Source organism: Cydia splendana, chromosome Z, assembly GCF_910591565.1.
Source record: "Cydia splendana chromosome Z, ilCydSple1.2, whole genome shotgun sequence".
Taxonomy (NCBI): Eukaryota; Metazoa; Arthropoda; class Insecta; order Lepidoptera; family Tortricidae; genus Cydia; species Cydia splendana.
Genome location: NC_085987.1, coordinates 11705068 through 11823848, shown reverse-complemented (window position 1 = coordinate 11823848; position 118781 = coordinate 11705068). Strand labels below are relative to the sequence as shown.

Here is a 118781-nt window from a genome sequence, read left to right as displayed (position 1 = left end):
CCCTGCCATGGTTTAAAACTGTGATAGGGATTTCTTATTTGTAGCCGTTATTTGGATAACTCAATTCGCAAATTTGTCAAAAAATGATGTGATTTGATAAAAGGCAAGATTGTATTTTTTCATCTACACGTATTTATTTAAAACTTGTTTCAAGATAAAATTATTATTTGTTCTTATAAGCCTAGTTGCAAAAACGTTCATTAGATTAATTTTCGCCTTAAGACGAATATGGACGACCACCGCCCTTAAATCGCCTTTTCATACAAACATAGGTAGTCTAGTCCTCTCGGTTGCGATAGCTCTCGCCAGTCGCCATGGCCGAGGTTGAGCAGGTCTTGAGCAACTACGTCGTTTCAGCGGTACCTAGGACGTCCACTCGGGCGTCTCCCATTTTGTTGTCCCAAGTAAACTAAGTGTCCGAGCCACCACTGAATTAAGCCGCTTTTGTCTCTCAATATTTCGCCACTATATCGGACCACATCCTTATTTCTATGGCAACAAAATTATATTACGATATTTGGCCGACTGCTGACTGTACATTTGCTTATTTTTATCAGGTCGCTCAATAACATCTGAACATGCACTTTAATCTACCTACATAACTTACTATCAACTTTGTATTTTTGGCCCATCTCAGCATTCTTAGCCCGTTCCCCGGACGAATGGCAATGTTTGCCGAAGCCGTGAAAGTCAATCTGAATAATATAACTCAAAAATAAATTTAAAACAACAAAATACAAATTGATAATAATAATATAGTAATTACTTTGATTGATAAGAATGATAAGTCATAATTATATGACATAAATCACTCGTATGGGCTCTATAGACTAAGGTTGAGGTTGGCAGCACTTTTTATTTTACTTCGTGTAAAAAAACTCAGAAATACCTGTATACCAACATGACAAACAAAATTTAGTTTACTTTAACTTACGGATTATTTGGTCTAATCTGTAGCACCGCCAAACGAAAGCAACCGAGAGTAGCCGAGAAATGGCCGATGAAGATTGTTATGAAAATTTCTTTTCCTTATTGTAAATTAAATACGCATCGGAAGCGATAGTTTTTATGGTCTAGTTCTATTCCCATATGTAGATAATTGATTTGAACAGGTTTTTCTTATCATACGTGCGTCGTATTCGAGAAACGTGTCAAAAACTTTTTTAGAAATTTGTAAGGCGCCATCTCGCTTCTTCCCTCGTTTTTTATCCCGTTCTGGTTTTTCAATTTTATATATATGATGATGGTACGGAACCCTTCGTGTGCGAGTCCGACTCGCACTTGGCCGGTTTTAAGGAAAGTGTAATAAATAAACACATTTCCTTAATAGTGATACATTTAAATTTTTAGATCTTAATGAGTTTTATGATACTAATTCAGATAGTTCATTTTGTGATACGCTCAATAAGAGGAAAGTCAGTAATACGTACGTGTATCCCAGGGGCTTACAGAAGAAAAGTGTACCATTTATATCTACTTATACTCAGCTTATTACTGGATGCAGGCGTCTGGCAGCTATTCTTCGGTGGTCAGAAAGACAGGCCAGCAAAACTTTTCAGTTACGAAAAAATCCAACGTACACAGGGAAGGTATATATAGTCGCCACAAAGCGGCCAGGGCGCTCACAAATATCTGATCAAGGCGCTAGAGTGCGTGTTCAGATATTTTTGAGCATCTCATCCGCTCCGATATATCTGATGGCGACTACACTACCTTAACCTTTTCGACGCCGTGTCAAACACAAAAGCTGTCACTCGGACGCTACGTCACCCAAGTGTCAAAACTGAAATTGAACTTTATGCATATGCACGTAGGTCTATGTTGCTCTGTGGTCTGTGACCGATTAATCGGTCTTTGGCGTTGAACCTGCGGTGCGGATATATCGGTCATTGGCGTCCAAAAGGTTAAGAGGAAAGCTAGGGGACGACCGCTTCTCCAAATAAACGTAGAATACAAGCACCGCTGAGTTTTTGTTTAACCCGCTCGCCGCTGGAGGTGCAGATACTTTTATTTTAAGACGTTCACTGCTGGATGTAAAGTTCATAAAACAAAGTAAACATACAATGAATTAAGCTAGTTCCCGCAGTGAACGTGTTATGATGATACGTTCGGCCTAGCCAAGGTGACAATCGCTATCGCTTCGACAACGAAACTCTTTGTGTCTCTCTATCACTCTTCCATATTAGGGCGACAGTGACAGTTGCGTTTCGATCGCTACTGAGCGTAAGCAATTGGCATGTTGGCTACGCGGCCTGGTTGCCATTTCCCATATTGCTGTCGATAGCTCCAATACAGGGATCATGTAGGGTCTGGTCAATCAACATAAACAAGTAGGTAGGCACTGTAAAAGGATGGGATAAGGATCGCAACAAAACAAGTTCAGTAAATAGAGTACATTCTATTCAAAATGTAAATGTACAACCACATCGATATTTTATTGGTTAGGTTATAAAAATTGGACCACCTGGGAAGAAGTCCACGCAGTAGTTTAACAATATTACAAACAAAAATCTCTACATAACAGAACTTACAAGTAAACAATATTAGTCAACTTTATACATAGGTACTATCGTACCTACACGATTATTTAACATTAAAATTTACCTAATATTATATTTTATACATTCTATGTATAATAGGTAATATTCTTTATTTTGTAATAAGTTAATAAAACTATTTATTATAAAATATTTTTTCAGTTACTCATTAGGCATTTATAAGGCTAATGTGGGTAGTGGAAATAATATTTGGTGGTTGTCAGGATTTTAAACACAATGATACAATATGCGGAATTATATTACATACTAGTACTTAGCGCAACTCCCACGCCTGATAGTAGAAGAGCCGGCCGCAAATTTTTTAACCGACTTAATACCACGACGAAATGCACAATGGTTTCCCATAAAAGTGCTGCCATGTTAGCAAGGTGTACATCAGTTACCCTACATCAACCCATCTGATACCACCATGAAACCAATTCCAGTCGGTAGGTATGAACCCCCATTTCAGGAAAATATAAGTCTGCCAAGGCTTTTCCTGCCGAAACACCTGGGCAGACGAGATTATAAGCAAGATGACCACCGGTTACCGTACACTAACCCATCTGATACCACCATGAAACCAATTCCAGTCGGTAGGTATGAACCCCCGTTTTAGGAATATATAAGTCTACCAAGGTTTTTCCTGCCGAAACACCTTGGCAGACGAGATTATAAGCAAGATGACCATCGGTTACCGTACACTAACCCATCTGATACCACCATGAAACCAATTCCAGTCGGTAGGTATGAACACCCGTTTTAGGAATATATAAGTCTGCCAAGGCTTTTCCTGCCGAAACACCTTGGCAGACGAGATTATGTTAGCAAAGTTTCATGGTGGTATCAGATGGGTTAGTGTAGGGTAACCGATGGTTACTTTGCTCTCATAATCTCGTCTGCCAAGGTGTTTCGGCAGGAAAAGCCTTGGCAGACTTATATATTCCTGAAATGAGGGTTCATACCTACCGACTGGAATTGATTTCATCGTGGTATCAGATGGGTTAGTGTACGGTAAACGATGGTCATCTTGCTTATAATCTCGTCTGCCAAGGTGTTTCGGCAGGAAAAGCCTTGGCAGACTTATATATTCCTGAAATGGGGGTTCATACCTACCGACTGGAATTGGTTTCATGGTGGTATCAGATGGGTTGATGTAGGGTAACTGATGTACACCTTGCTAACATAATTTCGTCTGCCAAGGTGTTTCGGCAGGAAAAGCCCTGGCAGACTTATATATTCCTGAAATGAGGGTTCATACCTACCGACTGGAATTGGTTTCATCGTGGTATCAGATGGGTTAGTGTACGGTAACCGATGGTCATCTTGCTTATAATCTCGTCTGCCAAGGTGTTTCGGCAGGAAAAACCTTGGCAGACTTATATATTCCTAAAATGGGGGTTCATACCTACCGACTGGAGTTGGTTTCATGGTGGTATCAGATGGGTTAGTGTAGGGTAACCGATGGTTACCTTGCTCACATAATCTCGTCTGCCATGGTGTTTCGGCAGGAAAAGCCTTGCCAGACTTATATATTCCTGACATGAGGGTTCATACCTACCCACTGGAATTGGTTTCATGGTGGTATCAGATGGGTTAAATTAGGGGTCCCGGTGGCCACCTTTGAGAGCGTCTGCCAAGCACTTCCGGCAAAAAAAATACTGGCAGACTTCGCTTTTATGTGTACATGTAAATTTCTAACTGCTGCCATAACTATTATTTCGGTATCAGATGGGTTAAATCAGCCCCCTTTTTTCGCACCGGAAGTTTTTCTTTTTCGTACTTTCGGCAAGTTCCGCCGTGGCAGACTATCGAATTCGGACTTAGCATCACTTTTATGGGAAACCATTGTGCATTTCATCGTGGTATCAAGTCGGTTAGAAAATTTGCGGCCGGCTCTTCTACTATGAATACCAGTGGGCTCTGGCGTGGCGCCTCGCCTTACCTTACAATGTACCGTAATATAACTTATAAAAGCACTTTGTACTTGGCTTGCATCATTATTACATTGTAAACTTTATGAATTGATCTTTCTTTCGACGATAACAATACATCTTAATAATTTGCCCATACAATATAAAATTATCATATTGCTTCGTAAATAAAAATAAATATAAAAAATAGGTACAAAACATACGCAACCAAGATCCTGGCGCTTAGCGAGCATCCGTTTGTAAATGCAGCCTTTCTTATTCTTGGAGCGGGGTTTTCAGTAGTTTACTTTCTCGACTTCGACTGATTATTAATTGATGAGATGAATTATTTTCAGCTTGTCTTTTATACTTATAATTATGTCGTTTATTATGTTATGTAACAACTTGGTCTAAAAGGTCGCAACTTGGAATAAAAGGTCGAGAGAATAATCTGGCGACATGATACGTGGTTTGATCCACCACAAATACGCCCGTAAAAGCTTTCTGAAAACGATTATCATGGAAACAATGTATATGTATGTAAAGTAAATTATTATTTTGTTGGTTTTTTATTATATGAGACACGTCAAACGTAACGGCAGATAATGTGAAATGAAATGACGTAGAACAGAATGCCCGCTTCACTATGCCGAGATCCTAAGTCTAGGTAAACTAATTTTACTCGGTCGTTTTTATCTAACGAACGAGACCGCGGTACAAAAATACGTGGTTTCTTATTGCTACAACGTTAAGATTCACTAATTCACTGCTTTCCTCTATGAACCTATTATTCAGTAGAATATAGACCAGTTGGTAAAATAAACCGTTACTTTCTCCATAACCTGGCATATTCGTGTCTTTTTAATGTCGTTCTAATAAGATGTATGAAATCGCTCGATATTTAACGCCGATTTAGTATTTAGCATAGAAGCTCGACAAGGAGAAATGTAAAAGAAAAAGCAGATAGGAAATGAAATAAGTGCCCTGCTGTAAGGACTTGCAGCGTGTGGAAATACCGCGCTGGCTGTCTTCTTATAAAACAAGTTCATTGATTTTCAGTATAATTAATCTCGTATTGAGTAATACGACATTAATTATTATGCTTCTTTTATTCCGATAAAAATAATATTAATCGATAGATGATATTTTACAAGTCAATTGATAACTAATAGAAATTAAGAAAGTAAAATAAATATCACAAAGTATTACAATTTCATTAATTAATTGATTGTATGTGCATAAACGAGTAAAATGATAATAAAAATACATTTCAAAATTTAGATTCGCATGATTACAGTTTTGATCACAGCGCCTAAAACCGGCGGAGCGGTCATTGTTCAGACATTGCAGTGGCAATACAATCAAAGTGCAGAAAATAATTATTATAGGTACTTATTTGTGTACTGGCGGAAAGTATCTTACAAAATTGCATGTTAAAAGGAAATCATTTTCGGCGTCCTTTAACGGTATTGCTAAATAGAAGATAAGGCAACCTTTATTGTTCGGCAGAAAATAAAATTCTACATTAACGTGATACATTACTGGTGTAATGGCAGTACTTAGAATTAACTAGATCTATATGTTGTAACGCGAAGAAATGTTAATAAGTTCTATGCTTCTTTATCGCCGCGCGTATATAAGGCGTGGGCCAAACAAGTCTCTTGCGCAACGATACTTGCTTAGCAATCTGAATGAACAAAATTTTATTGCTTTAATATTTGTATGCCGACAAAAGGGCGAATGGCAGTTACTTTGTGAAAATTGCTTTAGCCTAAGGGACGAGCCCTAGCCACGTACCGCCCACCATACAAAATTTTTGCTAGGGAAGTTTGAATCTAGTTTTTTTTTCATTGGGTATAATTTCATTTGTTCGATTTTTTATGAGATAACTCTATTGAAACAGTATGTACATACATCGTAATGGGCGGCACGAGGCCAGCGTATCTAAGTAACAATTTTTACCATATTACGTATTAACCTAACTTCCACGTGCGGTCATTAAGGATATACACAACAAGTACAGCAACTGTTAACAAATCAAGCCTTTAGTACCTATTAAGGCTTAGTCAATACTGTCTTCCATGTGGGTAGCCAGGCAATTAGGCGTAACGCAGACTCGACCATAGTCGGAATACAGGGGTGTCAAAAATAGATGCCGTAATTTATGGACAGCCCCTAATAGCGTAAACTAGACCAAATTAGCTCAGGCTTGCCAACGGGTTTGTGTGACGCTCAGCCACTGTTAGCTTGTGCAGCACTGCCACGTATGTACAGTCAGCAGCGGTAGATGCCGTTAATATTAATATTTAACAAGTTAACACATATCAGTGAAAGAATAAGGATCAAAGTGAAATGGCGTTCTAACAGTGTTAATCATCTGTCGAAAGATGGTAGTAAATTTACAGTGGCTACGTATAATTTACTTTGACAATCCGCCTCTATACACTCTATTCTCTTTGGATGCGATAAAGGTATCGAACGATTGGCAGTTCTTTGTCACAGGCTCACTCACCCGATCCCACATTATAACCTTATTTACTGCAGATATGTCCTAGCGTTTCTGTCATAAATCCGTGACAAACACCTTTACGATAATTAATAGCTGCTCTATCGACGCCGTGAATGCTACACTAAAGCATTGTAATAAATTAGATGTTATGTCATTTTAAGAAACCATTACAAAAACCAAACTTTCACAGTTACCTACGTTTGTTAATTAAATTGTGAGTTCTTTGGACAAGGGGATATAATAGTCAGCTTATAGACAGTTTTAAGAACGCTGCGTGAAAATATGAGCTGTTTTTGCTGGCTATTTGGTATGGCCAATAAAAAAGTAGCAGTTTCTTATTTTCCACTTCAGACGTTCTATTCGACAAATAATACAGCTTCATTAAAAATGTGAACTTTGTGATATTGTACTATTTCTTATAATCAGAGTGATGTTCTGCCATAAATATGTATGATATATTTATAAAATAGAAATCTGATATGGTGTTTTGAAGGAGTAACACAAGACAACTTAAACAATTATCTAAATCATAATAATAATACAAATATTTGCATACAGATAATATTTTGCAATCTGAAAACAACTGTTTAATATTTTATACAAAAGGAATGTTCATTATTATTGCATGTTATCGAGTATAGGTATATACTATATTACAGATTAAAAAATATATAAAATTGTAAGACCAAGTTGATGAAAATAGGAAGCCTCAAGTGGGTTGTAATGGGCAGCAGCCATTTGTACCGTGAAAATTTTAAGGTTTCTACATGCATACGCGTCTGCGTAAATTGGGCCGGTAAGTACCACACAGTTTTGATCAACAATCATGTATTACCATGAAAATAGGAGAGAAACAACACTTAGCCTATGTATAATGTTTAGATTCACGGGATAAATGGAAGCTTTTCGAGGCGAAATAAGTACTCAGACGCTGCAATATTAGGAGCGGAACGAGAGGCATGCTTCTGTATATTCAAGGCTTACTATCTCGACACAGGCCTTCAGAGAGGATGGGTTGTCTTAACCACACTTAACGAATCTGTTAACGTTCAACACAACTCTAAAAGATGTTTAGCTTTAGGGAACGGAGTCTTGAGAGTATAAGGTTAACTATTAACACGCGTTACTCATATCAGACCGTTCAGTACAACCCTCTCTTGCAGCCAGTCTGTAGTAGTTTCAACTGATGATTCAAACCAGGGATGTAACGGATGGGGTTTTATCGGAACCGAAAACGGAAACAGATGTTTTCAGTTTCGTTTATCGGAATCGGAAACGGAAGCGGAACCAGAAACGGAACCGAAAACGGAACCGGAACCAGAATCGAACAAAAAAGTGCGATTTACGGGAAATGATGATGATGGAATTTCCTTTTGCACAGTTACTCCTTTTGACTCACAGATTAGGAAGGGGAGCCAACTGAATTTCTGATGCAAAATTGACTTAAGAGGGGGTGCCCCCTGAAATTCGTAAAAAAAAATCACACAGAAATGAATTTGGTATCATTTTCGTGTAACTCAAAGATGCCAAATTCATTTCTGATATTTAATTTACATGGTTTTATATAATAAAGTCAAAATTCTGCATTAAAAATTCAATTGGCTCCCCTACCTAAGTCAATCTGTGAGTTAAAAGGAGCAACTCTGCAAAAGGAAATTCCATCATCATGATTTGCCGTATAATTAAGTGAACACCACTGACTATAAGAAGGGTAGGTCCATTAAAAACAAAATTCCAAACCGAACTTTGAAACTGATTTTGATATCATTGTTCGTTTTTTTACTCACTAACATTCACCACACACAGTCTACTGACTGTCTGTACTGTCCGTGGGTACACATTATACAACACAAGACATACGAATAGGTAGTTTTAATTTCAATAGGTAACACGAATAATACAAACAACAAATTATAGAGGGAGAGCTAGCCACGGAAATAGGTATGCAATTTATAGAGTAACGAAATCCCTCTAGTTAGTATGCCATACTATCATTATTAATTAATCTGGGCGCCTGGCAGCTGTCTAGCGGTGGGTGTGGGAGTGGATGGGCAACAAAGTGGTTGTAAAATCAATTGAAGGTGTGCAATTTATAGAGCTCTGTGTTTGGTGTGATATAATAGCTAATTATGTATTTAATTCAAATATAACAATGCCAGGCGTTTTATTTGGGGGAAAAGTAGTGCCAGGCGATGAAAATACACAATCACTTGTGCGCCTGCAGGAAGATCACGAGCAAATTGCACTCGCCTTACAATCTATGCGTAAAGCAATTGTGAGTACTTCCTGCAGGCGCACAAGTGATTGTGTATTTTCATCGCCTCTGGCACTACTTTTCCCCCAAATAAAACGCCTGGCATTGATATATTTGAATTAAATACATAATTAGCTATTATATCACACCAAACACAGAGCTCTATAAATTGCACACCTTCAATTGATTTTACAACCACTTTGTTGCCCATCCACTCCCACACCCACCGCTAGACAGCTGCCAGGCGCCCGGATTAATTAATAATGATAGTATGGCATACTAACTAGAGGGATTTCGTTGCTCTATAAATTGCATACCTATTGCCGTGGCTAGCTCTTAGACCATTAGTGCAGCACGTGGAAAGGGGGCGATGAGATGAGCGAATGACTGGTATAAACCTGCTTGTTTTTGATGGACACTGCTCATGTCCCGCCGCCACGCTAAGCATTGACATCCGATATACTTCCGTTTCAAAAGTAACGGAGCCGGAACAGAAACGGATGTGTAATACCAAACGGAAGTTCCGTCTTAACGGAAACGGAGCTCCGTAACATCCCTGATTCAAACCTCTGCTTCTAATAATCGTTTGTATTATACTCATTATCGAGATTCTGAGGCACTATTTCATAATCTACTGAGGTATATTTGTAAAACATGTGGCTCCTCGAATAACAAGGTCTTGACAATATATGTGTCAATATAACATTTATGTATATATGTACATATATAAGAACTCCTGTACGGTGTACTATCCGGTGTAATTAATCAAAGGCAAAATATCTGTACCTGCAGATTGTAAAACTTATCGCCTCCACGAAAACATGATGTTGCATCGGGAAAGCAGAATATCATCTTGGTCTCTTAAATGGTATGAAAACGGTTTGGTATCGTAAGAAAGAATCACTCTAAAATCTAGCTCAGTGTATAATCCAACTTCTAAGATGGATGAATTAACTATATAATATTCAGCTCTCATCTTCCTATCATAGGCTGCAAAATAATTTTAATGCAAACCTACGCTTGTTAATGCTACATCTAAAAAAGATAATCTTATATACAATCACTACAAGATAATTGTTCAAGGTGTGTACATACGCAGTGAACGCGTCGAGGTGCGCGGCCGGGCGTCATTCGAGACGCGAGCCCGAGAAGCCGTCGCCCAGGTAGCTCTGCGGCAGGTGCGGCAGCGCGTGCGGCGCACTCAGTGAGTCGAACGACACGTTTTGTTCCACAAACGTATTGTGCACTTGGTGAGGAGGCTCCACACGAAACTGACCTAATGTCCACGGGTCACTCATATCGTTATTGGGTCTCCGCGCACTAGAGGTGAACGAGGGCAGGCCGGGCCACGCCTGCGGGGGCGGCGTGTTCAGCATGGGGGGAATGTTGTCGAGGCGCGGCGCGGCGTGCGTCGACTCCGCGGAGTACGAGCCGCCGGCGCCCCAAACCAGCGACTCCATGCTCGGGTTGCCCAGCTGGCTGAACCTGTCCAAACCCCAGGCGCCGGGCAGCTCCGTGCCGCCGCTAGCCATCATGTCGGGCAGCTTTGCCGCTTGCCGTCCGTACATGTCCTGCGTCCGGCCAATTGTCGGCCGCGAGCTTTGCCCGCCGTCCGGGCTCGGTAGGTGGCAGTCTGGCCGCATCATGGGACTGTAGCCGCCTACGCCGGGGCTCTTTTTGTTGTTGTAAGCTACATTTTCTGCGCTGGGTCGCGGGGAGTACGGACTCTGGTGCAATCGATCTTGCCGCGACATAGGACTATATTGACCGGGAGTTTTATTGGGATTACTTCTTATGGAATCAGTTTTAACTCCTAAGCCGGGATCCGGGCTCGTGTGGGTCGACGGATGAGGCGAAAACGGGGCGTGGTGCTTCGGCATCGGGCTGTAATTGCCAGCGTTCCAAGCTCCGGATTTAGGGATGTCTGATTTCACCATTTGGCTGGTGTCAGGACTAGGCTGGGCGGAATAAGGACTAGGTTGGGAGGAGTATGGACTTTGTTGAGTGGAGTACGGGCTAGGCTGAGCAGAGTACGGGCTGGGTTGCGCCGGACTCGGTTGCGCGGAATATGGGCTCTTCTGAGAAGGGAATTGACTATCCTGCCTGGTCATTGGGCTGTAATTGCCATAATTCCAACTATTAGGATTCTTTATGTCCTGCTTTGCTCCCACTACTTCCGGACTATGTTTATTTTCTAATGACGTCGTTGGGCTACATTGTTCTATAACTTTACTAGCTTTCACTCTGCTGTGGCTGTCTAAGCGATTGAGAGGACTAGCTTCAGATCTGTGTGTCGGGGTCGTTTTAAACTGTCCCAGGTTCCAGGAGTTGCTTTTGAAGGATTCTGATAGTACTTCGGGACTATTTTGCACTTGACTATCGGGTTTTGGCACGGGACTGAAGTTGGGGCTGCCGAGATCAGTTTTGGCTGAATCAGATCTCGGAGTGGAAGAGGAATCGGGTTTGGACTGTATGATGGGACTGAGAAGTTTAGGAGTCGGCTCTCTCGTAGAATGTTTGCTCTCTGGAGTGTGGACGGGAGTGTCCACGGCATCTTTGCTAGTGGAAGACTCCGCCTTAGAATCTGGGGAACATTTCGTTGATACTTCGGAAAGTTTCTTATCAGATATCACGGTGGTATCGGATACGCATTTAGGTTCCTGGAAAACGCTCGGGGAAGACTTGTCAGGTGACTTGGCTTCTACTTTGGCAGCGGACTTTTCGTCATCGTCACGATTGGGCGTCTTGGCGGACTGCGATTTAGCGTCATCTTGACACTTTTTTTCTTTTTTGCTCGGGGTGTCGTCGTCCTCTTTGTCGGAGTCTTGTTTGGCTTTGGCCTTGGCGGGGTCGAAGCTGTCCTTGAGGCCCTGCAGCTCCTTGCCGGTGTAGAGGCGCTTCATGCCGCGAGGAAGGGCGCGGCACGCCGCCAGGTTCAGCGACTCCAGCTCTGGACACCGCATTAGAATCTTTTTCACAGGTTCTAACGATACAGATGACCCGCACAAATTTAAAATTCTGTGGAATGAAAATTATCATGTTAGGATTTTTAATGATGATGATGATGAATATACCGTATGTACCGGTATATTCATACGGTTTATTTTAACGCAAACGTTGTAGGTAATTTATACGAACGTTTTCAAGAAAATACGAAGGGAAACAATTATGCACTACAACTGTAGTTCATTCATAGATTGCAGCGTTGGGTGGCTTAAACATTATGCCCGTGTTACAACAACGCTACATGCAGCATTTAATTATGTTTCAGGTAAGTAAGAAAAAAAATAGAAATTGTGGATAATTTTACTATGCCATTTAGTTTCCATAAATGTTGTACTTTAGCCATACCCTAAAGTAAACGGAATTCAAAAACACCGTGTATACATATGATTGTGTGCATTCGCCTCTCGGGTATACCTGAGCTTGCTGTGCGGCGCGTCGGCCAGCGCGCAGACGGCCGTGTCGAGCACGCGCTCGGCGGACGCCCACGACAGGTCGAGCTCGAGCAGGCTGTGCGACCACTTCTCGCAGATCAGCTCCAGGCACGAGTTGCTCTTGCGGGTTACGTTGCAACCTGGATTGAGGAGTTTATATTATATCTAAATCTAAAATAGGTATGTTCTTTGTCAAACATTTCTTTTTTGATAAAAGCTTTTGTCGCTTACTGTACTTTTATTTCAACAGGCAACTAATAATCATCGAGACAATTCTAATAAACCCAAATACAATTAGGTTATGTTGTTGTATCACAGAGTTCCTATGGCCACCTCATGCGTCCACCTTGATAGTACTATGTATAATATTACATTGTCACTCAACTTACATATGTAAGTAAAGTTTCAGCTCAATCGAATGATTGGAAGTGGGTCTAATTTAGCTTGCAAGATTTGATCCGAACATATGCAAGTTATTGTTATAGCTTGTAAAAATGGCTCTAGCTGTCGAAGATGAGCAGAAACCGTTGTATATAATACTTTTGCTACTAGACTAAAAAGACCGTCTCTGATATTGTATACTAACCACCACAGAAAATATGCTCTTAGACCGTAACCAGGTAGAAGTATATAGGAGATATCTACCTAAGGTCCCCGTGCACACTAAAGAAGGCAGTTAGCAACCTGAAAACTGTGCTAGGTTTCGTGGAAGAGCTGGGGTGGTTACAGTAGCGCTACCTCGGATTTCTCGCAAAACAGACACAATGTCCAGCATAAGTAGTCGAGCTGAGACTGGTACTCACCTCCCAGGAACAGGTGCTGCAGGTCCCAGGCCGGCACGCGCACCAGCCCCGAGTCGGACAGGCGGTGCAGGCCGCGCAGGTCGAGCAGCCGCAGGCGCGTGGCGGCGCGCACCAGCCGCGCCAGCGCCTCGTCGCCGAGCCGGTACTCGCCCACGCCCACGCGCTCCGTCGCCGCCTCCGCCGCGATCGACAGCTCCTCCAGCAACGTCCACCCGACACACTCCATCTTGTTCAACAAAACATACGATATAACGACAAGTCGAATATTTTTGATGTTTCCTGGAACTATGCATTGCGTAAATATGTATTAGATCTATAATTGTTTGAAAAAAAATGAGTTCTAACTTCTGTATGTTCATTCATTATAATCGTCATAGAAAGCCTAACCCGAGTTCAAAAGAAAAGTAAGACCAAACTCATGACGTTACTTATGTAACACTTATGTAAAATGCGACGTGGGACGCGTACAGTTACATTATCCTCGTAATTAACTACACACCTGTTGCGACGTAGTAGCAGAAGCCAGTACTAGCTGCGAGTTAGCAGCCCTGAACACCCTCATCTTAGGGCAGCCCTTCTGCAACGCCTCCAGAGGCACTGCCGCCGGGTGCGACGTAGCTCGCGCACCCGAGATATCCAACACCTCTAGATTCGGACAGTGCGCCTGTAAACCAACACATTCATTATGTTACGGAACGCGTTACACGATTATGTATTATTATGATATTATATAAGATACGGTCGAGCCAAAGGCCGTTGACCGCTTTTCAAGCTGTCAAAGCATTAACATGAACACTGTAACACGATCTGACATAATCTATCGGACAGGATTATGCATTGATGGCAAAAGGTTTGCCATCAATGCATAATCCCCGGTTACTATATAGTATAATAGTAATAGTATCCCCGGTTATTAGATAGAGTTCCACGTAGGGTACCGCGATAGAGGAGAGTGTCTGAGGCAGCGCCGTGAACTTGTTGTTGGCAAGCGTGAGGTGTGTGAAGCGCTCGCCGAAGTTGGCGGCCAGGCGCGCCATCGACCCCGCCGAGAGACATGTGCTCGAACCGCCCGTCTCCGACTACAAACAAACATTACATACAACGTTAATATAATATTCTGGAATATCTATTTCAGTAGCATTCATATATTTCACTTTTATAGTCTCTTTTACTTGAACAATAACCACACACAAATATTTACAATAGAAGTTGCCATCCAGTGGAGCTTTACAAATAAGTGAGAAATGTTTTTCTTATTTTACCACGACAGAATTTATCAGAGGCATTGGAGCCACACACCAAGTTAATGAAGAATGGTCAGGAATACTATAATTTTACAGGTTATTAATATATTTGTTGTTTTATGTTATAGTTACTGCTGTGCCGTTGGAAAGTTTCCAATATTGCATCACGTCCACATGGAAACATTTCGAAATATCTCATATTTTTGCATGGGAATCAAAATTTTCCATTTCCAAAATGAAAGTTTCCTGTTATTTTGAAAACGTTCCGCACCTTGCATATCAGTAGTTGTACTAGTGTTTATTAAATACGGTTCAGATTACTGATACGTCAGTTTTGACGCTTTCCATAAGCTGCTCTGTATAAAGTGCAAGATAAGTGGGCGGCAAATTATAATAGTGACGCAGAAGTAGCGTTACAAAATCATGAGTTCAAATCAAAATTCATTGATTTGAATGCGTGCGCTTAAGACATTGCCCTGTTCGAAAATATTTTACGGAGCACGACATCCGTTTTCTGAATGGATTGTTTGAACGAAAATGCAGGTAAGTTGATGTAAACTTTACATTGTAACACTTATACCTGATAATAAGTCTTCTTTCAAGTAACACCGAATTTATAACGCGCTAAAATCAGCTCTGTCATCTTATCAGCGCAATAGCATTATGACATCAGATTGCCGTCAAAATTTGCTATTATGTCATTCGAAAACGGATTCAAATATACTTTCAAAGTCGAAGTTAAACTGTTGTGAGACAGTTGTTTGCGATGTTTCCGACGTTGTGACCACGGGGACAACGCCGTCCTCGTAACGTCGGAGGTAAATCTTAAAACTTAAATACGCGATTAAGTCCCGTTGCGCAGTTTGATAATGTTTAATAATCGTGAAAGTTTAAATCAGTGTGTTGTGAGAGATACTAACATTGAATAATTTTACGGTTTAGACTCACTTGTTTTTATTCACTCGCGCGACATGTTTCGGAGAGCTAAGGTCTCTTTTCTAGACCTAGAGAAGGAGACCTAGGCTCTCCGAAACAAACTTGACTAAAAACAAGTGAGTCTAAATCGTAAAATTATTCAATACATTCAAAGTTAAATGTTTATGATGTTTCCGTTTTAGATCGATGTAATAAAGCAGCCAAACCAGCCAAAAATCAACCAATACAATTGACGCTATAACGAGAATGACAACAGCATAACTCCAGATTTATAGGAATCCTCGTGCATACCGTCAGTGAGAGATCCAACCGCTGAAGCTTGGGCAGCCCTTGCGCCAGGTCGTACAGCTGCTCGGGCGTGAGGCGGCTCCAGCCCGCCACGCTGAGCTCGACCAGGTTCGGGCAGTACTCTATCAGGCACGCCAGCACCCACGACACGTTGCACACCTTCCACTGGGCTGCAATATACATTCATATGTAGTGCAGCTAAGGTGCAACAACTTGCATGCCAGTTTTGTTACAATGCGGTATTTGGTCGATCAGTGGAATTTGTTATGTGTAAGTAAACTAAGGTCGCGTGCGCGTTCTCGCAACATCTATCTAAACTTAAAAACATAGCATTGAAATAATTCTAACTCGCAAAATAATTGGCCGGTGATCTTCAGGTAAAGGTTCGTGTAGCAGTAAAAGTCACTGACTTTGTCGTTAGTCTATTACTCAAAAATCGACGAACTGTTCGTTTTCGTCGTTTTATAATGTAACCCTTAGACAAATCTCTAAAATTTAAAAGAGAACTGTGATGCAAATGTATTAATCGTTTAATATAAACTGACCTGCAAATAAATACAAAAACAATCAAAACATAAATATAAATCGCAAGACTTATTCAAATATTCGGGCAAAGTCATGCAAAACATATAAAATTGCTTAAAACACGAGGAAAGTATTTCAATGATACGCAATTCAGAATAAAGTAAAATGTAAAACTGTACTGACACGCGTGAATTTACTTTAAATAAAGTGATCCAGGCTGCCCGAGCCAAAAATATATTTACCGATATTGAGACTCTGGCAATGAGATAACCGATTTTCGAGGAGTGAAACCAGTCTGTAATCGGTTTTGTGTTTCTCGCTGGTGTACTGCGCCAGGTCCACCTGCCTCCAGAGCTCCGGCCGGAGGCTGACGGCGTGCCACAGCTTGCACACTTTACCCAGCCTGGAACCAATTCACACTCACGTAAAGGACGAACAACTTTGAAGCTTTATTTTATTCCCTCGTTATAATGTGATAAATAACGTTCCAACGGAATCCGAAAATAAAATGCACATAGTAAGTATAAATTACCCGATATTTATAGTATTACCAAAGACATATGTAACTCCGTATTAGATGAATAAAGTCTAAGAAAAAAACGTGCCTCGGAAATCAAGAAAAAGTCATTCTCGGATAGATGGCGCACACACCTTTGGCCTATGGTCGGCTAGATGGCGTGACGACACCGTTTCATATTTAACAATTTTAACACATAGATATCAGTGAATGAACATGGGTCAAAATTATATAAAAATAATAAAATCATTTATCTATATAAATATTTTTTTTTGATAATTTTATAAGTTTTCATTTTGAGTTTTAGTCGTGTGTTGATAGATAGCAGTAAATTTACTGTGACTACAAAATTTACTATGACAGGACCCCTCTATACTATCTATTCTCTTTGGTATTACGAAGATTAAACAGGCTTTTTTAGCACTAACAACTTGCCTTAAAAGATTTTACATAGCAAGAGACAAAAGTTATATGATTTCGTAGGAAAACTGTCTTAACTTAACACATTATATTAGGGCCACTTGTACCACTCCACTAACCCGGGGTTAAGCGGTTAAACCGTTAACCCAGTGTCAAATTGTACTGGTAACCATGGTAACTCAATGTTTAACTGGTTAGCCCCGGGTTAGTCGAATGGTGCAAGTGGCCCTTAACAAGTTAATGTTATTATTCTCAAAATCCCACTTATGTTCACTTTAAAAACATGTTTAGTAAAAGTAAACCATGTGTGTGAAATTCAGTAATTGTTATACCACCTTCATATGCAAAGAAATAATTTGTTTGATTGTATGTAAAAAAAAATATAAATTTGTTTTTTATATTTATTTTAATGTATTATACCAGCAATATACCATGATGATGCCGTTATATAAAAAACATAACCCCACAAACTATAGTACCTACTTCATATTATTTTCCAAATCCATCAAAATGTCCATACAAAATAACATGATGGATCAGGCAGAACCGAATCCCGAATGTTAGTTGTTCAAACAAAAACTCGAGATAGACTAGACTTACTTGATAACGGAGGGCAGAGTCCCCTGTGAAGCCACTATGTATTCGAAGATCTTAACGAGAATTTCTTCCGGCATGGAGTTCGCCCACCCGCTCTGGGGTCCGCTTTCTTTACTGCTCGAACCGCTAACCCTACTTTTGTCAGTCTTTTCCGTTTTACCTATAACATAAAATAAGCATTAGCAAGTAGTAAAGTAAGTAGTAACTGACCATTGGAAAACCATGCACTATGCTAGATGGCACTTTTGTAGAAACTGCATAATTATAAGGAAAAAAAAACTTTTTAAACCATTTTTTTGTGTTTGGGACTTACTATGCCACAGACAGAGAGACACACATTTATACACATGGGTTCTATTAGTACTACGGGTAATAGTAACTACTAGATTAAACTATAGGTAAATCGAGTCTAAACAAACTCAATTAATTGACATAACTAAATAAATATAACACAGTGAGTGCACTTAGCATTAGGCCCGATTTACACATTGATTAGTGTTTCCTCGCATATAATGGGCCTTAAACTTAAATATTGAGTATAATGCATACATATATCGAGATGTGTTATTTAAATTTCGCGTTGCAAAAACATAAAAAAGTTCAATAAAAAAAAACCCGTAGATGTGGAAAAATGCAAACTCATATGTTCAAATTCATCAGATCCATTTGCAATTGATAATTATGCTTTTACGAGTATGTTCCTTAAATCATAAGACTAATGGAAAACTATGATTATGTGGACAGCAATAATATATAAAAATATATTATTGGGTAAAGAAACGAAAATTTAAAAGTCTGTTAAAATGTAGCGTAAACACAAAATTATCTACGCTGTAAGAACGAATTAATTGACTTACAAAATGGGTCAGGTTCGATTCGAACAGATTCATTGATTGAAAAAATCGTATCTCCGATTTCGTCAAGTAAAAGAAGATCTCGCTGCCTGTACGGCGCCATATATATTAATGTTTTACAACAATTTTTGTTAACCAAAGTAACCGAACAATGGACGAAGATGCCTTCGAAAAGCGCAGTTCCAAATAACTGAAAGTCTAACATTGAGTAATAAAAACCGGCCAAGTGCGAGTCGGACTCGCGCTCGAAGGGTTCCGTACCATTAGTACCATTACGCAAAAACGGCATAATAATCACGTTTGTTGTATGGAAGCCCCACTTTAATATTTATTATATTCTGTTTTTAGTACTTGTTGTTATAGCGGCAACAGAAATACATCATCTATGTAAATTTCAACTGCCTAGCTATCACGGTTCATGATATACAGCCTGGTGACAGACAGACAGACGGGCGGACAGACGGATAGCGGAGTCTTAGTAATAGGGTCCCGTTGATTTTTTTTGAATTCCCTTTATTATTTTATTACGCTCGCTCAGCAATAAGCACAAATACATGTTGCATAAGACTAAACACATTCGCACATGCAGACGCAAAATATACTTATATACGTATTGTTGACTTTTACTGTATATTCTAGTATTTATTGGAAGCCATAAAAACAGGTTTAGGAGACTTTCGACTCGTGCAATCTATGAATCAGTTAATTATAAAATTACCAGTAAAGTTCTTCGTTGATTTGATACTAATTATCATATGCTGAAGGAACTCTATATGTAAGAGAAAAGTTCCTATGTCAATTCATGGTCTCAGTTTTCGGGAAATGCAACATGAGCGAGCGGTATGTCAAATAACGCTTAATGTCAATGAATTCGCACTGCAGCATTACAATAAGGATAAACAAGCTATACGAAACCATTAGAAAGCTAGGTTCTAACTTAACAAATAAAAGTCAGCATTCATAAATCAGTAATCTGTGCACATTCACGTTAATACCATAAAGGCCAGCCCAGACTAGTGGCTTTTGAGCGTCGGCGTCTAGACAGCCCTATGGAAAATGGAGTCGCTGAGCATTTGCGCCATCGTTGCGTCGAGCAGCAACCATAGAGTTGACTAGACGCCGATACTCGGAAGACGCTAGTGTGGGGTGGCCCTAAGAATGTAGTGCATTTCTCATCTGCTTTTGGATATTCTAAAAAAATACCCCCCCTTTTTCGAATACGTACATATGTTATTTCTACTCAGAATTAAGAGCTTCTTTCGGTCTTGGACAAGAAAAGGTTGTATCAGCATTTAAGACATCTTTTCAAAAAAGTGGAGGGTACAGTTTTTTATTACACATGCCGATATAACACTTTAATTTTGCCGACTCACAAGAGCCACATCACCAGCCTAACATGAGACCGGCCTATAGTCGGTTATTTTTTAAACTGTGAACTATACCGGTGAAAGAAATAGTATGGAACGCTCATTTCTGTCTTGCATAGAAAATGTATGGCGTAGTACTTTATATGTATGTAGTTAAAAAAGACAGAGATAACAGTTATAATATGAATAATTGGCAACACCATGCCATAAGGCACAGAGGGCCTACCGCGAACCACGTTCGACGTGTTGCCTCCCTGACACACGTACGAGTTTACAAGTGCGACAGAGAGGCACAATACGTCGAACGTGGTTCGCGGTAGGCCCTCAGATCCATTTGCAATTGATAATTATGCCTTTACGAGTATGTTCCTTCAATCATAAGAGTAGGTATAAACCGATTTAGTTTTAAGGTAGAACAAAACTGTTTGTAGAACATACATAAAACTATAACATAAAAACATAAATTATTTTACATTAGACCAACAACTTTACTATAACACAATACCAGTAAATAATGAGTATTGAAATATCCCTGACAATACACGAATTATTAAAGCTTGTGCACACGATTACTTACACTTATCTGTGAATTAGATTGTTCTGTCTGTGACATAAAATCCTTATGCATGAAATCCTACAGAACACAGATATACGTCATATTGCGGCAAGAAATCTCGTAGCTTATTCGACTTTGTTCACATGACAAAGAGGTTACTAACCAATATATATGCCCTTCTCATTCAGTCGCATAACTGCATCCTATTTTATGGCTTGATAAGAAGTATAAAATCTCAATTGGTTGCCCTACTGTACTTAGGTTGTTGCCAATATCTTACCTTAATCGTGGTAAGTGATAATAAGTCCCTTATTCAAATGTAGAGCCTTTTGTTGAGAATAAAAATAGCATGATGGTCTAAAATGGTTCAGGAGACTTGTTCAAGCGACAAATACATGGTGGCCAGTGTGGAGTAAAGTCGAAATAAATGAAAAATACGTGACAAGTTTTCGCTTCAATAAATTATCTATAACATACTTCAACATTGAAAACAACAAACAAACAAGGCAATTGTAGCACTTTCACACACACTTATCACTCAAAAACATGCACTAATCTCTTGATTTGGCGTGATAGTGCTAGTGAAAGCAAATATAAAGTAAAGTTTATGACAAATTTGTGCTTCGAATTTTACCCTGCCCGGCTCTGTTGGGCTGTGTACATTATGCGTACAAAAGTTGACAATTGGTTACCAGTTAGGTACCACAAAACATATAGAGCCGTATATCGCCATCTACATCGGCTATTAAATTGTGGGGGAATATTTTTTTTCATAGACTTTACACCTCTTTCTCAATTAACAACTCGTCAGTGAAAGTATGACAGAAGGTTAGAATCTACCTCAATTACCTCAAAACTTAGGTTTAAATAAAGCCAGAATAACTACCCATTGTATACAGACTTTAGTGCCCAGACATTTAGCCCACATTAGTCAGACATTAGCACATTACCCTATGACCCTGGTGGAAAGTTTTGGGATACTCCGAACAAGATTTTTTAATGGCCACTAGATAATTTACTTGTAAGGATTCACACTGGCCAGCCCAGTATAAAATAAAAAGGGCTTACTTTTAGAGTTAGATTTTTTCGTCTTGGTAGGAGGGTGGCGCGGCTTGGGCGCGGCGACGCTCATGGCGGCGGCGGTTTCGGGGTGCGCCGGATCGTACTCCTCGCCCGAGCTCACGCTGCCCACCGGCGACGCCGCGCGTTTCTTCTTTGACTTCCTCTGGCCGATGTCGGCTATCGACGTCGGGGTTGGCGGCACCTTTAATCATACAATTATAATGTATTTACCTTTAGTTTGCGATTGGCAGTTAGTTTGAATAATAATCATATAATTGGGTTGTGTGTTTAAACATATTAAATTTATTTTGTTTGTACTTTGGTAGGAAATGAGATGAAGTAAAGCCATATGTCAATAACAATTAAACTAACTTTGAGATTTGAAATATGTTGCTTTGAGGAAACACACTTATATTTGTAACCTAATCATATCACCAGCTTCCAAATATACTAGAGATGCCATGAATAGTGATTTTGGCCGAATACCGAATATTTGGCCACACTCTCAGCTGAAGCACCGAATATTCGGCGGCCGAACATTCGGTAAAACATAGTGTACATTTTGAGTCACATTTATTGCGAAAACTGGTCTTCTACAAATTACAATGTTTACTAAGATTTAAATTTTATTGCTCATTAGTAGTGCGTGTAATCAATTAGTTATATTTTAAATATTATTAAATATAATATAATGATTTGCGGTACACTTTAATTGTGCAAGTTTTCTTCATAAGTAGGTGTAATAGGTATTCGGTATTCGGCCGAATAGTAAGCAATATTCAGCTGAATACGGAATATTCGGCAAAGTAGCCGAATAGGCCGTACACCGAATAGTTGCCGAGTATTCGTGGCATCTCTAATCATATACCACTGCTTAACAAAAAGGTTCTCACTGGTGAGAGGGTAAAATGTGGGCTGTGAATAGGAACTTCATATACACCTATGAATCTTTTACAGTGTTATTGTTTATGACCTCATGACATTTATTGGATTATCAAATAATAATATCTGGGAAACCGAGCTTTGCTCGGAAAACATATAAAAACTCAAAAACGCGCGCTTTCCCAGAAATAAGAACTAGCTAGATCGATATTTCGCCCCCGAAAACCTAGCAAATTTCATCGAAATCGTTAGAGCCGTTTTTGAGATCCCCGAAATATATAAATAAACAAGAATTGCTTGTTTACAGGTATTGGATAAGTACAACAAAACAAAATAGGAAACCTTAGGAAAACAAAATATATTGATTACATTTATTTATAGCTTTCTGTTTGACCCAATGGTTGACTGGTAGAGAATGCCTTAAGGCATTAAGTCCACCATTTGTACATTTTTTATCCTGCAATTAAATTTAAATAAATAAATAATAATTTTAAAATACCTATGATAAAATTCAAATGGCAGTGGATTAGAAACATACTGGGAAACAACAAAGAAAAATGTTCCTAAGTCATTAAAAATGGTATTAGGGAAATAATGAGATTAGAGTTATTAGTGTTATTAGTGTTATTACCGGATCATTGTTGAGGAGAGTAGCTCAAGATGAGTCAATTGGAGGGCTGATTTTGCAGAAATATGAAAATCATATCAACTGTTCTTATGATTTGGATTAAGTTTACTTTCATATAATAATTTTAAATTAACTAAGTATAAGAAAGGTAAAAGTTGGAACAAGTGCAATTAGTGATCCAAAAGACTCGAGCCCTGTTAGCTCTTTTTTTAGGGCTCGCCTCATCTCTTGACACCTAAAAGGCTAAAAGCCTATTTTACAAATGAAATAAAAAAGGCTTTTAGCCTTTTAGGCGTCAAGAAATGAGGCGAGCCCTAAAAAAAGGCTCACGGGGCTCGAGTCTTTTGGATCACTAAGTGCAATAGGCAATAAGCTTGTAACATAAATGTAGGTACTGGTTTAATACCTATTACCAATTTTCAAAAAACTAGAATAACACACATTATTTATGTTCATTCACACATAAAACAAAATAAATGTGATATTTAAATACAGAAAACAATTGTGGTTTTGAAAAAACCATTTCCAGTCTTAGAAAGTAGTCCAGCAGGTTATATAGTATATGGTTAGGTTATATTAAATATAGTACTGTCATTTTTATTTTAATATTGTAATTTCAGTGTTTAAATACTATTATATATTGCAGACATAATATACTGTTTTTGCAACAATTTGGGTGGTACAGTCGAGTTCATAAATATGTATAAATTTTTTCACCTTATTGCAATGGATTAAGGTGATGAAATGTATACATACTATATGAACTCAACTGTACTATGTTATTAAATTTCCACAAATCTTCTACACATTAAGTTTAAAAATACAGAGATCAGCTCTTAAAAGTTTATAGATGGAATACTGTAAAAAAAAACTTACCGTTTCATGAACACTTGTTCTTCTAATTTTTATTTTAATAGTATTTGTGTCCACAATCTGACTGTGATATGTGGGGCCACTATCCGATTTCTTAGATTTTTTCTTGCTTTTGGAACTACAAATATCTAACATAGATCTGGGCTTTCCACTACATGGTGTCACAGCATGAGTCCTTCTTTCCTTCACAGAGTCCTTGGATTTGCTCTTTTTAGTTGATAATTGACTAAGTTCGTGACTGTATGGCTTGCCACTCTGCCGCACTACATTAATTAAAGGTAACTTCACACTAAATTTGAGCACTTCATCCTCCGAACTGTCCTCCTCAGCATCCTGCTCTACCCGACACTCGCTACTACTCACTAAGTTCAAGTTCTTTCCACCTTTCACATGTAATGTCACCGCATTGGCAGGTGAGTGGTTGTGGCGAGACTTCTTCTTTTTCTTCTTTTGCGGGAGGCAGCCATTAGGAGGTGACTGCTCTCCATGGGAGGAGTTGTGCCTCGAGTGCTGTTTGTGTTTGCGATGCCGCGGGCGCGGGTGCCGACGCTCCGGGGACGACAGGGCGCCATTGCCCTGCAGCTTTTGATTGGCGATGTCATCAATGCTCTTCTCGAAGTCTGTCTCGAGGTTGACGCACGAGATAGTCTCCTCAAGCAGGTCCTGCTGCGAGTCGTCCGCGTCAGCGTCCACGTCGGCGGCGACGTCGCCCGGCTTGGGCAGGCGCACTTCCGGGAACAGGTCCTTGCGTACGCGGAGCGCGGGCTCCGCCGCCTCGTACCCGCCGTTGGCGGGGCTTTCCCGACCCGCCATGCCCGCGCACCTGGCCCCTGGCCGCGGCAGCCTCGCCGCCCTGCGTGCCACTACTACAAACCGCTCACGCTCACCTGTGCGCCGCGACGTAAACAATCAGTTTGACACATCACATTTTCACTTTTGTACATCGAAAATTCAACGATCGTTATGCGAAGATATGTTTTCGATTGATGATAGTCGACACACAGGACATTATAATTGCCGTTGATAACGTTACTTGTGACAGTCCAAAGCATCTTTTCTTCTTCACGTATTCGCATTTTAGGTCATCCATGTTCATGTAACGATGTGATTGCGAAAAACAAAGTACAGATCATTTTCGCGGACACTTGCGCATGTATCTTAGATAATGACGGACAAAAAGCACTTTCTTCAAATATAAAGGCATAATATACACTGATTCTTAATTATTTTCGTTGTAGAGTTGATGAAAACTGTTGACCTTGTTTAGATAGAAGCATATAATAATGTTTCAAATTTTAATCAACAGAGGGGGGCATTCCTGCTACCCAAACGACGGTACCATTGCGCACGTAGTCCGAGACTGTCAAATGTCAAAATCGTTCTTGCTACTTTCGTTCTTATCTGAATAACACAAAAACCATTTTCGCTTGAATTATTAATAGCTGTATTCATACTCTATAGCAGCACAAACGCGTTGTTGAGAGAGTGAAACCTGTGTCACAAAAAAAGTTATTCATGAGTTAACTGTAACAACATTGTATGTGCGACTATTTATTAGTAATTTAAAAAAGTATCAAAGCAATGTAACGCAATATCAAATTTAATGTACACTTAAAACATCACATAAGGTGCAATCATTTCATTTATATTATATTTAACATTTATAGGGTGTACAGTATTTTGATATGATAGATATGCAACTAGACTTCATTACAAAGTCACTACAGCTGTATGTCAAACAATTTATTTCGTCTACTGGCTGGCGTCGTGTAAATGATCAAATCTCAAAGAGGGCACCACTAGTACGAAATTCAATATCTTTCTGTTTTGTTTCATTCTGTAATAAGAAATCTCGACCGTAATGTCAGTGAAAATTTGTAAAATTCGCAAATTAACCAAGTATATAAATAAAGATTCTAACTTAATGCAGTATAAATAATAATACCATGGTTAGTCTTTGTAAAAATAGTAATACGCATGTGCTGTGTGCGACGTTTATCACTATACTTGATACATAATGATGATAACCTACACGGTCTCTGTGTAGCCAAGTATATAAACGGGTGAGTCACATTTATATTTATTACATTTTGCTGTATCGATGATCTCATGAAATTGTAGGTATATCAGCGTTGTAAGCATTCACTGCATTGCTAGGTATCCTACGATTGGTCGAGTGTGTGTCTTATGTTAATAGGGTTTGTTTGTTCCTAATTACACTATCTACGATAACAAATAAATTGTAGCTATATCATACTTCATAAACCATCTTAACAGGCATTAGTTGTTCCTTGAAATCGATTTAGAAAAAAATACGTAGTTCTTACCTGTAAATTATAATGTAGGTACGATAAGATACTATGGTGACATAAGTACTTACCTATGTACAGTCAGCTGCAGAGAAAAGGTACCACCGCTACATAGAAGTTTGTATGCAGGGGTGGTACCTTTTCTCTGCAGCTGACTGTACCTAAGCGAACTTTGTTTTGTTATAATATATTTAATTCTTTATCACACTTATTCATTATTTTGTCTCTAAAGTTGCATGCAATTCTCATCTCATTTACTATGTTGTCATTTATTTAGAGAAAGTGGTTAATTGTACGCAAGGCATGTGAAGTGAACATTCATATGTCCTTTAAAATACACTGGCATTTGCTTTTTTTAATTCCTAAGTTTAAAGCCCGTCACAGATGGAGTGATAATATATATTAATATACCGTGAGGATACCATAAGATGCCGTAAGATATCTTATAATATAGCTAAGCACCACACACAACAACAATACTAAAATATATATCGGTCTCTGTCTAGCACCTTCATTGCGAGAGAGAGAAAATATACCAAAATATATCGTAATATACTAAGCTATTACATCTTAAGGTATCTTAAGATGCCTTGCTATAAGATATCATAATATACAAAAATATATATTATAGCTTTGTGTGTGGACTCTGTCAAATAGTATGTATAATATATTGTAAGATGCCTTGCTATATCTTTTGGTATATTATCACTCCGTCTGTCACAGGCTTTAAGGATCAGTTGTTGCATCAAACTGTCTGTAACCAAGCCAATGGCTTAATTGCTTTAATTTTTAATTCAAAAGTATACAACTGTTGTCTATAGGAAGTATATGATTTAGAGCAATTCAAAATTGTATGTTATAAATTGCTTTAACCCTTAACATGGCAAGACATGAAATAATGTATCCACCTATCTCGTGGAATGTTTTTGGGGATAGTAATGAGTCAAAAAATACTATATTTAAGAAAAAATAAATAAAAGCCTTCTGAAAGTAGGGTTTTCAGGACGTCCGTTAAAACGGACATTGCCATGACCCTTATAGATTGATTGCTCCCAAGGTTGTTCTAAAAAACGGACAACGCCGTTATACAGTTTAAGAATATAAAAATTATTAAAGAATTACAGGGCAAGAAAATTTAAATTATTTCAATAACACACTAGTAAATGTTTAGAAAAATGTTTAATTTTGAATATCAAGAAGAAAAAACTTATGAGAAACATAATAATACTATATTTACTTCTAGTGTTGATGTGTAAAACAACCCACGTACAGATATATTAAACAAAAATTATACATTTTAAAGCTATGTATATATGCAAAATAGGCTCATAAAGCTAGTTACACATTACAATTATTGTAAGTAATATTACTTTACTTAAATTACCACACCATTTAACACTATGGTCTCACAGTTCTATGTCTTGCTTGTTTCCTTATTACCCAGACTATCAGAAACCTAAGCTGGTGGTAGAGCATAGCTGTAGTTCCTGTAAAAGTTTAGATATTTTTCAGTCTCAATGGCCTCTCGCAACATTTTGGGAATATATGGCTCCTCCTTGGCGAGAACCCGAGTCTTATCCATGTCATGCTCCCAGACCGAAGACTTTAGTTGGTGGTGCTTGACATCAGCTATATGTTCTTGTACCCGAGTAGTAATGCTTTGCTTCGTCTGCCCCACATATGAAAGACTAGATTCGAAATTAGCTATTTACTCTCCTGAATTTTGTAGAGATTACATTTTACAGGCCTCAGAAATTACAAACATCTTCTTCATCGACTTGAAAGAGGTTTTAACCGTAGGACATTTCAAGACGTGCCAATAATTTGGATACTGGAGCAAGATATGCATTTAATGGCGAGGAATTAAGTTTTGTAGATGGAGCACTAGAGGACAGGTCGTGTTTAGGTCATCAGGTCGAGTCATTATATTATGAACAACTTTTTTCCCACAAGGACTACGTTAGACTTCGAAATTATATTTAAATACAGATAGTGTCATTCACGATGAGGCGCACCAAAGTTTAATAGCATAACAATAAGAAAAAAGCACGCGTGTTCGTTAATGAACCGATCTATATTTGTCCATCATATTTGACATCCTCGTAGAAAGTTACCTGGCTGAAAAAGAGTCAGATTGGAGCAAGGCAGATGTACAATCTGTCTCTAGTAAAATATCGTCATCGTCGTCTTTTTTGTTATCTCTCTCCTCTGAGTCAGATGGTGGAACCACCTGAAACTAAAATACAAAAACATGTATACATATACTTATGTATAACATAACCCCAATGCAACAATAGCCTATAAAATGACGATAAAGGAAAAAAAAGGTATATACCCTAAGTATGGCAATGTCCGTTTTCTGTGACAATCTTGTTTCCGCACAAGTCGGCACTGTCCGTTTTTTAGGACGTGCTAAATGGTACTTTGTTACCAGTACTATCGACAATGTCACAAAAATGGGACAAGATTTATTTCGCAATTTTTGACATAGAATTAATCTATGATTTAATGAGCTTTGTATAAAATAAAAATGTTTAACTCACCTAGTAATAATATCAACACAAAGAAAACACTTTGGCTATTTACTTTATATTCTATGACGTCTGGAACACACTCCGTCGCAAATTCAGCGAATTAAATAAACCGAATTTTGTCTGACATTACCTTAAACTAGGAAAAAAAGTATAATTCTCGCACTTTCTTCAACGTACTTTCTTTTCTAGCTCGCACTTAGTGTTTAAACTTGGCGCCACATTTAGTACCTGTACTAAAAAAGTGACAGAAACGTTTTAAGGGTTAAGTAATAACACTTGAACCAACCACTAGCAAACTGTTTTAGTTTAACTAAGCAGTTGCATGCAATGTTCAAAGAAGAAAATGCATTTTTTATAAAAGGTTTAGTAAGCAAGTAAAGGACACTTATGAAAATTATATCAGCAATTTATCAGCAGTTAACAAAAATTCTCAGTATATGAAGTAAATCCTCATTTTTAACCAGAGTGTAATTTTAAGGGGCTCCCTAACGCCAATGACCTTCGATCTGAATCCCTTAGTTTTCTAATGATTTGTGTAGCTTTTAACAGCAATGGCTTTAAGCAATATAGTATCCCATATTTACTTCAAAGTTCATTGTCTTCAATATATTTGGCATCAAAGTTGAACAGTTTTAGGCCAATGGCCATAACTTTTGTGTTAGTTTAAAATTAAAATCTCTGACACGTTTTTCGAGACGTCAAAGACAGCAATCTAGTTACGAAAAAAAGTGTTTTTTTTTAGATAATGTCTAAAAAAAATCATACTAAAATAAGTATTCATTTCTTTCAAAATCCGGTAGATAAGAATGGAGATAAAAGATTGGAGAAACGATAGCCGTTTGTCTTATAATTCTATCTGTAGTGCAAATGTAGGAGATACGATTCAAAACTTGTCAAAAATCGATGAAAACCGCGGTAACCGCTTAATCTATTTTTTAACTTTTGTATCAGGCAGTAGGTATATATTATTATCGTGGTGTTACGGGCCTTTGAGTGTCGCATCGACCGTCATTGATCTATTGTGACGGCCCTTTAAAGTTCATTACTAATGCCCGCTGCATCCAGAAAGTTCCAGATTCTTTGGGCCGTAATGTTCTGTACCTCTTAGGGTTGCACTACGTGTCGCCCTAGGTAGGTACAGGTACTTCTATTTGACATTAGTGGTCCACAAGAGCAGAGAATGTGCATTGCAGTCTCCTCTGACTCCTGACAGAACGTGCATGTCGCATCTTGTTTCTTGCCAATTTGAAACATATGTTTGTTCAACTTACAGTGTCCAGTCAGTATTCTGGTCACCGCGCAGGTTTTGTGCCTTTTGTCCTAAAAGCTCCTTAGCAGTTTTGCTGTTCAACCCTTTGATTAGAGCTTTCGAGTGTTCTTGTCCTTTGACGAACTTCCACCGATCGATTGCTCTCGTTTTTTCTAAGTTGCTGATCAGAGAATATGCATCCCGTTTTGTGATTCCACAGAACGGTTCTGGGCCGACCAGGGGTGTGTCTGCGCCCTTTCTAGCAAGTTCGTCCGCTTCTTCGTTTCCGTTAATATCGGAGTGCCCTGGTACCCATCTAAGTATGACTTTGTTGGAGTTAGCCAGTGCATTTAGGTTTGTTCTACAGTTCTGGACTAGTTTTGACATATAGGTATTTAATATTAGGCAATAGGAGACTCAACTTGCTTTTATTTCAGATGTTGTTAGCCTAATACTTAGTTAGCAAAGGCTCCAAAATGTGTGGTTGATTTATAAATATAGAAAAGTATAAGAGAAACAAATTCCATACAAATTTTTAAAAGCTACTTTATAATTAATAAATCGAATATGCATTGGGCTAGCGTGGGTAATATAGCCCAAGCCCTTTCGTCGAAACGAGAGGGCTTGGGTCTTGACGTCGAGGTTTTTCGTGCTTGAATATGTTTGCCGAAAATAGTTTTAAGGGTGAGGTCTTAAAATCGTCTCACTTAATACTGTCTATTCACGTCTATTCTGTGAACATTGTGCTTAGACTTTTCTTATCGTAGGTACGTATACGGACAGACGGCTATTTAAGTAGGTAAATTCAATAAGTGCATGTACTAAATGAATGATTTGTTTGTAATGTAAGTACTCGTCTTTAAATTTTGCCTCTATTTCGGTTTTGGTATACTAAATAGAGACAAACTATTTTTTTTGCATCAAAAGTGTACCTACTTATGTTATGTTGCGTGTCTGGTGGTGGTACTAGTGCTCGACATGCTAATGCCCAATATATGACACCCTGCTGTCATCTCTATTGACACTGACTTAAGTTTCAAGATGACATGTACTGGGACCGCGTCGAGCACCAGTACCACCACCTTAGTTACTTGTATTGGATTTGAGCATAGGTGCTTAGGAAATGGTTTGTCTCTACTACCTATCCAATGCTCTTCCAGTAGAGATTTGCTGTTAGTCTTATAGGATGGTTAACTCACAGGTTCACTTCGTGGAAATCACTTAAGTGGAAAACGGATTCATGATCATGAAGATAAGAGATTGCACATCTCTAGTGGAAAAGCGGCCCAGCAACTTATAAACTCTACCTAGTGACGTCTTGAAACCGTAACCTTTGGCCTACACAGAACTACCTTGGTGGTAGTTGATAATGATAATAAAATACTGTTTCAATTGTTTCAGACACTAACATCGCATAATAAATATGAAATCAATGAATGCAACAAGAAACCGGAGTCAGTAACTAGATATGTCGGTGTCGCATGGCGTGTGATCAGGTGTCGGAGGGTTGTGTGTGTGTGATGTTGTAGTGGGCGTGGGGGGGTGCAAGTGATGCCAGTCGCGGTGATGCGGAGGAATGGTGGACGTGGCTGCGGAGCGCCGGCCCGCCGCCGCCTGCTACGACGCTGCCCACAGTCTCACCAAGTAAGTACCTCTTTCTGTAGGTACTACGCATAAAATTGTGCGCCTCGATCATATCTCTTTCTTCGACAGCAGATAGCAGATATGGACAAGAAAATAGTGGCACGGTGAAATGCTAGAGTGAGCATCAGTCTTTATTCGTAATACCTTCTTCATAAACTTTTGGAGCACCAAAAAACTTAAAGGCATTATGTTGACGAGAAGTGGCGGCGAGACGCCTAGATTTGAAGTCCAATCAGTTTTAATGTATCGATAATTCGAGACGCCTAGAATTATCGATACATTAAAACTCTTCACAAGTACAGTCACCTGCAATAATATGTTACTCTTCGAAGGCCGCAAAAATATATGACACGCTCTTATGGCTCTACAAATAAGATTGTGTCAGATATTTTTGCGGCCTTCGTTGTGTAACATATTATTGCAGGTGACTGTACCTATTATTATTTAGTAGCATTGATCTGCCCCTAGGCTCTAAGCTTACTTGATTTAAATCGTAAAGTAATTAAAAAAAAACATTATACTCGTTTTACTTATAGCGCCCCATGCGCTTTGCTACTATGACTTCATTACTACTACATACATAATTGGAGTACCTATCTAACTTGTGTATTAATAGGAAGCAATGACAAAAAGTAAACTTAAAATATTAAAAAACTAAAATTACCTGTAAATAAAGAATGTCTTCTAAATCGCTGCTGGTGGGCTGTGTGCCTGTGTAGAGCATTAATCATAATCAAGTCCAATCATTCCTTTAAATTAGATAAACTTTTTTCATAACACTTTTGAAGGTTCCTTTTTCAGATATGTCCACTCTCTACTCTACCCAGTTAAATATATTATTAACCCTTAAATGCATGATTTTTTCTTTTTGCCCGAAATTAAAATATGTATCACATAATTGTTTGCCGATGTTAGGAAAAATAGTTAAAAAAAATATAACTTCGATTTTCACTGCGAAATCAGTGTTAGAAGTTGAATCGGCTAAATCATATTTATGTAAATATGTAATGTTCATTAATAGATATATGATTTTTTTTACTAATACCATTAGAAAGGTACACTATTTGTGATATACCTATGATAAAGTTTTGAAATATAAAATAATTACAAACCCCGAAAACACTGTTCAAAATCACGTACTAAAAATTATCAACTTCTGGATTTTTCCAAGCTTTCCGACTTTTCGTCTTAAAACGAATGTAATTTTTATAAATTAAAAATATTGCGTAAATTTAACCCTTAAATCATCACCCTACTACTTGACGTTTGGTATAAACGTGCGTTCAAGAACGTAAGCCTTTTTTTTTTAACTCTGTGAGCTGTCTAATGCTTTGTAGACATTATGCATTTAAGGGTTAATAGTACGTTAGTGGCACAGTTTCGAAACATATACCTAACCTATGACAACTGCTGGTTTAATAACTCAACCGTTCCAGATACCCCATGGTCAAAAAGGAAAATAAAAATACTTATAGAAACCACCTAATGTGGTCATGTCCGACGTACGTCCATACGAGTATGACTCTATAACTAATATTTGGAATATAGAGGTTTCTTTTAATAAGATAATAAGAGCTATCTACTTTTATAGTTAAATTACCTACTATAAACTGTAACCCTCTTAATTGAAATTTAGTTTTTATGATCACGATTCATCGGCGCGGCGCGATGATGTCAGTGTCAGTGTAGGGCCTATACGAAGCAACCAATAAACAGACAATAATTTATATTCATTGCTATAGTTCACATGTCAAGTCTTCACTATTGACCGTTGGCATTTTGCCGTTAACCCCTAATATGATCAGCGATCATTCTATTGAGTCTCATTGGCAGGAAGCACCCATCCGCGCTCGGGTCGCGTAATCAACGACAAATCATCTGCTAAACACATGACGGGTACCAACCTCTTTATCATATATTTTAAATACTTTCTAATACAAACTCTATTAAGTACATTGTAGTCAATTCAAAGGTCCTCAAGCCCTTTCAGTCTCAACAATGCTGGGCGACGAAAGTGGCGGATGAAAGAAGAGATGTTAGGGATGAATGTTGATGGACGGAGAGCGGATGGTAGACCCAAAAAACGATGGATGGATTGTGTTAGAGAGGATATGGGAAAGAAAGGAGTGAGTGCTGAGGTGACGAAAAACAGAGGAGAATGGAAGAGAAAAACATGTTGTGCCGACCCCACATAACGTGGGATAAGGGCAGGGAAAAGAAGAAGAAGACACGGGTCACGTAGGTATAATTTTCATTTAGCAAAGTGCCCTTAACCAATCTGAAACTGAATATGCGGCCTTATTTGTAGCTTTTAGTCCGCCATCATTTTTTTATAACCCTGACAATTGGGTCGTACAATCTGCAGTATCCCAGCATACAATGACCGGCGTCAAGAGATGACGATCGCGGCGTTTATGACGACATCAAGCAAATGTCGGACGCAGCGTTAAGCTTTTAACGAGAACTTTTCCACTGGCAATAGACAACGAATCGTTGCATAGAAACACCACACAAAAACAATTGATTGGGGCGCCACTGACCCACCCAAAACTGAAACCCTATGAAACTTGCATAGGGTTGCCAACCGTACTATATGTATTATAATATACTAGCTTTTGCCCGCGACTTCGTCTGCGTGGAATTAGTGACAGCAGCTAAAGCAGGTATAGGATAATACTAATAGCAATCATTCAATTCGCGCATAGCTTACTTTAATTATTAGGCAATTCATTAACTCTTTCAATTCCACCCTCCTTTGCACTCTCTTCAGGGATGATTTCCGACAAAAAAACTATCCTATGTCCTTTCCCGGGACTCAAACTATCTCTATACCAAATTTTAACTAAATCGGTTCAGGGGCTTAAGCGTGAAGAGGTGACAGACAGACAGACAGACTTTCGCCTTTATAATATTAGTATGGATGTAGTATGTATATTTTGACCTAGTTTTGTATGTACCAACACAAAAATACTATATTTCAGTGGGTCCTTAAGATGAGAAAAGATATGGTTGTTTTTAAGCTATAAGAGCAAACAGTGTAGCAGTGTACTTCTCCTTAGACAGAGGCGCGTCTCACATGATTTTAGATCCCAATAGGTAGGTATGGTTCATGTCATGATTCATCATAATTTTTTCAGACGATTTTCTCTTATAGACGATTTTTTTGGCGACATACACTAGTTATAGTGTTGTTCTAATACGGGTGTGTTGTTGACTATGTTGACGTATCGTAAGTCTTGCAACAATTGTTTGATTAGGTGTAAGGCGAGCTGGGCACGCAATTTGCCTCGCGTAATGAGAGCACCGATGCTCGTCACGGCCTTGTCACAGTATAAGAATATTATTCGACACAGTGTCTGTCTGTGAGGGCTTTCTTGCCTTCTTTCTACAATTTCTCGACTTTTTTATATGTTTGCAAGTACGCAGTTGTGCTCAATCTAAGTAGCTAAATGTTATTTCAATATTAAAGCCGTGTGTGCGTGTGCCCGTTTCAGTCGCTTGTAGGTGTAAAGCCAAGGTGCTGATAACAATAGTTGTGCTGTGGCCTGTTATCGGCGTGAAGATGTGTGAGGCAGTATCACACACGTTACACTTTGCGCTTGTGAGCGCGTATAGTAGCGCTTCCAGGAAACGCGAGTAGGTTTCTCGGAACCAATCCACGGTAGCAGCGCATTTTCTTTCACAAATTAAGAGATATCTGACGCGGAGGCTTACGATTACGTCATTACATACACGGGGTTGTTCCATTGCAACAACTTTATCGCATGTACTGAAAAACATTTACGATACGAAATTATACAGCCCACTGTTCTATTATCAACGCGTCATTCAAAAATAGTCCACGCGGGCACGCTTGTACTTGCCAGCATCAACAAAATAACATTGTCATACCCCTTAAATAATTACATATCATAAACATGTTGCTTACTGTTGATTTCCTGTTGTCAAAATGTCTAATCATTACCTGTAATTCCTATTTCATTGTGCTAATATTTTATACTGGCAATAAAATGTCCTAGGACAGATAAGTCTATCTTTGATCCCTCCTAGCCTAGCAGGGAAGTAAAAGCCCTTTTCCGAATAAGTAGGTGAAGGTGATGTAAATTTTTTTCTATAATACTTATAGATAGTTAAGTTTATTCTTATTATGTTTTAAAATAAATAACTATATAATGTAGAAAATAGGGAGTACCATGTATGTATATATGGCGATGCGGTCGAGCAGGTGTCTGCAATTCGACGACTAGCGCCTATTTTGCGTGAGGAACGCTTTATATATTTTAGAAAATAATAGCTTTGAAAATCTAAACTATGTAATGTACTAAGTACATATCACTAACAAATAGTAAGAACATTATTATGGAAAATTATTGTGGACATGACAGGCTGATAAATTTTTAGTAAGTACCTGCTGGGGCGTCCCTCCATCCGAATAAAAACATCGGCTTGGATCGGAAAAGGCCGAACAAATCGGCAGTAAGCCAGATACCTGGTGATCGTAGTCCCGTCCCGGCGTTTGTTTAAGGTCTCTGCCCAGTGCCCACTACCTACACCGTAAACCGTAACATACCATGATCGTAGTAGGAAGGTATCAGCCACGGAATGAAACGCAACACGGACTACTATGCCCTCTAGAACGTGTCCACATCGTTTCATATCCGTGCCTAACGGGTTTAGTGACCGTAGTATTCGCGTATCATCCCCGTAGCATCCGCCTATAATCCCCGTAGCATCCGCCTGTAATCCCCGTATAGCATCCGCGTTTTATACCCTTTATAATCAATCCTGAGTTGAGATCCACATTTGATTTTTAAAAAGTTTATTCCTATGAAACTTATCTATTATCAAAAGGCCCTAAGTGCCACGAAAGCCCATTTGCTATTTGTGGCACGAAACCCTAAAGAACACATTTGATGCGTTTATTTGTATGGAGTATTTAAGGGCCGATTCGAATCGCTCCTGAACTTGAGCGAGTAGGGATGGGCAGTGCAGAGGCATTCATGTTGCTGCTGGCAGGTGAGGCGCTCGGCTCGACGCCGGCTGCGCGGGCAGTGTTTGGCTTGGCCCTCTAAATCCGGCGGTGACGGTGCGAGGGGCCGGCGGCGAGGCGGCGGGGGACTATTTTCGTCTGGCGGCCACGTTTGGAAAAAGGCCCGGTGACGTCACGGTCCTCCGCGGCGATGATGCCATCGAGCGCTCGCGACACGCATCAGTTGCCGCTTTTGCCAAAATATCACTGCAGGCTGCTTGCCATCAACTTTATTTTGGTAATTGTTAAATGACACATTACTTGACGTCGGTTTAGTTTTCAGAATGTTTCACGATTTCATTGACCTACACTAAGTTTTTTAGCATTAGCACAGAATACCTATTTCATACAGAACGACCACGCTCTACTCCACCCCGAATAGATCTCAAACGGCGGCGACAAATTGACTGAATATCGACCGCCTCTCAGTTTGATTAGCGACGCAAATCGCTCCTTGCGTTCAAAATGTCGGTGCAAATTATTTACTTACTGAAAATTACTAGTACCCATTAATTTTCAGTAAATATTCTGGTACCTACACCTACTTACAGTTCTTCGGATAAATTAGTTCATTTCCCGTGTACCTCACCTACCAGTCCCAATCTAATATCGTTGGTGTCTAATCATTTTTTCTTGTGATTCGTAGCCATGGGTAACCACAAGTTTTATCAGGCTTTTTACACGCTAAGATGATGGAGTAAACAATATGTGGGTTCATATTTAAATTTTAAATAGCTTAATGAATCAAGTTTGTTACCATTCGACAGAAAGCCTTCAACTTAAGCATCGTATGTGGATTGTGGCTACGAAAGCTATAAACTGAAAACAAGTCGTCTAGTATTAATTCGGTATCTCTTCTCAATTTTTTGCCCTGATTTCTAGTTTTTGTACAGGTAAATGCAAATACTATTATGTATAGCATGGGGCCATATTTGTAAAACTTGTTAAGCAATGGGAGTAGAACTATCAAAATTATAATTTTACTGCGAAGCCCCTGACGTATAAAACCTCATACTTACGTTTATATAGAGTTGTTTTATATAGCAAGAAAAACGTATCTAAATAGTATCCACAGTTCTCGTCCGCGATAAAAGATGGATATGTCGAAAATATCGATGAAGACGATGAAGTCTGAATGTGGTAGTGTTTGATAAGCTGTGAAATACTTAATATTTTTATCTTTCTTTCTTTCATGCTCGTTAGTAGCGTTAGTGGGTTGTTGCTTATCTGAGAAGCGGGGTGATACATTTTGACCCTGGGGTTGTAGTTTTTCGTTTTTAGCCATTTAGTTAACCTACTCTTACAATCGTATGTGGTGCAGGAATTAATGTCGATGTGTTTTATTTCATTATACAGACTAAAATTGTGCCCGTTGCGGTCTTCTGGCGAAGGCAGTTTTCACTGTATGGGTTTTAATTACATTACTTAGTTTTTTTCCTACGTGTGCATGTATTGTATGTGGTTCGCCTGTGTGTTTTTAGAATAAAATTTAGAAGGTACAATTTTTTTAACTGATAATATATTACAGAGTGAATAGAGTTAATTACTTGGAAATCTGAACGGCTTTTGGTGCATGACTTTTAGCAATGCTCTTTGAGCTCTCTCAAGCTCAAGAAACTTAGTCTTTGTGGCACCACCCGATACAGAGATACAGTATGTGACGAGGGATTGAGCCAGCGATACGTAAACCTGATATACTTAGCACAGTTTTTGTTACTACATGCATAAGATTTTTGGAAGTCCAGGTCAGTTTGCGGTTCCTGTTCATTATGTTCTCAGCATGAAGAAGAATAGTACATTGTGCAACGTGGGGGGTAAGTGGAATATTGTACGAGAGTCTATTATATTTCAATTAAAAACTTGAGTAACAATATTTTTACCCCCGAAGTTATACACAATGTTTTTCATCACACTTGTGAAGCGCGCCAGGCTCAATTTGTGTTGAAGAGATACTTGAGTTGTTTTTTATCATAAAAAATAATTGTGAGTTTTTTTTACTTACGAGTATATATATTTTTTCGTTTGTTAACTGCTTATATTGATGTACCTATAGGTATAGGTACTTACTGTACGGATGAAGTTGTATTGGTATACTAGCTGTTATCAGCGTCGAGGTAACAATGCTCGACACCTCATACCGCGTAATCGAAGCGACAATTCGAGTCGTATCAGAGTCGTATTTTATTGGTAGAGCGCTGGTATAGTGGCGATGAAGGCGCTGTACAGTTAGTAGAGGAGAGGTATCGTGGTAGGAGGTGACGGGTCGGGCGCTCGCTATCGTTCGCCGGTCACCAGTGCTGGCAGTGCTGCTCGAACGGTTCCGCGGCTTGGTATAGCGCGGTTCTACTATATATCCACAAGTTTAAGTCGCGCCAATTCAACAATCTCGCCAGTTTGTTTACAGTGACGTGTGTGTAACTAATTTCTAAACGTACCTACTCTTATAGGTAGGAGGGGCGTATCGATCGACATAGTACAACCTAGTTGTACAAGTAGTCAGTTTTGTAGCGGGAAATTCGGTATCGTGACTGTAGACGAAATGAAACTTGTATTATTAGCAAACACCTAACTAAATTGTGTTCAGTTATGTATGCGTTAACTGTAAGCTATGGGTATGTTACTTCTTTATTAACGTTCTAAGCTAACAACTCACTTTATATTTTGTTTATTTATTCGGCCATGTTAAATATATGGAAGAAGAGTATGTAAAATATGTGTAGATTTTATGCCTTATATCAGTGGTGTACGGTATAAAACTGTACTAAACATAGGTATCTTTGACGTCGACTGTACATAAATGTCTAATGGCCCTTCAAGTATATCAATTAGAGCTTATAAATCAGGCCGCGATTAATTGATCCTGTTGTAAGTAAATAAATAACTTGGTGATTACGTAAGCCAGATAGTATCGATGTGAAAAAGCTAGATTAACAATGAAACATTTTAGGACCATGCGGGAAACCAACCGCTACCGTTGGTACCTACAAGCTTGTTCATATAATTCAACTGTGATTTCTCTACGGAATTTTAAGTCGTGTTTAAAATTCCCATTCATAAGTTCATGCCAGGCGTCGAATCTATTATGCTCTATTGCGCAGGTGGGTGTATTAGAAATAATCATGCTTAACCTATTTGGCTGAATACATAAATATGCCAAATTTAAACATGACGTGATTGTGGCAATTTACTAATTTCATGGTGTACATTACGGCAGTAATAGAGCGTGAAGTCGGCATTTAATTTGGTCTGTAATCGCATTGGCAATACCTCTGAAGAACATACTATATCACCATTAATCGTTTTGTAACTGAAGGCCTCAAACAGACTAATAGTATATATTATTATATAGAAGACAATACACAGATCGACCAATCTATAGGTCTACCTAATTTTACCGTAGAGAAAACTTTAAAGTTGTTTTCTAGTGCAGCTTTGTTTTGGGACCGATATGTAGTTTAAGTATTAAATTAAACTGATTTAACAGAATATAAATCAGTCGCATATACAAATACAGCCAAGCCTTTAACCAGTCCTTATTCAACATATAATTTTAATTCTGACCGCGGTAGACCTATAGTCCAGAGGACTAAGATGGTCGGTTTTTTAACAACTGTCAATTCAGTCATCATGCCTGTCACGTTCTAACAAGCATATAAGTGCGAAAGTGACGCAGGACATGGCAAGTGATAAAAATATGACCATGATACCGCTGCAATAGTGTAGTAAAAACGTGTAAATACTATAAGCAGTATGTGTAAAACACCAAACTCCATATAAAAATATTTTTGCAGGTATACTATGCACAGGAGTTTACCCATTCCAGAATTAATATAAAACGTCGTTTCCATGGAGAGATAATGCATTCTGACCCTACGTAGTATTGCCATACCTATCATGTATCACACGTTAAACTAAAATAAGTTTTTGGCAAAATTTTCATTTTTGGTACAAGCTTTTGTCGCTGACTGTACTTTTCATACGACAGACAACTAATATACTGATCGAGACAATTCTAAAAACCCCCTAACACAATTAGGTTGCGTTGTTTCATCACAGAGTTCCTATGGCCACCTCCTGTCTCCATCATCAGATCAGTTCGACAGTACCATATTATTGTATTGTCATCAGAACTACATACAGCTCTGCCAATTTTCATGACGCTACGATCCTTGGAAGATGGTTAAATTAGTTACCTTAGATTAGGGCATGCAGTACCGGTTCCGGTACCAAGAATTTCATTTCCCGGTTCTGGGCATGGCTGGAACCGGGATTCCCGGTTCTTCCCGGTTCTCAAGGCATATTAAGATTATACTTAAGAAATTGTTTGTGTTAGTGTACAATCTTTATGAATGACTTATTTTCATATAAATTATACATACGTATCGATAAATGACTTATTTTATCAAAAAATCTAGCGTTCCAACCTATTTTACGAAACCAACCTGCACACGGCCCATTTTTGTAAATCTTCCGCTACGCCCCTTTGGAAATTCCCAATACCTAATCACTACAAGTCAATATTATTGCACGCGCTTTCATCGCAAAACCTTGGCTATAGGCTAGAGCCACCAGCCCTGCGAATCGCTGGTTTACCTCCGCCTGATGGGCATGGCATTACGAGCTACACGGGAGGCCCCGTAGTCGATGCACTCAGCACTATGACGGCACGGCATATAGAAATTAAAAAATCAACCCGACAACGGATTTTTTTCATATAAAATCAACTTCCTAGAAAGAAAGATGAATATTCGAATATACCTAATATCCTACTTACCCGAGCCAAAACGTAATATCGATTGGAATACCTACTTTACCAGGTTAATTTGTCGGGTTATTTGGGTCCCCCGTTTCATAGCAACATTATTAAATGTGATTTAATGTCCCGAGCTAAAGTACTAGTGTTAAAATGGGAATAAATACGCATATTGATGAGAACCGGGAAGTACCGGTACCGGGTCTTCAGTACCGGTTCTTTCGACACAATGAAATTCCCGGGAATTCCCGGGAATTTGAGAACCGGGAATTCCCGGGAGCATGCCCTACCTTAGATTCCATTACAAGTTAGTTACATACAGGTCGACCTAATAAAAGCTTGTTAAAAAAACCGGGCAAGTGCGAGTCGGACTCGCGCACGAAGGGTTCCGTACCATAATGCAAAAAAAAAAAACAAAAAAAAGCAAAAAAAAAACGGTCACCCATCCAAATACTGACCACTCCCGACGTTGCTTAACTTTGGTCAAAAATCACGTTTGTTGTATGGGAGCCCCATTTAAATCTTTATTTTATTCTGTTTTTAGTATTTGTTGTTATAGCGGCAACAGAAATACATCATCTGTGAAAATTTCAACTGTCTAGCTATCACGGTTCGTGAGATACAGCCTGGTGACAGACGGACGGACGGACGGACGGACGGACAGCGAAGTCTTAGTAATAGGGTCCCGTTTTACCCTTTGGGTACGGAACCCTAAAAATGGCTAAAACTTGGGTGGGTACTTTAAGTAAATACCTAAGTATTTCCCGATACAGTTACTAGAAATCATCATTAATATGTAATGTCATCTAATAGCACCCTGTTAAACACCTTTTAACAAAGGAGCTTCTCGTAGTCATCCGTCCATGTAACAAAGAACTGAAAATAATCCTAATCCTATTCTTTGGGGTGATAGTTTTGACGTATGAAAAAAAGGAAGAGTATGGACTCTCAGCTATTTCTTATTGGTTTACTATTACTTCTAGACTGAGATGGTTGGTTAGATGTTATTATGGTAATTACTGTACCAAACTTCTGGCAGCTGTTCGTCGGTAGAGACCAGAGAACGTAGGCCACTTGAATGGTGCAAGTTTTAGAGTTCTCTCTCTAAGTCTAGCTACCGTCTACTAGAAAACCACCATACGACTAACCGTACTTTACCAACCTTGAGTCAAGTGGTAGATCTAAATAGTGTTCGCTTTGTTGCCCCAACACATTTTTTATATCGACACTACGAGTACAAAACAATAAGCGACCAATTATGTACCTACATCTAATCCAATCTATTATGATGTCATTACATATACTTACTGATAAGATATTGGGCGTATTATTTTACGCAAATTTTTACACAGTATGACATAATTACATATATTAATAAATTAAGCCGACTTGGTATGATTTTTTATTCCTATCTGACTGGCGGTTACCTCTAGTCTTACCGTAGTCATAAGTACTGACCACGACAAGAGAATTGTTAAAATGCTGATATATTCCGCTGTCGTGAATCTACATGACAGGGCCAGCGCTTATCGCGCTTAACGCATTGATGATTTTGCGTACGACAGTCGTACCTCTGTACCTCTGTAGTACGTGCGAGAGTTCTGCATAGACACTAGACAGACGAAGGTTTGGAGCGACCTCGCTCCAGAATAACCCGAATAATCTTAACCATAGATTTCAGTACCTAATAATTAATAGATTAGTAAAAAAGTTATTGTAACATATACGAGTAGGCGCAAAAGGCCTGGTTTCCGAGATATGATTTCTCTCCCTAATCAACTACATTCTAACTATCAAGATCAGTTTTTTAGATTACTTAATTCGGTCAAATAAAAGCAATAATGTAGGTTTATTTAGATGCTAAAACCCTTAAAATGCCCTATTCGTTATTTTTTACCAGTACGCAACGGCGGTTAAGTTTGATGTTGTTATCCACTAATCCCCTTATTCATAAAACTTTACGGGCCTGATTTAGTTAAATTATGTTTTATACCTTTCTTACAAATACATAAGTCAAAATAACAGATAAAGACAAACAATCATTAGCTAATTGATGTTTGTAGCTCGTTTATGAATAAGGGGGTAAAGGGTTAACAGGAGCTCAATATTACTCAGGTCGACGATCAGCATGGCCAATACCGATGTGTGGGTTCGAGCTCCGCTACCGTGCCGGGCATTTTCCTCCGATGACGGCATCACGCTGAGGATGCTCGACTATTGTAACATCTCATCAGTAAAAGAGATGACCGAATGGTCCCGGACGTTATGGATAAACTTTATTTTGTCATATAGGTATTTTAGTTGGCTCTATATTTTCGTCATTTATAGACAACTTGTACATATGTATACTTAAACTTTATATTCGTTTACTCTGCTGATTTTAAATGGTTCAGTAACGGCAGCTGCGAATAGAGCCAATTTTCGGAATAATTTATGGTCAATAAGAAAAATCATAAAGATGGAATTAATATCTATCATATCACGGATCAGAAGCTCTTTGAGACCAACCAAGATTAAAGTCCGCGAGAAGGCGCTCCTGTAATCCTGCTTTATATTATATCATGCATGTTTATCTCATCAGGTCTAGCACAAATCAATAAACTCGACAACACAACGGTACACAGCGACAGTATAAAACACAGTTACCATTGGCACTTGTTACTGTTACAATTTTTACTGTGAACCCTTACCATGAGTTTGCGCAATCGCTATAATATATTATAGCAATTAATCGAAATTAAACTTTCGTGAGACATATTTTAAACTGTTTAGACGACAACGGTTTCACTCACTTGAATTTTTAGTCGCTATTTGCGCCATGTTTCGGGCCAAAAAATTCAAGTGAGTGTAACCGTTGTCGTCTAACAGATTATTGCAACTATTTACCATAGTACGGGTCACGCGACTAAGACTATTAATGTGCCCGCGGTCTGGAGAGTCTAGCTAGAGTGAAGCTGGAGGCCTAATAAAACTGTCAATGTAGTGAACTTTAAGACGCTATTCAAATATCACAATTTTTGATTTAAATTTATGGGCTGTCATTGTCAGATGGAGGTGCTTGTCGGATAGCTTTATTGCCAGGATGTCTTGAACCCGTTTTGTAGAGCACAATAGCTCGCTGTTTACCACAATACGTGACCTCGTCCATTGTGAACGGTGTATGCGTATACGACTTCTATTACACTGGCCAACTTAAGAAGTATCTTCTTCTTCAATCACTGAGCACTTCCGGGTCTTTGACTTGTTTATTCACCCATTTTGCTATTAGTTTATCTTATATATGTATACCTATACTATTGTAAATCTGTACTTATGCAGTATGTGTAATTTACTCGTACAGATTGACTGTACAGTCACGTTCCGTGATTGTTCAAATAAATGCCCATTTACGCATGTACCATCGCGCTCCGCGATTGTTACGCCATTTAGGGTTCTAGCTAAATTGGTCATTCCATAGCGTAAGTATGGAACAACCAATTTAGCAATATTAAGGTATGCTAAAAACTAACAGAATATTGCTTTATATTTTTCAATTTTGGGAAAAGCTATCCTACAAATCCGTTTAGGTTTCCCGAGTATCCTTGTGTCGCTAGTGAAATTGACAGCAGTACTGGTTCAAAGCTGATGTCTTATTTTTGAAGATGAGTAATTAGGACTCACTTCCTTTTTAAATGCCGACCGTGTAACTTAGTAACTTCCTTTGAATTTCAATGATAAATGCAATGAACTGTGGTCACCGGCACCATTAAAAATATATCGACACCATTTAAGCTTCCATATAGTTTACTTCAAAAACGAGTAGGCTTTCCAAGGAAGCGGTATTCAGCGATATTACCGTTTAAACTGGCGCTTTATTAATAGTGTTATACTTGCCTGCTTCTCTTTTCTTTAGTTAGGATATAGAGTTTAGGACACTCTACTTCTAGTCATAAATCTAATCATTATGGTTCGAAACTAAAGATACAACTTACGAGCAATGCTGAAAATTTACTTGTTTAGGAAAATTAAGGACATATGTATGTAGGCACTTTGACTTACTTATATCAGAATATTAACTAACTAGCGACCCGCACCGACTCCGCACGGGCTACACAAAACCTTTACAAGTTATACACTTAAACTCACTCACTCTATTGATAGGTGAAAACCGCATGAAAATCCGTTCAGTAGTCTTCGAGTTTATATATGTACATACATACACACAGACAGACGCGGGGGACTTTGTTTTATAAGGTGTAGTGATAGAATGACAAATAAGAAACTCTTGACGTTTACAACTCTTAAATTCAGGATCTATGATCTTAAATGTAAAACATAAAACGCGCTTTCTAAACAACAGGATCTATAAAGGCAATTGACGTGAGCAAATAGCTGTATACAAAGTAGATTGCACGCATGCGCGACTAGGAACAGTAGGAACGTGTAGAGGATTACATTGAATTGTTCTGCACATCCCGCCGCTCGATTAGAGGCAGAAGTGAATGGTTGGTACGCCCACAGCACAAGCTGCGGCCCGGCATCCTTCTCGCCGTGATTGTTAAACCAATTGACATCATTGCCGTGGGAATTATTGCACGAAAAGGATCGCTTTTTGATATTTATTATAATACTCATTTAATTCAATAAATGCTCATTTACCTAATTAAGGCAGCGCGCTTCTGGAGATGGAAGCGCTTTCAATCGCTTTACACCGTATGCTAAGCTGTACGCTATCTTGTGATATTAGGTATGTATATCACCATCGTGATAGAGTCTGTTCGTGATTATTTCCTAAAATATTAACTTTATCAAGAAATGATTTTTAAAGACCCCTATTTGTTTTGAAAGACCTATCCAACGATATCCCACACTAAAGGGTTGAAGCGAAAAAAATTACATCCCCACTTTACGTGTACCCTAAACGTTTGTTTTATCACTTTGTCGACATAATTGACTTATATATCCATGCATGGCATCCAAATTGCAACTTTCTAACTCTAACGACCGCGGACGGACAGACAGACAGACGGACATGGCGAAACTATAAGGGTTTGACTACGGAACCCTAAAAACGCCAACAAAGTAATAAACACAAAAAGTATTTAATGTTTTAACAGCCTTCTTATATGCACGCGGTATTACGTTTTCAATGCGATATTATGCGTTTTAATTAAAAGTTAGCTACAATGAATCGTTTTTTTACATGAGTAGGTAAAATAGCTACAAATTGTCGATCGGTGTGCCGATAATCGGTCGATGTGGAGTGGCAGCGGGGCGCGCGGCTGGTGGGAGACCGCGGGTGATGTAAGATCGGCTCCGGTGGTGATGTCAGCTCGCCCACGCCTCGCCCCCGCGCCCCTGCCACTGACCCCGCGGCCCGCGAAGCCTTCCGCAAGCCTATTCGAAACACACTCACGCAAACAAAACGATAATATTGTAACTCAAGTAAGCGCTTTATATACTCGTACATATATTATTGAAGTTAAACTGCTCAGACGGTGGTTGTGGGTAATCGATAAATTGATAGCAATTGAAACTGACATTTTAGGACGTATAATAACATTTAGGAACATTCGCAGATTTAAAGACAAACAAAGCTTTAAAAGTACAAGTGAGATAAACTAACACGCATAAGTATACCATAAAAGTATTCCAGATCCAGGCTTTATTCCATATACATCACGTGTACCCCTCTACAGTGCTTGCATTTGTTCTGTATCAAGTTTGATGATATTCATAGTCCCTTTAAGGCTTAATACAAGCTTAAATCAATTTTTTTATAAGTAAATTTAAAAAGAAAGTAATTGTTTTCCGGCCAATCATTGTCTATGGAAATATATGTAGTTTTAAAAAGTATATGTGATAAGTCACCTCTTTGTTTCATATTTGTCTATTGCAAAACTTATCTAGTGACCTATCTATGTATACCCGCTCAGTAGATGACGATGTCAACCGCTTAGATTTAAATATATACATATATATACAGATTATTTTACCTTGCAGTTTACATATAATAACTGAATGAATGGCATTATTGTTTATTTGCCCAAGGTCATTTTTCCGTAATCTACACCATACTTTCTTTCATCCATATGTATTTAGAGTGGTCCGCATTGCACGACAGTCAATTGACATTCAAGTGATTATTTACCGACTATTGCAAATAAGTCTGTTAACAATTCTTCAGCTAGATCCAAGGTTAGTGTAAAAAGTATTAAATACGAGTATCGCTGCCTGCATGGTGTGTTTAAGTATCGTATTGGCACCAGTCATCGAGCGTAAGTGACTTGGTGCAGCGATGCAGTCGAATAGTCGCTCGCCACTCAGACTAATAACGCATAGACAGATAGTCCCCATACGGCTAATCTGCCAAAAGTGAAGCCGAAACACGATCGATGTGTGCATGGGAGGCTCGTGTTTTACGCTCAGCAACACACACACACATATACAAAAACGTGTTGCCAGTATATAGATATTTCCCTCAAAGTGGGGATTTAACAATATCCTTAACACTTGGTTATTCATAATTTGTGTGTAGATTTAATAGCAAAAGCTTTTTATGTTTATTTAAGGATTTTTTGCATTAGAGTCCTTTGTGAAATAAGGTTTAAATAAAAAATTTATACAATTTACAATTTTTTATTTAAAATGTGCATGAAATTACTACATAACTTGAAATAAAATAATGAAATATTTAAAAATGCATATATCATTTTTATATAATTATAGAGTCTGGCTACTGAAATATTACACAAATGTTTGGCGGGAAATTCAAAAAATCTTGGGCTGGTCACAAATATTTTTGATTTTCTGTGCACACGTAAGGTACCTAAGGATATAAGTTAAATATACGTTGACGTTCACTGAAAGTCAGCTCACATAATTTCTACCACTATGTAACGTACAGTCAACGATAAACACATATGTTAACACTTTCTCACCATATACCATTGTAACAAGGCGAAAAATGTAATGTGGTGTAAATAAGACCTAGCTCGATAATACCGTAATATTCATCCATCACCAAAAAAATACATAAGTACTATGCCAAATATGCTAAATGCTAAGTATCAAAATATTTATAGAGCACCAACCTCCTGATTTGTTTACATTTGTTTAGGAGTTGTAAACATTGCAGTTTTTCGATAGACAACGCTACACGTCTACTTCGCACATTGTCGTAATTATTTACAAGCTTAAATAATAGTTTGCGAACCTCACTCAGTATAGACATTATTAATATTATTTACAATAAACCCCTTATAAACCGCAAACAATTTGAATGAATGACATAAATTGACAACTGACTTTTAGCTTTTTTTTAAATCATAGACAATTGGTGATACAACAACGAAATATCTGTCAACAATTTTTGGCTAGCCAGACTCTACAAGGAACTTCAATTAAGCGTATTCATTTTAGGATGTAAACGTCATGTGCCATTTTGAGGAAAAAATATTTACTACACTGGCAACATTTATAAGAAATGGCGGCTGACGAAACATTGGATTTTAGTAGTTACGATTACGTAAAAATATCACATTAAACTCTATACTTACGCGTGAAATGTAATGTAAGTCGGTTTGTTTTTATGATATGATGCGTTGTGACACCCATACAATGCACAAACAACCATTTTTCCTGTGTTTTTGATTTTTAAACGGGAGGTGTACTCAAACCGACGTGACCTTGAGTACTGCCAGGGCCGATCGGATACGGTGACACGAGTGCGACGTGACGTCGCACTTGAAAAGGCTTCACTAGGGATGTAGGAACACTCAATCTATGCCTTATAAATCTATGGCTCGCCATATAGACCGCGACTAATAATAGTAAGGTATAACATGACTACGATATGATTATTGACATTAATCATGACAACTAATACACGCCTTAGCCTAAAACTATCAAAAGAACAACGCTAAAAAGATTATAACTATGTAATATGATAATTATGATTATATGTATGTTAACTTATGGTAACAACAACTCCAACTGAACACAATTTAATATTTGGTATGCATTTATTTATAGTATATTACGCTTACCAATGAAGACGATGTAGATACGGTTAATAACTTGAAAATTATTGTTACAACATATATACGTCAATACAAGATAAAATAATATTTTTAATGACAGCCTTACGGATAAAATTAAACGAATTTAAGTAGTTAATTTATTATTACATTATGTGCTGTTTTTGTACCAGCATGACATGTAGGTTCATTAAGACTTTAATTATAATACGAGTATAATTAGGTTGCTAACATTTTCCACAGGGCGATAGCGAACTTATACATTTATAGCATACCTAATCCTTATGCATGTTCTGTACATTAACATGGGTTAGGGAAGCACATTGGTAGTAATGTATTGATTAAAACTGTTAATGTTTTTTGTTATACCTACTTATACATAAACCTGCCCGCCAAGCGAATATGGATTCATTAGGCAAAGGCTAGACGATCAATACATTATAAAGTGTATTACTTGTGTGTTATTTAGTTCTTGAGGCGTATTCAGATTGCAATAACTGGTTTTGAATATAATCTGGATTTGTTATGGATATTATTATATCCAACCAGAAATGACACATTTATTAATAATGTCATTTTAAACATAACAAATACAGATGTAAACCATAAACTGTTATGACAATCAGAATAACTACCCCTTTGATATAATCTTATGTATTGATGGGCTGGCGGCCCCTCCGAACCTGATAATTTACGTGATAAAAAGTGTCCTGAATTAAATATTGAAATATGTTGATGCTCTCTACGATCAACTTTGATTGTCTGACCTTTGTCTCTATATTTATCTCGTCAGTACGTAACGCATAACGACTACAAAAGATATTAGCTAAGCTTTACCACACTATAATCTCATAATTAATTTCTGACCTGTATGAAATGCGTTGCATACTGCTGTGATGTGATGAGCCGTTAATTTTGTCTGTCTCGATTCATAATTTATTCAATGTCTATTAGGGTCTTAATTATAATACGAATAATTCTAACCTATGCTTAAAGTCGAGTATTGCGCGTCCTTTTCTGTCTGTATTTCATTCCAAGAGCATATTTCATCGGAATAAAATTAGGGAACGGTGAACTTAAGGGTAATTTAATTGTACTGTAAATGCTTGATGATAATAATGTTACATTTATTCATTTTCCATCAATTGCCTGTTACGAGTCAAGGGTAGCATTTTGCGTTGGCAGGCATATTTGGATTTAGTTAAGATATTCTACAGCAAAAGCTATTCGAAATAAATATTTAAAATCTCTTAACAAGAAATACGGAAATCCTTTTGAGTCATTAACCCACCTAGTGTGCTCTTTCGATGACTGTACACTACAACACTATGACGAGCTTTAAACTTGTAGGTGTCCTGTGTAACAAAAGGTCAATTTTCCAAAAGCTTGTAGTAATGTAGTAGGTATCAACTATTAACCGGACGTTACGACTCAATAAGCTTAGTATGCAAGGGTGACTATTGCAAACATGGTTTATGACATATATGGAGTTCTTTGTCGTGTCTATTTCAATGTGAAATACATTTTAATTTTTTAATTTTTAACAAGCAGAAACGTCTGCGAACGATGTTATTAAGCATAGAATAAATTTTTCATATCTCATGCTCTGAAAGTCGGTCGTTGTTGTTCTAAAAGGTGTGCAGAAAGTGATACGTTTATGCTCTAGCGCAGAAAAGTGGTGTACTCCTCTGCGTCCCCGTCCCACGAACAACTGGGTGGAAACAAAATGGAAAAATAGTGTCTTTATTTCCTCGCCTGTAACAATTGGTAATTGTTTAATTTTACTAATCCCACGTTGATCCTTTTTTTATAAAAAACGATGAAAGTAAATTGTTAAAAACAAATTATTCTTAATTTCTTTCGTTGAATTCTATTTACTCGATTTCATAAGACTCGAACCAAAAGGAATACACCAAAAATATTTTTTTAAACCTTACACTTGCGTAAATGAGCAAAGGCAGAATCTTATACAGCCACAGTTAAACGTTTGTACGATATTAAATTGGTTTTTAAAGTTATTTAGCACTATATTCATAAAAATAAAATAAAATACAAGATAAAAATTTCTTATATTATTAATTACATTGTTATTTAATATTTAAAATACTTTTATTATGTTATTGCGTGGTGCGGCTTACCAAGGTCGCGGTGCGGTCCGGTAGTCTGTGGCGGCTTTTAGAACGAAAAAGTATAAAATTAAAAAGTATGAGGCAATCCCGCTGATTTTCACACTATAATGAACAAATCGTTTTAAAATTACTGCAGTTTGTTAAAAAATGTGTGTTTTCGTAAATATTGCAATCTGAATGATTTGCGCTAGGGTTTATTAATCTTCACACATGTAAAGTCTCCGATTGCAAGTAAGTCCTAAGGAAAAAAATCATGGCCGTAGGTATAATGGGTACTTCAATTACTGATTTTGCGAAATTGCCTTGTCTTGTTTGGTTTCCTCGCATTCGATATGAAAAGTAGAGTGTTTAACTCGGGTGAAAGGCACCATTTCCGTCTCGGGCTATTGGCGCTCTCACTGCGTTCGAGCGCCAAACTACCTCGACAGAAATGGGTGCCTTTCAACCCTTGGTTAACAATCTACTATAAAAGTGGAAAAATTACAGCGCTGGAGTATCGATCCAGAGGCCGAGAGTTCAAGTCTCACCCAAGACAGTAATTTTTCCACTTTTAAATTTATTCTAAGTGAAATAAATTTGTTCTACTACTTTGGATGTCACCGATCCGTAGAATTATCTTCTGGACTGTTGAATAATCTGTACGGGTCTTTATTTAATCTTACCTATTAAAAACGTACTCCCGAACACATACCTACTCGTATTTTATCCGTAAGGCTGTATTTATAAATTGTATCAATTATCAGTGACCGTCCTATCGCGAATGAATGAAACACGGTGTCAAACATTAAACTATCAAGTGCTGTGTAATGCGATAAATATGGATTCCAACATACACTAAGTGCAGTTAAACTGTGTCCGAAGATGGATGGTGGTATTGTGAGCACCCCGCGAAACAGATTCCAAACACAACTGAAGAATGCTGCGAGTGCTTTGTGCTCAAGGAAGCACAGGAGAAGCGAAGACATGTCGGCCGCGGTGTTTAGTTCCGCTCGCCCTCACACATATCCTCGGGCGACATCGACCAAACGGTCCGCCTTATCGTGCAGAATAGAGCCCCTTGTTTGCGAACAGCAGGCCATCGCGTTAGAGACTAGTGAACCGTTCATGGCTGACGTCATTCATGTCTATGCTACCAAATCTAATGGAGTCTTTAAGGGAACTTTGGCAAGGTAAGCTTTAGTTTTTTAACTTAACCCACAGGAACAAATATATTGACTTTTTGTTTGTAATGTAATGTGTCCAGTTCAATCTTAGGTACAGTATATTATAACCTAGTGCAAACACGAGTAGTATTCGTCGAGCGTCGACCTTTAGTGTTGACACTATCAATTACCAAAAAATTATAAAAATACACAAGATAAAGATAAAGGTGTGTTATTATTACGTTTTAATTGTAATTGCGCGTGTATCACGTGAAGAAAGAATTTTCGTTTGATATAAATTTTAGGTAGATCGCAGTGAAGCGGAGCTTTAGAAAATGATAAAAACTACATATGCAAGCTATACATATCATAGGATACGGGGCTATCAAGGACTCAACTGCTGCGCATAATAAATCGTCTGTTGCGCTCTAAAGTGGTGTTCAATAGAAATTACGAAGAATGTAAATAAATATGACTGATTTTTTTGCATTTGACATATGTATAACCTAACATTTTATTTTAACTAATAAGATCATAGTTGTCCTTAAAAAGTGCGAGATTACGAAGTAATGAAGGTAAATTGGTTTGTTTACGTTATTTGCCGTGTCTATTGAACTCCACTTCAGAAGTCACTGTCCGATCACGGCCCTCCTGCAACGCGGCCCTCGGCCTTGCTCAGAGGTCAAGACAGGTATTAAAAGGCCGGAATCGTTCCCTTATGCTAGCATAGTTTGGTGAAACATATTGCATAAACTTCAATGTCTGCAAAAAACACTCTTTGTTTTAAAAGACATAAATTTTAAAGACGTTTCACATTATTTCACAAAAGGAGTGTTTTTGAAGCCATATAGATCACCGTCCTATCCCGTGTGATAAGCGAAATGAAAAAGCTTAAGTTTTGCTGTCTGCTGTCATTTGTCATCATTATCTTATTCATCGGCGGCGAAGGGCACGGCACATTGTTAATATTTAAGTACCTATGCGATTAGTTATGACATAATTACAACAATAATTTATCATTTATCGATTAATAGCTAATCAAAAACGTCTGTTAAATCTATAATGCTATATTTATTTTTATTAATTCAGAAACAAACATTCATACATAGTTTATGAACATATTTTAAAGACAAGAATAATAGATCTATAGTTTCATAACAATCATAACAAAATAACATATAAATAGGCTATTAACTACATAAGAGAAAGACTTAATTTGTATTTTACGACAAACAAGACAGACAAGACAAACAATGTTACTATCGAATTTATAATAATTGTAAATAGTCATTTTTTTTTGTATGATAACTATGATAAGGTCAATCGATTATTTCATAAATGAATTCTTCGTGACTTCGTGAATTTATGACCTGATAGCTTACAGGTATGTAAAAGTAGACCGATAACTAGGCCGCCGGAACCGACTTTTCCCCTTCCCTTTTTAGGTGATAGCCAAGTGTTAATCTCGTGGCTAGAGCATTAGATCAGCTTAGCATAATCCAAGGAACAATCTGGCCAACTATATAGCATCGCCTGAGACAAAAGTGCATACTCACTGCCTCTACTAGTTGGTGGAAAATGAAGTACCCGTGGATTTAATTGTTGATTTGTCTTTAAGAACTTTACGAGAACAACGACGAAGGAAGGCATCTAAATGGCGTGTTCCTGCTGCGTTGTTTCGGTCAACAGCACAGCACGCATGACATCACGCTCGCGTCGATTTGTTTACCGCCCGGGGTAGAGGTGATCGAGTAATTAATTACGCCGCTATGCCAATTGTTGATTCAATTTTGCTATTTGCATGTCATTGTCGGATTCACAAAACCACCTACCCTGTTAATCTTTCTATCTAGGACCGATTGAGTCATGGTATACAAAACAAAAATAATTCTCAAGTACATATATCTCACCTGGAAATTGTGAATGAGTAGAACGGATTTTTAGAAGATAACTAAGATAAGAGTCGCTATCTGCTAATGTCAAAGACAACGCAGTATTTCTTAATTATCCATGTAAGGTCAACAGATACAATCGTGGGCCGCATTTACATCATTTTGAAATACTTAATGGAAACTAATAGAATCGTCGATAGTGTGACATCTAGATTTTATCCCAATGTGTACTTAACTCATGAAATAATATTTATGTACCTACATCCAGGTGATCTAAAAAGGTCATACAAATATCGTCATTCTGTAAGGGTGAGCTGTGGAAACGCAGCATTGCAGCGAGATTGCAGCTTAAGACGAAACTGAAGGGCCCGCGCGAAATCGCCTTTTCATTCATACGTAGTCCTCATTTTCCTCTCTGGATATTAATATTAATGACACAAGTTGTTGTAAATCATTTTAAATTAAAACCGGTTTTGATAATAATATTAAATCAAAGTAACAGGCACAAGCAGTACCTACAATGAATGTATATATGTTATTATTTGACATCTCATCTGTCCAATAGCTGTTAACGCTGCTCGCATAAAAGGATATCTTATATTTCCTTTTTAAATAAGAGATGGTGGTAAAAATATTGGAGCACAATCGTGATACAAGGTGCACGGACCAGGTATAAGCACCGGGTCAATAACATGAAATGACGTCAGAGTCAAAAGCTCACATATCGTCACGCGCAGATGACTCGCTCGAATGCCCAACATTGTCCAGCAGAAAGGTGGAATAGCTATGAAACGGACAACAGGATTTCTAAATATAAATAATTAAAAATAGTTTCTGGCAAAAAAAAATGTTTTTCTTAAACGCACTTATTTGTTACCTATACTTTAATGCGGTACTAGGAACTGGATTCGTCAAAACGAATTTTATGATTCTACGCACGGGGTCTAATTTACTATTAGGCATAGGCACCGAAGAGTTCCACTGTCTATCTTCGGGGTTCATCATCATATCAGCTCGATGGTACCAAATATCTGTATTCTGTACCTATGAAACAAGTAAAGTTTCAAATCGATACGGTTATTAGAAGTATGTACTTCTAATTAACCTATGTAGGTTAAAAGTTAAAACCGACTTGCAAGACTTTATTGTTAGTTAGGTACAAGTTACTTAATATATGTTAATAATAAATATATGGTTTGGGGTTCCTGTACTTATTTAATCTTTTATTTTTACACCATAACCGCACGCTTGAACCGGTTTCCGCTGTCAGATTATTGATGATTTGATGAAATTATAGCATAATACGTACGTAACTTCGGCGATAGTGCAATAATGTGGCACCATTTAGCTGGAGACTGAATGTCTTATGGGGCAGACGGTGCTCATAGGAACAACGCAACCTATTCAAACGCATGAATATTTTTGGATATTTAAAATGTATTTGAAAAATACATAACTATTTGACTATCATAGATCTAATCACGAAATGTTATCATCGCATTGAATGACAAACAGTTTATCTTTAAATTGTAGATTTAATAGATTAGAGCCATTCCCCTAAACTACCTAGTTTGATGGCGTTTCCGTTTAGTAACTGATAGAATACAGAGTAGATAGATAGATGAAAAACTCTTTATTGGCACACACACACACACACACACACACACACACACACACACACACACACACACACACACACACACACACACACACACACACACAAGTAAAACATACAGCTTACAGAAAGCAATTGATTAAGGATAGATGTAGATACCAGGCGATCTTATCACTAAGGAGCGATCTCTTCCAGACAACCTTTGGGTAGCGAAAACAAATCATTTAATAAGTCATAAAAAGTAGGAGAGTAGAGTATTTTTAGTAGGTATACAGAGACTGTACCAAATACCCGAAATGCATACCCGAGTTGAAATTTTGAAACACAAAATGAAAACTTACTATTTATTAAATAAGTTTTTGAAAAAAAAATCATTTTTGGTACAAGCTTTTATCGCCGACTGTACTTTTTTTCCACAGGCAACTAATACTCATCGAGACAATTCTAAAAACCCCAAACACAATTAGGTTTCGTTGTTTTATCACAGAGTTCCTATGGCCACCTCCGGTCTCCATCATCAGATCAGCTCGATGACACCATAATATTGCATTGTCACCCGACTTACGTATGTATGCAAAATTTCAGCTCAATTGGAAACCGGGAAGTGGATCAAATTTAACTTGCAAGATTTGATTATGCATACACACAGACAGACAGACAACGGTCAGGTGAAACTAAATAAAAGCTTGTAAAAAGGAAATAATACATAACATAGTGACCACGGTAGACAGCAGCAGGCGTTCTTTCAAACTATTTATGATTAAATATTGACTCGGACCTTCTTGCGCTTATTTCCGAGGTAATACCCTACTTGCCTAAACATTATATTCTCTCTATTTTTTCAGATACGAATATTTTATACTGATACACTTTAAAGCTGGTAATATGTGTAATTAAATTAAGTTAAGCAGTAGATAATTAGTAATACTAATGAAAAATCGGGCAAGTGCGAGTCGGACTCGCGCACGAAGGGTTCCGTACCATATAAAAAAAAACAAAAAAAAAAACAAAAAAAAAACGGTCACCCATCCAAGTACTGACCACTCCCGACGTTGCTTAACTTTGGTCAAAAATCACGTTTGTTGTATGGGAGCCCCATTTAAATCTTTATTTTATTCTGTTTTTAGTATTTGTTGTTATAGCGGCAACAGAAATACATCATCTGTGAAAATTTCAACTGTCTAGCTATCACGGTTCGTGAGATACAGCCTGGTGACAGACGGACGGACGGACGGACGGACGGACGGACGGACGGACGGACGGACGGACGGACAGCGAAGTCTTAGTAATAGGGTCCCGTTTTACCCTTTGGGTACGGAACCCTAAAAATGTCATACTTGTTCATCTCAACATGTGCATGGTGGTTCGTGTTGTTAGCGGGGCCTAGCGAGGTAAACAATCACGACTGGAGATTTTACATAATTAATATAATTATTGTTGCTACACACGTGTATTTCTACTGACAGATTATTTATATGTGTAATAGCGAACTAACAAAATAGACAATGTAGACATACTAGTATAACATATATAACTATACTTACCTGGGTGGATCGATTCAATAAAATCATGAACAACAAGATTATATATTATTTGTATACTCGTACACCTACATCATCAAGGGGGAGGCCTATGTTCAGCAGTGGACGTCTTATGGCTGAGATGATGATGATGATGACACCTACATAGGTACAGTCTTTTTAGACCGAATTGTATTAAAATAGATATATCAGATGTACCTATATTTCAAATTATCTAAGGTTTACTCGGGTAATTCCGAATGTCGAAAACTGTCGGATAATTCCGAAGGAGACTTTTATTATGATGGAATTAAGGGTGATTTTCATCTGAATTTCGGAATTATCCGACATTCGGTAATACCCGAATACACCTTACTTAATAAATTAATAATACATATAATATAACCAATTAATACCTAATAATTTAAAATGTAAAACAGAAGGTCTGTTATAAGTAAGTAGTTGATTCTAAAATTATTGATTTCTGCTAACAGACGTAATTTACAAATATCAAAGCATAAAATTTGTACAGATGTAGTGTATAATTATTTTCCATCGTTTTTACACGGAAAAGTACGAAAGTGTCGGTGTAAAAAGTAGTGAGGTTGACTGAAGTAGCATGACAAATACGAACATTTCCGAGAGAATACGATAGAAAACAAATATGCTCTACATTATTTGTAGGTATCTTGTATTATTTTAATTCTGCACGACCAAAGAAGAATAAAGTTAATCCAAGATCTTACTGAGTTTTCATCTCAGATAGACTTTATATACCCATGCCCATGTAGGAAGTTGAAATTGCAATGGTAGGTTAGGTTAGTTTCAAGCTCAACTCGAAATAAATCATGCATCCAAAAATTCTTCAACCTTCTACAAGTCACAGCAACTTAAGTGTAACTACGTAAAAACTTGGGAACGTAAGCTTAGTATTATAGTCTGTTTTTTTTTTTCAAAATTAAGTACTATGTATACCATACATTTTCTATACAAGGAACAAATGTGCGTTCCATACTATTTCCTATGAGCAGTACCTCATATTATGTAGTTTAAAAAAAAACAGACTAAGCTTATCAATCGCACACGTCCGCAGGGTCTCGGGTACATAGGATAAACACGAATCAAATACATGCTGTCGTGTATTTATAATAAACACTAGAGAGAAACAAATGACCATCCCTCTCGCTCGCACACCATGATGTCATGGTGTATTTTTATAAATGCTCGCCTGAGTTGCACGTTTTGAGTCCTACTATCGGTATCAGCTTTACAGTTAACGCTGTTTTTGTTATTCAATTCCTCGCGCATAATTAAGGTCAACGATTCCCATTTTAATGCTCCCTGAAAATAATATGGCAGTTCACTTTGCGTGGCATTGATAATCTTCGTCGACGAAGTAAATAAGCATATAATTTAATAGAAGAATGATTATTACTTATGCCACGAATATTCTTAACTATTCGGTATTAGGCCTAAGTTATTTACAATTATAATTTTTGACGAGACAGTGGCCGAATTTTAGTATTCGCTAAAACCTGACATCGCTATTATCTAGTCTGGGGTAACCTTACAGCAACTAATTTAATAATCAAGACCGGTCGAGTGTGTAAACCTTTATTTAATACATACCTTACGGACAAAAAAACAAAACTTACACCGTGTATAGGCTGTGCGATTTCTAAAATTAAGTTCTCCAGTCTTACTATAGCTGGTCAAGCAGATCTTGTCAGTAGAAAAGGCGGCAAATTTGAAAAACGTAGGCGCGAATGGATATCGTCTCATAGAAAATTTGAATTTTGCGCCTTTTTCTACTGACAAGATTTGCTTGACCAACTATGTCTTACATGATCTCAGAAAAGCGGACAGGCTATATATTTTTTTATACAAGCTACGATTAATAGTTATTTGTTTAACCAGGGAACTAAGTTCTTGTTTACGCTACGCCTTACTCGCTTACGAACCCCGATCATCCGAAAGATTAGGGAACTAGAGGTACAAACAATTAAGATCGTGACGAAAAACGAATACCTAAGGCGGCAGGGGCAAAAAGGAATGAATTTAAAGAACAAGTGACGAATACAGATTATACGAAATAAGAAATGACGAAAGACCAATGAAACGAACGATGCTGATACCGAAGCCGTGAAGTGAACCCCATTTCTTGCGTTATCGATGTCTCCCACGTCGCTAATACTTTAGGATAACATAAATATATCTTCAAACGCATAATTAGAAAATTCAATATAGGTACCTTCATTTGCAAAGCAACTGATAGAACAAATAGTATGAAAAGTGGAGTAAGACTTTCCACTTCTATTTTCATTTCTAGATAAGTAGATCTTGTTTTCTTCTGGGTGTTTTCCACCTTATAATTTTTGAGCTAACGAGACACGCCATTTACTATACTACACTCAATAGCAAAAAAATTCCGTGTCGGGCCACGCATAATGAAGGGTGAAAAACCATACCAGCAAAAGGGCATTATTTATTTATTTATCGTATGGCATTATACACTGTGTTTTTAAATATTAACATGCATATCATAACTTAAATTTAGCATTCCGTAAGTAGTCGATAGCGTCGCTCGTGAGGTCTTTGAAATCCATGGGTGACCCGTCATACTTGGTTATGGGGCATTCGAAAACCATGTGGTGCACGGTTTGTTTAGGGTCTCCGCAGTCGCATTTCTCAGCGTCAGTCCAGCCCCATTTTTTACGCAGGTAGGCGCAGTGACCTATTCCGGTTCTTATACGGTTTAAGGAACACCAGATACGACGGGCCTCTTTGAAACCACGCGGGAATTTACGGGGATCGAGGTGAAATAGATCTGCGGTTTCGTCTTTTGCTGCCCACTCCTCTATCCAGGCGGTTTGGACGTTCCAATCAGTCGAGGGCTCGTGCACGAGTAAGGCTGGTGGATTTCGGGACTTAAGTCTTGGCGATCTGAAAGTTCTTAAGTCTGTATTAATGGGCAGGTCGGGCCTTGCACGAATTTTGTCGACTTCTTTTTGGAGGTGTTGGCGGCGTCGGAGGTGTGGTGGGGCAATGCTGCTGAGAGCCGGTAACCAGTGTCCAGGAGTTGGTTTCATGCACCCGGTAATTAGCCTCATGGTGTGGTTAAGTTGGCTATCCACGTTTTGGGTGTGGGCACTGTTTATCCACGTAGGGGCACAGTATTCTGCTGTAGAGTAGACTAGAGCCAAAGCGGTCGTTCTTAAGCAGTCCGCTGACGCTCCCCATGTGGTGCCCGTTAAGTTCTGAAGTATGCTGTTTCGGGTTCTCAGTTTGGCTGCGACATTCTGCATGTGGGCTTTATATGTCAGACTTCGGTCCAGTGTGACTCCAAGATATTTTGGGTGAGGGTTGTGGGTCAGGACTGTGTCACCAAATCGGATGTTGAGTTCTCTGCTGGCTAGGCGGTTGCTGAGGTGGAAGCAGCACACTTCGGTTTTGGATCCATTTGGGCGTAGGCGCCATCGGGCAAAGTAATCCTTCATAGTGGAAAGATCCTGTTGCAAGGTGCGTTCTGTCTCCTCTATACTTCGATCTTGTGAGACGAGGGCAAGGTCGTCTGCGTAGGCAAATTTTCTCGTCCGGGTATCCGGGATGTCATGTATATAAAGATTGAATAATATGGGGGCTAACACCGATCCTTGAGGTAATCCGTTATTGAGAATTCTAGCTCGGCTGGCTTTGTCACCCAAGAATACTTGAAAGGGTCTGTTGGTGAGGGCGTCTTCTATTATTCTGTATATCCTGATACAGGGGACGACCTTCAGTAGTTTAAACAGCAGTCCTTGGCGCCAGACGGTATCATATGCGGCGGTGAGGTCTACGAAGGCCGCGGAGGACTTGAGATTTTCGTCAAAGCCCTTTTCTATGTGCGTGATTAACGCCAGGACTTGATCGTTACAGCTGCGGCCAGGGCGGAATCCCGCCTGCTCCTGAGGAATTTGCGCTTCGATTGCTGGCGCGATTCGGTTGTAGAGGACTCTCTCGAAAAGTTTGTATGTCACACTCAGGAGTGCAATGGGTCGGTAGCTTTCAGGATTATCCGCTGGTTTTGCCGGTTTCAGTATTGCGGTTATTTTGGCATATTTAAGCGGGGCAGGGATTTTTCCTGACTCAATCATCTTCGTGAAGAATGATGCCAGCCATTGCTGCGTGCGGGGGCCACAATATTTTATAAACTCCGGGAAAATGTTGTCCTGCCCACAAGCCTTATTTGTTTTAATATTTTTGATCGCCGCTGCCACTTCAGATTTAGTGATAGGGCCACTGTAATTGCAATCAGGAGTAGCATGAGACTTCATTTCCTTCAATTGCTTCAGGATAAGGCGGGTATGCACTTTTTCGCTAGGCATCTTTGATAGCTTCACCATCCTGTTGGCGATGGCACTTGGGTTGACTTTTGTGTGGTTAGCTGGACTGTTGATCCCAGAAGTGAGGCGCTTGAGGACGTGCCAGGCCTTGCGGCTTGAATGCGTGAAATTCATGTTGCTGACGGTGTTCTCCCATTTCGTTTGGCGTGCTTCGTTCAGGGATCTGATCAGTTCATGGGCAGTATTTCGGTCACCAGTCCGATTAAACTCATTCCACAGTCTTTCGGTGTTGTCATTCCAGCATGGGATGTACTGTTTGCGATAGCCGCGAGGTATATGTTTTTTGGCCGTTGTTATTATTAGCTTCTGGAATCGCTCGTAGTTTTCTGGGAGAGGTGGTATCCATCTGACAGAATCGTCTAGGCAGTCTGAATATGCTTTCCAGTCAGCCTTCAAAAAGTTCCACCTGGGTGCTGGGTATGAGTGAATCAATGGTATTCGAAGGCCGATTTCAAGCAGCACAGGGCGGTGCTGACTGTGCGGGAAGTCCTGTAGAACAGACTTCGTCACTGGTAGTGGGTTTCGTTCAGCGTCTTGGGAAGCATTATTTTCGACTTACGAAGCGATTATTTTCAAAAATATCCACTTCATCAAAAATTTTATTCAGAAACAACAACCTTATTTTTAAAGACCGATCGAATGATGAGTCACACGTTTGATATCGCCTGTTTTTTTTTTTACTTCTAGTTACATGAATGGAGTGCCCCCTTAAAAATATTTTTTGTTTCTTTTACTTCCAAACTTAGTAGCGGCTCGGCTTGTATATATATTTCCTCATAAAGTGATCAGTTTTCATTGCTATTTAGGGTCCTGTAGTCAACAAGAAACCCTTATAGTTACGCCATTGTCTGTCCGTCTTTCCGACCGCAACGTGTAAGCGTTTGTATGGTAGGTACCTACACCTATCATGAGGGCCTTTAACATCTTTACAGATGATTTATGCAGCGTCTGTATGCGAGGAACACCATTAAATCCTTCAAGGAATAAATTTGAAAATACACAGAAAACGCGAGACGTTTTGTGTTCAGCGGTGAGGTGGAGTGAGCTGGTTCCGTAGGGGCGAAGAAGTAAACCGTCTTGTAGTCACAATAATATATTGAATATAAAAGCACAATTATGATAGGCCCATATTTCGGTGGTAATGTGAAGTGTTTATTCCCGTTCACATGGTAACAGAATTCAAAGATAGAACAAGAGCATAGAGAAATGTAAAAAGGAATTACTTTCATAAATATTCGTTCTGTTGGACTTGCCAACATTTTGTACGTAGAGTTAATATCCAGCTAACCGAAAAGATTTCCTAGGTCAGAGATTGCGTCTCAGAATGTATGACATGCTAATCCTAATTAACCGTCTTTGTTCGATTTGAATTACTGCCAGGCCGTGATCTCATCTGTCGGTCGACGTCGTTTGAACTTGCTTGAAGTCATCCTTCACTAAATCATTTTCTCGGAATGCCCTTAGGCATTGAACGAATGTGTATTTACTAACATCCTTCCCCGTTTGTCAGATCGGAAACGAGAACGAGTACTCTCTAATGATGACACCACAGTAAAAATCTAATCCTACTTCAACCCTAACATAGCAGTTTTTCATAGAGCCTTAATTACCTACTGATTCTAATTCATTTTGTTCAGGTTGTTGTCAAATCTTGCAAAAAGTGTTTTCCGTCTTTCCCAGTAGACGGCGTCAGCTGTGCTAGTGTCATTCATAGCCATACCTTATCATAAAACGTTGGTTTATACATTATGGATTGTAAAAGACTACAAATACGCACGTCGTCTTTCAAATCACTCGCCGACTCAATTATATGTTATGGTATCACAAGCTATGGGCGGACATACAAAACCTACTTGGAACAAATCTATAACCTACAAACGGCACTTCTGAAAACAATTGTACCGAATAAAATTAGAGAAAAGTATAAAAATGATAAAAAGGGCCTATTTAAACATTGCAAAGTTATTAACGTCTTTGATAGGTTTTGTTTGTCCTTAGTAACAGAGGAGTGTGAAATCATACCATCATTAGATAAAAAAAATCGCCCCAGTAATTTACGTACCTTAGACTATCTACCCTCATATACAACACCAAAAAGTAACAATGTATACGGTAAAAGAGTAATTGAAATTCTACTCCCATATATATTAAACACCTTACCTAAGAATTTACAGTATGATCTCATTAACATTGTTGAAAATCACGGCAAATGTATGCCAATCCTAAAAAAATACTACCTAAGTCTAGACTAATGTATAAAATAGAAGCAGAGATTTTGATATTCATAGATTAATTTAAGTTTACCGAAACACAACTAAGCATGTAATAAATAATAATAGTATTAAGTATTAATTAATAATAGTATTAAGCAAACGCGGATTGGACCGCGCGATCTCGCCAACTATTACATAAACCCTAAAGGTTTCCAATAGTGGCATGCATGTAAAAATTGTATTAAAATTTAAAGTGAATAAATAAACTAAAAAAAAAACAAAATCTTTTTTTTTCTATAAAACAAACCAGGAAACGGCGCTCGATCGAATTAGAGTCTGATTGGAAAGAGAAGAGTCGTTGAATGTATTGGGCCCCATACATCCCACGACTCGTCTCTTTCCGCGCAAACTCTACATGGGTATAAAAAGAAAGAAAAACTGGAATTCATTCTGACAAAAGTACGACCACTGCAACTGGGTAAAATATATACACTAAAGATTTCCAATCCACGATGTAGATATTCTTTTATAAATCACCATTAATATTCAGATGTATTGCGCCATTAGCTAGGGTCAGACAATAGGTTTGTTTGTCCGTTGCCGTTCATACGCTGGACAGTAATTGCTTTGTAGTATCCCCGCCCTCAGAAGGCCACATCGTCATCGCACGGAGCGTACAACGTAGTACGGAGTATTTCGAGTGATGACTCATTATTTTTATACACTAATCATAGTAATGATTCAAAGGGAAGCGACAAGGGCTTATTTAACATACAAATATAGGTATACTATGCAGGTATAAAAAGTACATATGGTGCTATTTTCCCGCAGTAGTGCGTAAAGCGCGCTTTCCGTGCGTATGTCAAAAGTTTAAAGGGCCATAAGTACTGTAAAACGTTGTACGATACACGTGTGAATAGGTAATTCGCATCTCGTGTCGATTTAAAACACTCCCTTCGGTCGTGCTTTAATTTATCGCCACTCGTTTCGAATTTCCTCTTTTCCGCACTTGTATCGTAAATAACTATTTTCAAATTATAATACATCCATTTATTCTGGTTCCCTAACTTGAGGAGAACCAAGCAAGAGCGTCCGCATTGGGTTATTAATATTACGAGTATAAAAGCCTGTTTATTACTAATGTAATCAAGCATACGAGTATATACCACAGCTTATACTGGCTTAACTGCTAAATCGCTTGTAAAAAATACTATGTGTATTTAAAATTAAAATAAAAACAACAGAATAAAAAATATTGAAATAAACCTTCGCTTTCGCTGGGGCGATAACAATACTACAGAAAATAATTGTTTGCCTACAGATAGTTCATTAAAACCTATTAATAAATCAGATAGAAGTAAACCAATCAAATCAAACGCGATAACTCTACACATGCGCCACGCTAGCCGCGTCCCGCGCCCTCAACGCGCCGCTTCGCCTTCACGTCAAAATCTCTCCCCTAGGACAATTTCATATGTAACAACGGTTTGTTTCTTCCGCGCCGTTTAGCGTAAGCAACGGTCAAGTAGGACACTTTTATAGGTATCAAATAATTGTTTCAACCGCGCCGCACCGCTACGCTTCGCGTTCGCGTCTTGTTCGCCTACGTAAGACGTCGCGTCGTATTACTAGTTATTAGACGAAGATATCAGAAGTGGGTGACAAATACATTGAACACGAAAGGAATGACAATAAACTCGACAATAAAGCACTAGTAGTTTTCGTATGCAACTTGAAGGAAACTACATCCGGCAGCGCTGTATGAGTAGTCCAGACCGTATGAATATTAAATTGCGTATTTAAAATAATTTACTAAACAAAATTTCTTGTTGTTGGGTGACTAATACAACTTGGCGGTAGAGACAGTTTCTGTGATTCAACATGGATTCAACTAGCCAATTTCCCTTTAAATGTCGGCGTCCAGTTATCATTATCGCTAGACTCGCTAGAGTCAAGAGGAAGAACAGGTTTGACGATGATAATAATATCGTATTTTCTTATATTTCTCATTTTAATAACATAATTATAGGGGAGAGCTGGTTATATTGTAATAGTTTTTACTTAAACGTGGATATTTTATAAATATGTAGGAACATATGTGCTTCACTGTGCATATAAAAGTTAAGAAGATATGATTCAGTGATTAAATTAAGGAAGACAATTTTTTTTTTCGAAGTGACTGAAATATTTACGATTTAGATATGATCGCCGATAGGCATTAAGCCGGCGGCGGCGCGCCGGTCAAAATCGGTCGGCTGCGGCGGCGAAAATGCGGCGTGGCCTTGAAACTCCTTTGATTAATTAAAAAAACAATTCAAACCAAAATTTTACCGAAAAAACATATATTTGCTGTAAGAAAGTTATAAAATAAGTGCATTTTTCAATTTCAAGGATAATTTATTGAATAAAGGTTCGAAAATAGTTTTATATAGTATAAACAGTATAGCGCAGCATCAGAGCCGGTCTTATAATCTTGGTGAGGCCCTAGCCGGGGTAGGCCCTTATCTTTTGTGCTAAGTAAAAAGTACTGTATCATCAGGAATGCCGATAGGCCGATAAAGACCGAGGCCATTATGTTAAAAACCTGGAGATGCAGGCGCATCCGTGCGAGTCCATAGGCCGTGCTGCAGTGGAGCTAAGATCGGACAAAAACCAATGACCAAGCATTTTAAAAGCGAGGCCGAAAGTTGAGCTCCAAACAGAGCCGAAAACTTGGAGGTTCAGATAGCGGCATACTTCCATGCGAGCGATACGAGGCCAAAGATTGAGCTGCGAGAGAGCAAAGCTTGAAATTTGAACAATGGCCAAGTTTAAATGTGATCCGTTTGTTTCCGACGCCCTTCCATGCGAACCCAACGGCCGGACCTTTGGACGTGAAAACGCTTAATACCTATCTGAAATTTATCCCTTTGTACACCTTTTAAAAACATTCAACCATGCTTGCAATGGTTAATTTCGGGGTGAATGTCGGATGAGCGAACCAGCCTACCTATATTTTTGAATTATATGGACCCAAAATACCTTTTGAATGTCTATAAGCTATTCGGAGTGGCGCCGTTAATGATCTAAACTAGATAAAATGTATATTATCTGATTCTGAAAGTAGTAGCCGTTGCCACGCCGATAGCGCAGCGTCGGCGGCGGCGGCGCGAAAATTTCGTCGGCGGCGGCGACGTGCCGGCGCGGCGCTCATATCTATTACGACGTAATCATTACGTTTAAATACTGTTATTTCGTATTTTTATCGTATAATAGGTATACGAGTAGATAGGCTAAACGACATCACAAGTTAGGGATATTGTTACAAATCCACATATAATAAATTTCCTCAGGTTCCACTAAAATCACTTTTTTTCTCTTTTGCTCCACGTGTAAATAAACTCTTAGGTTAATTAAAAAAATACATCAATTTACACTAATATCATATGTTTTCTCTCTTTCGTTCGTTTGGTGCTCCGCGTACGTATATAATTAAACCAGGTTATTTAATGTGAGTTCTACACGTTGTACGATTTAACGGGTGGTACAATATCGACGACTCTCCCCTATACTTAAGTAAACATAAGACCAATAAAAAGGCCATTTATTTATTTATAATAACAATACAGCTAAAATAAGCTGTTCAAATGAGCTGTTTACACATTGATTAGTGTTGAGTGTGAGTTCATACGTTTATGTGTAAACAGGCACTTAGATGCTACCATCTCCAGGGTAAAATTATATTTGCTACTAACTTTAAATGCCAGATGTATTAATTATAATATCGCTTTAAATTTTTAACGTACTCGTACGTTATTTACGTAGATCAGATTAGCTAATAAAAATGCGAAAATGCAACTAGCGATATACCGAACCGGTTAACTTCTATACGGGGTGTCACGTTCTGTACGGAACAAGCAAAGGTCAAGGATATACCTTAAAACCGATTTGACTTCCAATTACAATGTAGGTATGTTCAGCAAAAATAGAATTCTGCAAAGATTGATAACCATAATTTTGTAAGGGCATAATCAACTTACCGTCATACTTTTTGAAATAATTAATTTATATAAGTTAGGTAAGCACTATTAACCAACTTGACAAAGAAAACAAACTCGTCAATTTCTCTTAAACCATTCAATTCGATCAAATACAGCTATGAAGATTAGAAAAATCGTTATTCATTTCATACATTGTTAAATACAATTTTAGGGAAACCCATCTCGCATCATGGCTCCCGTTCCTGAAAGACTAACCGGGTAGTTAGATTAGATTAGCTGGTTAATTCGGATTTGATGCCTTTTAGCAAAAGTTGCATAATAGTTTTGACCCGACGGAACCAAGACGGATTTAGTATGAGAAGCCGATTTGATGATTTCTTCAAAACAGATCGATCGATTTAGTTGCAGATTTTTGTAAAGGATTTGTAATAATTACATCAAGTACAAGTTTTTTTGTAAAGGATTTGTAGTAAGTACACCATAGGCGATGGTTTTTAGACAGGTTTAAACTCAACAGATCACTCACTTTGTGCGATTGAAGGGTGAAATATGAATAAAATAACATCAGTTTTAGCATGCTAAAGGGCACTTAACGGGCATTTGCGTAGACATGTCGGAAATATCCACAACTGATAACAAGTTCAGTAAGTCGACAGCAGTTTACCGCAGCTCACTAGTCTTATGACTTCATTACTACAAGTGTTATGCTAAAGACGACATCTCATATAAATGTTAATTATATAATGATGTTTCATAAAACTTTAACTTTATTGTGTAGTTGTATCCTGGTGTCGTGTGTTTTATCATATAATTGTGATTGTAATTCAACTTGTGATCAATATTTACACCAGTAAGTTTTTTATTTCGGTGTATTCGCTGTCCTTGCTTTCTGTCATAACTGTCATAAGACTCATAAGTCATAAAATATAAACATACCTTCCAAAATTGCTGAGACGGCCAGTGTGCAGTACATGCACTTATTACTACCAGTTTATGGCTTGCTGTCTCTTTACATTAATTCGTCCCACGGATACAGTCATGGTCAATTGCTCTCGGGTAAAATTTACATTATACATACATAACATATTCCACACAAAAATAACATGCATATAGTAGGGCCTATAGCTGTTTGAATTACATAGAATTACCGGGTGACAGTGGTCAAAGTTTTAAGGTATAGGGAATATGTTAGATATCTGTTTTTAGTTTAGTAAAAAGAAACATCCATTGTTTCTGAGAAATCGACTAATGCCGAATCACTCGTGACAAGTATATATTGTTCTTAGCGATGGGGTAAGCCTTGGGAATTCTAAATTATAGGTACATGACTAGGTATTTATTTTTCTTGTTGTGGTTATTCGAGAAGTTTAATCTACAGAAATGTAGTTTTACTTGTAAACACTGATAAATATAAATACAACAAGGTCGTTAAAAACGTACGCGCAGTTCATTACTTTTCATTCTTACAGTATCTACGGCAGACGTCTTATCTTACATACTAGTATTGACTTTGGAGTTCTCTCGTTTTGATATAAAACTGGAATTTAATTAATTCATTTTTATGAGTGTCTTTAAAACTCTGTGTAGAATTCAATATGGGGATTTACTGGACATTAAAAATGTGCGTATCGGAAAAACCATATTTTTTTAAAGATATTTATTACGTGAATATACTTAGTAATACTGATTTAATTGTTTTGTTTCAGAGAGGTAGCGAATGCTTGGGAGAGAAAGGTGGGCAAGCCAGATCAGCCGGCGCCCGCCAATCGCGTCAAAAGCCTTTTCTACGACATCCAGCTATATCCGACCGATCCCCAAGGTAAGCTTCACTTATGATCATTTTGAAGTTTTTGTTGTTATAAACTCCATAAACATTGTACTTAGGGCACCATACACGTACTGTACCTATGTATTATGTTATTTAAGTATGTTGTATGTATACACAATGGTAATTGGGAAGTAATATTCATGCTAATGAATACTAATGGTAGGTAATTGGGATTCGGTGAAACCGGAACCGCTGGCTTGTAGCTAAAATTTATTGTATCGATGTGTAAAGTCTAAGTCAAATTACAGCTTCGCATTTCACACGAAATGTATGTTTGACATTTCAGTTATCACAAAACATGGCACCGTAGTTAAACTTTTAAATGTTCATATCTTAAACATCAATGAATGTTTGCTTGTTACCTACGTTGCAATTGTTACAATCAATTACTTTATGTCGATGTCCCAAAACGAATATACAGTGGAACCTCGATATGGCAAAATTCTCGATAACACGAAATAAAATGCCATGCCCATACCTTCAAAGCTCAAAACACGAAGTTTTTGATCTCATTAAGACGAAGTAACCAACCATTCCTTACACGATAGTACATTTTTACCTCTACATAATAATCGAATTTAAACTGTTGTGAGACATACTAATATTAAAATAATTTTACGGTTTAGACTCACGTGTTTTTACTCGAAAACTCGAAAAAATAGGCGTATTGATTAATCACTTTTAGATCTTGAAGTTATTTACTAGCAAACCTCTGTAACTCGCGCGTAAAACACAATATTATTGTACTTTACGTGTTTGTAGAATATGATTGTTTCATGCGTTTCGCCTCTTTAACTCGAAACCTCTTTTATGACGAACAATGACCTATAAGAAACTCCCTAAGTCGATGCCCTCTATAAGACAAAACCTCGTTAACACGAAGTTTTTGGGTTTTCCCTTGTGATTGCAACTTTGCACTGAGAATTTGTAGGTAGTCTACCCCCGCCCCAGGAAGGCGTCGATATGTTTTATTGCCGAAACCGAAACGGAAATTCAATACTTTATTTTATCGTTGTCGTGTTACGTGGATTGACCCATGTGAAAAATAAAAGTTTTCATTTTCATGCAAATTGAATGTTTGGCTTTTCTAGCCGGAAATGTTTTTTGGTCCCATACATGCATTTGATGCTCGATAGAAAAAAGTTTGTCATAAATGACTTTTTACACGCCCCCTGTATGTTTTTTCCAAAATTTGTAAACGCTAATTTTCATTAGGTTTGAAATTGAGGGAAGGTCTTCTAAGGTCATTTTCGGTTAGCAGAACGGGATTTGGTAGCTGCCCTCACTGGCCCAAAAAGAAAATCCACCTGTATATTGGGACTAATATTATGTTTATCGATAATAATAAAAATATGTAAACATAACAGAGGGTTGTAGAAGTAATTTGCTAATAGCAGATGCCACTGGTGATCGTAGAGCTGGCAGCTTCCTTGTACAAAGAATAAGTATTGCGATACAGCGAGGAAATGCTGCCAGCATCTACGGCACCATTCCGCAGGGGAATAGTTTGTAGTTATTTATTTTAAGATTAGTTTTATTTTAGATTTGCTAACTTAAGATTAATATTTCATTTCATTTATTTAACATTAAAAGCCATGTGCATTACAGAAGATGTTAGTAGAATCACAGAATAAATAATAGTACTAGGTACAGAAGACTCACTCTCTAACAAAACGCGTCTGTTACAATCAGGACAGATATGGCCGCTAGGTGGCGACAGCGCCACGCGCGGCTTATGGCTAGCCACCAAAATTGGTGTGGAATGTATGTACTTTTAGCTATCTGTAGCAAAACGACGAAATCGCGGAGTGAGCCACGCCTGGTAGAATGTAGTCAGTACATGACACCCGGGTAGGGCGCATAATGTTAGTACTTATGAAGGTTTTTTTTAAGTAAAGTAAAGTAACACTCTTGATACGAATCATATCATAACAATTTATTAAAATTACGGAGAGACAGTTATAGGAGATTATGACAACAGGCATTACTAATCCAAGCCTAGTATGTAGATAGTAATGCCGGTCGTAGATCGATGGAGCGATAATTTGACGTCATCTCCATGATATTGATACGAGTGAGCTGAATCAACACGACAGTTTATATGCCATTAATAATTACGCATGCCCGTTCCGCATGCCGCACGTCGCCGTTCACCATTTGACGAATAGACAGCGATAGATTGCAACATAATTAATTGAAACCGTTGCCCAGGTAAATACTTATTGCACATGTTTTATTGTAATGGAATAATAGGTGTGCCTTACTAGCGACCCGCCCCGGATTCGCACGGGTTAACAAATTATACACCTAAACCTTCCTCAAGAATCACTCTATTGGTAGGTGAAAACCGCATGAATCATGATCTGTTCAGTGGTTTTTGTATTTATCTAGAACATACATACACACAAACAGAGAGACGCGGAGAACGGCGGAGGACTTTGTTTTATAAGGTGTAGTGATGTTTTATTGTAATGGAATAATAGGTGTGCCTCAGTTGATTTTATAATTCATAATATTAAATACATATTTATATTTATTGGGACATATGAGTAATCCGGAGAATCCCTAAAACACAAACAATTAACGTAATGAGTAATTTTTTTTCCAGATACTGTTTACTGATTTGAAGATAATAATAATGATTCATGAAATGTATTTCCCGGTACTTATTGAAGGGTGGGTTTGTCAAATGCCTAATGCGCTATTCGATACCTATATCTAAGCTTCAGTATAGTATGTGTCATGAACTAACGAATGATCTCATCAGGTGCCCAGTAAATTATAATTGGCGTAAAATAATTTATCTATTTACCCTGGCCCGGCTCCGTCTTGATCTATCTGACCTATTAGGTACTTGCTCCTCGTTTAATTACTACAAACAAATATCACCGGTGTTGGGTAACACACCAAGAACTAATCGTCCTAGGTGATGTATGGGTATGGGTTATAGATAATATACATAATGTAAGGGAGTTCTGTAAGCGTTTTATTACGTTAAAATATAGCAAAACTGACTACACTCTATTGCACTGATGTAATGGAATCATTGCTTGTTATAATAAAATTAGGACACATTTTTTACATTAAATTCGCTGTAAAATGGGTTAAAATAAAATTAACAAAAATTGTAATTTTCCACATATTAGTTAAATAATAGTGGGAGTGAAACTCAGTTTGCGTTGTTGGTGTTTTAAGGAAGCTAATAACTATTTAGTTTCATTGGCTGCCATTCGCACGAGCAGACTTCAAGAGTGCCGGCGGCGGTGATTCTATCTCAAAGTGCAAATTGTTGAACGCGGCTGTCATATAAAGCAATTTACGGTTCTGTGTGGTTATTAAGACACGCCCCTATTGTATATTTATTGCCTATGAATCTCACGAGCGAGCTATCAATTCACAGTCCACTGTTAATGTCTCTTATGACAGACATCATCTCAGTTTATGTTAGTTTACAAGTCAGATGAGTAGGTATCAAGCACATCTTTGAATGACCTATGCTCCGTAGTTGCTAATTTTATGATGGAACTAAGCAGTTTATTCGTAAGCGGCAGGTACTTACATATTTCATGTGATTTATTTCTTTGCAGTTGAGTTTCTGTATTTATTAAAGTTTAGAATTGATTTGTAAGTAAATGATGAATTTCATAAGTGTCGCTTTTTTAAAACATAAGTACAATAGTAAAACATTTCTACATGGTAGAGAAAAAACTATAGACTTGATTTTATTATGTCACGATCAAAATATTTTTTTTTTATAGTCTGTGCGGAAAGAGAAGAGTCGTGGAATGTATGGGGCGCATTACATCCCACGACTCTTCTCTTTCCGCACAGACTCTATGACGTAAGGGGCCTTTAGAGCGCCGTTTGCGAATGTCGGATCGACTTTAATACATGACTTCGCGATTGGCAAGAACGTCTTTATCGACAGTTGACATACTGGTACCCTTTGACTGAATGACTGAATATGTTACGATTGATTATAGTCATAACATCATACTAGATAATTAAACTTATCTACCATTCCTAATTGAAACATTAGTATAACGCGACAGGTGTTATTACAATGATCTCACCAATTGCTCACTATAGTTGATGACCAATAACCGACTCACGACCGCTCGTGATCCGGCATTGTAACTATACCGACGTACTCAACCGGAAGACCGCTTCGAAACGTAAACTGCTTACTCGTTATTATTTTGTTTCATATTATGGTTTCGATAAAAGTCATTCACTTACTGCGGTAGTTTTTATCCAAAATACAAATTATAAAATTGCATTTCCTGTATAATAGGTACCTGCTTTTACGTACCCCTGTGAAACGACAGATAGTTATTCGATATCAGTTACTAAATTTATGTACTTTATTTCCAAATTCTTTTGTGCTTAACTTAAGTTAAATACGTTCTGTGACATTTCTTTATAATTTCAAAACATAAGCTATTTTTAAAATTTGCTGAACAAATGTTGGTCAGTTTGAGGAGTAGCTAGATTTATTTTTGTATATTATCGCTCGGTCTGTGACGGGCTTTAATAACATACTTTTACATGTACTCAGAAATAGGTTTATCTGATCCCGAAAAGGTTAGAGATGTTGCAGACACTTCCACTGTGTCCTACTTTCCACAGTGCCTTACCCTTTCTCTCATCCTTGAATTTAAGGATAGATCCACTTACCAAATGTCCTTACCTACCAGCACTCCTTATCTCGAGAAGGCTGGGTTCTCGATAGTCCATGTTCTAACTGCTCCCTATGTTTCAGTGTTCGAAATGCTGGTCTGCGCCAGACAGTGTGCGCGACGCAAGTCGCTCACACTTACGTTCGGCGAGTTCTGCGTGTTCGCGGCCGAGCTGCGAAGGCATTCGAGGCAGGTCAGACAGTGAGTAACGATTTATTTACAAAAAGTAAAATTTAGAAACTTGACTTATATTAATATTACTATGCACACGTCACTTCAAAGACAGGTTGATGATAGTTAGTGTTCCCTAGTGTTAATGGTAATTTACTAACAAATAACTTATTTAAATTTTCATAATGTTCTAAAAAGTATGTATGAGCGAAAATATTCGGTCTCCGTAACATTTCTTCCATACTAAGAGAGAAACAACAATTTTGGGAAATTACGACAAAGTAGTCGGCATGACCCTATTTTTATCAGTGTGCATTTTTTGTCAGTGTAATAAAGCACAACACTACCTGATGTGTTGTTTTAAAATCGGCACGCAAGTTCATTATACATTGCCAGCTCGATTTAGTGTTATTTATAACGTGGCACCGTGCGCACGTTAAATAAGGTTAAGACTGTATACAAATTGAATGCAATAAAGTCGTAAATGTTGCCCCATTTGTCCTCTGCGGACATGAATCAGTATTATTTCGTCAATGACGTTTAAACCCGTCCGCTTGTTCGTTCTTGAACCACAGCTGACTATAGGGTTACCGACTTATTAATACTTTGCGGTTAATAAAAGTGTCGACTCCAATCAGTCCGACCTGCAGTAAATTTATATTTGACAAAATCTTTACTTATTTACTTCCGGTAGGCCTGACGATGATTCATAAGTTTTCTGAACAATATTGCGGTTATAAAGTTGGTTACCTTAATGGTTAATAAATTTAGTATTTATTCGCACATAATCACATTAATCACACATTTCTTTTCTATCCTTTTAATACTTAAGATACTCGCCTCAAGGTACAGGACATAGTTCTTTCCCATAGATTACAGGAAAACCTATAAGAAGGTAAAGTGTGAAACCATCTTTTTTTTAGGGTTCCGTACCCAAAGGGTAAAACGGGACCCTATTACTAAGACTCCGCTGTCCGTCCGTCCGTCCGTCCGTCCGTCCGTCCGTCCGTTCGTCCGTCCGTCTGTCACCAGGCTGTATCTCACGAACCATGATAGCTAGACAGTTGAAATTTTCACAGATGATGTATTTCTGTTGCCGCTATAACAACAAAAACTAGAAACAGAATAGTATAAAGATGTAAGTGGGGCTCCCATATAACAAACGTGATTTTTGACCGAAGTTAAGCAACGTCGGGAGGGGTCAGTACTTGGATGGGTGACCGTTTTTTTTTCCTTTTTTTGCATTATGGTACGGAACCCTTCGTGCGCGAGTCTGACTCGCACTTGTTTAATAGCCTATATTGTGTCCCACTGCTGGAAACCATCTTACGAAATTAATTTAAAACTTTGTAAACGATAGTGTGATGAACGTAACCCTTGAGGCGCCAGTCTGACTCGCACTTGCCCGGTTTGTTTTTTTTTTTTTCATTTCAATAGTCGAGAAATGTATGAACAATATAAATATGATATCATGACAACATAACTATGTGTTTTATGTGAAAATGTGGTAGTTTTATACTGGGCTTTTAAAAATAGTTATTTACGATACAAGTGCAAAAAATAGGAAATTCGAATTACCTATTAGCACGCGTATCGTACAACTTTTTACCTTACATATGGATATGACCCTTTAAATTTTCGACGTAGTTACGTAATGTGCTTATTATAGCACCTGGTGTCGTAATGTAGCACCAGATGTACCGTAACGGTAAGGTTTCCATTATGCTCAGTTAGTAGCAGAAGTAGCTATAGTTATTTGTACAACAAGAGATCAAAGTTTGATATTTCTTCGAGTGCTTATTTTGAGTCCCGTGCAAGCGAAAGATTCTATGAATCTAATTTAGAATCGTGAGCGTCGTAAGGGATTCAAAAGCGCACGAGATGTAAATAACTTTGATCTCGTGTAGTACACAAAATTTTTCACCCTAAGCAGTGAGAACATACCTAGAGGGACAGAGATAATAGAACCCAAGTATATCGAACTTGTATTAGACCCCGCATGTTGAAATGACATTTGACTATAAAGGTCACTTGAATGTCATTTTGTCTCACTCAGTGAGCAAAATGCGATTTTGCTCACTGAGTGAGACAAAATGACTCCGTGAGCATAATCGCATTTTGCTCACTGTTTTTAAGAAGCAAAGTACCCTTGTTCGAGCTGCTGAGGTGAAAAAGTATTTTTCACATCACCTAATCAGAAAATGGATTTTTCTTCCCTGCTAGGAGGGATCAAAGTAGCACTTTTCTGTTCAACGACATTTCATTGCCAGTATAAAATATTTATATAATTAACTATGAACATCGTATGTACAGCCTGGCAAAAAAGAGTAGAAATTAAAAAGTGGCAACACTGTAGTGTCAACACTAAGATTTTTTTTTATTTTCTTCATAGTTGATGTGAAAAGCAGTATGTGTCACACGGTATCAAAATTATTACGTCTTGGGCGTTAACACTTGAATCCCTCATTACGCTCAGGATTCTATTGTAGAATCCATCGCTTCATGCAGGATTCAATGTACGCCCTTGACGGAAATATATCATTTTCATCCCTTGTAACACAAACTACTATTCTACATTCGCCCTTACTTTACGCAAATTTTGTATTTAGATTAAATCGGGATAGTATTAGTATTATACTTAATAGGACAACGTTTCTGCCGCCTTAAAATACTAGTAGTTTTTATCCGAACTCCTTCAACCAAAACCGTGTACATATGTAAGAAGCACACTCACTCTTCAAACAACATGTTGAGTGACTCACTCCATTCATCTCCCCCGTGTGACGTTCGTTCGAAAGCCAACTATCGAATCTGATCTTAACAATCGGAGTAAATGCAATATGCCATCATTACGCATTAACAATGCACTGTTTTGTTTCTAATTTCAGTTTTCATTCGCAGGAGTCCAAACAAACCGGAGTCACCGCAGTGGAACGTAGAGAAGGAGTTTAGGGAGAGGGAGACGATATGCAAACCCAATATCGGTAAGCTATCTGAAACAAATACTACAGAATGATATTTTGATGTAAGGTCACACTACAACTGAATGTTTTTCTTTTCTAACCTAAACGTCATGAAATATTGGCTGCATCATATATTTCTGCTGCTGCCGCTGATTTGACCTAATAAAAGTTGTCTATGGGACAGTGGGGACAGCCATCTTTTTACCACCTGTGCACCTCGAGAATGGCCACATTAAAGAAAGTCTACAGACTGCAAAAGCTTTTGTTGTTCCGGTGAATGTTGGTTGTCTCTTTGTTTAATGGTTTAAAAGCGATTGCATTTTTTCGTTGTGTCTTTTACTTCTGTCAATTTTATATCCAATTTTAATTCGAATTTAAGTAGGTTTTTACTCTTTTTACGCTGTGGCAGTCATATTGCATTTCAATCATGTTTGACGTGGCTGCACTTCATTGAACTTTCTTCCTTCCAACTTCACAAGTAGGTAATTCGAGTCGCAAATTGGTCGTAAACGCTTTATCGAACACGGAATGACATCATGCTATGTCGTAAATACACTTCCTCAATAAATATTTGGATTTTCTTTGTCGCTCAAGTACGTGAACTAAAGTTTGCACATAAATGTCTCCTAGAAGGTCGATCGGAGACGGCGTCTCGCAATCAGACATGCAATGAGTAAACTTTCCGCACGGTACCAATCCAGAAATACCCGGCAGTCCCAGTGGTGCGGCCTCGGCATGCGCTCGGCGCAGCAGTGCGGCGTCGTCGCCGGCCCACGCCTCGTCTGTCGTCCACGACCGTCGGTTTCGCCGTAGTTCATAGTACGCATTCAACCCCCCCTCCTCATTCTACTCTTTGGCCAAGTCCTACACTATTGGGGATATTCATCGGTAACATACGTTTCTGCAGCGTTCATTATAGTGAAGTTGATTGAGCCATTTTGTTGTGACTTTTTTACCAAAGAGAGTATCTTGAGTAGGAGACATGTTGGATAGTGAAACAGCTTAACCCATAATTGAAGTTTAAAAAGTTCTAAATTGCTGATATTCGTAAAATTTAAATTTTACGTGAATGACAGTCATAAATTATAATCAATCCGGTTCAATGCGACAGGTCGTTTCACCTTAATATATAAAACAAAACATGTTCAACTGTTCGATCATTATTAGCTGCCGCCTTGAGCCTCACCGTGTCACGGGCATCGCGGCGACGGCGCTTCTGAGCAAAGTGAGTACGAGTACTATCGATCGGGGATGTCGAAATACTCCGCAATAGCTCACGGCAATCATAACAACAATACATTCAAAGGGCATACGATCATCGCTCGTTACGTATCTGTTTTATTGTTTTTACTACCTACTTATGCAACCGCTCTACCGGTTCGTTCGTATTTTGCACTCGCGACTACGGTGATGCGTCCGATTTGCGTCAATCTCCCATAGCATCTGAGTAATAAGTTATTATAGGTCCAGGTGGATGTTTTTGTATTTGGTTTTATAGTTAATTTAGAACCTCCTACTTTTCGTTTACAATTCTGTACTTGACACTTTTTAAATCCTGTTATAAATGTGAAAGTAATTCTGTCTGTCTGTCTGTTACCTTTTCACGATTAAACCTGAACTGATTATGATGAAATTTGGTTTGTAGCATGCAGACGAAGTCGCGGGCAGAAGCTAGTTCAAGTGTAACCTGCAATAAGTAACTTTGCTGCCCAACTGCCCTTTATGTTACAATGGAACTATTGTCGTTTGAATCAACTATAGGTATAACAATTAATACACACCTATTATTGTTAAACGAAATTAAACGAAACTTGTGCAGCAAATATCACGAAACTGGCCTTGCTAGTTAGTCTCTCCTTCTCCTGGGATTTCTGTTCGTTAACTGTAGATACAGTCAAGTGTAAAAATATGGGTGCACACATCATACTCAAAAATATGTCCTATAGCTCTTATGTCAGCGAATTAAGAACTATGGGACATATTTTCGAGTAAGTTGTCTACATCCATATTTTTACACTTGACTGTACATATATATATTAGTATGATACATACTATATGCTCAGCGTAATATGTAAAATCCGCTTAAAATTTAGTTATAAATATATGCAAAATAATACATATTTAAAATTTAGTTAAAAACATATACGTAATAAATCATAAACATAGAGAATAGATAAGTTGCCTAGGCTGTGACGTGCAGGTGATCTGTGTGACACATAGTAATACTGCAGATGTATATGCAGTAATGTGGCGCTAAAGGTTTGAGAACCGGCGCGGCGTGGCCTCTAGGCTCTTCCGCACGGACTATAATCGGAGTACGGAAGTGTCGTGGCGATGCGCCGCAGCAGCGCCCTGCGACGCGCGCCCACGGATTTGGACGTCGGACATCGCAAAACAGACCGTTCATTGCCGTTTACGCTACACATAGAAATATTGCGAAAACAACGCGCGTCAGCTTCCTTATCACCCGGAACTATGTCACTTATACCGTACTACAGTATTTTGACCTCATTTCAATTATGAAGGATAACACTCTGGAGTCTGGTTTCCTTGTAAACAATACTATCAATATCATGATATTATACATCTCCGTATTTACCTTTTATGCATTATTTTTTTTTTCTAAAATGATTTAAGTTGTAGGTGTTTTTTAATTTTTATAGACATAATAGGAGAGTTTTATTAGCTACATGGACAATATTTTTACGAAATATTTTCATAAGACATTGAGATCTTTTTTTAATATGTATGTATTTATTTTTTTACCAAGTCACCTTTGAATGTCTCTTCAGTAAAATAAATAGTAGATTGTACAACAAGGGCATAAAGTGACCCATATGTACCCGAGGCAATTTTTTGGTCTGAGCGAAGCGAAGACCAAAATAGTAGACGAGAGTAAAAATGGACATTTATGCCCTTGTTGTACACTCTGCTTTTCACTTCGATTGCGAGGAAAATAAAATTATATTTTTCACCACAATTTACACCACGAAATTGTCGTAAAGCGAAAGAACATAATACATAACCAATTCCCGCCAACTAACTTTTTAATTTATTTTTTTAATTTTTAACATGTGATCAGAGTTTCAGACGCTTGGTTTTCTGCCAAGTCAAACATTTCGGAGCATTTTTGAACGATAATCGACTCCTATTTTATGTCATTTACTAAATTTAATGACAGAAAATACGGATTTCTAATAAATTGTAGCAAAAATAAAATAATATAACAAGTTTTGTCATCTACACAATTTTATTGCTCAGTAAAATTGTGCAATATGTTTTAACTGTTTGGCTGTTGAGACCGATTACCTTAGTCTTAGAAGAAAATTTTACTTTTATGCTCTAGAGCATAAAATGCGATTTTATGTCGTCTACGCACGACATAAAGGTGCACTTTTTGAGCATGAGAAGTGAAAATTAAATATTATAATACCGTGCAATTCAATTGGTATTAAAACTTTGGTGTCAGTCCGTATTCAACAACAATAACGTCGCGAAATGTATCCTTTATCCAGGCCTCTAAGTTTAGTCATCGCCGTATTCACGCATATATGTAACGCAAGTGTCGTTAAGACAAGGTAACCTATAACTGGTTTTGTAGATGAGCTTGTATTTAATCAATACAATGGTTGTCTTTATGGAGCTTTAGATATAACGGAATATTTTAAAATGCGGAATTGGCTAGCAGTTGTGTAGAAACGGCGAGAAGTGGCGTTCAGTTGGCCGCCGACCGTCCGACGGTGGAGAGCGCGCACGGTGCGGATGCCGCTGCCCGACGATCAGCCGCAGCCATGCCGCCAACCACCATGATCGTGCCTTGTGCGTCTTGCTTACTATTTTTTTATAAGATATCAATAAAAGTCCTAGTGTACTACGACAGATGCTATTCTCTACCGCTCCGCGCGTAAATAACCGCTCCCGCATTTCAGAAATAAACAAAACATTTCTCCGCCTACGTATTTTTCTCCATCTCTTATGCTGTGTTACAAAGTGATGTATCTGAGCGGATCTCGTATTAAATCGCGTTTATTCTTTGTGATGTTTTGCCAGTCATGGATATCCTATTCGGAGCAGTACAAAATAAAAAATGATCAGTTCAGTCGCTTGTTTGTTTTTGTTTTGAAAGTGGCGCCATTCGTGAATGATTTGACTTCCGAGTTAATGTTATGTTCCTTAGTTGAAATTTATCAATGAATATTAAAATTTTACAAGTTACTATTATTATTTAAGTTTTAAAGGATGTACATACATAATTCGTAAGTAGTAGATACCATTAAAATATATTTGTTGTTGTTTATGTACGCACACGTGCAAATGTAGATCTTAAGACAACAATAAGACAGAAGCAGAGACTCTATTAGTCAATCAATAACCCGATATCCTATTGCCAATAAAAATATACAAACCAAAGCGAATTTTTAATATAGTAGACTGGTGCCAAATATTTGTCTAGTTAGATTGATTTGTATCTTTCAGTTTGGTCTATAAGTTGGAGTAGGTGTGCTTCATTCAACACGTGGTCTGTGCCATAGGTGTCTATTTTAATCTATTCAGATGTGTACTGGCAACAACACAATATCACCGTCATCATTATTATCTTAATTCTGTTCGTGGCCTAATTTGGAACATAAGAAAGCCGGCTTCATAGTTTGAGAGCACTTTATAAGTTCTTATCGAGTCATCTATTCGAAAGTAGGCGCACGTTCGTATGAACCGCGCCGACAATTTGCAGCCCACGCAGTCGATGCTCATCAATCATGAACGATGAGTGGGCAGGTTGAACGAACCGGCACACCGCTCACCTGACCTGACCGCGATGCTTTAGAATCAAGGTGTACTGTCCTTTATTCTCTTCCTGCAGCTCCACGTAGTCTTGCCCCAGTATCTCGGCTCATTTATATTTCCATTTAAAAGTACAGCATTGATCAACGATGGTGATTGGTTTCGTATTAAACGGTAATGGGTCTCGTTAAAGGTTGTCCGTGTCGTGCGAAGCGCTGATCATTGGTTGCTTACTGCTGCGGTTCAAGCTCACGCGCGATTGCGTGCCGGACCCCACTACAATTGTTAACAATTAACTGTATTTCTTTTGCGTGCCTCGTACCCATCTCTACAAATAGGGTCAACTCAGCTGTTCATCTTTACTTTCTTGTACTCAAGTCATGTTTAGATATAATGAAGGCGCCAGGACGGTATGGAAACTGTCTGTTCAATATGAGACAAACCTTACGTTATTTATTCATACAAAACCTACTATTTCATTGCTTACTATTAGAGGATTTGTTTGGTTTTGGCATGGAATAAGTGACTAATGTGGTATGTTGCGCAGGCAGCGAGGCGTCGTCGCTGGACTGCGAAGTGTTCCTCGGAGGGTCCTGCAACCCCACCACCTGGCGGAAAGAGATCGCTATACCTAAACTGAAAAAGATGGGCATCACGTACTTCAACCCCGTAAGTTCACTCACTTCATCTCCAACCACAAAAGTTGCATGCACATTTCATTAACAAACTTAATAGGAACTCATTCTATAAATTGATCTTCGTGTTTTGGGCCCATAACCGGGATACCGTTATACAGATTGCGGCTAATATGGTCGAACTTTTATCGACTGTCATCGGAACCGTCCATTCCTACCAAGTGCAAGAGACAGTCTTACATGATAGACCATAAAATAGTGATTCCAACAGTTTTTTTTAATTGAGAATGTGTCAACTTGTGATTACTTAATCGTGCACTAAGATCCATTGACCAAAACTCTTACCATTTAAGAGATTTGATGAATTGATTTTCAATAATCGTGAATATTATATTCCACTATGCCTATTATGGTAATACCTTTAGTTTAGAGCATCCATGCATTTATACTTACTTATTTATTAAAAGTCTATACGCGATAAACAAGACCTAGTCTAGTAAAGTCTAAATAAGGCAAGGTTTATAATTTATAATGAAACATCCGTGATCGATTTCATTGACCTTTAAGCCTATGATTCTATGAGTTGTTTTTAACCAATACAGAACTCCGCATTACGACACTCGCCCAATTCAGCTGGACGCCCTATAAGGGCAGGAACCGATACCATTTTTACATAGTCGATCGCCTTGGCAGGTTTTTCGTTATCCATTTTGATGTTGTCAATATCCGCACAGTTATTTAACACAAGAAATTTAGGCATTTTAAATTTAGACACTTGCTTCTATATTGTCATTGTGAAAAGCTACAAAATATCATAGGTTTTATTTCATTTGCTCTAGATATTAATTAACCTTTAAGAAATAATGATCGTTTAGCCGTGAATATCCTTTACTATCAACGGCATCAATGCATTCAAATAAGGCTAGTTTCTCAAAGCGAGTTTAAGTTTTGTTGTTTTCTGTGTTTCCTGAATACCAAAAAAAACAATGAGATTGAGCAATTTACTGCCATTGAAGTACAAAACTAGTCAGATTGAGAAAATTGAGTAGTAAACAGGTTGAAGAATCTGTTCTATAAAAACATGATATATAGTGGGGAAAAGTCCTGTCTGTGAGGTCCTAGATATTCACTTAGTTTCTTGCACGTTACGGCAAGCCCTGTAGACAACAAATGTTTGCTTACCAGCAAGTGGAGAACTGGTCGACGGAGCTGATGGAGCGCGAGCACCGCGCCAAGTCGGACGCGCGCGCGCTGCTGTTCGTGCTGGACAGCGAGACGCGCGCCATTGCAGCCAGCGTCGAGGCGGCACTCATCGCCGCCACACCCAAGCTGCTGCTGCTCGTCATGCGCCCCTACTCGCGCCACCAAAAGATCGCCCAGGAGGCTATCACTGATGAGTCAGTTTACCATTCTTACTTGCACGATTCAAGGCCACCCCATACCGGACCGCATGACGCGTAATTCAGCACGGTTTCGCCCCGCCCGAACTTTCTCACGAATGCGTAGGGTATGCTACGTAAGCGCTGTACTATTCAGTAACCCGCAGCCGTGTTGCATTACGCATGTGGTATGAGTTTTACTTCAGTTCCACCATCCCCGTTCTATCACCGAGCCTGGCGGGACGGGCCTGGGCCTGGGGCGCTTGATTTGATTAGGGGCAGTTCAACTTTTCATGGTGATATTTTAGCAACTTTAACTTCGACATAACCAAACCTTAAATACTGACATTTTAGATTTGTAGTGTAGGAAACACTTAACTGACCATATGTAGAGCAAATCAAAGCGAAAAAGGTACGTATGGTTATTTTAAGTGTGTCACTAGATCGATGAGATGATGAACTTTATTTACTAGGAATAAAGTTTTGGGGTACATTTGTTTTTAATTTGTGTACCGCCAACCGTGGCAACATTAGGTAACACCTTCTTTAAGCAACTTTACCAGTCTTCCCTTTGTAAAAAATATGGCATTTACTGAATATAAATAACTTATAATAACGTTAGCTTTTGGTCTTTTTAGCAAGCAATGTTTCTTGTTGGTACTAAAGGTATACGTGAAGTTGCTTACAGAATGTTGCCGCGTTTAATGGTAGGTACTGCGTTTGTGTTGGTTGGATTGATTGACAAAATAAGCAAGCGAGCAAATATTTCAGAGCTGTGCGATTTGACTTTGATATCGCTGCATGTTTGTTTGCGATAGAGCGGAATGACAATGCGAGTTTTTGATAATGATTGTGTTCATATTTTTTTTCTTTATGTGAAATATTGAGATATCAATCTGCAGAGAGGGGAACTGTACGAGCGAAGCCCGACGATCTTAATTATTTACCATTATTTTCAGAGAGTACATTGAGCTATCGCGAGCGCGTGCGACGTTAAAAGAAGCCGTAGAGAGAAGAGGTTTGCCCACTTTCCATGACATTTCGTCGGCGCTCGACAGCGCCGGCGAGGTGCTCCGAGGGCGGAACCTGACACACCCGCGCCACAACATCGGGAACTACATCCACCGCCTGCGGCGGCTGTACGACGCGGCGGGAGGCCGGAGCGCCAGACTGCCGCGCCAGCGCGCCGTGGACGCGCTGCAGGAGGCCACGCGGGTGCCGCGGGACGTCGCCGAGAGGAGCCTGCCCGCTGCCGTCGACCCTGTAGACTTTGACACCTTCTGCGCGGCCGTTGCTGAAATCGCAGCTGACTCAGGTTAGTGCTACGATCAATTGTTATTATGGAAAAGTTTCATTGTCACTACCACACTCTTATCTAGTTACTTATGTAAATAAAGTATTGAATCAGCTAATTCTTAAACAACTACATACATACATGTAAGTCTATGTGAGAGTCATTTAGACTTACAATTACAAAACGAACGATTTGGTTTCACATATTGATAGTGTGTGCTACTTTTTCTGATAATTCCAACCTATCAGTAATTTCACGCAATAAGCTTGAAGATAAATTTCCTTTAACTGCGCAATGTTACATTATGCATTTGGTAGTAGTGTTTTATCTTAAATACGATAAGATTTGATAGTAATCGTAATACAGCGTAAACGGCGCTTAGAACGTGCCACCTTGTAGTTCCATTGCGTGTGTGAAATTGGAATAGGTATTACCCGAATTGATAAAAGCTGAGAAAACCTTTTCTAATACTGAACATTATAATTTGTTTGATAGTTGAATGAAAAAAAAAAAACAAATTTGTTCATTATGAAATACGCGTACAGGTTTTTAACTATGAAAATTGGAACCGTAACAAACCAAAAAAACCGCCCAAGGGCATGTAGGGCCACACTCAGTGTAGGATTCCGTAGGTATTTACCCGTCCGTCACAATAATATAGGCAGCCTTGAATATTAGTTGATTTTTCTGTTTACTAAAAAGGGAAGACTTGTGGGATAACTCAAAAACGGTTTTACCGATTATGTTACCTATTAAATGTATCTAATTCTGTTGTATGTATTTGCCTGCCTGCTTAGGCGGGTAAGTGACGTCACCACGAATAGTAAACGCCAAGGATTCAGCGATCCCACGCGACAAAACTTGGTCGTAGTTAATTGTCCATGTGGAGGTCCCCAATAAGGCATGTACGTATAAGTACTACTACTTTCGACAATGTTTTTATTTAATAACATAATTGAATAGTCTAATAATCCATAAGCAGGACATATAGGTAAAACTAAACCGTCGTTCATTCATACGTCAAAAATAAAGTTAAAGACGCAATTTTGAAGTTTGTCATAATAGGGAATATTAGGCAAAGCTCTACGTAGGTGGCGTAACTAGTACACATACAGTAAACAAACATCAATGACACATCATACGTAACTACGTCAATCACATGGCCTACCGTGAAACACGACAATCGAAAGTTCGGTTTCTGCCTCTCTATCACTCTTGCATATTCGAGCGATAAAGAGGCAGATAACTAAATTTAGATTTTCGCGTTTACCGGTAGGCCCTTGTTAAGAAACCGCCTTGATGCATCAATGTCATATTTTATTGTCTGTGAAAACTTGTCAAAAAACAGTTTAAGGCACAGTGAATTTCTATGAATTTACTAGAGTACTACTGCTGCACTCTGGCGGCAGAACATTGCAGTAATATCCCCTATTGACCGATATCTTATTTCTGCTTATTTTCAGTCATCAGACTACCGCGCATATATACACGTGTCCAATCAAAGGGTACCTTTTAGAATGTCAACACTATGAATTAATTCCTATAAAATAAATACGTCAGTGTTATAGCCTTTGACAACTCCCTCCACCCTAATTTTATTTAAGTACCCTACCACGTTATTCAAGTTTCGGATTTACGTCACTCTCAATACTCGTAAATGTACTAACTGCTATTTAAAAAGGGTTTATTAAAAAAATACTAGGTATTTATCTTCTCAACATTTAGCTGAGCTTTCGTTTGGTGGAATTAGATGTAGCCAACAGCCAACTATGCTGTAGACTATCGTGTTTCGACTAGCGACGTGGGTGGTCTATTACCGTGAAGCAGTCGGGATCCCACCGGGTTCGTGTGACAGTTCTTGTTATTATCGCTCTGCTAACATGCCTCTTGACGTCATTAATCTTAACACGTAGAATACTCCTTAAATTCTAGATGTTATGGCAATGTTATCCAGCAAGTCTTTTTGATTTTGGAGTATGGCTCAATTGAAGTAAACACCTCATTCATTACCATAAGGTGTTCTAACCCTGCCCTCCTGCTAGATAAGATATCCACATCAGAAATTGAAAAATCAATCAATAAATAAATATCATATCAAAATATTAACGAACATAATCCGCACCGGTCTAATAATGGACAATAAGAACAGGATTTAGTAAATTAAAAAATACATTACGGAAGTGATCAATAATATTTATTCACTTAAGTTTTTAAGAAGCAAAAAGTCCCACATGGTCGCTTGCCATAAGGACGTACGCTTTGACAGGCTATTCGTATAAAGATACAGTTAAGCAAATCTCGTCGTTATGGTAAACGACAAAGTGGGACCTTTAACCTGGCTTCGATACATATATATAATATATACTTTTCAGTAGTATTGTCAATATTACGTAGTACCGTCATACACATGTGAGTACTGCCACGATGTTCCAAGAACTCAGTTGTGATGCATTGCTTAGCTCATTCCCAAGCGGTATTCTCACGGGCGCTACGTCATACTAACGCACCGGTAGGTACAGGTACCTATGATGTTAGATCATTACTGCTGACCTATCTTGATTGTCTCATTTGTCTCTAATACTTATTTCTCATGCACCAACAGGTCTTCTCATATTTATTTTAGATAAGACAGACGAAGACAGTATAAACGTAAAATACAGTATGACGCCCTAATGTCGTAGGAATAAATTGGGTCGTTCTAAATGACGAATTTAATTCGCGTTAAGATTTATTTCATACGTATTATTGGTAAAATCCCAAAGAACCTGCTGAACGAGGAAACCCAGTGGTCTCGATTAGGAAGCTTGGCAGTGACTCGCAATGTGTTTTTTTAAAGGGCCCAGTCAGTCGCCGCGGGCAGAAGGGGTGGCCGCTCGCCTGCGGCGCGCCTTCCGTTCCTTCTGCGACAGGTTCTCCCCGCTCGCCGCCGGTGCGTGTACGCTGCTGTACACAAGGCTTTTGCTTGTTCACTCAGACATTTTCAATGCATTTTATCTAACATTTGCATCATACAAAAGGGGCTCATTCAGAGGCACCCTTGAAATGTTTAGCAATTTAGTTGAACTTTTTTTTTATTCACTTCGTAAGCTTATAATTGGTTGGTAATCACGTGCTTTACACAAATCTTTAACCGTGCTTTAATCGGAAGTGGCTATTTGAACGCACGGCCATCGGAACCAACCTTTAGTACCTATGTTATTGCTGTTATTGGGCAGGTAGGTAGGTACTGAAATCATTAAACTGCCGGGAGAGAATCATCTGAGTAATGCTATTATCAAAACTATGTTCCTTATATTAAGTTCGGTAAACAAGTTTGTTTCGTGAGGAAACCGGACTAATCTCAATAAGGCCTAGTTTCCCCTCTGGGTTGTAAGGTCAGATGGCAGTCGCTTTCGTAAAAACTAGTGCCTACGTCAAATCATGGGATTAGTTGTCGAGCGGACCCAAGGCTCCCATGAGCCGTGGCAAAATTCCGGAATAACGCGAGGGAGAAGGAGGGAGAAACAAGTTTGTTTCATCAAACAAAACTAACGCGAAAGTATCCACGTGTGTAGGTACACGTCAAAATTTGTACATGTATAGTACATGTTGATAATGATATTGATATGATAGGACGGCACACATATTATGATTTATTTATTTATAGTAATTACAGTATTTCTAACATAGCTTGGGTACGGTGGCAGCTGTAGTCTCAGTACAATTTTGCTTTTTACGGTTAAAACTGTATGGAGATGACAGCTTAAAAAAAATTAAATTAAATAATAATTTATTTCGGAATTAAGTTATACCTAGTCCATTAACCCCTGGCGCAAAAAGAGGGGTGTTATATGTTTGACGCTAATGTCTGTCTGTGGCATCGCGGCTCTCAAATGGATGTACCGATTTGGATGCGGTTTTTTTACGTGATACATAGCGAGTTTCTTTGCGGTGGTTCTTAGCTATATTTGACAAAAATCGTTTCAAACTCATTCTCTTTCGTTTCGAGTATCAGCTCTTTTCCAAAATGATGTAAGGCATTTTTGGCATAAAGTTGTTTTTATTGGCATATAGCGTATGGTTTTTATTTTATTTAATCGTTATTTTATTAGCGCCATCTCTGATAAATCGATCTAATAGTTCTTAGAGTCGACAATCAAAATTGTTTTGGAAATGTTTCATTATTATAAAAAGTATATACTTCTGTTTTGTTTGTGTTCCGCTTTTCATATTCCTAAGATTGGCATATCGTTCTAAAAAATACGAGTGTAGTGTGTTTAGCTACTCGTACATATTTAAGACTGATACAACAAATCGGCACTACTTTGAAAAAATCTCGTATCTCACACTGCTACTCAAAGTTGAAACGCAGTAACTCTGTATGCATCCCAAACATAGTTACCACATTTTATTTTTATTGACAGAATAAGATACGAGTTTTTTTCAAAGTAGTGACGAAATGTAGCTCCTTGATCGGAGTCGAGCGTCACGTTCTCATTCAACATTAATAGTTAGGTATATAATAGCTTATCTTATCATTTAGTTACACGTTTCATTTTAAAGTACACGCGGGAGTTTCTCTATAAGCTACGATTACGACATAGCGCTTGTAACGTTATTTAATATTCACGCATTCATAAATCACGTTTTATGGACAACTTTTTTATCATTCCACATTTTGAGCTAATATTATTGTGGTTATAAAATAAGTAAATCCATAGTAAAGAATCCTCATCCTCAGATTATATTTTACCTTTCAATTATTTCAATGTTTATTCTTTTTTTATCCGCGAGCTATGAGGGCATAAATGTTTGCATCTCGATATACTTGACTGCCCGTTACTAAACATCATAGCAGACTAAGGGACTGTTTCACAATAGTATTTTTTTCTTCTAACATACGACAAAGGAATTTAAAAGACATTTATGATAAAAGGGATTCTTATTCAAATGTACCTAATAAAATAATGTTAGTTTATATGCTTTATACATTTTTATTTACTTATACGCTTCTTTTAAAGGCCACTATTATAAATTTTTTTTGTTTTGTATGGCTATAGCTCTTATTTATCTTGACACCTTTTTCATTCCTTCTTTTGGGGTCATCCATTAATTACGTCACACGTTTAGGGGGAGGGAGGGGGTCAAGAAAATGTGACATATTGTGACATGGGGGAGGGGGGAGACACAAACTTTGTGACGTCACTTTAACTTCGTCAGTAACCGAAATTTTTTTGAAATTATTTTATTCGCTGTACATTTAAATAACAAGTTTTTAAAACGATAATCGTTTTTATTCTTTTAATTTTCTTTCCTAAGCAGTTTTGGGTTATAAAATTACTAATATTTATATCGTCAAAAATATTTTGTTAAAATATTAATAATACTTAGGTACTTACTTAATTCGATTTGGCGATTTCGTAGAAAAAATGTGACGTCACACTAGGGGGGAGGGGTTTGCCAAATGTGACCAAATGTGACAAGGGGGGGGGAGGGGTCAAAAAACCTAGAAATTCGTGTGACGTAATTAATGGATGACCCCTTTTAATGTGATTCATTCAATTTTAATTATATCATGTGCATGCGGATCAGCCTTGAGTGAGTGGAACCTTTGAGACTATTGTGTGATGTGTTTTCACTACACCTGTTTCATACTTGGATTAAGAAGAAACATATCTTCTCGTGCATATATAACATCGGTCCTTTTAATCACTATTTCAGAAACTCATACCATGTCACGTACACTACAAGTCAATTCATAATAGCTAGCACGAGATTTTTGGAAAAGCCTACAATTAAAAAAAGCTGTGCTTGTAACACCTAAAGCCAAAAAACGTTACTTTTAGAAGTAACGAGATGAATATGTTGTTCACAGAGAGTCAAAGCCGGAATGGGCGCGAGGAGGCGGGAGCGACGGCGGGCGCAGAGGCGGAGCGCGGCGCGGAGAGCTCGCCGCCCGCCGGCTTGCGCGTGCACAACGCGCGGCTGCGCTCGTGCGGGCGGAAACTTCCTCTCCTTATACCCAAGGTATGGACGGCGGATCTTACTCCGACCTTCGTAGATATCCTGATCTCGCGATAGGTACCTCACTAGTTCGCTACTAAGAACACAACACCCAAAAGGCCCAAAGCCCAAGCCCAAGGTTAAGGGCCCAGGCAAATAAATCTACACAGTAAGGGCCCAGGCAGGGGTCAAGCGGCCAGTTAGTAGCACAGAAAATATGTTTAGTGGCCGTTCAATGTTAGCGTAGTTAATTTATTATCAATCGCCGGAGTTAACGGAGTTCAAATGAGTAAATACATTACAGTACATTTAGGTGTACCAGGCGTTTAAAGTATGTCGTATTTTGACAGAACGGCGGGAACAGAAGTGAACCCGAGAGCGGTGGTGACTCGGTGCTGACGCCCGGCACAGAGCGTCGGCTCGAGGCGCTCCCGGCCATGCTGGGGGCGCCCACCTACGACGTCTACCTCGGCGGAACGTTCCCGGTATGTATGAAAACGAGCGAGTCGGACACCAGTGGCGACGTAGGAGCAAGGGAGAATATATGCATGAACATTTAATTACGACTATTACGTTATTTCCTGGAATATATCAGGACATTTTGTATTCCGAGGGGTGATTCCCAGTTCGATGCGGGCAAAGTCGCAGACAAACGTTCAAAAGTATCTAGTTTTTATGAGTGTTATGCCGAAAACATTTATTATAACATTCAACTTACATGATAACATGTCATTGGAAAGTTTAAGCCTTCTAGAAAACCATTTACTTCCAAAAACTTTGCTGTCTTAGGGATGTAAAAGTTACGTTGGTTTTCAATCATAATAACACTTCCAGTGAATTATGAAGTGTATGCGTTGATCGTATAATAGTGGCTACCTACAGTAATATCAAATGGTCAAAACACTTAAAACATATTAATTTTTTTTTGACTGCCTTTGTATGTAACTATAATTAAAATCAAGAATTCATGGCCCCGTAATGCTTATAAATAATCAATCACAGTAGTCCGGCAACTACTTATTTGGAATCGTTTGTACTATTACACTATTGCTCATATTTTATTTTAGACCATTGAACTATGTAGGTGTGATACAACTTCCGTTCGTTCACTTTTACGCCTCAGGCTATGCAAATGACTCACAAATTTATGGCCAATAGGGGAACATTTTCAACTTTATAACAATTATAACATATAGTTAAATTGATAGAAAATTTGTAAGCAATCTATGTCAAAAAGAGTTAAAATTAAAACAAAATATTACCCTCCGCCTAATGTTTAATGGTTTCATATAAGAGTTCAAAAATCGAATTTAATTTGTGCTTTGACATAAGACTTGTACTACAACGCGGGGAATTACGGGGATAGATGCATGGGTCATTCATATTTCATATAAAGTATTTGATTAATCCTGTGGGAAAAAGATAACAGTATAGTTTACGACGTAATGCAAAATGTATACATACTGGCACATATCGTAACGTTTTTTTAACTAAAATAATAATAAATAAAGGTTTGTAATAGAATTTTTCCTGAAGTCACTTAATTATGTAGAGATTATTAATAATTTGTATTCGTTGTGACAGTCCGGCACCCGTCCCGACGAGACGTTGCGCCGCGAGGGCTACACGTACATAATGCCGCGGCCGAACGACTACGCGCGCATGTACTCGGCGCCGGCGCGACGCTCGGCGCCCGCACACCCCGAGTCGCCGCGGCGTGACAAGAAGCCGCGGCCCATGTCGCCCGAGGCATCCGAGGACGTGACGCTGCGCTCGCGCGACACGGACTCCGCAACCGCGCCCGCCGGCGACCGCCTCAGTGCCAGCGACTTCTACAACGTCACCGATGACGTCACGCCGCAGCCCTTCAAAGGTACACCTCTACCATATCAGCGAAAATTGATTCATGGTCAGTTACTTAGGTACACGAATTCTTTTTCTACTACGAATTATAAAATAAATACCCATATAACATTTATGTAATTAAGTAGACTTAATTAAAATGTTTGATTAATCGTAAATTATACTAATATTACATCAGTCTTATGATCTAATTTAAAAAAATCCCATTTTTTGCCGTTGTTGAGTCACGTAAAACGTTTGTATCGACTAATTTGCTCATAAAGTAGGAATAAACAAGTAATAGAGAATTATAGTGTTATCATCACTGCTTACTAATGAGGAAAATCGGCGGAAAACCCGAAATGTTGTTTAAGATTGACATAAAAAAACGGTTTTGGATATATTGTGACATTTACAAATAAATATACATTAAGTTATTGCGCCGACTGTATTTCCATGATTACTGGACGTATTTACGCATAAACTTTGCAACCCACTAAAATTTCATATAAAGGAACTTAAGGAACGACCGTTATTATTGACAGAAGGTATAGCTATAATTATAATGATAGATACTTGTGGGTTGGAATGGTTATGCGTAATTACGGTCTATTCAAATCTAAAATTAGAAATGATCATTGATTGTTAAATTGACCTGCCAGGTTGTGTCATTTAGCTACGAGATGACAGTAGTCTTACGAACAACATAATATATATAAATGTGATGTTAGAAGGTATATCACCTTCTAACAAGCAATTAAAAAAAAAAAAAAGGTTGCCCGACTAAAGAAACCTAAAGATGATTCTCAAATCCCTATAAATGATACCCCACTCGACATCGTACATCGTAAATTGTTTTTACGCGTCTGATTGTCGCCATATGGTTTTACTTAATTAAATTATTGTCATGTCTTCAATGACACTCGGACAATGTATAGTAGAATTGTAGACAAATCGATTGACGACGTCGCGTTGTCGGGTAAAATAGTAGTTTATATTGTCGTGATATAATGTAGAGCTTTTCAGTCAAGTACCGTGTTAAGGCCACGAAGCTTGATGAGTTGCCTTATTGGGTACGAGATAGAAAAGCTTGATTATATCACTATTGAATACAATACTTTTTCTACGAGTCAACAAAAATAATACTTTAAACTAGTAGAATCATATAGGTATAATAAACAAATCAAAAGTATGCAGCTAAGATCCGCGAGCAGCCGCGATACCTTCATACTCGTATGCGCCCCGTCCGCCGGAGACATGTATAAGTCCCATAATGTTGATAAATGAACTGACTTCGGTTTGGAATAGGAACGTTCGACGAGGACCAGCTGCTGGGGTCGCGCGTGCTCGTGTTCTCGATCAGCGCGGAGGCGCCGTGCTTCGCGACCATGGTGCTGGCGGCGCACTACATGGGCCTGCAGACCTCCAAGACGGTGCTCATCGTGCAGCCCATGGACCCTGCCGCCCCGCATCCGGTAAATACTTTCATTTTCACCGTCATATACCATGTTTCATTGGTTCTGTACCATGATGGTCGTCCTTGGCCAAATAAATGTCTGAAATAGTCCCTTATCTCACAAAGGTTAAGAACTACTACCCTATTTGTAGAGAACTTAAAGAGAACATGCACACTAAGTTAAAGAGATTTTTTCGATTTAAGACCGATTTAAAAACCAATGTTTCATCATCAGTTTTAACTATTTGTAATAATAAGTAATGTTGTTGGTATGTTACATTACAGTACAGCAAAGTAGCCGTGCAGGATTACAACCGAGGGCGGACGTACTTGTCGGACCTGGCGAAGCGGGAGGGCATCCCCGTGTTCGACAACGTGGAGGCGGCCATGGCGTGCGTGCTGGCGCGCCTGCAGCCCGCCGCGTAGCCCGCGCCCCCTGACGACGCGGAGGCTGCTCGCGCGCGACTACAGGTCGCACTCTCCTTCATGGTTAGGATCAGCTGAAGCGGAATCATGTCTGACAATCCTGGACTCGTGGAATGAGTGCAAACTATACGGGTGAATCGTTAAGCGTCGGTACTTACTTCAGCAGGAGATTGTATACGTGAATAAGTGAAAATACGTAGACCGTGCTTGTCTATACGATATGCAGAGACTTCAGTATACATCACATTTTAGTTTTAACAATAACCACTTAGGTTTAAATTTTAGGGAAAAATAGGCTGACTAAACGGATTTTACGTGATTACAATCGCCTGTTGTAATGATACTGTATTTGGAATCGGAAACGACTTCTTTGATGAAGGTGGCACTCAGATTAACACAATTCGCTGTGTATATGACTCTAAGCCGCACTCGAATCACTGACACGTCGATTGATAGAAGCACAAGGGTTGTTGCCAAGCTTAGAATAGTGAATCCTCAACTCCAATCGGAAAGTAGATTGTCTGGAAATGATCACGCGACTTTTCGGACACATCTGCGTCATGCCTATACATTTTTTACTTTTCGATTCGCGTTAACGAATTACGTTTGTCACATTGGCTACGCCCTTTAAATTGGCTAACAGTCATCTACCACCCTCTCAACATTTAGGCCCATATAGAGCTGAGTCTAATGAATGCAACTTCATAATGTCATGAATCAAGAATACAGTTATCCGGCCGCTTCATGTCTGCCTACATTTAATAAATGTTACAGGTAATCTAATCTAATGAATATCTATTATTTAAACTATATAACAATTTTTTTTTAAATTTCAAACAATTGGAATCTCAAGTATTGTGTTGTCCTTATTTATGTGCAAATGTCCATTTGTGTTATTCGTTATATTTGTATAGTCCGATTCTCACGCTACATGAAGCAGCTAGTATCACAAATTATGTAATCCAACTCATCACAAATAGTATCCATCACGGAACGTTGTTGGCGACGAAGTCTCACACTGCGTGTACTTATTAATTACAAGTTTAGTTTAGTACAAAGATTGTCTCTCTTTAATTTAGGCACTCTCTAACAATAGAAGAAGAAGAAGAAGATTATATCTATTACATTATTTTGTAATGCATAGGAATAGGCACTGAATTTTTAATGCAATTGTACTAAGAACATGTGAGCGAGTATGAAAGGCGACGGTTTTAAGAGGTAGTGAGGATACAAGGATACAACAAATCTCTGTGATTAATTTGTTTAGAAAAATATAATATTATTTTAAATTTTCAATGCATAAGCTTAGTTTAGTAGTAATGTAAGATTGTTCGTCGGGAAAAGGTTCCGACAGCGCATTAATGTAATCCGTGCGATGTGTCCACCACTCGGTGCACGGCCGTCCAGGCCTCGTAGACAACATGCCCATCGCTAACGCTCCGTAGCGAACGAAACGCAACTGTCACTGTCACACTAATGTGGAAGAGTGATAGAGAGACTCAAAGCGATTCGATAGCGAAGCGCAAGCGATTGTCACCTTGGCTAGGCCGCCAGCTGTCATCCATCAACACCGAACACGGCTTAACGCTTCGGCAATAGTCGCGGTCCATATGACGATGGCGACAGCGCGGCTCGGGCACTGGCGACGCACTCGCGTTGGCCTATGTGTGTACAAATGGTAGGTACTGACGTCGTGCGTAGGGTATATGCCATATGGTCTCGTAGCATCATGGGAATCTATTTGGAAAAGCGGTAATAAAAGTACAAATCATCTTGCTCACGTAGCAAAGTAAATGTTGTAAATTTTCAAGTGGGAAATTAAGAAATATCGATTTACTGTAATCGGTATAACACCCTATACTCATTTTTCTTACACCTTAGATTATTGTATTTCTAGAATTGAATATGAATAATATTTAATACAAAATGGTTAAATTAATGCTTGTAATTTTATTATCACAACTCTGGGCTTTTAAAGCTTATAAAGCCTCCTTTCCAAGCCTAATCTAGTAACTAGTATGTATAATTATTAAGAAATTAAGTTTTAAAATTTTGACCCACTGTCACTAAAACTATTACAATTTTGATATATTTCAGCAAAACACATTTTGCTAGTCACACTACCCATAACATGTATCAGTACTTTATAACATTATCTGATAGTACAAATATCTAATTTATAGAAAATGATAAAAATTATATATAATTTTATGCCATGTACGCTTATTTTAAACTAATTATTATGTAAATAGAGGAATTTGTAATCATTGCCGTGTTTTATTGTTCACCTGTTTGCAAGAGCGATTAGATTACGAGAAGTGCCAGCGAATCCAGCGATACAAAGGCTGGAAACAGTGCTCGACCGACGGTCAGCGCTGACCGTCGGTCGGCGTAGCTATATCTATGCAAGTCTATGAATGCGCACACAGCTACGCTGACGGTACGCGCGTGATTTGGTCCGCGCGTACGGTCGGTCGAGCCGTCGGCCCGGCTCGTCGGTCGCGCGTACGTCGGTCGACCGACGAGCTATAAGATTCTATGGATTAGTGATGGGTCAAATCGAAAAAATTTCAAACCGAATAAGTCGACTCCGATTTAAACCCAAATCGGTTTGCAAACCGATTTGGCCAAGTCGATTTAACTTCTATTTTTTAATTATCAGTAGTTCAAACCGCTCCGTAGTCGCTTGGTTTTGAGTTGAAGAAATCGAATTGTAAATTTTACGGTTTGTTCGACCCTTAGAATTCTTAGAATAACACGACAGCAAAAACTTTTGACTTAAAACTTTTGTATTTTTTTTTTACTTTCCGTTGCGCGGTAGATCAAAATGTCATTAATTGCTAAAGATAAAACGGGAAAGCACTATACGAGCAAGCTGGAAAGAGCGTGCGGTCTCGTGCGATTCCGTGAGTCATTGCCGCGAATTCGTTCAGTTAGCAAATCGACGCGGCGCAAAACTGGCAAACCGATCCAAGTAAACCGCCAAATCGATCTCTTTAAGCCTATGCGAAATTGAACCTTACTACTTGAACCATAAGTTTCATTTTACTTTACCTGTAGATACCAAGTTTTGACTTGACTCGACTCAATAATGACGGCAAAGTGCATGCCAACATTTTTCTTCGTGGTTTGAAGTCGATTCGTGTACATTTTATGCCTCAATATGTCCGACGAAAGTGACGCAGCAACAAATCGGAAAGGGTGCGCTTAGAGCGGGTGATCGTATCTTAAGTCGATTTACGGAACACTCAAGTCGATTTAGTCGACTTCAGACCTAAATCGGTTTGAACCGATTTGTGGAGTCGAATCGTAACATCGCTACTATGGATGCGTTCAGTGCTTCGCTGACGGAGCGACCGACCGTACGCGCGTATTTATCAGCGATGTACTGTATTTCATCGTACATTTTCATTGATATAGCTACGTCCAACCGACGTCAGCGCCGACCGTCGGTCGAGCACTGTAAACGCTTGATCACGACCGACGATCAGCGCGTGCGATCGGCGCGTATGGTACGCGCTGACCGTCAGTCGAGCACAGTTTCCAGCCAAAGCAGTCTTATTCGCGCTGCAAGTTCTAAGTTCTAGTCTGGCAAGATCGTAGTCATACGTAATCATACCAATATTGACATACTTGGTATAATCTTTTATCTATAATTGCCGCGAACACAGTGTTATACCAATTCAAATAGATTAACCGATTTTTTTTTAATCTAAAATCTAGGCAACCATGGACCAACTTCTTAAATAAGCTTTCAGGTGATATAATATACGATTAAATAACAAAAAGAAGTTTAAAAAAACAAAATTGTTTACTGTCCGTACCTACGCAATTTAACTAGGCAACCTTTGTAATATATCAATATGAATATTATCTATCTTTTATTTATCATTATAACGTATCTTAGACCAGTTGAATATAGAAGTTACTATCGGTACAGAGAAAAAACATAAATTCGGATACCTCGCCTTAATTACAATGACAATATGGGTTATTCCCACTAGTTACCACCAAGTTGTTACCAGTGGTAACTACTGGGAATGTTTTTCCCACCTTTTACCACAGGTAACTAAAATTCCCAGTAGTTACCACCAACTCGGTTTAGTGGTAATAAGGGAATAAAAATTCCCAGTAGTTACCACCAAAAATTTGTTAGAGTTAAATACTAATAAAAACACTATAAATTGTGTAGTATAAATATATAGAGTAATTTAATAAATAATTATAAGTCGATTAGAGTTTTAGTAAACTCCCTTAAAAGTGACCAAAAATATTGAAACAGTTTAACCGGTACTAGTACAATAACTATGATAAGGATAAATTTAATAATCCATTTAGATGATTTTTCAAGTGATTTTATTAGGTAATTCAAAATAACTCTATTTATACTATTCATACCTACTGTTTTTATTAGTATTTAACACTAACAAAGTTTTGGTGGTAACTACTGGGAATAAAAATTCCCAGTAGTTACCACTAACCCGAGTTGGTGGTAACTACTGGGAATTTTTATTCCCCAGTAGTTACCAGTGGTAAAAGGTGGGAAAAAAATCCCAGTAGTTACCACTGGTAAAAACTTGGTGGTAACTAGTGGGAATAACCGAAATGAAATGAATTTTACCAAACACCTCTCAAAAAGTGTAGGTACTTATAGCTGTACTTTTTGAGAGGTATTTGGTCCGGTTCTGTCACACAGTAATAAGTCGCAGAACCGATTGATATAAATTATGGAGGAAAGATAGTTTGATGCCCAAGGAAGGACATTGGATAGTTTTTATCAATCGTCATCATCATCCCACGTAGACGAAGTCACGGGCAGAAGCTAGTATAGTCTGACAAGACATATAGATTGATTTGAAAGGGATGCCACTACAGTATTGCTACTTTTTAATTTCTACTCTTTTATGTCAGACTATAATTCAAAGTTCGGTAGTGTAGGTAGATATACTACTCAAAGAGAATTAAATCACTACGTGGTATACTGACCCTTCATGGTTTATATAAATAATGTTGTTATAAATCTGTATGACTCGGAATGTACTTGGAACAGTAGGTAATGCGTCAAACTACGTAGTAACGCATTTTCTTAGAAAAGTAATAATTCGTTTCTAAAATTTACGGGAGTGGGCTGATTATAGTTACGATGTACAGTCGACGTCAAAGATACATTTACACTTTTGCACCTTACTCCTTTGTAATAAGGCGAAAAATGTAAATATATATTTGACGTCGACTGTACTACGGGCAATTCTTCGAAAGAGTGTGATAAAATACAAGAATAAATGTCAAATAATTTTATTCTAGCCTACCAATTGTATTATTTCATAACACTATTTAAATTCCAGTAACCACATTATTCACAATACAATATGAAAATATTGTCACAATGTTAAAAAACTGTCATTTTCCGTTTATCTTTTCTGTGGTTTTGTTCCTTAGCTATCAGTTGCTCTTTTTTCTTGAAAACGTTCAGTTCTGCATTCTTTTCAATAATCTGTGAGTTAATTCGCTTGAAACCTTCGGAGCCTGCTGAATGTCTGCACAGGGAGCTGTGTAACTTGCTTATTTCCTTTTCAATCTTCTTCGTGTCTTCAGTTATTTTAAATTGTTCTATACTCAAGTCTTTGCTCGAGGATTGCTTAATGTCGATTGCAGGCGGCGCTGTTTCGCCTTGTTTAGATTGATCACCAAGAGTTTTGTTGATGAAATTAAATACGTTTCTTCTTTCTTTTTCCTGTTCCCGTTCGTAGGCTCTTTTATTGCGTTCCTCTTCTTTTTTTTGCAATCTTTTTAGTCTTTGCTCTACCTGCATTATTAAAAATGACTATTAGCAGACAAATTAAAGGCCCTAGTTGAATCTAGTATATGAGGGGGCAGTTCATATGGCCGATGGAAGGGGAGGGGGAGGGGCATACATTTAGTTAGACATTTTGTTGCCCCCCCTTGGCAACGCACATGTAAGTGCCGGTACAGACGGACTGCAACCCGACTGCAACTTGAATGGGAACTATACGCCGACGTTGCAGTTGGCGTGTAGTCGACATACAGTTCCCATACAAATTGCAGTCGGGTTGCAGTCCGTCTGTATCGGCCCTAAGATGAATGATAAAACGTAAACTGATCTCGTGGTAGGACAAGTCTTTCAGTCGGTCGAAACAAGGGGTTCTATTCTAATACCAAAGAATCGGGCCTTACACTAGAGATTGCCTAAAATATTTGATATGTTACTGATAGTCGGTGCTTTTGTAGTGAAAAGTTACCACTTCGCTGGCCCAATATTACAGGGTTCTATGTTACATTTTCAAGATAGTTGAAATTCGACTCAATGTCACCATGACAATGTTCAAATTTCAGTTGAATAAAAGTGAAACATAGGACCCTGTAATATAGGGCCGGCGACTTATTGATAAGAACTAAGCGTCTATTAACAACAACTTCATGAGTTCACCTTAAGAGGATCCTGAGTGGCGAGTTTCTCGGAGAGCGCCATGCAGTGATCGAGGCTACGGCCGCGCGGCACGGCGCGCGCCTCCACGGGCCGCACGCGGCCCTCGCCCGCCGCGCCCAGCCCCGCGCCCGGCACGTAGCCCATCGCCAGCATCAGCTTCGACCCTATTCCCTGTTGTACAGTCAACGGTAAAAATATGGGTGTACAAATCATCTCAAAAATATGTCCCATAACTCTTATGTCAGTGAATTAAGAACTATGGGACATATTTTTGAGTAAGTTGTCTACACCCATATTTTTACCGTTGACTGTATATTAAGGACAAATGCTTGTTTACACGGTACGAGCTTCTCATACGATTTTTGCCATATACAAGGGCTGATCCGAAAGTTGTTAGCTGCTCCGGCTCTACTCATGCGATTGCAATATGATTTATACCATTGTGAGGGATATTTCAGTATGTAAAGAGGTGACGTCAATTCGTTTTTAGAAAACGCATAGTTTTTATTTTTTTACTTAGACGTGCCGAAGACTAACCATCAGCCAGGATGATCAGTAATTGAGACTCCATTATTTGGTATCATTTTATAAACATTATTGGTTTAAAATCATATTAGATTTTTTAGGTGCTGCTAATTGCGAATCTCGACCGTTTTATTACATATAAATAATTTTGATTGAGTAAACATAATAATGACTTAATAGGTGTCAGTAATTACTCATTTCATCAAAAGTAGTAATTTCAGATACTAATTCAAAAATGTGCTTTATCATATAAAATTATTCACCAATTATATATCGAAAATGGCAGAAGGAACCGAATAATTAGACCCGGGTAAATATAAGTCCGATTTTTAAAGATTTCAATACGAAAATCATTTAATTGAGTAAAAAAATTACGTTTTCTTCTTAGTAATTTATAACTCCATACAAAACAGCATTCAGTAAAAATATATTATATAAAAACTAAACGCATCAGTTTAAAAAAAATCATGGACATAAGTAGCATTGAAATATCCCTCACAAATCATATTGCAATCGCATGAGTAGAGCCGGAGCAACTAACAACTTTCGGATCAGCCCTCGTAGGTATGTTTTTTGTCAAAAAACATCTCATTTTAGACCCAGATTTTGCCGCCGATTGATCTTTTCTTTCGACAAGACTGCTCGGAACAGTATTTAAGACTGAGTCGTCCGTCCAGTGGCGCCCTCATTAGAGGAATTGTGTTTTCTAATAAAACCAATTAATTTCTGTATAAATCAGTATATCAATATTGTTGTACTTATTGCCCAATTTTTGATCAATGTGATATAGTTTTGCATTACTTTAGACTTGATCACCTAAACGGAAAAATGTGGTCACCATTTGCCGTTTAGTTGATAAAGCAAAATAAAACTATTTGACAAATACCAAAAGTTGGGAATCAGTAGGACTACAACATTAATATACTGGATTATTCACAAATGGATTAGTTTATTAGAAAACACATTTCCCCCAAAGAGGGCGCCACTGGACAGTCGACTCAGCCTTAAGACGCATTCTAGCGACCGGGAAAGATAATGCGACATACAGACCTTCCACTGTCAGTTTCGGATTGCGGAACAGGAAGAATAATGTACGAAGTGCTATCGCCATCAGATATATCGGAGCAGCCAAATTGCTCAAAATTATCTGGACATGTACTTTAACGTCTTCATCAGGCTGTGTTCAGATATTTGTGAATACCTTGGCCGCTCCGGATTTATCAGATGGTGACTGTACCTGCTATTCTCAATTTATTTAACAGTATCTTACTTGGAAAGAAGTACAAATGTCGAATTTACTTACTCTAGTATGTCGTTCCCATTCGCCCATGGCAGGAGCGTTGTTTTCTAGGCTCTTTTCAACCAAGAGCGCTCTAGTGCCGTCGTCCGGCCGCGGCGCCTTGCTCTCGGGATACTCAGTGTCGCTCAGGCTTTCGTCAGAGTCCGAGTCTGAATCATCCACTGAAAATGTTACAGAACCCATGGTTAAGGGTTATCCAATCCAACATCCCGTTTTTCGTATTGTCATACTGACAAAATATCATGTAAATGCTTAAATTGCTGGCATGTAGCACCACAGTAAATACAGTAATGATCATAGCAAGTGGGGATCATTGGAGGCCTTATTGTAGCCTAAATTAAATGCGCTAAGTACATACCTACGTGTCCTGAGCCCTTTCTCGTTGAGAAGGCCGGTAAAAAGTTAAAAACTAAACATAGATAGCGCTCTCGACTATGGTACTTTATACGTAGCTCGGATCTTACCAGTCAAAGGGAACATCTCTTCGAAATTGACCAAACACTCGTCGCCACACTTCCTCTTTTCTCCAGTTTTGACACCACTCTCGAGTTTCACCATACATGTCCTCTTCTCTTCGTCGAAGCTTTTCACAACAGCTCTGTGCCATAAGTGGTATTTCTCACTCGACTTCTTTGTTAAACTCGTGTCCTGTACATGTATACACGTTATAAATATGTAGGGTTCACGATGGTTTGACGGTTTGTTCCAACACCAAGTTATATAATATGAGGATGGAAGTAGGTATACAAACCTCACCATCCGGTGGCTTTAACTTTAAAAGGACCCTGCTGCCAACTTTTATGGCATCAAAATCTGGTTCAATTGCCTCTTTCAAATTGGATAAGTGTACAACGGACCCATGAGAATATCTGGAAATTAAAATATGATTAGCAAAGGGTATTAACCAGAAAGTATCTGTTTTTTTCTTCTACACTGACTCACCTACATTGTTCATCATCGAATCGGCATTCGCCGTCTAGATAGAACGGGCACGGCAGCATCTCAGCGTGAGTGGGATGTGTGAACAACACGCGTACCTGGCGAATAATTAAGACAGTTTTATAAGGGGAGCAGCGCACACAGTTTTACAAAACTACGATTTTTAAATACACAGTGTAACAGATTCAGTTCCCTGCTTAACTCGGAGAAAGCATTAATACTAGTGCGTATAAATAAACCTGAAGATCATTGAACTGGTCCTCGTCTTGCCTTGGCACCACTGAGCTGACCATTGCATTGTGAAGGCTTGGTTGTCCTCCCCATTTGTGTGTATGGTACACTGCACACTTCATCCCAAGTAAAGTTGCTAGTTCATCCTGTATACAATTGAGAAATGGTCTGATTGCAGCATGTTGTAATTTGATAACTGTACTTATATTTTTCTTTAAAAGCATGTTTAGGCCTCATTTAGACGATGCGAGAACTCGCATGCGAGTTTCATTACATTGCGGGCTTTGATCGGTCGGTTGAATCGGACGTAACCAACAGTCCGCAATGTAACTAAAATAGCATGCGAGTTCTCGCGCCGTCGAAATCAGCCCTTAACCTTTTGAACGACAAGCGGCGCATCCATTTGCCGTGCCACTGACGCCACGGGTGTATAATTTAGTTTTGTGAATATATAATGCCAACCTAAAAGTGGGGTGTTTTTCAGTAGATTTTCATCAAAAAACGATCGACGTCAAATGCCGTCTTTGGCGTCGTTGTCACGATTTTGCGTTGACGTCAATTGCCGTCTGTGGCGTTCAAAAGGTTAAATGGGGTTGGCAACTGTCAAAGGTTTGCATAGATGCCGCCATCATAGCTTGCCCCTTCCTTTCTTGAGTTCTATGAGATTTGGCTTAAAGAGCTTGTATAAACTTTCATGATTAAACAAGAATTTGACATAATTGTAGGGATTGAGAGGGCAAGCTATGCTGGCGCCATCTGCTAAATGCTTCTACTGGCCAGCCTATTAGCTAACAATGAGTAATACTTATTTAGCAAGGTAATGTAATAAGCCCTAGGATACTAAAGCCTACCTACCTCAATGTCACTTTCGCCATCACTGTCTTTTGATGTCACAGCATCCTTAGAGCTCCCAGGTTTTTCTTGTGATGTTTCTTCTTCATAAGCACCACTTTCTGCCATTTCTTTCTGTAAACAATTTTAGTACACATTTATAAGAACTTAGAAATCCTTATGCCATTGTTGATTTGTATTGTAGACAAGCAGCAGGAACATCTAAGAAGGACTAATACTTATTTCTAATAGCATAGGGAGCCTGAAAAGTAAAGAGTTGAAAATAACTTCAGTTTCTACTTAATTATATGAGTCTCGCGAACTCAAGCCAACACTGATTGTGTGTTGATGAATATAAAATTATGATTCCCAATTTAGGCCAGAAATACAAACTAACTAATGGTTACAAAGTAATTGAAAAGGAAAGTGGCTCAGCTTATGTCAAACTCAATAAACTTTGTAATACTCAATTTTTTAAGTAAGAAAAGTAAATTTGCAAGTGCTTAAACATGTCAGCCACAAAGATTTAACCTTAACCTTACCCACCGTACAAAATATTTGCAAATAGCTGGTTTGTTAGTGCACACCGTTGTATGAGGACCTTGCACTTTGTGACTATGCGCTGAAACTTGGCACAGTTGATTCTTAGCTGGTTCTTAGCCGTAGAGAGCCATCTCTCATTTAGTGTAGTTTATTATACAAATCTGTTGATAAATGGGAGAGTGATCTCATATTAAGGTGGGAAAGTTACTTATAATTTGTTCTACACTCGTTTTTTTTTTAGATTTTCGTTAATAACTCGTAAACGGTAGCTCACAGCAAAAAAATAACTTTTACGTAAATAATCTATTTCAGATTTCTTATAAAATAAGTGCTACTTTTTTTCGCTAGGATCAATATTAAAAAATCGGGCAAGTGCGAGTCGGACTCGCGCACAAAGGGTTCCGTACCATATAAAAAAAAAAAACAAAAAAAAAAGCAAAAAAAAAACGGTCACCCATCCAAGTACTGACCACTCCCGACGTTGCTTAACTTTGGTCAAAAATCACGTTTGTTGTATGGGAGCCCCATTTAAATCTTTATTTTATTCTGTTTTTAGTATTTGTTGTTATAGCGGCAACAGAAATACATCATCTGTGAAAATTTCAACTGTCTAGCTATCACGGTTCGTGAGATACAGCCTGGTGACAGACGGACGGACGGACGGACGGACGGACGGACGGACGGACGGACGGACAGCGAAGTCTTAGTAATAGGGTCCCGTTTTACCCTTTGGGTACGGAACCCTAAAAAGATATTGAAGGGGAAAATAAATTCTAAGGTCCCTTTATTTAGTCATTCGTAAATAACTCGTAAACGCATAGCAAAAAATGTTTTATTACATGAATAATTTACATAAAAAATCCTACAAAAAAGGTTATTCAAACTTTTTCACTAGGATCAGGTTTCAGCGCATAGTCACAAAATGCAAGGTGTCGTGCACTAACAAACCAGCTAAAAGGAAGTTTATACTGTTGTATTTTACATTGTGTTAGATTTCATTTGTTCGAAAATTGAATGAAACAAAAGAAATGCTATTTTGTTTTAACACGTTGATTGCCAAGCCAAAAATGGCGAACATACCGAGATGGCCAACGAATGTCAAATAGGTAAATCCCTTCTCTAATAGTGGCCAAAACTGATGCCATAAGCCAATACGCTACGGCCACCATTTTGCGGCGCGAACAAAATTGTAAGGCTTTATCACGCGACATCGCGTCATCGGCCACAGGGTAATAGACTGCATCACGCGACGTCGCGTGATGTGGCAATCAACGTGTTAATGAAGGATAAAAATCCAGTGAAACAGAGTGTACATTGTAGTGTATCATCATGCTCCGCGATTGTTGCGCCATTTAGGGTCCTAGCTAAATTGGTTGTTCAATACTTACGCTATAGAATTTACAATTTAGCAAGAACCTGAAATGGCATAGCGATCATGTGTGGTGACTAAGTGTGCTGGTGACGAGGAGAAGTGACATCCTGATTCCACATTTTTACCTTTTGTTCCTAGAGGTAATCTTACCATGAATAGGGAATATTCATCATCCAGATCAGTTTTTTCATTCTGCTGTTCAGGCTGTGTTGAGATACTTGAATTGTTTGTTTCCTTGGCAATGATGGCATCTAAGCTTTCCTGGGTGAGCTGTATTAGTTGATGCAAGTCAGACTGCAGAGCCACAAGTGATTCTTTCTCACTTTCTGTTGCTTCTAATAAAGCTGTATTGACCATACTTAACTGCAACAAACATTACATTTTCATTGTATTTAAAATAATATTAATTATTAACCTTTTGAACGCCAAACGGCGCATCCATTTGCTGTGCCACTGACGCCATGGGGGTAAAATTTAGTTTTGTGAATAAATAATGCCAACCTAAAAGTGGGGTGTTCTTCAGTAGATTTTCATCAAAAAACGATCGACGTCAAATGCCGTCTTTGTCACGATTATGCGTTGACGTCAATTGCCGTCTGTGGCGTTCAAAAGGTTAAGAAATAAGTCACATCATACAATTAAAGAGAGGAACATCTTTAGAAAGATCCTAGGCCCTACAAGACGTGAGGATGGCTCTTGGAGAGTGAGGAGGAACTTGGAGGAGGAAGAACTGGTGGGCGAGCCCAACATCATCGGCGAGAGCCAGGCTGCTAGACTTCTGGCTCGGCCATGTGGAGAGGATGGGAGAGGATCGTGCTGCCAAAAGAGCTTATCTGGGGCGACCAACTGGGAGACGTACGGTCGCAAGGCCTAGGTACCGATGGATCGACGAGGTCCAGAAAGACCTGTGTGGCATACAAGCGGCTGAATGGCGGCCGATCGCACAGGATAGGAACGAATGGTGAAATATAGTGTCAGAGGCCAAGATCCACTTCGGGTTGCTGAGCCAGCGGAGTAAGTAAGTAAGTATACGAGGGCTTATCCGAAAGTTGTTAGCTGCTCCGTCTCTACTCATGCGATTGCAATATGATTTATACCATTGTGAGGGATATTTCACGTCAATTCGTTTTTAGAAAACGCATAGTTTTTAGTCAATATTTTTTTTCTGCGACATGCCGAAGCCTAACCATCAGCCAGGATGATTAGTAATTGAGACTCCATTATGTGGTATAATTTTATAAACATTTTTAGTTTAAAAACATATAATTTTTTTAGGTGCTGCTAATTGCGAATCTCGATTAGAGATGCCATGAATATTCGACAACTATTCAGTATTCGGCCTATTCGGTCACTTTGCCGAATATTCGATATTCGACTGAATGTTGTCTACTATTCGGCCGAATACCGAATATCTATTGCACCTACCTAAAAAGAAAAATTACACAAAAAAAAACCAAAAACTAGGTATATTTAAAATGTATTCTTGGAAAGTAGCTAAATACGAAGGCACGTTTTTGAGCATTTCTTGATTACATAATAGTTTATTTTTATTTCAACATAAATATATAAATCTTAGCAAACGTTGCGCTTTGTTGGCGAACAGTTTTCATAATAATTGTGACTCAATTCACTACTTGGAGCAACTCTAATCTAGATCGTCTTTTTACGTATAAATCATTTGAGTAAACCTAATTATGACTTAATAGGTGTCAATCTTCGAGCAACACCGGCTTCCGACACATCGGAAGGGAGGGGCCCAAGCGATATCTCACCGTACAAATCTTTCTGCCATTTTTCGCGGGGGGAAAGGTGCACACAGTTGCACTTCTCACACACTTACATACAAAATCCAATCTGTAATGACGACACAAATACATAGAAAATGACACACGTCAAAGACAAATCTTGCAAACCTCGATCTCTTTTTGTGTACGGACGAGTGACAAGTGTCACAACACGCACACTAACACATTTTCGTTGAAGTATGTTATTGTATTCTGAGAGATGAGAAGTCGGATTTGTCGCTCGACCGATCCGCAATTTGTACTGAGCGAGCAAAATCGATAAATCCAACAATTACATGAGACTAAAATATAATAATTGTCTTTGAATGTAATTAAACGTATGATATGTAAAAAAAAATATTACATGTGAAATATAACACTTTCATTTTGTAAATTTGATGTCCCCCGACCTCTTTTTATAACAAAAAACCGAGCAAACAGGCATTTTTGTGCAGCAGTGTTCACGCGCGCGTCTGGACTCGGTCTAGTGAAAAATCCAAGTGCAACTAGTTTTATTACCCGCGCTAGATTAGATTGACGCGCGAATCTTGTACCTCGGCAGAGGGGAAATAGTGCGAATGCCGCCTCCCTTCCGTGTTGCTCGAAGGTGTCAATAGTGAGTAATTTCATCAAATTCATCATTTATCCATTATACATCGAAAATAGCAGAAGGAACCGAATAATTATACCCGGGTAAATATAAGTTGATTCTTAAAGATTTCAATGAGAAATCTAATTGTAAAAAAAAAACGTATTTTTCTTAGTAATTTATAACTCCATACAAAACAGCTTTCAGTAAAAAATATATTATATAAAAAATAAACATATAAGTAAAAAAAAATAATGGCCATAATTAGCATTAAAATATCCCTCACAATCGTATAAATCACATTACAATCGCATGAGTAGAGCCGGAGCAGCTAACAACTTTCGGATCAGCCGTCGTACAATTAATGCTCACTTACAGTGAGCTTAAAAACTTATTATCAACTTATTGAGACATCTATTTACTATTTCATTAAGAGCTATATTTACGAATCAGTTAAGGATTTCTGAAACGTTCAATAAAATGTTTTATAATACTTACTTGCTCATTGTATTGAGTTAGAGAACTTTTTAATTCCTCCATAGTTGTATGTGGTATGATCAATTTCCAACAATACTTTAATTATTCAAATTATTTTACGACACAAACCAATAATGAATATCTAAAATATGATAATCAGGAGAAAGAAAATAGAGAAAACAAAAGTAAAAGAAGGAATAATAGGATAAGTAGTAAAATGTTCTTTGAACTGGCGGCTAGGGCCTATACCAGCAAAGATGTCGAAATGGCAACAAAACACTCGCGATTTTGAGATTTACACTATATTCAATACAATAAGATAACACTTAAGAAAATAAAATCAAATTATATTTGTACTCAATGTTTGCAATGGTCGGTATTACCATAAAAGAGAATATAATCACCACGTTTTAAGAGACGGGACTTCCATACTAGCGATTTGATTAGTCTGTGTGTATGTTTGGTGTTCCAATCATTACCAACATGTATGACAAAGAACTGTCAAAGAACAATAGTACCAACATAACAGACTTAAATAGTGTAGTATGCCACACGCTTGCGTATTTTATCGATATCGATAAATTGGGGAGGGTTGAAACATGGGCCCCTGTCAACAAATTTCGGACTAGAAATCAGGTTAGAATCGAGTCCACAGTTAAGTCGTATGTTATATATAGTGTGGACTTTTAGTGGACTAATACATGGTTGGACTTAAATGTGAACACGATTTTTAATTGTTAAAATAAAAATATGTAAAATGATTTTTTTTTTAATAATTTAATATAATTAATTTAAAATACATCCCGACGGTCCGACGGTCCACAGGTAACAGAGGAAAATGTATGTTCACCTGATTAAATGATTTTTTTTCTATATATAATATTCTTGAATAATAAAATTAAGTCTTCCTTTACAACTTATTTGCGCCACTGCCTGCATCTGAAAACATTTAATAATTAAAACAGAGACACATACTTTCTCTATATTTTAGGTTAAAATCTTAAATAATAGAGAATATCACGCAAAACTCTGCGAAGGTAGCGCCACTACCACTATCTGTCACAATCTGGGGGTCTACCGCGAAACAAGAAAACCGAAATTTCGTTATCCTCTCTATCACTCTTGCATATTCGAGCGATAAAAAGGCAGATAACTAAATTTCGATTTTTCCGTTTACCAGTACTTAAGACCTTGTTAACAAACCGCCTTGATGCATCAATGTCATAATAATTTATTGTCTGTGAAAACTTGTCAAAAAACAGTTTAAAAATTAGGCTGCAGTCGATATTGATACTTCGTATCGATACTTGTAGTACATCATTAGTTCACAATGAAAGTGGATATGAAATATCTAATTTTCGATGTGTTTATAGCCTGCTACACCAAAATAAGGCTAAAAGTATCTAAAGCAATACTTACCGGTCTTCATCTAATGGAAATTTCGCCATAAACTTCCCTTTTTGCGATTTTCGCGAGCGTATCAATTGCCACATATTTCGCACTGAAACAACTTAGTTTTCGGTGGCATTTAAACAAAATCTATTGATATTTAATTACACAAACGGGTCTACCGCGATATTATTTCATTGTTTTTACCTTTAATTCCGACGTTTCAGCTGAGTTGCACCAGCTGTGGTCACGAAAAGTGGTGAGTCTTTCCGTGACCACAGCTGGTGCAACTCAGCTGAAACGTCGGAATTAAAGGTAAAAACAATGAAATTATATCGCGGTAGACCCGTTTGCGTAATTAAATATGTGTACAAAACGCGAGAGTTTAAAGTGTTATAAAATCTATTGACTCACTGTATGTTCTTATCACGTTTGACTGTTTTGGAAAATAACGAAGGCTTTTAAAAAAGAAATTGTAAGAAATACGTAAGTAAAACCTACGAACCGCCATGACAAGCAACAATGTGGCTGACATTTGACTTGACAGATAAATAGTACTGGCGTTTTATTTTGTTTTTTTGGCTATGGCTAAGTCACTGAAGTCCATACAAAACCTTTTTTTGTTCCTAGTTGCGTCAGCCTGAATACCATTGTCAAACAAATTTGGCACTTTGACATAATGTCCACAGCATAGAGTACCTATTAAAGGTGCGTTCAAGTAACGGGAATGCATAAATTACAATATTGTATATGCATCAATATGCATTGTGTGAACTACGGCTTAAGTCTAAAGGCCGTAACACCCTATCGCACCGCACCGCGACCTTGGTTCGTCGCACCCATAATAGTGATAACAGACTATCGCACCGCACCAAGGTCATTGTGCGACGCACCCATAAGTAAGAGCGAGAAAGCGATATCTCTTTCTCGCTCTTACTTATCGGTGCGTCTCACAATGACCTTGGTGCGGTGCGATAGTGTGTTACGGCCTTAAGTGAGAGCGAGAAACAGATATCTCTTTCTTTCGGTGCGATAGTGTGTTACGGCCTTAAGGGCCATAGCATACTACCGCACCGCACCGCGACATTGCTTTGGCCTTGCGGTGCGTCAGTGTTTAGCCCCCATTCCCACGGGCGCTTTTACAACGCGCGTTAAAAAAGCGTTTGAATGACACAAATGGATACATGTGTATTTATTCACACGACAGCGGTGGCGCTTTTTATCAACCGTTGTTGGATTTTCGACTTTAAGATTTGGTCGTTAAATCGAATTTAGAGTGCGGACAGATTCAAGCGCTTTTTTAACGCGCGTTGATAGTGCTTTTTAACGTGCGAATGGGGGCTTAAGGCCCCTGTACACAATGGGCCAACGTGGGCCATTCTGGGGGACGCATTTATGCGTTAGTTACAGGGATCAAGTGATATCTCATTCTACCGCATGGCTGCGTCCCTTGGACTGGCCGGCCGTGGCCCATTATGTACAGGGGCCTTTAGGCTTTAAAAGGACTATTGTTGTTGTAGGTAGTTCCGTAAAATATATATCTACCCGTTATTATTTGAATAAAGCAGTTGTCATCTGAGCTCGGTGTTTGATTTACTACATGGTGGCAGCGGTGAAGAAATAAATAGTTTTTGTACAGTTATTAGTGGTTATTAGTGAAAATATTAGAAGTTATTGTGTTTGGACTAAAGTGTGATTAAAATGGAACACGCGAGACCGCCTCCCGAGCTCAATACCGACGGGAGCCCCGTCAGCCGGGCTGACGCGTGGCAATGTTGGAAGATACAATTCAATTTATTTCTTAAGGCATCCGGAGTAGTTAAAGAAGACTCCGCGACTCAGGCCAGTTTACTTATCAACTTAATTGGACCCGAGGGGTTCAATGCATATCAAACATTCAAGTTTGACAAAGAGAGTGATCGTGATGACATGAAAATTCTTCTAGAAAAGTTCGATGGATATTTTGGTTTGAAACCGAACGTAACTTTAGCAAGATACAAGTTTTTTACTCGCAGCCAAGAAGATGGAGAAACCATAAGCCAATACGTAACGGCACTTAGGTTATTAACAAAAAACTGTGCATTTTCCTCATTAGAACAAGATTTGATTCGCGACCGTATCATCTGCGGCATAAGGAGCACTATTGTGAGAGACCGACTGCTTCGTACGGATGATTTAACACTCGATAAGGCGATAAAAATTTGCCTAGCGGATGAGGTATCGAGTGACGGTTCCCGGAGTCTAGACGCGCTCAAAATAAGCGCGGGTCCCTCGCAAGTGAACGCCGTGCAGCTTCGTGGCGGCAGGGCCGGCCGCGGGGCCCGTGGCGGCGGGCGCTGGAGGCCGAGTCTCGGCGCCTGGGGCGCCCGGCCCGGGGGCAGCGACGCGGCGCCGCCGGCCCACCAGCGCGGCGGCGACCCGGCGCGCGCTCCGTGTCCGGGGTGCGGCCAGGCCTGTGACCCCGGCAAGTGTCCGGCTAATGGAGTGCAGTGTTTCATGTGTCAGGGCTATGGGCATTTTGCGCGAATGTGTGTGAGTAAATCTATAAATAAAAAGGTGTATGACATTGCGGTTTGTGACGATGACTCGGGTAATGAGTGCGAGTCGTTTTTTGTGCCGGTGATTGCTAATGTTTCGTCGGTGAGTTCGTCGTCGAAGGACTGGTATGAGACACTAAGAAGTGAGTATGGCGAAGAAAATTTTAAACTTGACAGTGGTGCCGACGTAAATATATTATCTTATCAATGGTATTTACAACTAGGTTGTGACCCAAAAAATATTGTATATGAACCGAGCACGAGATTGTTTTCTTATTCCCGCAATGTTATTCCTATTAAAGGTGTTTCTATTATGAATTGGTGTCATAAAAACCGAGTGTATAAATTAAAATTTGCAATAGCTGATGACGAGCAGGCTGAAAGCGTACTGGGGCGTGACAGTTGTACCGAGTTAGGGTTAGTTAAACGGGTCCATTCTGTAGACTTGTCTGAATATAGTAATTTATTTGAAGGGCTTGGATGTCTTCCAGGGCTGTACCACATAGTGGTGGATGAGACTGTTCAACCGGTTATTAGTGCGACACGGAAAGTACCGATAGGTTTACATGATAAATTGCGACAAGAGCTGGATAGAATGGTACAGTTAGGAGTTATACGTAAGGTGAATCATCCTACGCGATGGGTAAATGCGTTAGTTATCGTGGCTAAGAAAAATGGGTCACTTCGTATTTGCCTTGATCCCCGTCCGCTCAACTGTGCCGTGCAGCGCGCTCACTTCCAATTGCCGACTATTAACGAAATAGCTGCTAAACTTCACGGGGCCCGGTACTTTTCAGTTTTGGATGCTAGTTCGGGGTTTTGGGCAATACAATTGGATGAAGAGAGTGCGGACTTATGCACGTTTGGCACGCCATTTGGCAGATTCCAATATCTTCGCTTGCCATATGGAATAAATTGTGCTTCGGAAGTATTTCATGCTAAGATTAAACAGCTGTTAGAAAATTTAGATGGGGTTGACTCGTTTATTGACGATATTATTTGTTGGGGTCGCACGAAGGAAGAACATGACGAAAGGTTAAATAAATTATTAAAAAGGGCAACAGAAATAAATTTGAAATTCAATAAGGATAAGTGTAAGTTACGTGTAGAGGAAGTAACGTACCTAGGCCACGTATTCAATAAAAACGGTATGAGACCCGATCCCGAGAAGATTAGGGCCATAAAAGATATGCCTGCGCCTGAGGATAAAAAATCACTTGAGCGATTCTTAGGTGCAATTAATTTTTTGTCCAAATTTATTCCCAATTATTCGGAACATACTTTTCCATTAACTAGATTGCTTAAAAAAGAATCCGTATGGTGTTGGGATTCCGTGCACGACGCGGCGTTCGTTAGATTAAAAGATTTGGTGTGTAATGCGCCGGTGTTGACGCTGTTCGACGCGTCGCAGCCCGTGGTAGTTTCTGTAGACGCGAGCTCGGTGGCGCTGGGCGCCACGATCCTCCAGGGCGGGCGGCCTGTCGAGTACGCGTCGCGCACGCTTACCGACACACAAATGAGGTATGCCCAAATAGAAAAAGAGATGCTTGCGATTGTGTTCGCGTGTGAGAAATACCATCAGTACATTTATGGTCAAAAGAATGTTATTGTAGAAACTGACCATAAACCATTAGAAAGTATTTTTAAAAAAGGATTGGACGCTCTCCCAGTACGCTTACAGAGAATGTTGTTACGTTTGCAGGGCTATAACTTAAAAGTTAGCTATAAACCTGGTAAATATATGTACATACCCGATACCTTATCGCGCGCGCCACTTCCAGATTTATATGATGACTCAATAAGTAAATGTGTTGTCTACCAAGTGAATCAATTACTGGACTGCATACAGATCTCACAATCTAAACTTAAACTCATAAGGGATGAAACTGAAAAAGACGAGACCTTGTGTCAGTTAAAAGAGTATATAAATAAGGGTTGGCCACAGCACAAACGCGATGTTATTGAAAAATTGAAATGTTATTGGTCATATAAAGACGAGTTACAAATAATTACAGATATTATTTTTAAAAACAAGCTTGTTCTTATCCCTGCCGCGTTAAGGGAACAGATGCTAAAAATCATTCATGACGGTCATCAGGGCATTGACCGCTGTAAGAGCCGCGCGCGAGAGGTATTGTTTTGGCCGGGCATCACCCGCGACATTGAGTGGTATGTGCGGCGCTGTGAGGCCTGCCAGGAGTGTCAGAATGCTCCCGCTAGGGAACCTATGTTGCCAGTACCTATTCCAGAACTGCCGTGGTGTAAAGTAGGAATGGATATATTTGAGTATAGAAAGCAATACTTTCTAATTATGGTTGATTATTTCTCAGGATTTATTGAGGTGGCTCAGTTGAAAAACATGACATCGTTGTCTGTAATTACTGTTATGAAAGAGAATTTTGCTAGATATGGGATACCGCAAACAGTAATCACAGATAACGCCACTACATTTACCAGTCGGGATTTTAATAGGTTCAAAGGTCAATGGGGATTTGAGCACATAACATCTTCTCCCCACTACGCTCAATCTAACGGAAAAAGCGAAAGAGCTGTTCAAAGTATAAAAAAGATTTTAACAAAATCAATAAATAGTGGTACGGATTTTTATCTAGATTTATTAAGTTACAGAAATACGCCGCGTGGAAACATAGGTTCTCCCGCGCAATTGTTAATGGGTCGAAGGTTAAATTGCAGGCTGCCCGTTCATCATAGTTTGTTAGAACCGGTAAATATGAACTTGCAGTGTCATAAGGCACTAATTGAGCAACAAAATAAAACAAAAACAAACTATGACAAACGTTGTAGGCATCTTGCAAAATTAAATGTCGGCGATGACGTAATAATAATGGACCACACTAGTACGACTAATAAAATGAGAGGGAAAATTGTAAAAACATGTAGCACTCCTCGGTCATACATAATAAAGAATCGGAGAGGTGTATAGAATACCGTCGTAATCGCAGACATTTAATTAAGTGCGAGCCGGTTGGGCCACCACCACTGACCACGCAGCCGCCGGGACACGGTTCGAGTCCGCCCGATGTAAAGTGTGCGCCTACTGTCGAGCGGCCTCCGAACCCGTCTACGAGCGTTACTACCCAGACTGCTCAGCCAAACGAGCCCACACTCACTCGTAACAGAGCTCGCAAAATGGGCATTGATATCAATACTTTGTTTTAGGTACTTATATCAACTTGTATTCATTTAAATAACTTAGATAAGTATATGTATAGTCTATAGGTGTTATAGTCGTATTCTTAGTTTACTTTAGTTATGTATACCTACCTTAGTTAGTATGCATGCTTATTATTTTTAAGGGAAAGATGTTGTAGGTAGTTCCGTAAAATATATATCTACCCGTTATTATTTGAATAAAGCAGTTGTCATCTGAGCTCGGTGTTTGATTTACTACAATTGTATTGATTGCGACTGTACTAACTGCATAGAGTTAGACCAAGAAAAGTCTGCAGCGATTTTGATAGCCCACGTAGTGCAAGTGTTATTTTAAACGTAAATTTGACGTATAAATAACACTTGCACTGCGTGGCCTATAAAATCGCTGCAGACTTTTCTTGGTCTAACTTCTACACAAGTAATCTGACGTCAACGTCAGTGGAGCATATGAAGGCGCCGGCAATACAAAGACCCCGCACGTAACGATGCATGCGGCTTGAGTATGTTGTTCAAAGACAGCTGTGGCCTATTTTATAAAGCTACAAGTTACAATTTACAAGCGGAAGTCTCGTTCTAACACATAGGGTTAGAAAG

The 118781-nt window shown here is 38.6% G+C and overlaps 3 protein-coding genes across 13 annotated transcripts; 1 reads left to right on the top strand and 2 right to left on the bottom strand.

Annotated features, from left to right (window-relative positions):
- Positions 1 to 9558: 9558 nt before the first annotated feature.
- LOC134804507 (uncharacterized) lies at positions 9559 to 25834 on the bottom strand. Its single transcript, XM_063777580.1, has 10 exons — positions 24206 to 25834; positions 21826 to 22021; positions 17984 to 18140; positions 16689 to 16849; positions 15925 to 16091; positions 14392 to 14532; positions 13953 to 14117; positions 13454 to 13679; positions 12634 to 12790; positions 9559 to 12231 (listed from the first exon to the last, which is right to left on the bottom strand). Exons 1-10 carry the CDS (start codon positions 25013 to 25015, stop codon positions 10341 to 10343), a joined length of 4071 nt encoding a protein of 1356 aa, XP_063633650.1. The 5' UTR covers positions 25016 to 25834; the 3' UTR covers positions 9559 to 10340.
- Positions 25835 to 26042: 208 nt separating this feature from the next.
- On the top strand, positions 26043 to 96329 carry LOC134804508 (uncharacterized). 11 transcript variants are annotated; one of them, XM_063777589.1, is made up of 14 exons: positions 26043 to 26265; positions 31696 to 31938; positions 70318 to 70430; positions 75202 to 75319; positions 78178 to 78273; positions 83582 to 83703; positions 84855 to 85066; positions 86008 to 86363; positions 89179 to 89271; positions 92197 to 92348; positions 92675 to 92809; positions 93909 to 94197; positions 95475 to 95641; positions 95908 to 96329. In XM_063777589.1, the coding sequence occupies exons 3-14, from the start codon at positions 70329 to 70331 to the stop codon at positions 96046 to 96048; spliced, it is 1983 nt and encodes a 660-aa protein (XP_063633659.1). In that variant the 5' UTR covers positions 26043 to 26265; positions 31696 to 31938; positions 70318 to 70328; the 3' UTR covers positions 96049 to 96329. The 11 variants fall into 11 exon arrangements, with proteins under 11 accessions (XP_063633659.1, XP_063633656.1, XP_063633654.1 ...); XM_063777586.1 differs by having other exon boundaries at positions 26044 to 26265; positions 78191 to 78273; XM_063777582.1 differs by lacking the exons at positions 26043 to 26265; positions 31696 to 31938 and adding exons at positions 39271 to 39414; positions 52611 to 53036 and having other exon boundaries at positions 78191 to 78273.
- Positions 96330 to 101346: 5017 nt separating this feature from the next.
- Positions 101347 to 111438, bottom strand: LOC134804514 (zinc finger CCCH-type with G patch domain-containing protein). Its single transcript, XM_063777597.1, has 10 exons — positions 111109 to 111438; positions 108388 to 108600; positions 106347 to 106457; positions 105500 to 105637; positions 105264 to 105358; positions 105073 to 105190; positions 104786 to 104969; positions 104325 to 104482; positions 102497 to 102667; positions 101347 to 101854 (listed from the first exon to the last, which is right to left on the bottom strand). Exons 1-10 carry the CDS (start codon positions 111148 to 111150, stop codon positions 101438 to 101440), a joined length of 1647 nt encoding a protein of 548 aa, XP_063633667.1. The 5' UTR covers positions 111151 to 111438; the 3' UTR covers positions 101347 to 101437.
- Between the last annotated feature and the right edge of the window lie 7343 nt (positions 111439 to 118781).

Bases quoted from the DNA above. Each gene is read 5' to 3' on its own strand.
- LOC134804507 (XM_063777580.1), bottom strand. From the start codon at position 25,015: ATGGCGGGTCGGGAAAGCCCCGCCAACGGCGGGTACGAGGCGGCGGAG. The intron at 18,141-21,825 runs GTAAGCCCTTTT...TTTATGTTATAG, and splicing joins GAAAAAATCTAACTCTAAAA to GTAAAACGGAAAAGACTGAC. The intron at 14,533-15,924 runs GTATGCACGAGG...GTTTGTTTGTAG, and splicing joins GGTTGGATCTCTCACTGACG to TCGGAGACGGGCGGTTCGAG.
- LOC134804508 (XM_063777582.1), top strand. From the start codon at position 52,729: ATGGATGGTGGTATTGTGAGCACCCCGCGAAACAGATTCCAAACACAA. The intron at 70,431-75,201 runs GTAAGCTTCACT...CCTATGTTTCAG, and splicing joins ATATCCGACCGATCCCCAAG to TGTTCGAAATGCTGGTCTGC. The intron at 92,810-93,908 runs GTATGTATGAAA...TCGTTGTGACAG, and splicing joins ACCTCGGCGGAACGTTCCCG to TCCGGCACCCGTCCCGACGA.
- LOC134804514 (XM_063777597.1), bottom strand. From the start codon at position 111,150: ATGGAGGAATTAAAAAGTTCTCTAACTCAATACAATGAGCAA. The intron at 106,458-108,387 runs GTAAGATTACCT...AATTGTTTACAG, and splicing joins ATGAATATTCCCTATTCATG to AAAGAAATGGCAGAAAGTGG. The intron at 102,668-104,324 runs GTAAGTAAATTC...ACTGTACAACAG, and splicing joins AATGGGAACGACATACTAGA to GGAATAGGGTCGAAGCTGAT.